Below are 143864 nucleotides of genomic sequence, written 5' to 3'. Positions count from 1 at the left end.
CTAAATGTTATATTTGCACATTTCAAATAAGTCAAAAACCCTTGAGGCTGTTGTTACTATGAAATTCAGATCTGTATTCTTCATATTCTTTTTGTCCCCTCGAAACAGAATTTCTCTGTGTCATCCTTCCTGTCCTGGAACTTGCTTTGTAGACCAGGCTGGCCTCAAACTCACAGAGAACTCATAGAGATCTGGCTGCCTCTGCCTCCTGAGTGCTGGGATTAAAGGTGTGCGCCACCATCGCCCAGCCAGATCTCCATTCTTACAAGGCCCTTTCTTTTTATTGATTTGTGTTTTGTTTCTGAGATAGCATCTCCCTAGCAGCTTAGGTTGGCCTCAAACTCGGGTTCCTCCTGCCTCGGCCCCCTGAGTGCTGTGACTATGGGCACACCCCACTCCCATCCCACTGTGCCTCGGTGGGAGACATTTTCTCCAGGACCAGCTGCAGAGTGCCCAGGGCTCTGGCACTTCGTGTACACCTGGAAGTGTGGATGCCGGCGGCGCTGACCCTGCCTGTCCCCCAGAGCTTCTGCTGCCATGTCCCACTCAGAGTCTGAACTTGAGGACAGGCAGTCAATTTTTGTAAATGTCACCCTTCCTAGCTCTTCAGAGGCTGCTGGCTGGGGAATCAAGGTTCACTCTTGAGCTAAAGAGGAGCCGCAGGCAGCTGTAGCCTTCAGTCTGTTCTGTGTAATCTTCAGAGGGACTCTTCTGGATTCAATCAAAGGCTCCCCGGGGTGAGCTTTAATGCCAGGAATCACATTCAAGTGGAAGATGAATGGGACCTCAGAGAATATGGCTGTGTCTGGGAGAGGGAGAGACAGAAAGAGGGGTGTCACCAACAGCTACCAACACTGTCGGTACTGGTGAATTCTTTGTCACAGTGTGTGTGTATGTGCGTGCATGCACACGTGTGTGTGTGTGTGTGTTTGGGGTGAGTATCTGTGTGTATTTATGTTTGTGCGTGGGGGTGTCTATGTGTGCGCACGCATACGCACGTGTGTGTGCGCGTATGTTTGGAGGTAGGGTGGGTGTCTGCATGTGTGTGCATGTGTGTGTGCACACACGTGTGTGTATGTTTGGGGGTGGGATGGGTGTCTGTGTGTTCACACGCGCACATGTGTGTGTATGTATGTGTGTGTGAGTGTATATATGTGGGGGGGTGCCTGTGTGTCTGTGGGTATGCCCATGAGCATATGCACATGCCCTGGCATGCTTGTGGAGGTCAGAAGACAATTTGTGAGAGCTGGTTCTCCCCCTTTTTTTGTGGATTTGTGGATCCTGGGATTGACTCAGGCCATCAGACGTGGCAGCAGGCACATTTACTCAATGAGCTGCCAGGATTTTATAATTGCAGAGACACTGTTGGAAGGGGCCTAAGGCCCCGGATCAAGGTTCCTGTGATGCAGTCTAACTGCATTTCGGCTTCCAGAAATAAGTCTGACCGAGAATGAAGAAGGCCATTGTCCTGTTAGGGGTGATGAGAGCAACTCAAGAGACTCAGTGGGAGTGGCAGAGGAGGTAGCTGAGCAGGAGGGACAGGAGCCACTGATTGGATATCAGTTAAGGAACTCTCTAGACAGAGGGACTAGTGGCAGTCAGTCATCTGGTCCGTGATGTACTGTGTCTCAGTGCCATCCAGTTAACATGCAAGTCAAGAGGGTGGAGGGGTGCAGTGGAGGGTCCGGATAGGGTGGGGTGCGGTGGGAGTATCTGTTGCCACAGCCAAGCAGACAGGCAGTAGAAGCCCCAGTCAGCTATGTCGGGCCACTGGGCATCTCACACAGACTGGTCTCCTTGACCTGATGTGACCCAGTAGGACCTAAAAGCACAAGGAAGCCGGGAGCAGCCTTCTGGGCCAGCAGAGAAAACACCACAAATGGGGCAGGGGAAGGCGTGCTCAGCAAATTTAGATTCCTGCTCAAAGTGCAAGGACACCCACAGCAGTGACGGCTGTCTCCAGAGGACAGGTCCCAGGCCAGGCTCCCCTGAGAAAGGTCCCCGTGCATTGTAAGAAGGGAAGTCTGCGTCTCCAGGCCCTTGTCGGAAAGGCACGTTCGCCCTCTGGTGGCCACTTACAGGAAGTGTCACATCCTTCCAAGCGTGACAGCCTGCCTGTCCCTGGTCAGGGATACTGGTCGTGGATAGATCCACGGCATGCTGGGATCTCCAAGGTTTAGGAGACTTGGACAGGCCCACACTGTGTGCTGAGTTCTCCCACTTCTTCCAGTTTGGTCCCCTTCTTCCGTTCCTTTTAAAGGACGGGGATGTTTGCCCAGAATTACCTGGACAGAAATGGAGTTGTGTCAGCCTCTTGTAGAGGCTGTATGCCCAGACTCTAGCCTTGTTCTGCAGGACCAGGCCACCAGGGGATGGATGCTTCCAATGTGAACTTTACTTCCTTTTAATTTTTTAAAAAGACATCTCTTCAGATAAGACTTCTTTGGGTTCTCAGGTGTCCACGGATGAGTTTGGAACTCTAGAAACTGAACGTAAAAGCCCCAGGTTGCACATTTCCTTCATCATCCAATGGGCAGGAGCCTTCCTCCTGCGTCTACCCCGGCTGTGGCAGGGCTGGGACAGAATTGCTTAGAGGATGTTTGTCCCCAAAGCTTGTCTCAGCCCTAATTGACTTGTGATGAGCTTGCATTTGCATAAATCAGCTTTTGTTTAGATCTGGAGATATCTTGGTTTTTGACATCTAATCAAGACCTCTCTCTCCAGGTTGAGGCAGCCTGAGCCCGCTCCATCTTAAAGTCTTCTTTCTTCCTGCTTTCCTTCTTTTCCTCTCTCTCTCTCTCTCTCTCTCTCTCTCTCTCTCTCTCTCTCTCTCTCTCTCTTTGTTTCTCTTTCTTTATTTTTTCGTTTTAGTCTAAAGGGCTTGTCAGTGCTGTAGTGAGTGTTAGTTTTTGTATTCACTAAAGGGCTACTTTGGGGCTGAGTGCTCAGTGGCGGAACAATTGCCCTAGTATCCTCATGGGCTTGGAGATGGGGGTGGGGAACCAGGACCACCTAATGGCACCTGTTCCCCACCCTACCATGTCCTGGAAAAGCTTGCCCTGTCATGGTATTCAGGAGCCAGGCAGGAAGATGTGTCTTGGTGTCTGTGTGTGACAGCAATGCTGGAAGCCACCCAAGCACAACCACAGGAGACAGGGAGTGCCTGGAGCACACGGCAGCCCACCTAAAGACCAGCAGCTCACATTCCCAGAAACATCCTAAAGATTGCTTCAGATGGAGTGGAACAGGGTGAACTGGAGGTCGCAGCAAACAAAGGTGATACTGGAGGTCGCAGCAAACAAAGGTGATAGGTATTCAGTGCAGGACACCAATGCATGTATGCATGTGCATACACACCGCACACACTCAAACATGCATGCTTATACTTCTGCACACCCATACACACCCACACCCACACACCTATACACACATCTGCACACCCATACATACACCTGCACGCCCATACACACACACCTGCATGCCCATACACACACCTGCACACCTATACACACACCTGCACACCCATACACACACCCCCACACACCTATACACACATCTGCATACCTATACACATACCTGCACACCCACACACACACCTGCACACCTATATATACACCTGCACACCCATACACACACACCTGCATGCCCATACACACACCTGCACACCCATACACACACACCTGCACACCCATACACACACCTGCATACCCGTGTGTACATGCATGTGCACATACTCTCTGTGTGGAAGGATAAAGCTGGGCTTCAGGACCCTGCCCCCTCTGTGGTGGGAGAGAGGGACGAGGCAGAATTCATCCACAGGGCTCTAGCTGTCCTGCTTCGTCTCTGCAGAAATCTGTAAGGAGTCTTTTTGTCAGACTTTCTTTGGGAGCGTCAGCTCCCTAATAATGACATGGAGACTTAGTATTAGTGATGAAACTTGGCCTTAGCTTAGGCTTATTCCTAACTAGCTCTTATAACTCAAATTAACCTGTCCCTATTCATCTATGTTCTGTCACGTGGCTCTTTACCTCTCTTCCATTCTGTACATCCAACTTTCTCCATGCCTCACTAGTGCTTCTGGCATTCCTAGATTCATCCCTCTGAGTTCCTCTTTCTTCCTGGAAGCCCCACCTACTCTCTCCTGCCTAGCTATTGGCCATTCCACTCTTTATTAAGCCAATCACAGCAATCACAGTGTTCAAATATCCTGCAATAGAAATTAATCATGGGGCCAGACACACTGACAGAGCAATAATCTGTGAGCTGGGGGCTGGAGAGATGACTCATAGGTTAAGAGCATTGCCTGCTCTTCCAAAGGTCCTGAGTTCAATTCCCAGCAACCACATGGTGGCTCACAACCATCTGTAATAGGGTCTGGTACCCTCTTCTGGCCTGCAGGAATACACACAGACAGAATATTGTATACATAATAAATAAATAAATAAATAAATAAATAAATAAATAAATAAATAAAATATAAAAAATAATCTGCGAGCTGAAGAGGATGAGGCAGGAGGATTACAAGTTTGAAAGTGGGCTGGGAAAGGAGGGGAAAGAAAGGGGAAGCATGGGCATTAGGAATTCTCTGGGGCCCTAAGAAGAACTGATTTATTTTAATGACATTTATTCATTGTGTATATGTGAGGGCTCAGTGTGTGTGGAGGTCAGAGGACAACTTGTGGGTTCTCTCCTCCCTCCAGGTGGGACCTGGGGATCAAACTGGGTCACCAGTCTTGGCAGCAGGCACCTTTACCCACTGAGCTGTCTACCGGTTCTAAAGTGTTTTCTTAATCTCGGTGCTGGTGTCAAAAGCTGTTGTGGAAAGAACCTTAGTTTCTCTGTCAAATGGGGATGATAGCTCAGACTCAGTGTACAGCTCGGCTGACCCATGAGGGCACCCAGAGGCAGTCCAGGAAAGGTGATTTCCACAGTGATGACATCAGAGAAGCCAGTCCTTAGTGACTGTGAGGTCAGCCAATCAGGACCTGCACGATGGCCAGTCTAGGGGCAGAACATTCCTGTCCCTGTCTGGGTTGCTGTCGCTGTGATGAAATTACCACGACCAAAGCAGCCTGGGGAGGAAACCGTTTACTGGGCTTCTACTTCCAGACCATGGTTCACCACCGAAGGAGGTCAGGCCAGGAACTCAAACAGGGCAGGAACCTGGAGGCAGGAGCTGGTGCAGAGGCGATGGAGGGGAGCTGTTTTTCTGGTTTGCTCCCCATGGCTTGCTCAGCCTGCTTTCTTAAAGAGCTCAGACCACCAGCCCAGGAATGGCCCCACCCACAATGGACTGGTCCTCCCCCATTAATCACTAATGAAGAAGACTCTATAGGCTGGCCTATAGTGTGATCTTACGGAGGCATTTGCTCAAGTGAGGCTCCCTCTCCTCCATGACTCTAGCTTGTGTCAAGTTGATGTAAAAGCAGCCAGCACACCTTCCACGTATGCTTAGTATGTTCTTGATAGAACTGGCCCAGATGAAGCACACACATACACACATACACACACACACACACACGTGTCACGGCATGCACGTGTAAACACACATATAAGCAAAGCTATATCTGTCTAAGGGACCTAATTCTGTATGTATAAAGAATGATCATTCATGGCCCCAGGGCAGACAGGTTCCTCAGTACCCACCACCCTACTTGTGGTCTTGTGCCTGAGGTGGCACACTGTGAGCTCATGGGCACATGGTAGACACTGCAACTGTCAGGCCCCTAGGTGAGTCACTTTCCCGCCCCACCCCACCCCCAGCCCCTCTCTAGAGCTGTTCCATGATGGGTCTGTAGGAAGGAAGCAGAAGTTGCCCTCAGGGAATGGGACAACACTGAGTTCATTTAGAGTAAGTACCCCCCCCCGTCTCCCACTGAGAGCATTAGAGTACCCATGCCTCCCACTGAGTTCACTTAGAGAACCCCCATACCCCTAGACTAACAAAAGAACAGACATAAGAACTGCAATACCTTTAACCCAAGAGCTGTCTTCAGAGCTAGGGGTCAGGCGTGTCCTCTTGACTGTGTGCCTTTAGTCCCAACACTGGGAGGCAGAAACAGGCAGATCTGAGTTTGAGACCAGTGTCGTCTGTACAGCAAGTTTCAGGCTAGCAGGGAGAGAGGGGGGGGAGGGAGGGAGGGAAGGAGGGAGGAGGAAGCAACAGGCATGGCTTCCTTACAGCAGAGAAAGCCCAAGCTCTCCATGCTCTGTGTGAACAGGCTCTGCATAACACCCATTGCCTCCTCCTCAAAGCTGCAGCCTCAGATGCTCCCTTTGGAGTTCAGAGACACACTGGGCTCCCTCTACCATGGGGCTCAGGCCTCGGTGCCTTGGAACTTGATGTACCTTTGGCCACGAATGCTGCTTTCAGGTCTCTATCCCCCAGAAGAGCCCCTGTGGACACCTTTCTGAATGTCATCCTTAAACCCCCGTGTCGCTCCTGCCCTGCCCACACTTGCCTGGAGTGGTAATTGGTTATTTGAATATTTGATTATTCACCGTGGTCTATCTCCTGCGATAAAAGTCAGCTCCGTTCGGGAAACAGTATTGATCTCAAGGTTCAACATTGTGTCCTTGAGCCCAGAAGAGGGAGGGGCATGAAAGGCACTTGGTTAAGAAGGGAAGATTGTACAAACTGGTGTGGGACCACGTTACATAATCGAAGCCAATCAAAGACAGATTAGAAAATGCGGGGCTGAGCCAGGGACATGGACCAATGGGTCAGTCAAGTGCTCGCCGACATGTTGGGGGCCCTGGGCTCCATTCACAGCCCTGCAGGAAGCAGGCGTGGTGGCTGCATGAGTATACAGGGAGAGATCCTGCAGGGGACAGCGTTGAAGCTTCCCCATGACAAAGCAGGGGTGTGGCATTGAGGCAGGAGCTTGGCAGTGAGGCAGAGGTATCCCATAATGGCAGGAAAAGGCCCCAGGTCGTCCTGTCCTTTGAATGGTGACAAGGTCCCACACCTGCAGGCCTCCTTCTGACACTATCTTGCAGTAAGCCTTCCTTCACAGGGCTTTGGCTGTGTGGACAGGGGACCAGTGGAACCTGCTTCTGGAGGGGAGACTGATAGGAATGTTTGTGGCCTGCCCAGTGACCTGCCCAGTGAGGCCTGGCACCAGGCCAATGTAGCTGCCCGAGTGGTCATGGGAGCTGAGTTCATCGGCTTGGTTGCTAGCACCTCTGACAGCCAGAAAAACTGTTAGCATGGCTTGTGGCCTTCTCTGTAGCCATCCACGACCAAAAAGGGCAAAAAAGCCACATGGGAGTCATCATGATGGGAGGAGGGCCCGGCCAGAGCTTTGGGAAGCTGTGTGAGGGCTATTTCTGCAAGTCTGCCCTGTTGTATCATCCTCACCTCATGCCTCCCATTCCCAGCCCTCCTCGACCCAGCCACTCACCACACATACCATGTCCTCTATGCCCCCAGTCAACCTGGAGACCGGGAACCAAAGTAACTCGACAGTGACCCCAAGGGCCTTGAGAACCAATGCAGGCCTGGCCCGTTTCAGGTTGACAGTGGTTCCAGTCTTCCCAGTGCTACAAGCCTTTAACACAGTTCCTCATGTTGTGACCCCCAACCACAAAATTACTTTTGTTTCTACTTCATAATTGTAATCCCTTAACTGTAAGTTAAAAGTCATCATGTAACCAGGTAGTGATGATGCAGGCCTTTAATCCCAGCACTCGTGGGGCAGAGGCAAGCAGACTACTGAGTTTGAGGCCAACTTGGTTTACAGAGTGAGGTCCAGGGCAGCCAGACCTACACGGAGAAACCCTATCTCAAAAAAACAAAAGCAACAACCAAAAATAATTTTAAGTATCTGTTTCTAATGGTGTTAGGCGACCCTGGGAAAGGGTCATTTGACCCCTAAAGGGGTCGAGACACATTTGAAAAACACTGGGCTAGGACAGTCCTGGAACTCTAGGACTGACTTCTGTTGTGGAGGGCTTAGAGCCTCAGTTTACCCTGCTGACTCCGTGAGAACCATAGGGAGGTAACTGAATGCCTCAGTAGTCATAAAGTTTATTATTTGATATTTCTAAGTTACTGCCACGTTATAACCCAAACTTCTTTTTTACTTTTGAAACTGGCCCTGAAGTCACTCAGTAGCTCAGGTAGGCCTTAGACATGCAATCCTCCTGCCTCAGAATCCTGAGGAGCTCGGATGACAGACCAGTGCCACCGCGGCTGTGAAATAGCATTCGGTCAGCCATTGACAGACTGCTGTTTCTTGTCAGTATGAATGCAGAGGGACTCGAGAGTTTCCAGACTCTCCTCAGGCCAATGGGAGCCTGACCGCGGGCGGACTAAGCGACTGCTCTTTCTGCTTTGTGAGTTATTTCTAGTCCAAGCATCTTAGCGCATGCGCGTCCACACACGCACAAGCTCCGGTATGCGATACTTGTGGTCGGACAATTGAAGTTGCTCATATTCCGAGCATCTGGAAAAGTTTAAAAGCATCGCATCGTATGCGCTAGCAGGACCCAGCCAGACGCGTAACTTCCTGTGGTGTGGTGCATCCCTCCAGGCCGGCCACAGCCTTGCGACACCAGGCACAAGCTGGCTTCAGGATTTTCCACTAGACAGGCCACTTCCCTGGCGGCCAGCTCAGAGATCTCCCTGTTATCCGAGTCTTGGTTCAGGTCTGTGGAGAACTGCCAAAAGCCTTGGGAAACCCAAGATGTCTGGGTTGAAGGCAGAGGGAGTCCCTCCACTGTCTCCCCATGCTCTTCATCAGTGTCTCGAAGGTGGTTTCTAAACCTCCAAGTTTAAATGTGTGATTAGGCATCGGAAAACAATGGGCCAGCGAGAACTGGCTGGGCCCACTGGGATTGGAAGCACAGGGATGGAGGGGGGGCAGCCTTCCTGAACCTGTCAAATGGTGGGCAGTGGGTTGGGACAGTCACTCCTGACTTCTTACCTCTCCCTTTGAATGTCCGCATGGTGTCTGCAAGAAAAGTACATGCAGTCGGAGAGGCCAGAGAAGCTAGATGGAAAGGACTGTGGGGTCTATGGCAAGTGCCTCGCGCTCTCCGAGGCTGCACAGCCTCACTTATAAGATGGCGTGAAAACTGTCTGCTCCTGGTGGTACTGACGAGGCCCAGTGAGCGACAGAACACAGGCAAGCATGCACAAGGCCCTGCCTGGGTTTGAATCCCAGCACTGCAGGGACAAAACAAATGACCAAACAAGACCCCGCTGCCTGGGGACAAGATTAGTAAGTCTAGCTCAGTGATGGTGTCACAGGCCTCCAATAAATCAAACACCAATTTGTCAGGACATAAGGTGGCGTTGTTTTCAAGCTGTGGGGCCGGGGAGATGAGGTGGTTTGGTGGACAAAGTGCTTGCTGCAAAATTGTGAGTACCTGAGTTCGAATCTCTACCATCTACAGAAAAAAGTCAGGTGCAGTGTCATGCACCTATAACTCCAGAGTCAGGAGGTGTGGACAGGAGAATCCTAGAATTTGCTGGCCAGCCAGCCTTGCTAATTAGTGAGCTCCAGGATTGGTGAGAGACACACTGTGGTTGTTTGAATGTAATTGGCCCCCATAAGTTCATAGGGAGTGGCACTATTAGGAGTTGTAGCTTGATTGGAGTAGGTATGGCCTTGTTGAAGGAAGTGTATCACTGGAAGGGGGTAGGCTTTGAATTCTCATATATGCTCAAGCTACACCCAGTGTCTCAGACCACTTCCTGTTGTCTGCTGGATGGAGGTGTAGCTCCCTTTCCACTCTCAGCTCCTTCTCCAGCACCATGTCTGCCTGCACGGCCCCCTTGACCTGCCATGATGATAACGGACTAAACCTGTGAAACTGTAAGCCACTCAATTAAGTGTCTTTCTTTATAGGAGATGCTGTGGTCATGGTGTCTCTTCACAGCAATAGAAATTCTGAGGCAGACACTGCCCCCAAATGAAACAAAGTGGTGAGTGAGAGAGGAGAACATGTCATTGACACCTGGCCTCTACATATGTGCATCACAGGAATACACCATTCCCATTCACACCTGCATGCCAGAAATGAAGGTGTGGGTACACTAGAGCACCCGTGAATCTGTGAGCCCCATGCAGTTGGATTTCTTATCAGATGACCAACACGGATGAACGTGTGCGTGCGTGCACCGGTGATGTCTCTGTCCCTAGGGACCAGACAGTACGGGCAGGACCACTCTGGGTAAAATATAAGCCTTGTGAACTTTAGTAGTAGGGATGGGTACCTGCCATTCTGAACCCAGTACCGCTTGCCATGTCTGTCTCCCCTTGCATGGTGGAACATTCTGGAACTGCTATGATCATTGAGTTTGTGTTCAGAGCTGTTGCCCTCTCTGCTATCTTCCTGATACCGTGAAGCCACAGCGGCTTCTCCACAGGCTTGTTCTGGAGGCTCACACTGTGTCTGTCTGTCTCCTGGGAACATGCCGAGAGCTGTGTCAACTCGTCAAGACAATCAGGACCCCCATGGCAACCAGTGTCCATGACAGTCCTGGCCACCCTACCTCCTGGTATCTGTCCAGCATAGGGTTGAGCAGCTGAAAGAGTGGCAGTCAGAGGGTGAAGTCACAGGCTCTCATTACTTCTTGCTCTCTGGTCACCTACTGTGAAGCTGTATTTCAGTGTCAAGGATGAGCAGGTACTACAGGTCCTGAGGCAGGTATTCACATGCATCAGGGATTAGGACAGAGGCCCAAGCAGCCAGAATAGGCAAAGGGGGTGGATGTAAGAGAAGGCCAGAGAGGGGACAAGGGGCTGTGCCTGGAGGTCCAGGAAATGGCAGAAGAGAGGACAGTCACAGAGGACCATCATCCAGTTCATGTAGTGATGGTCACAGACCTCACCAAGTAGGGCAGACACAAAGCCCATCCCATTTGGATAGATAAAGATAAACTGAAGCCCAGGGAAATAGCATGGGTTTCTCAAGGGCATGGAATCACCCTGTGATGGGACAGTTGGAGTTCGGTGGCATGGAACTATTTCCTCTGGGGAGTCAGGCCCTAGGTCTGGACAAGGATCTGAGGTGCCCACACTAGACATCAGGGTGTGTATTTCAGGGATTAGATGGGGCACTGAGCATGTCTGATGTTCCAGGTTGCCATACAGAAAATAGGCTCAGGATTCTGAGAGCAGAGGTCAGCCGGGGATGCCTGGCCTCCAGCAACATAGGAATAGCCGAGACCCACTTGGCAGCCAAGCGTGGCAGTCTTGGTCTTTGCTGCCCGTAGACACACATGAGTCACCACAGGCAGCCTGGTATGCTCTGCCTGGGACATGTCGTTCCTCAGGGACCACAGTCCATAGCCCCATCATGACTTGTGGTCATCCAGACCCAGCGAGTGGAAAAATGCAGCGGGCTGAGGGAGGTCCTCTTGGCACAACGGCGTGTTACCCACATTCACTCTGGGCCTTCTGCCAACCTCATGGGATCCAGGATGGTGGGTTTTTTAAAAGCCAGCAAAGCATCCTGGAGCAACCGGAGGCCCTAGCAGGAGAGTTCTACTGTCTCTCTTCAGGCTACAAAAACAGAGGTATTGGGTGACATTCGGACGCGTTCTTGGTGCCAGATATGGTACTCTCATGCTCCAGCTGTCACATGTGATCTTGACCGTGATGGCTCTGTGTTAGTCCACTTTCCTAGTGGGGAAACTGAGGCATTAAATAACATGACCATCATTAGGAAAGCAGATCCCCAATGATTTTCTCTATAGCCCTGAAACCTAGACAGGCCCTGAATTTATGATCCTTCTGCCTCGGCCTCCCAAACAGCTGGTATTACATTCCTGAGAGTCCAGGCCCACCAGTGGCTTTTACAGAGTGTGACATGGCTCCGAGGTGTAGTGGGGTTACTTCAGCATGGTGCCCCCTTCCTTCAGGGCTCTCTTGAGTTAGAGATCGACTCTCGTCAGAGTATTAGAACAAAAGCTGAGGGTGAAGGTGCAAAGGCAGGAGTTACTCTGGGTTGCAGTTACAGAGGTTTGCGGGTTCTACCGTGAGAGGCTGTGATGAGGACAATGTCTATGACAGAGCGCTGAGGGGCAAAGCCACTCACCTGGTGGTGAACAGGAAGCAAAGACAGGAAGAGCCAGGAACATGATCCCTTCCAAAGCTCCCTACTTCCTCCAGCCAGGCCTGCCTCCTAAGAACCCCCTAGGCAGGAACTCATCAATAGATGGAGTCAGGGGTGAGCTCAGAGATTCCATGATCCAATCACCCCATCACATCTCCACAGTGCCCCCAGCCAGACATCAAGACTTCAACACAAGCCTTTTAGGGCCTTGCTTCTGTTGTATGAATTTCCCTGGAGGAATTAAAACAAAGATTTACTTACTAGACTGGATACTGGTGGCAGCCCAAGTCAAAGTCCCCGACTAGCTCTGGAAACATTGGCTTCTCCAGTGAGAGGTCACTTGGAGGAGGATCAGTGACTCCCAGACAGCCCCATCATTGGAAAGCCTAACCCCAACATCGGTGACGACTTTCCTGAAGCTACATGGACAGAGCCCCACTTCCCCAACACCCACATTCACTTAACCATCCATGCTCCATGTGGTCTACACCTCCCAGGACCAAGAGACTGTGAAGCCACATGCAGCTCGGACAGAAACTCATACAGCTGGGACGGAGATATAGGAATGAGCGGTTGGGATCACCAGTGGGGGTCTACTGACTCTCTCCTGTGAGGGACGGTCACCCAGCCAGGTCTGAAGGATCCCTTCTGGGAAGTCCAGGCCGTTGTGACAAAGATGGCAGTGTCTGTCATGCCCGGAATCGGCTGTCTACAACTCCATATGCAAACACAGACATGAAGGCTAGTTGTCTCGTCCCGTTTTGAAAACAGAATCCTGGGTTAGGGTTAGGGTTAGGGTTAGGGTTAGGGGTTAGGGTTAGGGTTAGGGTTAGGGGTTAGGGGTTAGGGTTGGGGTTGGGGTTGGGGTTGGGGTTGGGGTTAGGGTTAGGGTTAGGGTTAGAAAGAAAAAAGAAGAAAAGGAAAAAAAAAAGAAAACAGAATCCTGATTTTATTCACTTTGTGTTAGGCATTGCTAAAAGTGCAGAACACCAGCCCTGTTTGTAGTTGGGGGGGTCAGTGAGGTGGAGAGGAAGTCACCAGAGGGGGGTCTTGGAAAAGCCCTCTGGAGAGCGTCCCTTGTCAGCGGGAGTTCAACTCTCATGTTCCTTCTGCCTGGAATGCCACAATGATGGTTGGACAGTGAGGTACGACATCCATCTGGAGCCATTATTTGTCACTGAGTATGGAGATTCCATATGTGGAGTAGAGGTTTGGGGCATTAATGACATCACAGTCATGCCGTGTTGGAACTAAACTGCCTTCTACAGGCAAGGAAATCAGCTCTTGACTTTTTTTAGCATGTACTTGGGTTTCCAGTGTCTTCTGCCAAAATTAAACTCTGCTGTGCAGAGGACCACATGGTAAGGAAGTCCTACCCCCCACTTCCCTCTCTCGCCCCCAGGCTGTAGGGCCCGAGGAGCAACCCCGCTGGAGGCCACAAGAAGGAGCTAGGTCTCTTTCTGTCAGGACAGGAGGTGACTCTGCCCTGGGAGCCCCGTGGAGACTGAAGAAGCATATCTGGACCTTCTTCCTGTGGATATAAAGAGATATAAAATGAATAAGTTAATGCTACTATACTTGGAAGAATTTGTTATTCATGCTTAGCTAGCCAACACAGAAAGGCAGGACTAGCCTATGTCATCAGAGAACACAGAAAGAACAGGGGTGGTGTTTCTGGATCTCCATGCCATGATGGCAAAAACTTCGTCTCACAGACTGAATGCCCATTGGGGAGTGTCTAGAATGTGAAGAGCAGACACACAGTAGGTGCTTAAGAAATGCACACATTAGGCATGCAGGAAATGTCCTTTCCTGGAGTGCAGTCAATGAAATATGGCAAGAGGGGAACTGTGAGCTCTTGGGGCCTAGACTCTGTCCTCAGAACCCCAGGAACCTCACCTGACATTTCAGGGCTAAGACAAACGGATGCCGATTGTAGCCTGCCCATGGTGTGCAAGACAGGCCGCAGAACCAGAGGAGTTCCTGGGGACAGGGACATGTGTGCAGACCAGCCTAGGGACAGGGCATGAGTGGGAAGGGAGAGATGACATCCAGAGACACCTGCCACTGTGGTCAGGGACCATATGGATGGTGTGTGTGTGTGTGTGTGTGTGTGTGTGTGTGTGTGTGTGTGTGTGTGTGTGATGAGAGATATTGGATCAGGCACCTGGAAAAGACGTTCCCTTTCTGTGAGCTCATCCGGAAAATAGCGTCTGTAAAACACCCCCGTCAAGGTTGCTGTGGCAGTTAAATGAGATAATGCAGGAAGACACCTCCAACAAGACAAAGCAGGATGTATGCCCACGCATGACTGATACCTGTGATTTGTACGTCACGAGTGACTTCTATGTGATCTTTTGTACATGTCATCTCTATACTGTACCTGTGTTATTTTGAAATCCTGGTGGCAGTCCCGGGCACCGCGGAGCACGGGGAGGTGTCTGCTCTGGAGACTGTTTCTCTCTGGTTGTCTCATGGAAAAGAAGAAACCACTCAAAGAAAGCAAGCTCAGTCTGGGTGCCCTTCTGAAGCCAGCGGCGGCTGCCAGATGGCATGGTGCTTCTGTCGAAGACAGCCTCGGGCATGTCCTCTGCCCATTCCCACAGAACCCTGAAACAGGACACCTCTCGAGCTGATTAAGTTGTGGCCAGAGAATCATGACATCACTTAGGGTTTTGGTGTCCGTCTCACCGCTTCAGGGGGATAGGTTCTGGGTTTGAGGAGTGGGCAGAGGCTGGTGGCATGCTTGTGGGCTGGAGTCACCACGTTGCAATCCAGCTCAGTCACTCAGCTCATGTCCCTGGTATTCAAGGTCCTGACGTAGGTACTAACCCATCTCGTATGTCTGATGCCCCATGCCAGTCACTGGGACTCAAGCTTCTGAGTGGCCAGCTCTGACATGACTTAGCTGTAGTGTCATTCCAAGACTCCACACCAGTGAACCTTAGCTGGGGGCAATTGGGAGTGGGAGACCATATGGTGGCGGTACATGTAGGTGGCATTGCCCTCCCCTACCAAGTGGAGGCCAAGGATTTGACAGAGCGGCTTGCATGCTCAGGAAAAGGGTCACCCCAAGTACTGTGTGCCCAGAGGAGCCCCTTGCTCAGCTTGTTGCATGTTGACTGGGCGCACTCTGGAACTTGCCACATTCCGTTCCCATTGTCCCAGGAAGAGGAGGATGCGGTGAGATGCCAAGGTCTTCTCAAGGTCCCTCTCGCAGCCTCACATTCGAGTGGAGATGACAGATTTTGAGAACTGGTTGAGGCTGGAGATGTAGAGTAGCTGGTAGAAGGGGCATTGGATCACCTGGAACTGGAGTTACAGACAGGTGTGAGCTGCCATGTGGGTGCTGGGAACTGAACCCAGGTCCTCTGGAAGAGCAGCCAGTGCTTTTAACTGTTGAGCCATCTCTCCAGCCCCTCGGGACATTTTTGGTTGCCATGCTGCATGAGAGTGTTCTTGACACCAGTTGCATTGGGGCAGGGACAGCCTGAGGTCCTTCCACCCTGTCTAGTGTGTCAGTCACACTGGGACAGGGACCCTGGCGTTCAAAGAAAACAGCTTTGTGGGGAAGGGGAAGCCGATGGAGGGGTAGCCTGGGTCTCAGAAAACCTTGAGCCTTCTGCTTCTGTTGATGCAGGAAGCTCCTGGGACTTAGGTGGAAGAGGGTCATGCCCAAGTGACTTGAGCCAGTCATTCTGCAGTTGTGTGAAGGACAGACTGAGGGCAAGGTGGGGACAGCAATCAGTTTGGGGGTGTGCCCATCTTGGATGGCAAATGAGAGAGTGCCAGGGTTGAGATCCATTGAGAAACTGAGTCAGGGGATTTGCTGGTGGAGAGGGGGCAAGCGATAAGAAGGACCACTGTGGGATTTAGGGTGACGTTGAAAGTTCGAGGCTCGGCTTTGTAGTGGTTGAGTAGTGGCTCCCTACTAGATATGCCCAGAGTGTGTCCCCTACACTCACAATGGGGCCTTGCTAGGACAGAGGGCATTTGCAGGTGTTACTGAATTAAGTTCACTCTGCCCCTGGGGTGAGCCCTCCCCACGTGGGGGCAATGGCAGGCATCCTTAATAAAGAGCAGAGGTCACATGAAAATGGGGATGGAGGCTGAGGGGGTGACTTGATGAACTGTGGACCCCAAAAAAACCCAGCTCCACCACACTGGAGAGAAACTAGGATGGGCTACCCATCCTGAGAGAGACCTAGTGGCTGGGTCCTTGGCACCAGACTTATGGCCTACAGGACTCTAAGAGACTTCTGTGGCTGTGGGCTGCTGGGGCCATGGTCCCTCATCCGGGCAGCTCTGGTTGGGATCTCCCTTTTCTTTCCTGAGCTTTAGCTTTGGGAACAATCTGAATTTTGTTTGCTTTGAAACATCTGTTTCCCCAATACTGAGACACACCCACAGTCCCCAAACTAAAGTGAATCCAAAGCCACAATTTTCTGCTTTCGTTTTCTTTGTTATTTCATTGTTTTAGTTGTGACTTTTAAAATATAAATGTTCAGAATCCAGGCAGTGCCTGGCCACTAGCTGACTGCTCGTAGTATTCACTGAATGGTTCTCTGGAAGTTGTGGAGCCAGACATGACCTTCAGCACCCTGGGCTACTAGCTCTACCCCTGGCCTGTGCCCTGGTGTCATCTGAGCCTCCTGCTAAAGTACACTGGACTGTGACTCTGAGCCCCTAGGTCTAGATTAGAACTTGCTGATCTGCATTGATTGTCAGGGTTAGGGTAGGATAGGGTTAGGGTTAGTGCTGGGCTGGTAGGCTATGCTACTATGCCTGGCTTTGGAGGCGGAGCCTTAGGGAGTTTCTTCTTCTAGTTGCAATGTAGTGGTGCACACTGGGGGCCCATAGGCTGCGTACTATTGGTCCCTTCCTCTCGGCACCATTTTGCGTATGACTTGACATCTCCCCCAGCCGGGTGTCAAGGAATAGGGACCCTTCTCAGATCTGGGGTCAGCTAGTTGTCTGAGTCAGGGCCCAGCACACAGACTAGGTGAAGACTCAGGAGTGACTCCCAGGAGCCTCTGTAACAATGCAGAACTCGGTCACTGTGACAGAGCAAAGCCGCAGGTGACACTCCAGCAGGTCATCTGTGTTCCAGTACCTTCTGAGTTGCTAACCCAGGCTGGGCTGGGATTTGGCAGGGTCTGTCCACTCTGGTCTAGGTAGGATACTAGAATCCAGCCCACACCGGTGCTGGATTTCAAAGTTGAAGGCTGACCCGTCTCAGCAGTGCTGTGGCCCAGCACAGGAAGAGGCATCCCCGGGAGGGACCCTCTGGACAGGGGAGAGGTCTCACAGCAGGTGACATTGTGGGTCCCAGACTTGGGTACTGAAGACACAGGGGAGCCTGACTCTATGACCCCTCATCACCCCATTCTTGGGAGGGAGCCAGGGAGTCTGGACAATGGAGGGTGGGGGCCCAGGGGTGCCTGCAGCCTCTGCCGGCACTCAGCTCTGGGTCTGGAAAGCAGGGAACAAACCCAGAAGGGAAACCCCTTCCTCCAGTGTATCTTCCCTGTCACCCGCTAGACAGAACGGAAGGGCTTCGCGGGAGAAACATCAGGGGACTCTAGATCCACTTCTCTTGCTGCACTCTTGCGGATCCAAAGGTCATCTGGGGTCATGTGGCGGGGTCCTGCTGCCTGCAAAGAACCACACACGCAGTGCAGACTTAACTGTTCTCGAAAGCTCTCAGCCCTGCCACCAATGGGTTCGATGGTCTCCGCTCAGTACCAGGGGCCTGCGGTATGCAGGCGGATAGTTTAAAAAAAAAAAAATCAACGCCAGCAATTTTTGAAATTTTAATTTTTTATCACTCAACAACATGTAAACAGCTAGTGGGGAAGTAGGGTGCCAACCTGAGGGAAACTGGAAGAGAACAGAATACCCAGCTCAGTGCTCTGCATGGCATATTTCGTCCCATGTTGCCCAGGGGCCCCTGCGAGTTCCTCTTTCCATTGGCTGGAAAGTGAAGGAGCTGATGTGTGCACACCCGAGACCCTAACAGCCATAGTGGGGCCCAGAACAGGGGCTAAGGGCACGGGTGGCAGCGGGCCAGGCCTGCCCCTGCCCACTTTGCCCCAGGAAGGGCTGTATTTGTTTACATCCATTGAATTCATCTCTCTGCTGGCTATACCAGCAATTGTAGACCATATCCCAACATTTTCTTTGGTTCCTAGCCTCCTCTTGACGGGGAAGTTTAGCAGGGCAGCTGGGGCTCCTGGCTGGTTCCCTGGGGTCCCAGTAAAGGTGTTCCGCATGAAGGAAGCCTGTTTCTCTGACTTTTAAAAACAACCAGGCTTGTTCCCTCTCTAATGTATTCTTTGGTGTCAAACACAATTTAGAAAGGACAGGACTCTTTTCCCTGGCAGAAGACGCCTGTGGGCCCAGCTAAGGTCCTGGCACCTGGCCTGTAGGTGGCCCTGGGTGTCTCAGCACCTCCCACAGCTCCTCACCCAGCTCTCTAAAGAGTCTTCCTTCACCTCCCACCTTTGGGTGCTGATGGGTGGGGACAGTACCGGGCACCCATGATGACTTTTCCAGTCACCAGCAGTTCATACAGCCCCTTCCAGGGTTCCAGCCCCGAGGAAGGCCTCACTGGTTAGTAGGAAAGGACATGAGAGGGATTTAGGGTGGGAGAGACAGCTTATCATATGCACCAGAACAGACATGGATGGTGGCACTTTCTGGGGTTTCAGGGGGGCGAGGATGGGCCTGGTGACCTTCCTGAGAGGCCATTTCCAGACATCCTTCAGTGTGAGCATTAGCATGCTGGCAAGGGGAGGTTGGGCTTCCCCACTAGGAACTTAAAACCCAGCTCTGCTATTGACCTCCCTGAGCCTCACTTTTCCTCCCTGTAAGTGGGGTTCATGGGAGACTATGTAAGCAAACATGCACAAATAAATAATGTAAAAATAAAAGCATTAAGTCCCAAACCAGGACATGCTCAACTCCGTTAGAACCCTGGGAACTGAAGGCCCTTAGGTGGCCATAGGGACCTCTGGCATGATGCATATGCCCCATGTCACAGTGCTCACAGGAAAAGGCAAGTGTGGCCTCTGAGTATGACCAACCATGACAACACTGGGTGTCAGCAGAGGCAGCTCCATAGTGGAGACAGAGAGGCCACGTATGTGAGGGACCAGGGATGTGCTATGTCAGAGTGGTAGCCACCATGCCCTTCACCTCCTTTGTGATGGACCTTGATAGAGAGGGTCCCAGGTGTCTTGTGATGGGACAGGGGCCCTGTCCCCAAAGATTTCTGGGCTCCGAAGCTCTTAGGAGTCTCTCACCCAGCCTGCGCCTCAGGCCCCCATCAGTACTCCTGACTCAGGCTTGTGATGTCACAGCACAGCGGTTCCAGAGGTCTGCGGTGTGCTCAGGGCAGCTGCAAATCAGGGGGCTATTTTTAACCAGGAGGGAGAGGGGGGTGGGGGATCAGCCTGGTGGCCTGAGAGGCTGGAAAAGCTGTGGTGTTATCTCCCCGGGTTGTCTGCAGGGCAGGGCTTTCCTGTCATTGCCCCTGTCCTGGCCTTGTAAGGTTTTCTTGATGCAGGGAGAAATGGGGACTGGTGACAGCTCACTGGGGAGAACACTTGCTGTGGAGGCCCGGAAATGTGAGCCTGCTTCCACGCTGACCAAGGTGCTCCAGGAATAGGGAAGTAGATCTGTGACTACCTCAACAGAAGTCCGTGGAGCCAACTAAGTTCCAGTTCCCTTGATGGAGATAACTTGGGATTCCACCCAGGGAGTGATTTGCCTACAGAGTGTTTTGGTTTAGGGTGTGAGTGTGACTTGTTTTGTTCTAGCAACAGAATGTTTTCAATTGATTTGTTCATTACCTTGTATCATGTTAATGTAGGTGTTTTTTTTTTTTTCTTATTATTCCTACCTTTTTGGGTCAGGGGTATTTTAGGTAGTTGGAATTCCCTCCCATTTTATTTTCTTTCATGTCTTCTTATTCTTTACTAATATTTTCTAAATCCCCACGGCTCTACCCTGGCAAAAGGTATTTTTGTCGAGGCTGGTCCCCGACACAGGTTCAAGGTCCTGAGTTCAAATCCCCAGTATGCACATAAAAAGCTGGACGTAACTGAAGCTCCTGTACTGCTGAGGATAAAGACTGGAGGATAAAGTAAGCGCGGGCTTACTGAATCTCCAGACTCTGCAGGAAGTAAGAGTGTGATAGAGCAATACAGCCTGTGGCCTCCTGTGGCCTCTGCATGCTCGCACAGGTGAACACTTTATACATATACACATATAACATGTTCTCTCTGCTGTCTTTCTCTCTACTTCCCAAAACAGTCTGCAGCAGCATCTACCCATTGGTCAAAACGTGGTCATGTGTTCACAGCTAGAGGAGGGTGAGGCACATGGTTTCCCTCCCATGCCACAGTGCTGCCTTACACTGACTGTGGAAATTTTGTCACTGTAAAGAAAGGGGGGGATGCAGGTGGAAACCAGTCACCTCCTCTGCCCCAGGCAGGTAGAGGATGGGAATGGAGAACTCTGCTCAGCCCCTCCTGGCACAAAAGATACAAAGGTCCCATCTTCCGTCTGCCCATAGCTAATGGCACACACACAACATTCCAGGTTGCAGGGCTCGATCCTGCTGGGTATGATGGTGCCTGCCATTAATTTCAGCTCTCAGGAGTCAGGGGCAGGCAGATCTCTGTGAGACTGAGGCTAGCCTGGGCTACATAGGGAGTTCCAGGATAGCCAGGATTACAAAGTGAGATACCTTTCCTAAAAACAAAACTCCACCGTCTGCTTCTCCCAGTCCTCCTTGAGACCATGAGCCAGTAATAGACACACCCCAGGGGTTCTGAGATGGCTTTTGCTCCCACGGCAAAGGGGTGGCCAAGAGACGCCTGGGTCTTTGATGTCATTGTTTAGCTCCTTCCCTTGGGAAGGGCGGATGGTATTGTCGGACAGTGAAGTGTCCTTCACACACACACACGCGCACACGCACACGCACCCGCACACACACACGCACACGCACACACACACACCCACCCACCCACACACCCACACACACACACACACACACACACACACACGCTCCGTTGTTGAAAGCTTGGCGTCCCAGAGGTAACGCCACAGGGAAGGCTGTGGGAATTAGGAGGGAGACCGGCCTCCACTATCTGATCCCACCCCTGTGCTGATGTGAACCATGGGCGGAACCTTCTCGATCTGTGAGGCAGAAGGACTCATTCCTCCATTGAATTATTTTCTTAGGCATTTGGTCACAGCAAAGAGTAGACCAAGAAATACAACAGACATCCCTCTGTGTGAGAAAAGCAAGAATTTCGTTAATCCTCTTTGCTTGGGAAGACCATCTCCCTAGCTTGCCCACATACTCTCTGTCCTTGGGGCCTCTGGGAAACCTCCATGGGTGGTGTTCCTGTCACATGAATGCTGATTTTTCCTGCCCTTCTAAGGAGGGAAGAAAGAGGAGACCATGCCACTTACAAAAGCAGACAGCTGGCTCCCTTATTGTAAATACACATCATAAGACAGTTGGAGAAGACAAACATTCCAGCATGGAAGGATCAAAGCAGATGAACAATTTGAATTCTTCACTCTGAAATGGCAGTGATCATTTTTGGAAAAGAAGAAAAAAACCAACAAAACCATACCAAGCCAAGCCAAATGCCTTCATTCTAGTTTGTATCTCAAGGAGGATTTGGGAGACTCAAATCAATAAAACAAGAACAGGTTGTTGTGCAAAAGGAACTGTTTTCGACTGTAAGAAAAAATAATCATTTCAGAACTTTCCAATGAAAATTAAAGTAGATAGTGTAATGGTCTGTCCTGTCTCTTTAAGAGACAAGTCACGCCCACTCCCTCCCCCATCTGCTGAGGCAGGCAGATCTTCTTTCCTGCTTGCAGCCTGAGTCTCTTCCTTACCATCTGCCTCTCAAAGAGGTTCCCTGCCCTGGACCAGCCGCCTTTAGAGACCTGCAGCATAGTCTCATGCACAGTCCCTATCTGGGATTGGCTGCTCTCGGGACCTGCTACCATCTCTTGACCTGTAGTGTTTCTGCCTCTGCAGCTGCATTTTTAATTAATCCATTACAGTTAGACATCTGAAAGATGAAGGTGAGGACATCCCAGAGTGGAAAGGGGACAAGCCACACTGGGAAAGGAGTAGAAAACTGAGACAGAGACGATATGATAAATCTGGGAATTCCAACCTTAGGATGTTGAGAACTTTCAGAGGAAGAATCAAGGGAGTCAATTAAAGAAATGAGTATTTACACATGTACACACATGCACACATACAAACGTGTATAAATACATGCACATCGCATGTCATACCTGGAGTCTTCTGCTCTCTGTTCCACCGGCTGCCAATGGTGGCTCTGTAACAATGAGAGTGGAAAGCCCCACCCCCACCCATTTGGAAGCAATCCTCTCATAAGCGGTCAGCTATACAGGACTGAAAATCTGCCTCTCACCAGATTTGCCTCAACTTGAATGCCAGGAAACAAAGAGGCCGCTTCCGTGTTCTGCGGGGAAAATATTTTCAATGAGGGTTCAAATGGAGCAAAACAACTGTGCTCTCACCAGACACGGAAGGATCTGAAAATTCACAAGCCACATACTCTGTGAGAGAGCACCACAAGCATGTGTACTTGTGGCCCCAAAAGCCACCGTGGAAAGAGAGTGGCAGAGACACTGGTGAATGTGCTCAGGTGGAAACTCCAAGGGAGAGGTGGAGGGTACGGTTCAGAGCTCGGTTGCCCACCCCCCGCCCCGAAGATGAGGCAACCCATTTCCCTCCCACCGGTCCATCCATCAATGAATGCTATTTCCTTGGTCCTTCATGCACTTCTTGGTTGTCAGTTTTTAAGAATCAATTTACAGCAAGTCAAAGGTTTAGCTCTGCATCCCAGAACATCCCAGTGAGACTATATAGCTGCTTGATTTATTCATGTTTACAGCTGAGGTTCTGCTCTGAGAACACAGTGTGAGGCAAGAGTGAGACACCCAACAGCAACATCTGGTTTCCATGAGCACAGGTACATGGCATCACACACACAAATACATGCATCACACACATTCATCACACACATATGCAATGCATCACATACTTACATACACATTACACACATGTGTGCACATGTGAAGAATGTGTGCTGTTTTTCTTTATTATGAGATGTTTTGTGCATATGTGTGTGTTATCATTTTAGGAAACAGTTTTTCAAAATCATATTAATCATACATGTGCTATGGGACCTCTGGGCAACTCTGAGCTGGACTTGAGGACTCTGGCTAAGATATTGTGGTAAGATGACACGGGAGTCTAGAGTCAACCTTCTGCTCTGTCCCAGGGTCAGTCTGCCTGCAAAGAGCCCTTGCACTGGAGAACTCAGCAGATGTGGCATCGCAAAGGGAGCACAGGATGCCTGGGCAATGACTGGGTTTGCCTGCCCCTCTCTGGGTAAGGGAATGGTGGGCCTGAAGATGGACAGTGACCTTTGCTGACCCCTGTATATCCACCTGGACTGACAGGGTCCTTCAGGTTCCTAAACACGTCATGGAGATCAAGTCCCTCCAATTCTGGGGCCTTTCCCACTTAGATTATTCCCTTGGTCTATAATCCTTCTGTCTCCTGGCACCTGGTATTAGAGGAGGGCGCCGTTTGTTGCTTCCTGGCTGCTTAGCCCCTAAATAATCACATAGAAACTGTATTAATTAAATCACTGCTTGGCCTGTTAGTTCTAGCTTCTTATTGGCTAACCCCTACATATTAATTTAACCCATTTCTATTAACCTGTATATCACCACGAGGTCATGGCCTACCAGCAAAGTTTCAGCACATCTATTTCCAGGGGCAGCTCCATGGCATCTCTCTGACTCTGCCTTCTTCCTCCCAGCATTCCGTTTAGTTTCCCCCACCTAGCTCTGTTCCCCTACAGCTCTGCTATAGGCCCAAAGCAGTTCCTTTATTCATTAACCAATAAAAGCAACACATAGACAGAAGGCCCTCCCACACCACTTGGAGTTCTGGCTGTCACTATAGTATGATTAATAAAAACCCAGAGACAGAAATTGGGGTTCAACCTGAAGGTCAGAAGAGCAAAACAGCCAGCCACTGGCTCTTACCTCTACCTCAGTCCAAAATGGCGATCCTGCCTCCATGAATCTCAGAATGAGACTAAGACTGAGAGCCGTCTCCTCCCGTCTTATATTCCTCTATAGGGCTCGGATTAAAGGTGTGCACCACTACCACATATTTCTGTGGCAAACTAGGGTGACTACTGCGATTAGAGATTTGTGTCACCACTGCCTGGTATGTAAGACTGATCAGTATGGCTGTTTTACTCTCTGAACTTCAGGCAAGCTTTATTTATTAAAATATGAATGAAATATTACTACATGTCACCCCTGCTGCCTGCCCTGCCTGAGTCCCAGTGAGGCTCACTCAATGTCTCTGTGGTCCTCTTCATGGGTTGTGCTGAGCCACCTTCGCTGTCTGGGGAGCCCGAGATCCATCCCCTAATTCACTCCAGCTGCGTCTCCGTAAGGCTGAGGTCATCCACTCTGGCATAGGAGGAAAGCCCTGCTTGTTGTGTCTTTGTTTCATTCAAATGGCTGGGACGGTGACTCATCCGGCTTCTCTCTCTAAACCAGGCCACCGTTTGGGAGTCGTGGTTTTGATTAGGCGCAGACCTCAGAAATATGTTCACATCACTTTGGAAACATCCTCCAATACCACAGAACTCAGCTCTGATGGAGAAAGGATAGTGAGGGGATGGTAGCCAGGGCAGGGGGCATGCTCCATTACTGCCTGGGACACAGTCCTTCTCCTGAGCTTGTCTGCTGGCCTGGATATGAGTGGGGACATCTTCCTTGTCATGCCTTAGGATACACAGGTGATCCAGGCCAGTGTTGGACTTTATGATGGTGGTGGTGATGGTGATGATGGTGGTGGTGTTGGTGATGGTGGTGGTGGTGGTGGTGGTGGTGATGATGGTGGTGGTGGTGATGGTGGTGGTGATGGAGGTGGTGATGATGATGGTGGTGGTGGTGATGGTGGTGATGGTAATGATGGTGATTATGATGGTGATGATGGTGGTGGTGATGTGATTATGATGATGGTGATGATGAGGATGATGATGGTATGATGAAGATAAGGATGATGGTGGTAGCAGCAGTAAAGACAGAGATGATAATGAAGATGATGATTATAATGATGATGATGATGACAATGGCAGTCATCAATACCATTCCCATCAGCACCATTATCAGCATTGACCACCATCACCAAGTGTTCCTGCTGGATCACACAGCTAGAGCTGCATTAAGTGACCTCATCTTATTCTAAACAGCTCCTGGAGTTGCCTCTGGAGTTGGAGGTGTGAGTGATTGTGTCCAGTCCTCTAAGGAGCTGTGTTCAGCCCTGCGGCAGAAGGTGTGAACCCATGGAAGGTAGGGAGGGAGAGTGGAGGCCATGAACAGTCACGCGAGTTGGGTGTGTGGTCAGTGGTCCTTGGGAAAAGGTAGCAGGTAGTGGGCAGTTGGCTACATGGAGGGGAAGGTATAAAGGTGTGGCTTGTGGAGAGTGTCATTGTCTGTATCCCAGCTACAGACTGACTATGACTGTGACTGAGTTAGCAGATGGGGATAGCAGGGACCAAGTGTCCCAAGACCCACAGGCTACAGGACAGACCCCGGGCAGATAGTACATCTATCTTGAGATAGACACAGAGCATCCGTTCGGGTGATGAGGGGTGGGGGTCAGGGGATCTTCACAGGGAATCAGAGCTCCTGTGCTCAGGGAAGGGGGTTGAGGTCCATTTGGCAGAGTTCACATTGAGTGGAGAGCTGAGATGAGATGGATAGAGATGCTTTGGTGGCCACACTTGTAGGGAGTGTGGCATCAGGTTCTGCTGTCTGAGTGGTGGCTTGCCCAGCCAGGCAGAAGGACTCAACTCCCCATGCTTAGCCAGAGGATAGTTTCTCATAGCTTCAGCGACTTGAAGCTCTCTGGGAGGTGTCTGGGTGTTGACAAATTACCTGTGGTTGACCAAAGTATAGGTTGACGACCCCTCCATTTGAAAACAGAAAATCGAAAATGTCCCCAAACCAGAACCACTGTACAAAACATCCTTATGGAAAATCCTATAGCACAAAACTTTTACACACAAAGGTACAAAATATGCTCGCTGCAAATTCCCTTCGGGTTGAGTGTGCAAGTGTGTAAGAAACATACACACTTTAGGCTTAGACCAAAGCCCCCTTCCTAAGAGAACTCATCATGGATATGCAAGTGTCCCAAATCCCAAGCAGCTAGTAAAGGTATCAATGCGTGTTCGTTTCAGGGTTGCTGTTACAAGTTCCTCACCAACCAAGGTGCCTAAATTCTCCCTGCTGGAGGTGAGGAGCCCAAAAAAATCAAGACATCCCAAACCCCATGCTCCCTTCACAGAAGAATGTCTGCTTCCTTTAGCACCCCCCGGCACATACCCCCACCTTTAGCTCCCCCCCTTTAGCATTACGTAGAGATGGACTCTACGGAGGCCTCGTGAGAGAGGGCAAACACTCCGCTTAAGCTAAGGGAACCCTCCTTTCACTCTTTGAGACATGGTCTCACCATGTTGCCCTGGCTGGCCTTGAACTTTTCCTGTTCCTGCCTCTGTGTCAGAGGAGCTGGCATGAGAGCCTGCATTACCAGGCCTGGCCCTCACTAGCTTGTGGCTGTGGAGCTCCTGTCTCTGGGTCTGTGTCCCCCTCCTCTCATAAGGCCACTTGTGGGATTTAGTTTGTCTGAATGATCAGGAATGGCCTCTCCTGAGATCATAGACTATATTACATGTCTAAAGACCCTTTTTCTAGACAAGCCACCGTTATAGGTTCCAAATGAGTGTGGGGAGCAGGGGAGTTGTCATTATCTGACCCACTATGTTGGACTTCCTGAGAACAGCACCTGTGCCTACTCATTAAGTCATTCATCCATCCACCTTCATTCATTCATTCACTCACTCACTCATTCATCTTCACTCATCCATCTTACACATACTGATGGAACTTCTGTATTTCCCATGCACAATGGGAGGCTCTATGGGGGAGGGAGATGAGCCTGGTGAGGAAATGCAGATGGGGCTGCAGAGGAAGGCATAGAGGAACTGGAGCAGTGGGGTGGCCTCCAGTTGGGGAGGACAGAGTCCTGCTCTCTGTGGAGGTGATAGACAGGTTGCATCCTGAGGGCTGAATAGGAGCATCCATGGTAACAGTCTGCCCTGTGCATTTCTGCATGTTGGTGCCTCATATGGGGCTCACACAAGATGTGGGTGCAAGTGTCCCATGGCCATGTGTGTGGAGGTTCCCCATCCCACACTGCTCACAGGGCTTAGATGAACAGGAACAGCAGAACAGAGATGGGTGGACCGTGGCTACTTGGATACCTTGGGCACCTAAGGAGCTGTCCCTCCTCAACTGCGACTCCCTGTCACCAGAGGAATCAGATCAAAGCCTCTATACTTTTTAAAACAATGTGAAAATCTAAAAGCTTTAATGCAGATTTTTAAATGTTTAGTTGTTTGTAAAAAGGAGGAAAGAGAAAGAAAAAATTCACTGTGTAATAGAGAGAGGGGAGAGAGAGAGAGAGAGAGAGAGAGAGAGAGAGAGAGAGAGAGAGAGAGAGCCTGCCTGCCTGCAAGGCCAGTACAGGCTAAGTAGGACCAATTCAGTCTTTGGGCAGTGGGTGGAGGATGGGGATGTGCAGAGGGGGGTGCTCTAGGGAGAGGGAACTGGGGAGACAGGCTGGGGTGGCAGCTGGGAAACAGGAAACTGCTGTGAGTCTGAAGTCAGAGCTTGTTGGGTACACTGGAAGAGTCATGTTGGGAGAGTAGTGACAGCCTGAAACCCTGCTCATGACAAGCCATTCCTGCTGTCTGCGCAGGGTCTCCCACAGCCCTCTGTGTGTCTCACCTCTGGCTCCAATGCCATTTCTTCACCAAGTTTCCTGGGACCACAGCTCAGAGCAGCTCAATATTTTTTCCTTTCTTTCCAGCGTGTCCCTTTACTGAACAGATGTTTGCAGAGTGTCTGATCTGTGACCCACAGTGCAGGGTAGGGGGTTGGGTGGTCTCTGGGGACAAGAGCATGGGGATACAGAGGGAGCCAGGGTCCAGAGAAAGATTGTCCTGGGGCTTGAGAGACAGGGCTGAGCGCAGGGTTTGTGTTCCCAGCTGTCTCCTCTAGGGGGCAGTAGGACACCACTGGAAGCCTTCCTCCAGCTTCTCAGAGGCCGCTGGTCACTTTTCATCTTAGAATGGAGCCTCCAAGTTCAAGCTTGGCATGAAAGGAAACATCAGCACACGCAGGGTAGCTGGGCCCTGGGGATCCGTCTCCCACACTGGTGTGTGCGGAAGCTCCCTGCTATGCAGGTGTGATGTCCCTGTGGAGCATAAAACCTGACAATAAACTTACTTGGGTACAATAGTGTCCCACTGTCTCTCCCCACAGCTGAGCTGGGAAGGGAGTCAGGTTTCTAAAGTCCTGAAGGACTGTAGCAGTCCACGTGTGGCGAGCGTGGCTCTGGCAGGCCTTGCCTGTCTCCCCCATTCTCTCTGCCTTGCTAAAAACTGTTAGATTATATTCCTAAAGCTCCTTCCTCCTCCAGAGACTGGCTACCAAGGTTCAGCTACCAAAGTATTGAAGTCCATCAAGCAAAAGCCCACTTTGAGCTGGGTGTGGCTTGAAAGAAAGGTGTTCCTTTCTTTAACCCCAGCACTCTGGAGGCAGAGGCAGGGCGGATCTCTGTGAGTTCAAGATCAGCCTGGTCTACAGAGTGAGTTCCAGGAAACCCTGTCTTCAAAAACAAAAAAGCAAACAAACAAACAAAAAAAAACTCCTTTAAAAAACAAAAAACATTTTCCCTCAGAGGTAGTTTGAATGATGGTCTGAGCACACGTGGGCCAGAGTAACTGCCCAGGCAACAGATCGTTTAAATTCCCTTTCCAGGTGAGGCTCAAGGTTAAAACGGGCTTTACCATGCCAGCAGAATGGCTAGCTACCTGCCCCGAAGCAGCGTGAGCTCTAGGGTTTAGGACTGCAGCTAGACACCCACTCTCATGAAGCGCCCCCCTTACACACACACTCCCCAGGATGGGTCAGGGAGGTGGGTCTCCAGTGTGCCTGCTAATACAAGGTCTGGACTGCCCCAGCTGTTCTGAGTCAGCAGGGCTGTGAGACTCCAGGGAGTGGTGGCCCTGGTGGGTGACAGGGCCCCTGGGATGGCCAAGCATGAGGCCTCCTGATGCACACAGGTGGGTGTGCCGGGCTCTGCTTTCTATTTCACCAGCTGGATTTGGATGGTAGAGGAAACACTGTCAAGACTTGGAGCTCCAAATGGAGACGGCAGCCTGAGGTCAGTGTTGATGCCTTTTTTTGTTTTTGTTTTTCGAGACAGGGTTTCTCTGTAGCTTTGGAGCCTGTCCTGGAACTACCTCTTGTAGACCAGGCTGGCCTTGAACTCACAGAGGTCTGCCTCCGGAGTGCCAGGATTAAAGGTGTGTGCCACCACTGCCCTGCTTGTTCATGCATTTAGGATGTCACCTGGGACCTTGTTGAAAACAAACTTCTCGGCCTCCCCAGACTTTCTGCTGACAATCGGAAGCTCTGGGAGTATTCTAGGAAGCTTCCAAGGTGATCGTGGTGCACACTGAGCCGGGAGACCCCTGTGTAGTCTTCAGCCTGACGGTAGAGCACAGGCATTCTGGATAAGAGGAAGATGAGACCTGGAGAGTCAGGGTGTGGGAGGGACCTGTCTGATGATGGCATCACCCAGCATCAAGAGCAGAGCTGGAGGAAGGACCCACGTGAGAATCATTAGGGAGTAAAAACAGCGGCCCAATGAGAACAGCCTGCAGTCCAGAAAGGAATAGGAGACAACTACCCCTCAAAGCCCCAGCAGCCTGAACCCCTCTGGCTGGCAGAGACCATTCCTCAGCCCACAGATGTTCCCCCATGGTCCCTACGGCCTTCTATATCGAGGGATAGTAAGTTCATGTGATCACGAGAGTTGGGGAGGGTACCTAGGCTATACAGGTGTGCCCCGCGTGACCCAGGCTACCCAGGTGTGCCCTGTGTGACCATAAGAAGCTGGAGTAGGCTGGGAGCCCTGCCCTGAGGTTAGCTGTGTTAATTCCCAAGCAGTTAGAAGAAGCAGGAAAGACTCCTCCCTGGAGGCTCCAGGAGCACCCCAACCTGCTGACCTTCCTTGTGAGCCCCACTTTGGACTTCTGATCTCCGGACCTGCACGGTTATAAATTATTGATGCTTTAGGCACTAAGTGTCCTACAGTTGTCCCTGAGTTCTGTAATGGTGGGAGTGTGGATGGGGTGGGGTGGGCTTGGAAGCCGATGGGGTACGGTTCCAGAGAGGGGAGCATGGTCTTGTTTACTGTGGGCTGTATGAGGCAGGAGACGAAAGACAGCATTTTGGGAGAGGAGAGGTGCAGAGAGTGGGGTCTAAGGACTCATGGAAGCCAGGAAGGGGAACTTGACAGCCCACTATGAACAGAATGAAAAGCAAAGAAACAGGGAGAGGCTGTGGACCTTGGGAGATTGCGCGTTTCGGCTCTTAAAGCATGTCCCAACCCAATCTTGGTAGGTTGGGCCTCAGGAAGGACTGGAGTCATGCAGAAGACCCTGTGGTCCTCAGAGGCCATGGGGACCGCTGGCAGCAGGTGGAGGACAAAGGAGAGCCTGGGTGGCTGGTAGTCCCTGGAGGTTTTGAGGCCGTGTGCCTTGTTCTCATGTGGCCTGCAGTGGGCGCTGCGGAGTCCCGGTAGCAGCCCCATTGATCACCTTAGGGACCGTCCTCCTTGGGGGAAGTTCCAGTTTCACATTGTCTGGTAAACAGCAACTGGTTGCCCGCCCTTCCTTTGCCTGTCCCCTAGGAGCCACTGAACTCCAGCAGAGAGAGCTTTACAGGCAGGAGGGCCACAGGTGACTGTAGGCTGCCGGGGAGCAGATGACGACTTGGCAGGTTGGGGACCCGAGGGAGTCACGTCCTTATTACTTTCTGCAGTGAAGGGAGCTGGCTCTTGCCAGAAAACAACCACTGTGTAACCAGAAATGAACACACCGAGCCCCGTGGGGCTGGGCCAAGGCCTCTCTTGAGTCCACTGTTTGGTTTTGAAAAAATGGGTTAAATATTAGGAAGTTATTAATTTTCCTGTTGCGGCCTGCCTCTTGTGCATGCCAAAGCTGGTCGCAGCTGTTCATTCACACACCCCATCCCCCAAGGTCCTACTGTGTGCTGGGCTTGAAGCCAAGGCAAGCATTGTCCTCTGCCAGGACCCACAAGGTGAAACAGTCAACCCCAGGAGATCTCATGCACAGTGGGCTCAGCATGGTGGACTTCACATGGAACCTGGTAGTCAGGTAGGAAGAGTCGTGTTTTTTTTATAAGCACTTCCGGCACTAAGAACACAGAAACAGAACTGGGAGATGGTGTGGTCTGTGAGCAAGGGAGGAAAGCTGCGAGGGGCAAAGATGAGGGGCCGAGGAGGTGGATGGGCACGTCTGGAATCCACAGGGAATCTCGGGCATGTTAACTAGAAATGCCTTGTGGCTGGCACCATGAAGCCACACGGATGTACTAACATCTGGAACTGGAGAAGGGGGTCTGTGCAGCCCTGTCCAAGGCGGTCCTGGGAAGCCTGCCCTTGTGTGGCTCGTGTCATTAGGAGCAAAGGCCATGAGACAGACCCTTGTGGGTTTACTCTGCCCGGGGTGGGGGTGGGGCGCCCTTGAGGGAACTTGGCAAGTCTGTCATGGAGGTTGTAGTTTACTGTCCCTCCCTGAAATCTGGCTAAGGACCAGATGGTATGGCCCTGGCAGTGTACCTGTTGGTCGTGATGCACCTGTAATTTCAGAGTATAGAACAGGGAGGAAGAAGGCATTCTTGGAGAGGCTGGGGCAGGGCAGTCTCAGGGGGGCGGGGGGAACATGTATGCACACCTCCACTTCTGAGCATTACCAGGAAGTGGGGACAGGTGGGCTGAGAGAGTGGCCTTCTGGGAGGAAAGTTTTGTCCTAACTTATTCATGTTTGTACCACAAAATGTCATGAGGCCGGTTCCCTCAGCCTCATGGGGGCTGTGGCCTTCACTTTCATTTATTAGTGATTCCTGTGGTTCCAGCCTTCTTGCTGTTTGAGACTCAAGCCTGGTTCTGTGCTTCCTTCTGGTTTATGACCCCAAAGGGGCTGCGCTGGTGTCCGTCCCACTTTCTCCCCTAAGTCTTCTGAAGTCCCCACTGTTACCAACCCAGAGTTATGCTTCCCCCTGCTGAAAAACTGCACCGGGCTGCTGCGTGTCACCTGAGTGACAACAGGTACTGTACATTCTGGGAGTTTTGGAAAGTGGAGAGACTCATTGCTGGCTCTTAGAGTCTAGTTACCAAGCACACCCAAACCCCTATTATGTCTTCCCAGACCTCGCGGTAGATGAGGTCCCAGCAGGAGCTTGAAGCTCAACACGGAAGCCCGAGGGCTGCTGATGCTACAGGGAACTGATAGCAAAATACGAGCCAGCATCTCTCACGTTCCTAACACCTGGGAGGTGGCAACTATTGCCAGCATTTTGTAAAGGAGAAATAGAAGAATGGGTCAAATTTATGTTTACTAGGTGAAGTTTGCATGGAGATGATTAGTCTCAGACCCAGGACAAATGGCTAGCTGAGGTATCTATTTAACATATTGAGCTGGGAGGACTTGGCCACCGCGTTCTCCCAGAATCCTTCAGTCCCCACCTGTACCCTAAACTTCTCCAGCCCAGAGGATGGGCTGCCCTTTCCCCAGCTGCCCTTCCCTATATAATCCATCCATTTTGGTTATCTGGCTCTTTTTGGTCTACACTTTACAGTCCTGGCCTCTTGTTCTGGCTCTCCCTTCCCCTCCTGTGGCCCGGCTCAGGGTCAAGCTCACTCTGGACTCTCCTAGATGTTCCTGCCTCGGGCTATGCTCTCTCTTTTCATTCAGTGATGCAGCAGGCAGGTCTACTTAGAATGGTAGGATAGTCTTATCCTTGTCTTTGGCTGCTGCTGCCCTTCAGGAAAGGCACAAGGGGCTTCAGAAGTGAGGAAAACCAGTTGCCCACAGTTTCAGCGAACACCATAAAGGGTAGAGCCAGCTTGCAGCGTGTGGTACTGGATAGGTACTGGTTGTGTGGTGTGGAGGCGGGGGGTTTCCTACCCATTCAAGCCAGGTGAGCCATTTCCAAGAGTGCATTTAAGTGGCATTCTGTAGGCCCTGCCTCACAGGGTCCTACATACAAAAATGGAACCCACACTAGCTACGTGGAGCCATGTGCTCTGGAATCTGGACCCTCTGGACTGTGGGACTTTTGGGCTTCTGATCCAAGCCACCAGAGGGCCCTGTGGCCTTTCAGGCAGGGTAGGTATTTGCAGCCACAAGGACCCATGCAAGCTCCTGTCAGGCCTTGGGACACCTGTTCACGTGGTCCTGCTAGTTGCTGGCATTGAAAGGAGCAGGGGTGGAGTCTAGAACATTCCAAGGGCAGAAAATGGTCGAGTGGAGAGGCACAGGGCCCAGGACTTTAGAGCAAAGCTCTCAAGGGTAGAAAATGTTTAATATCAATACTTAAGAAATAGCAAATCCTTCCACGTCCCTGGGGCCCTTTAACTCTGAAAAGGGAAAAGCTGTTCTGATGAAGAAGGCATATAGAAAGTCCTGGAACTTTCTGGAATATTTGTTTTCAGGTTTAAAATGTCCCTCTTCTCTTCTCTGGTAATTTTCTAGATGCTCAAACAGAAAGCCCCCAAATGACTTCAGATACTCTGGGACTTCCTGGAAGTTAGCCTAAGGCTGACTCAGTCTGTTCCTGCCTGTGACCCCCAAAAGAGGACAAGTAGGAAGATGACAGAGACTTGGGTAGAGAGGATGGAGCAGATCTGAGCTGAACTTGTGGCTCTGTCACCTTGGGTAAGTGGACAGCAGGTTCCTCTTGAGATGATATTCTTTGTGCACACACGAAAACTCCCTTCCTTGCTATCTGAACCCCATTTCTGAGGCTGCTGCAACCCTGCCTCCCAGAGAAGCAGACAGAACCAGGAAAAAGTTGCTCTCAACTGTTTTATTGCTAAGCTGTCATCATACAAGCCGTATAAAAATACTTTACATATAGCAAAAATAAACTACATGAAACTGGAGATTAAAATTGTTTTGCATAGGAATGTGATATATTCTGACTCCTCAAGACAGTCGGGATTTTTTTTCCCCAAACCCTGGTCTTCAGGCATCATGGGGGCAACCTCTAGGATGGTGAGACTCCCTTTGAGGGCTGAGAGGTGACAGGGGGAGCAGGGGCTTCTCTGATAGGATGTCTGGGATGCTCCCACAGTGTGCTCTGGCCAACCAGAGATGTGGCTCCTAGTCACACAGCCACAGCACCCTCAGTGCCCAGTCCATCCGAAACCTGAAAGGGCAGGGAACTTTATTCCCATCTGCCCCAGGGGCTGCATAGAGACAGCATTAACCCTTTGACTGCCAGGACCCCTCTGTGATCCCAGAGAGCCAAACTCAGGGAAGCACTGATCTTGCCCAACACTGGAGTTAGGTGTAAACGAACCGGGTTAAGACGAGGATGGAGGCTGTATGTCAAGGCACGGGTGAGTTGCTCAGCGGTGAAGGTGATGTCACCTCATTTTAGCAGCGGGCAGGACTGCAGGAGAAGCTCTCACTCTGCAGCTGGCTGGTTTGGGTCCATGAAGCTTGATGGCAGAAGTTGGGAGACGCCAGCGGTGAAGGTGTGTCAGGTTCCTCAAGGCTGCCCTTCCCGCAGAGTTCAGGAATGTCTATCCTGGCCTGGCCACCCCTATGTCTTTTCTGGAGTGCCTAATGAATACAGCAGCTCCCCCACAGTCTGTCAGTGCTGAGCACTGTAGTGCAAAACCAAACCAACTCAGTCTCTCTTTGGTTCTGAGTGACAGAGTACATTGCTTTCGACCTCTCTGTGTGGCGGTGCCACTGGTGGCTGAGGGTTGGTGGGGATGTGACAGATGACCAGACCACTGGACGTGAACGAGCTATCCCAGGTCTTGGGAGGAACTAGCTCACTTTGTCCATGGCTATGATGTTCTGGACAAAGGGTGGCTGTCCTGTGGATGCTGCACATGGGGTCTCCTGTGAGGACTCCACACGGTTGGTTCTGACAGCATCAGCCTGTCTTTAGGATCTTGTCAGTTCATGAAAAGACAGGATTTGGTGGCTTTAAATCAAAACTACCAACTAAACCCTTTGTGTACAATTCTCAGGGACAACCCAGGCTTGAGGTCGAAGGAGTCGGTATCTTTCTCAAGCAAGAAAAAGATGCTCTCTTGGCCCAGCTCCCTCTCTCCTATCCCGAGGTCCTGATGGGGACCCAAGCCTTTGGATTTGTTTTTCTGGAATGAGAAAACAATTCAAGAATACACCATTTCTCTTACAGAAAATCAAGATATATATGTTTTAAAAAAACTTAAAAAGACATCTGACCATTTATAAATATGTTCTAACTCCAACAGGGATGAGATATTTTGAGGGCAGATAAAAAGCGCCAAAATCCAGGTAAGAAAATAAAATTTAATACCATCCTAATCTGGGTGGATATATATACTCCCCAGCAGCTGTCTTTGTACAATCAGGCAGATATGCGGACTTCAAAGAGTTAAATACCACATTCAGCAAGACGAAACCGTCTGAGTGCCACACTAATGTTACCATGGATTTCACAAGGACACATTTCTGCTTCGACCCTTCAGACTCACATACAACACAGCCACCCTCACTACTCAGGCATATTTTCCTCACGGACCTAGATCAGACTATATCTTCCCACTCTGGGAATGGTGTATAAGCCATCACTACCAGCGAAGTTTCCTTCTAGCGTCTACGACTGACCAAACCTCCTTGATAGCTGTCTTCTGCTCGTATTCTTTCTCTGGCCTGTCTGGGAACAAATGCTACTTTTCTCTCCTGGCTTCCTGATCTACTTGAGTATGAGAAGGTTTCTTAGACTACTCAGCTAAGGTAGTCTAGGGGGAAGGGCACGTACACACACACATACAAGCACGAAGGCACAGGAGTCTGAACTATGGGAAACCCTCCTGCATGCACACACACACACACACACACACACACACGAAGGTATGGGAGTCTGAACTATGGGAAACCCTCTTGTACACACAGGCAAAGGAGTCTGAACTATGGGAAGCCCTCTTGCAGACACACACAGAGGCACAGGAGTCTGAACTACGGGAAGCCCTCTTGCACACATGCACACACACAGAGGCACAGGTGTCTGAACTACAGGAAGCTCTCTTGCACACACACACAGGTACGGGAGTCTGAATTATGGGATGCCCTCTTACACACACACACACACAGGTAAAGGAGTCCGAACTACGAGAAGCCCTCTTGCCACACACGCGCGCGTGCGCACACACACACACACACACACACACACACACACGTACAGGAGTCTGAACTACGGGAAGCCTTCTTGCTGACATGGTTAGAAGATGAACAGGAAACGAGTTAGCCCTTTCTCACACCATACACAATGCAGCTGAACTGCTCACTACAATTGCAGGAAGGCACTTGGGTAAAACATTGAGATAATCCGAGGAAGGGCCCGATTCCTCATGTGCAAAAAGTGGCTCCCAGCCAGGGTAAGTGAGAACTGATCTCTCACCAAGCCCTTGTCACCCTTCCCCAGAGAAATGGGTATTGCTTCACAGAGGCTTCCTTTGTTTAGGAAGTGCCTCGGACCAGAGGCTGAGTGCCCAACTGCTTGTGGACATTCTGGGTTCAAAAGAGAATTCTGCTCCGTTGTATGCTTGGGGCGGGTGGAGGGAAGCCCGGTGTTGCTGCTAGGGAAAAGAAAGGCTATATTACCAAGAAGTCACACTTTCATGCTCAAGCTGAGCCCTGGGTATGGGTCTCTGTCTGGAGAGCTAGCCGTAGCTGGCTCAGCTCCCAAGAAGATTTACCCTTGGACGGCCTTGGCAAAGCCAGAGTGTAAGAAACTCATGAAGGGTATTTAGCCACTGTGGCTTGCTATTCGGGCCCTCTACCTAGCAGACAGAGCCAAGAAAGTCATTGACATGCCTGCCCAATGTGTACAGGGCATCTGTGGTGAAGACAAGCGGTTCTGTCGAAAGGAAGAGCAAAAAAATGAAAGCAAAAAAAATTGCACCAGGGGAGGAAGACTGTGGAGACCTGTGGTGTGAGAGCAGAGGACACCACAGGACACACGAGCCGGCCTTGACCACACGAAGGCACATGCTGGGGTCTGAGTTACGCGTGCAGCTCATGTGACAGCATCTCGGATTCCACAGTGACGTTGTGTGCATCCAGGTAAGAAACAGAACAATGGGGCTATGCCAGCGCGCTCCGGCTTTGAGTTTAGGGTAGGGGGAGATTTCAGCCCCGTCGTTCTGTTTGGTGGAAGTCATGACAAACACCTGCAGGTTTTGATTGGGTTAGGTGGCTTCAGCTCTGTAACAGTCAATGCAAGGACCCAGAAGGTCTCCCAGCTCCAGGGAGGAGGCTCTGTCCGGGAGGAGGGTGGAGGGGAGCCTTTGGAAGCTTTGTTCTCAACAGGCAGCCCGGGCTGGACTCCACCAGAGGTCTGGTGCAGGCAGCAGGGTTAGGGAGTAGCTGGCTGAGAGGGCCCAGCCTGCGGACTCCTTGGTTGGCTCTTTGAAGCAGAGAAAAACAAAGGCCCAGAAGCTGGCAAACAGTGTACACGTGTTATAACTTAAGGCCGGGAGTTGGGACAGGTGGTCCTGTCAGGGCGAGGCAGTTTGGCTTCAGAAAGACTGAAAATAAAGCTCTGCTATGGCCCAGCTGGGGCAGAGATGAGACTCTCCGGTTTTGGCTCCTACAGGGACCTGGGGTTCTCGAGCCCAAAAGTTGGGCTCTTGGGCCATGTTCTTTTGGTTGCTCTGTTTAAACACCCTTCAAGAGAGAGAGGAGCCATGTCCGTGGGCCGAGGCTCTATCGAAGTTCTCCAGTTCTCTCCCCCAGGCCAGCTTCCGGGTCTCTGGCAAGTTCAGCTCCCTGGTGAGTTGAGAACGGGGCTTTGGTCAGCAGGCAGTGGCTTTCTCATCCAGTCACCATGGACATCAGCTGAGCTGAGTGTTGAGCGGCAGCAGGCTCCTACAGCAACAGCCTGCGCTGAGCCCACACACAGTGTTCCAGTCAGAGAAGGCAGGGGGAGACAGAAGGGGTCCAAGATGGAAGGCGTCTTGCGATAATGGCTGTTTCTAGGTCTGATTTCGGGGGGCAGGTCCTGAAAACTCCTTCCTGATGATTTCATTAACTAGAAAGGGAGACAGAATAAACAAACACATGAGATGTCACCCAAACCAGGCATCCAGTTAGATGCCACTTGCTGTGTTTTTCCTCGTGGCGATCTCACCTATGTCACTGCGCCTCCCCAAGCCCCCCCCCCCCAAGCTGACTGCTCACATGGTAGTGTGTCCCACTGTCCCCTTTCATCTCGGGTCCTTAAGTCATCGTGTGTCGACCAAACTGCTTCTGTGCCTGTCTTGTCCTCAAAGCACCGAGTATATGATCCTATCACATCCGACCAAAAAACAAAATCCCAAACTCAGGGACCCTTAAAAAGACAGCAGGGGTGGTGGGGGCAGAGGGGTGAGGGTGACAGGAGGTGGTGGGGGCAGAGGGGGGTGGGGGTGGGTTCCACAGTATAGCTAACTGGCTGTCCACTTGTATAACATTTCTTTTTTGCTTTTTTGGAGACAGGGTTTCTTTGTGTAGCCTTGGCTGGCCTCAAATTCACAGAGATCCACCTGCCTCTGCCTCCCAAGTACTGGGATTAAAGGCGTGCGCCACCACTGCCCAGTCAAAACTCCTCCCTCCCTCCCACCCTCCCTCCCTCCCTCCCATCAGCACAATGAGGGCTCCACCACCACTCAAGGATTTGTTTCAAGGCTCCAGAAGTGGAGGGGTCCTCAGAGGGGCTTTGGAAGCCAGTCACCTTCCCTGTACATATGTGGTTCCAATAGGAACTGTGGGCATAATGCCAGCCCCTGGCATGGAGGAGCTCTTTGGCCTGTGCCAGCTGGGCAGCTCATCTGAGGTGTGAGTTACTGGGATGGGGTGTGAGATCCTAGCACGGAAGATCTGGTCACAGGTTTCCCTTAGCATCCCCAGAGATAAGCTGTTCTCATCATCAGCACACACGGGAGGCTGCATAGCCTGTCCCCAAACTAAGTGCACATCTTTGGCAACATTTATCAGCCAACCCCAGGATGGGAAGATTTCTCCCCACACCCTCCTCAGTTTCTCATCTGCACTGTTTCCTGAGCATTAGAGCTCAAAATGGCGTGGAGGGCAGAGAACTGTGGAGATTTTCCTCATTCCAGGTTCTGCAGTCTGAGGTGCTCTGTCCTAGGAGGCCCCTGCCTAGGTGAGTCTGTGACCCCACGTCAACAGGGATGGGCATAGGTAAAGTTTTAAAAACAACGGGCTAATCCAGGTTTGTCTCTGAGTCTCTGGAGCGGGAGTCACAGCAGTGTAGTCCCCTTAGGATAATCCTGTCTTTTATACATTTAGCGTGTGTGTCCGGGTGAGGATTTGTCATGGCATGTAAGTAGAGGTCAGAAGGCAACCTGTAGAAGTCTGTCCTCTCCCACCATGTGAGTCTCAAAGACAATTCAGGACATGGGGCTTGTCACCAAGTGCCTTTACCCACGGAGCCATCTCATTGGCTGTTTTCGCTTAAAACAATGTTTGAAATGGGGTCTGGACATACAGTCTAGGCACTTGACGTAGCCAAGCCTGGCCCTGAACCAACAGGCAATCCCCCTGCCTCTGTCTTAGAGTGTTGGGATCATAGGCGTGCACCACTGTGAGTGGACTTCTAAAATCTGCTGTGGGAATATCAACCGTGGAGTGGAGAACATCAAGCCTGGTGTATGGCAGTCGACACTGTCAGCGGTCATAGTCAGGAGCACGCTGGTGTACCCACAGTGCTTTGCATGAGAGAAGGTGGGGCTCAGTTCAGTGTTCCTCGTGTGTGCTGGAGTCAGTGGGGGTTGGAATACCACTTCTGCTGTGACTTGATTATGAGCCTGGCTTTACTGACAGAACCGCTCTGTGCCTCAGTTTCTCAACCTATAAACTGGGTCCAAAAATGTTACTGCTTCCTGGTGCCGCAAGCATGGGTACATCACCAATCAGTGACCACAGTGCCCTGGATAGAAGATGTGTGGAGCTGCAGAACAAAGCGCTAGATGTCGGGGATGTTCAAGAACGAGCCTTGGGACGCCATCGTAATGAACACTTACGAGATGGAAAATAGCTCTGTTAATGGGACCCCAGGGGCTGGACTCCTACAATCAGCTGGCTGGGACCACATGTGAGGGTACTGTATTCGGTGTTCAGGCACCAGCTCGCTCACTGGGGCCTAAAACGGGAAGCTCAAGGAAGGATGCCAACTCCGGCTCTGCTAACGCAGCACTGCCAGGGCCCAGGGAGCTGCCAGCCTTCTGGGGATGGAATGGAAGCTGAATACAGAGGGCAGGACTAGCGGCTTCCATGAAAGCTTTTCAAAGTCGGGATCCTAATGGCCTTCCTTGTTTGCTTAGCCTCTGGAGTAAGAGCAATCAACCCCTTGTGGACCTTCCCACAGCCCAGGTATGCTAAAAAAAAAAAAAATAGCTGATATTGCTTTGTGCACCACAGTCCCTCGCACAGGGTCAACTCTCTGGGCCTGGGAGGCTAAACGACCTCTCGACAGCCAGGGAGAGGTGCTGTGTTTTCTAACTTCAGGCAGTGGTTCCCATCTCAGATCTTTACATTGCAGACTGACATAGTGGCTGCTATCACGTCCAGTAACCTCTGTGGTAGTGGCTTTTCTTTCTGAAATCCTACATACCCTTGGCTGCAGGGGAAAGTTCTAGAACATACACCAACCAGATGATGGCAAATTGTATCATTCTATGTCAGGCTAAAACTTGGGCCCCGAGTTCTGAGGGGCTCTCTGCTCAGTCTCTCCATCCAGGTGTCCCCTTGCAGGCCACTAGGGTAGGGGACAGCCTGCTACCCTTTGAAGGGAGTCCACAATGCCCACTGTGACTATCTGCCCTTTATCTCCCCCCATTAGAAAGGAGAGTCCCACTCAGCCCCATCACTGACTTGTTCCTTCCCTGTCCCTCTTTCTCTCTCTTTCATCATGATTAAATTCTCCTATACCCAAACTCCTGCTCTGGGCCAATCCCCCACCTGCTTTCCAGAGTTCCCCTGGAGGACCTTGTCATCTGTCCCTGTGTGAGCCACCTCACTGCCCACCACTCTCTAAGCATGCGTAGTTCCCGCTCCCACCTTCCGATTCATGCCACCAGCAAACCTCTGATCCTCTGTGTCCCCCACCAGGCTGATGCCATCCCTGCCTCTTCTTGGGTTTGCATCCTCTGCCCGTGCCAGCCACAACTTGGACATAGGCTCTCCTGTACCCTCCCTTCCTGGCAACTTGCTACTGCTGTGTGTGCTCAGACACCTGGCTGCATCCTGTGCCCCAGACACAGGAAATACCCAGCAATGACATGATGACACAGATCGAAAAGGCTAGACACTTCAGGCTCCATGTCAGACTTGGGTAGGGCTCCCAAGGGTGACTCAGAGTTCTGAGTCTGATCCTCCCCTATTGTCCATCCCATAATTTCTCTGTATATCTCCTTCCTCTGCCAGCTTATCTTCCCACTTTGGTCCATGCACCTCCACACAGGCCCAACCAACTTCCAAATCTAACTTCCTGTCTGTTTTTGTTCCAACAGTACCTATTCCTTCCCTCACACACCCCCTAGAAGTCAGTGTTGGATCCGTAAGTCTCACAGATTGCGCCGTGCGTAGGATCATACGCACAGCTGGTGTTTCCGGTAGCTAGTACTGACCGAGAAATTTCATCTACAAGAGAATGAACCATGCAGATTTTCTGAGCATGGCAGGACTATTTAATTCCTACCTCAGCCCTAGGAACATGGCTATGCTGTGGTCAGGCGCTGTAGAGACTGGAGGTCCCTTGCCGCATCAGGCAATGGGTCTTAGATTTAGATGTGAATCCGGCCCGCTGTATCAACTTATTTAATCTGCAGCCTTCATGCTGGTCAAGAAATTGTTCTGTGAGATGTAGTATTTACCCCCTTTTGTTTCTGGAGACCCAGAATCCTTGCTGTATTTTGTGCAGGAAAAGGCCAGCTAGCTTCTGAGTTTAGTGGGCAGGTTTGAGCCAGGTGGTCTGCCAAAAGCACCATATTCTAAGAACAGGATGGGTAAGGGGACAGTGCTGCTAACCCCATTAAAGACAGGGCTAAGGATGAACGTATCTCTAACTTCAGTGTGGCCTCAAGGCTGCCACCAGGAAAGAGAAGATGGATAGGCTTAAAATGCATCAAAATAATAGCATCTTCCCTTAGCAGAGATAACCACTCATATACAGAAGTAATACAACTCTAATACTATGAAGCAATAAAAAATGGCAACAGACAATATTGAAAGGGCCATGCCAGGGACCAACAGACCCTTTTGGTAAAGGACTAGGTTCTACTTTCAGATTTGTGGCTGTTAAGGCCTCTCTCAACTACTGAGACAGCTATAGGCAAATTAACATCAATATGTCTCAATAAAACTTTATTGATGAAACAGGATGGGGGCCAGGTCAGGCCTCACCACCATAGTTTGCCAGTGGCAGAGAGGTAAAAAAGAGTAGGGTGTTTTCTTTGTCTACTTTGGGGTTCATTAATCTGGGGAAGTCAGAGCCTCAACTAGTATTACTTATAAACTAGTCTGGGTTGGTTTAGTGGCAACATTCTAGTAGCTAAAACCGGCTTGTCATGGGATTTGTTAAAGAAGGGACTCTTAGGGGCTCTTCCTACAGCCACCCCCACCTTAGCTGCTTACTCCAGAATGGCAACTGCAGGAAGGAACAGCAAGGCCTCGCTGCCTCTCTTCCAAACCTCAACTGTTTTCTACCATCCAGCCAAACTGTAGCCAGAGAGCCCCTCCTGCAGTCAGGACAGGCCTGGAGCACCCCCACACCCCCGTTCTTCTGCTGATGTAGGAGACGATCCTGGGGGAGTGTCCTCTAGAGTCAAGGCCCAGCTCGGACTGGGCCTTTCCTGTCACTCACAGCCCAGATGCTACCTGAGGATGTAATCGCAGGGCTTACTTTATGGAGAAACGTACCTTGCATCTTTCTCTGTCCCCTTCCTGGGCTCTGGACACCTAAGACCACTAGAGCAGGCTCTAGAACATAGTCAGGCCATCTATCCAGGCCCAGTGGAAAGCACAAAATCCCACAATTGGTTGAGGGCCAGGTCAGTGTTGGGGTCAGAGGGAGGCTGAGAGTTGGGGCATCTTCCAAGTTTCCAGGCCCAAGAAGCACCGTGCACCCTGGGCCTTGTAAGTGACTTCGCTCTCCATAGAAAACATCTGTTTTTTTTTTTATCAGCCTGACTTCTGGGCCGGGGGTGGCTGGTACAGTGAATGCCCTTTGACCTCAGCGAAGTCTGAATCCCTGTTGTTGCATGAGATGAGTACCTGGCCTTCCCAGCAAGGATGCATTGTATTGGGGCGCCTTTATCCCTTGTCTTGGGGGAAGTGGGGAACAGGGGTCTGAACTGCCACCTCATTGGTACACCTGCAGGCATGGCTTTTACACGTTGATTTATTACTGAGATTTTTAGTGTGACTCTGCCAAGGGCATCTGGACCTTGCCTGGGAGGTAAAGGGGCTGCTTCCACTGACAAAAAGAAGTGGCCTAGCACCCCAGCAGTGCCAACTTAATTGCTGTCCCAGAGGGCTCAGCGGGCCAGCCGCAAAGTCAGGCTGATCACGTGGCAAGGGCACAGGAGAGTCGTCATTTCCTCCTTTACTCATAGGGACTATTGTCAGAGACAAGCTTGCCCCAACCAGTCTGGTTCAGCCACCTGATCCTTCTAAGCAGCCCCAGAGGTCGAAGTCAGTTAAGTCGATGCAGACAGGACGCCAAGCAAGGTCATTTGTGTACTAGAGAAGGCCACACACACTCTCCTGCTCAATCAGCTTCCTAGAGCTTCTACTCAATACAGAACCCCCATTCCTGTAGGGTGCAGGGTCCCCCAGAACAGCATGCAAATCCCTGCATCCACCCCCATCTCAGACTGAGAATCTTGGCACTGTCAGGAGTGGAATCCGCAAGGACAGTTGGCCAACGAGCAGAGAGCCTTGTGGTTGGTGCTTTCTCTCTGACTTAACCATAAACTCAAGGTAAGCAAACATAGCTGGTGACCCCAGGGAGAAGTAGAAGAATCAGTTACCTTTCACTTTGATTTCTCGGATCAAAGACCAGTCACTCGGTCTCATAATATGTTTTGTATCCAGCTAAGGTGTGTGTCTATCAGTTCTGAAAAAGACGTGCAAAACCATTTTTGAGAAGAAAAGGAAAAATTACCTTTGAACTCTATCATACTTCAAATTTGTTCCTAGCCACATAACCCAGGACAGAACTTCACCCTTGGACGAGAGTTTCTGGCCAATTCTGTATTAACTTCCTGGCCTGAATGAACCCAACAACTGGGGTCAGTACCACTGAGACAAGGGACTTTATGCAAAGCGGGGGTAGTCTCTGAGGCAAAAATCCATCAGCAAAATGAGGAGCTGTACAAGTCTCTAAGCAACACGAAGGCCTCTCACCAGTCTCTATGGCTGTCACAAAGAAAAAGTTGGCTCCCCCTGGAGCCTACAGTAAAAGAATCCCAGGAGGGACCCACATACTGTGATGTAGCACCTCAGGATTCCCATGCTTTCCTAAAGAGTTTCCCTGAAGTTAATTCTCTTCAAAGCCTCTTGCTCCTCAGAACAATGAAGATGCCCTTTGTTTCTCAGAGCAGGAGACCTGCCATTGTTTTTAAACCCATCTATTGTCTTTTCCACTTGGAGCGAGCTTCTTGCCACTCAAGATTTCAGAGATCTTATCTTCCCTGTCCCCTCTGGAGGGTACACGTAGGCCTGAGCTTCCTTTGATGCAAAGAACTGTGTGTTTCTGAGGTTTCTGTTGGATTTGGGCGTTGCAGAACTTGAATCCACTCTCAAGGAGAGGCAGGACTCCCTGGAGCCTCATCCGAGAGGAGGGCCTTCTTTTCAGCACATACAAGCCACGCCAGAACTTCCAAAAGGGCTGGGGTGGGTCCAAGGCTGACCTGGGACTACACGGCCCATGTTGTCCATGTGTTCTCACAGTGACAGTAGGAGATGTGGGGACCCTGTCTTCCCTAGTCTCTCTAGAGACACAGAGGGCTGCTCTCCAGTGTTCAGGGAGTATGAGGCCCTGAGACAGCCCTGTCTGGCCTTTCGTGTCTACACTATGATAGCTCCTCCAAAATCCAGAGCAAGTGTTATCAGGCCATTCCTTCCAGTGTTAAAGATATAACACCCTCGCCAATGGCCATGTTAGGAGTTTTGCCTCAGGCCAGCACCCCTGAATGGCATAGTTAGGATGTCTACTATCATGCTCAAACTCGTTTCTGAACCTTCTGTCTCCCAGACCCAAAAGCTGGTACTTCTTCAAAATCCCCAATTCCCCTCATTCCCAATGTACTGTTTCTAGCTCCATTCACTATTTTCTTTTGAAATAGTGTCACATAGCTAAGGATGGCCTTGAAATTCTGATCTGCATACCATGAGATTACAGGCATGTACCAACATGTCAGTATATGTGGTGCCAAACCCAGGGTTTGCAATGCAAGCAAACCTTGTTCCCACTGTGAGAAATGCAGATGACTATCCTCAGCAATGCTGACACCTTCTCAGAGCTTATGGCCCCTGTCTACTCAAATGCTTCTGCATTGTCCTGGAAGAGGGACTAACTGCTCTTCCACGGCCTCAGCCTCCAGCTTAGGTCCCTGACTGTCGGCAGGCTGATTTCCCCTCCTCCACTTGTCGCTCCTAGAAAAAGAGCTCAGAAATACCACATGGCTAAGGGTTTCACTGTGTCCCCATAACACCAAGCTAAGCAGCCCGCAGGCGATGGTAGTGTTACATATGGTTACATATGTTTAAGACCAGAGCACCAAACTGCTTAGTGCTATAGTCGGAGTTCCTGCCTGCCCTGCCTCCATGGACTGAAAAGCTGGTACCAAAGAAGGGGAGTCTGTACCTCAAAAAGGCAGTACCCCTCACTGTTTGTGTGAGTCGAGGTGCTGCACCTCTTCCTGTTAGTGATGAGGTTTCTCAGCTGCTCTTGGTGGAAGCCCGAGGCATAAAGCCAGAGGCAGGGCCTCTCTCAGTCTGAGACATACAGCTCAACTTGGGTCCATGATTCCAACCTCTTACCATATCCCCCTGTGCTGGTGAAATGCAGGCAGCCCCAACCGCAGCCTCGCAAAAGTTCCAGGTTTGATGGAATTGCTGTTCTCAGGCCAAGTTATTGAGGGCCTATAATCCCCACCAACCTTTCTCTGGTAGTGATTTACTAGCTCTGGTTCCTAATGAGCCCCTTTGGGGTTTGCACCAACCTTGCCTTCCTGGGGCTGCAAACCCTTTCACCCTACACCCCTCTCCTGACCTGGGGAGCCTGTCAGTCAGGAGCCAGCTCCAGGGACTCCCATTTAGGGTTTTCCAAATCTGAAAGACCTTCAGGATGCACTGAGCAAAGATGCTAACTGCTTCAGGAAGCTTCTGGAATGTAAGCACAGTGGCAGTCAAAGTCTTGCACAGTCTCTCATCTGACACCGCTGTGGCATGAGCTATGCTCGGCAATGCTACCTATCGTCTCCTAACAAAGAGAAGGGGGTCTAGAACCCTCTGATAACTAGAACTACTATTCTGTATCCCTGCGTGTTACACAGGAAGTAGGCTATGTGGACCCCTGTGAGGGCTCTGGCCAGTTTCTGGGAATATGCAGATGGACATCAAGAGGCATTGTGTAAAAGCTTCATGTTCCTGAGGCACCCTCCTCATATGTCCCAAAGCCATTGGTCTGAGACTCACTGCCCCCTCTGGGGGTCTCCTACAAGGCCACAGGAAGACTAAACAGGACACACTACTCTTCTGCCATGAGCACTGTGATTCAACAGTCAAGAAGTGATTTGCTTAAGCTACACTGATTACAATAAACACAGGAGAAGTTGTCAGAGTCAAGGATCTGTCCTGTGGCTGGCTTCCTGACTCCTGGGGCCATAGGCACATGTGGCTAGAAGGCCCAGCACATGTTAGAAAGAGCTGTGAGTTGTGAAGCCAAAGGGAAGCAGAGGCAGGTCAAGGGGCCTGCTCAGTCTGATGGCTCTAAGGTTCCAGTAGGCCAGGGGAGGAGCTGGCTCCCAGGACATCAACACAGCCCATGTTCGGATGCTTGCATATGGACTTGAAGCCTGGGAAGAAATGCCAGGAGGTGTAGACTCTCTGTCAAGACCTAGGCTGAGTTCACCCTGCGGCCGGCTTCTGTACCCCAGCTCAGCAGAAGTCTCCCAAGCAATGCCTCTCCTGTCAATCAAGTGACCACACAGCTGTCTCAGCAGCAAGCCTAGCAGAAAGGCTCTGAACGGAGCCACGTGCCAACTTCCTCTCCCTTCTGCATGCTCGCTGTGCCCCGCCCCCCGCCCCCCCCCCCCCAGACTCTTCAAGAAGACGGGCCATGAAGCAAGCCTTAACATCAAGGCTGATGCAAGATTCTGTGAACCGGAGTTCAGGAAGCAACCATCCAAAGCCACAGAGCAGCCGTGACCACAAATGAGATGAAACAACTAATTGTTTGGGAAACCGTGCATCTCAGTGGCTTAAAAGGCTGAGGCAAAGGCTACTTGGCAACTTCTGAGATTGTGTGTGCCGGCCAGGTGGGACCAAGGCCAGGGGAGGGCAGCTCAGCCCTCCTGCTGGAGGAGCAGGTGCAAACCACAGCAGCAAGCAAAGCTTCTCTCACAGTTCCCGTCCTCATCACAGGTCAGAGTCTCCCCTCACTGAGGGTAAGATTCCCCAACTCCTGACTGGACTTCAAGAGACTTTACCATCATATGCCAGTCATATGCCAAGTGACTGGGTAGTTTCTGCCCCTCCCGTAAACTCGCCTTCTAGATTCTTCTATGCCCTGCCACAAGTGCCACCACCTGCTCACAGTCGAGTCCCCAACACAGGATGCCCTACACATGTATCCATAGACTTCAAGTGCCGAGGTAAGCCCACCTCCCGTGCTGTGCTGCACTCCCTGCTATGACAACTGCTTCTGTGTTCTGGGCGCTAAAGTCTGCCCTTTCCCCCAGATGGCCCCAGGCACACGTGCCTCCCTCCTGCACTCCGGATTCATTACCTGTCTGGAAAGAAGCTGCGTAGGAGCCAAGTGAGGCCTGGACCCCATCTTAAGTCTCCTCTAATGGGAACTGTTGGCCCAGCAGTGGTACTTATGACTCAGTGGTTGCCTGGAGTGACCAGTATAGCGTGCATATGTATCTTTGCTTTGTCCACTCAGTCCAACCCTCCTCCTGGCTACTCGCTTTGGACAGAATTCTCTCTGACCCCCAAGTTGGTGCTGTGAGCTGTTAGCCCCTATGTGATGGCATTTAAAGACGGGACCTACAGTCTGGGGATGAAGCTAAGGGATCGAGAGTTTCCCTAGCATGCACAAGACCCTAGGTTCTGTGCCAAACCTCACTAAATACAAGATGAGGTTGACGTGAGGGAACAATGCCTTCCCAAGAGCCCCAGGGGTGGTCTGTATGTCTCTCTTACAGATGCAGCAGAAAGGTTTAACTGTAAACTCAGCAGAGCCCAGCACAGAGCTGTCTACACTGGTACCCTGATCTTGGGCATTCAGCTCCCAGGACTGTAAAGAGATGGATGTCTATGATCTTGTTACACAGCCTGCCCGACGCTACTGTCTCAAGAGGCCTGTTTTGCCCAAGTCACTTCTCCATAATGTCCTAAGCCAAGCTCACAGGCAGGCATCAAGGTTAAGGGACTGCCCACCAGGACCACAGAGCTAGCCTGTGACAAGTCTTGCTCAAAGAGCTGCTGTCGCCTCCACGTTGCCTGTGACCATCCTTGCCCATCTTCCCCTTCCTCTGTCCCTGGCATCTTTATGGGTTTCCAGGTCTCTCTAGTCAGCAGCCTCACTCCATAGCTCTCCATCCTACTCAGCCATTACACTCCCAGGAAGGCAATAACTGCTCAGTATGGGCCACACGAAGGAAGGGACTTGTAATTCAGGACAGGTACCACAGGGAGACACTGTTCACAGCCAGACTGCTGTGTCCTTTCATAGGATCATCCCATGCCATAAAGATAACAGTTATTCCTAACTTCAGGCTTTGGAGGCATCAGCGATGGTGGCTAAGACCCAGCCAGCATGGTGTTACAGTCACAGGGTCTATGGGGAAGAACCCATCTTCTCAGCCTCCTTACCCACAACATGGGAACCCGGGCAGAAGATGGCGGCTCTCAGCCTACATCCATTTCACACAGGTCCTCTTCCTTCGGAGGGGGAGGGTCAGAAGTACAAATCACATCCTGCCCCCACGGAGTACCAGTTGCCTCAGGCTGACCACGTGTGGAATAGAATTCTGAGTCACCCCGTGCTGCAAACCAGAGACCTAGGGAAGCTAGCCCCAGCAGCAGCCAGCAGCCAGCAGCCAGACATGCACGGCAAGGCCTCAGGTCTTCTGAGAAAAGTGCCCTGCTCCAAACTGTCCCCAGCTCTCAGGATGAGTAAACCCAGAAGTTCTGAGCCTCCAATTTCAAGTGAGGCAGAGGTGCTAGCCAGGCAATGGCATGTTGCTGGGTGGGGTGGGGGTGGGTGGAGCAGTTTGCACCAAGCCCTAAGGTCGTGAAGGAACTGCCTGCCTTCAGCTGTGCCCTAGGAGGTACACACATCTGCAAGATCCAAGCAACTCAGGACGGTGCTGTGGGACCCAACCCCAGCACCCTCTGACCCCGGCCACCCACACCCACTAGGCACCTCGGGCAGTGTTTTCAATAGCCCAGAGCTCTGTCTAGGGGCCTAAAGAGGAGCACGGTTGTGTGTCAGGGGTGCACAGGAGATGCCACTGGGAGATGGGCAGCTGGCCAGTCAAGCTCACCTCTGGAGTATCTAAAGAAGCATGGCATACAGGTCTTGTGCAGGTCCCAGGATTGGATATGTCACCCTACTTTGTCCCGTACGAGACATGTTAGTAGGAACCAGTGTGCACAGATACCTGGCTCTGGATGGGTCAGAGCGAGACCCTGGGCATATGGCTAGAAACACAGCCTTCTGGAAGGCAGCTCCTAGCAGTACAGGGACTGTGTGTGAGAGACAGATTGTACAGGTGGCTGTGGAGGTCAGACGGAAAATCTCTGTGTATTGATGTTCAGGGCTGTCCTCCTTGGATGTGTCCTGGTCATAAGGCAGAGGACGGTGCCCTGAGCTTCCGGCCATACCATTCATCTGCTGGGCAAGATCTTTTCCTTAACTGTGTTGAGGAGTCCATGATCTAAGGTTGACCTAAACCTCAGGGGAGTTCTGGGGGCCAGAGAGCTGGCTCAATGGAGGGACACACAGTAGAAGAAGACAGCCAGCCTGTTCCAGGACCCACGAGAGGTCTAACAAGTCAGCACAGCTTATGTACCCCCCCCATAAAGGGTTGACACAAGTGTGTCATGGCTAGACAGAAACTGATGTGGGGGACAAGGCCCCGGGAGAGCCCTGTCTGCTGTGAAGAAGCTAATGACAGCCCCTGTGGACCACATGGGCAAGAATGGACATCTTAGTAGATGGGACTATGAGTGATTAACTCAGAAAACCATGGCCCTGGACGCCAACCCTAAGTAGAATTGTGCAGGGTGATGGGAGGGGCTCCTATGCTAGAAGGTGACATGAGGTTATCTCTTAATGATGTCAGGGGAGAAAGGGTCCTTCATTGGCCCTTAAACTTGGTGAACTCAGAACCCCTGGTCGGTTATAAAAGCGTGGACTGAGGCCCAACAGTGTTCATCCTGCAGCACAGAGTGGGGCCCTGCACGTCTTTCAGTTTAGACAACTCATGAGAAACAAAAGGAAGTCATGAGCATGGAACTCAGGGAGCCATCTCTGAATCAGAGCCAGCCACTCACTGATAGAAATGCCACACACCATCCCTGCTGTTAGGGGTAAAACCCAGACCCCGGAAGATTATACCACCTCTTACAGAGCGTGAGACGTCACAGACGGGCAGGGCGGGACTATGTAGAAAGTGACCAGATACCAAGCTGGCCAGAGTCTGTGCTCTGCTCGGACCCAGGATGAGATGTGCATCACACACACAGATACATATCCCTGAGTATATAGCTATGTATTATAAATGTTATCTATAATGAGCATTTACAGAGCAACTGAAACAGTGAGCCCTGCATTTTAGAAAGGACAATGGTAAAAGTGGGGAATTTTTTTTTAAAGTCCTTAAGATTTAGAGACTAGGTCAGGAAGGCCAGGCTAGCCTCAGACTCCCTTTGTAAGCCAGTGATGACGCTGAACTCCTGATCCTCCTGCCTCTACCTCACCAGATCTGGGATGACAGGCACACCCCATCGCCATGTGGTGCTGAGAAGAAACCCAGAGTCTGCCCGCACTCTGCCAACTGAGCCACGTATCCAGACTCTTTTAGAGTCAAAACTGAGGGGTCATAGCCAGCCAGCCTTCTCCAAACAATCAGAGGGGCTCAAAGGTCAGAGGCACCCCAGTTTAAATTTGCTCTCAAGGAGTATCAATAGGTAATATGTAATTTTGGTTCTTTTTTGTTCATATAGTTGATAAAACACGCAAGCCTTAGTCAACACATAGGACTCTTTCCTGCCTGATGCCTCAGGCACATTGCTAAGCAGAACAAGACAGGGTAGGAAGTCCTTATTTAGACCCAGCCGATGGCAGGGACAAAGGGACCTGCTCAAATCGGCCATTCAAACCTTAAAACATCAATTATGTTAAGGCCATGAGTTCATAATGGCTCTAAATTAGTCACACACGTACACACAACTCCAATTGATACCAGGGAAGGATGTTAATAAACCAACCTATTCTTTTTAAAGCGGTAAATAATGGAGAAGAATTGGGGCATTCATCTGGCTTGCCCGTCTCACTGAATTCTCTCATTGTGGCCGTAGGGAAGCTTCCCTTTCCAGCCCTTTTCCAGCTTACCGGAGAGGAAGGGTTGGCTGGATGGGAACAAAGTGTCACCCAGCGCAGATAGCGTACCAGGGGACTTGTTGGGGGAAGCATTCCCTAGCAAGTACTACTAACTTCCAGGGACAGGTCACCTGAAGTCACACCCCTCCCAGTGAGGCTACACCACCACCTGGGATGCAGCCTGCCACACCTCTCAACTGCCATGCTACCATAAATGACCTCTAGAGGCAGAGAACAAGGCTGAACCTCCCCCCACCAGAACGACAGAAGCAGAAAGAAGCTGGGCCAGGAGAAATTCCTCATAGGACAAACCACCACGTTCATGTTTCTTGCAGTAAAACTCTGTGATAGGCCCCTCCTTATGAAACATTTGGGGCTCAATTTAATAGAGGAGCAATGGAGCAGTGTGGGGTAAGACAAACTTAGAACAATTTGTTCTAATTCTAATGCAAACACGTGGTAAAATAACAGCGAACAAGGTGGGCTGGGAGACGGCTCGGCGTAAATTCCTGCTGCACAAGCAAGCGGACCGGGAACCCACGTAAAAAGTCTACATGTGCTGGCATATACTAATAATCCCAGTTCTAGGAAGAGAGGTGGACCCCTGGGGGTCGCCAGCCAGCCAGGTCAGTGAGCTCCAGGTTCAGAGAGAGACCCTGACTCGAAAAATGTAAGGTGACAAGTGAAAGAGAAAAAGAGTTGATATTGACCCTCTGACCTCCATGGACACAAAAGCGCTCACACGCAAACGGAGAGAGAGATTTCCTGAAGGTCCCTCAGCCATAAGGAGGAAGGCAGCAGACTGACAGAGGCAGTGGGGACTGGAGGCGCTACCTTAGGTGGCCACAGGGGTCATGATGCTCCTCAATTTACATGCCTATGGGTCCCCACAGGAGTGTGACCAAAGCCAGTCAGCACAGGAGAGCCAGCAGCAGATGGTGTGCTGCTAAGTAGTTCAGATGCAGGAGGCAAATGGTGGGCCTGTGGATAGGGCAAGTGGCGCTGTCCAGAGGACACTAACATGCCTGGGCCTCCCTTGCCTTTGACTCCTGACAGCTGTGAGGGAAGGGGGGCCAAAAGGAGCCAGATTCTTGGCTTTTCTAAGGGACACCGTACAATTTTCTGTACAATGCCCCACTTCTTTAACGCTGACATCTAATCTAATAAAAAAAAAAACCAAAACACTGTGTGGGTGGGCCAAGCAAATTTTTTAGGCTAACTGCACTCAGGGAATATCAGCGGGCCACCCCTTCCCCACATCTGAGAGCTGACGACAATTCAACACATGTGTAGGAAGACACGGAGAGAACTGTTGAATCAGCTTGGGATCAGTTCATTTGTCAGTGCCCAATAAAGCTGAGAATTCAAAAGACGCCATCAACTCCCAGAAATCTGTGTGCCCCAGCTGCTGGGATCTCACAGGCACTCCGCCATCCTCAGTTTATGCAACAGAACCTCCACTTTCTCCAGGCTTTTGGAAACCCAGCGGCCAGGGAGTGTCCTTCCAGCTTTCCTGGGACAGCAGAATCGAGGGGCCACAGAAGAAACTCATTGTTAGTCCAAAGTGCCTGCACCCAACAGTGCTGCCACAGACCCAAGCTGGGTGCCCCACACTGGATGCAATGTGACCCGGGGCTACCTGCTCTGGCTCACCTGCCCAGAGATCTAGTTTCAGAGCAGTAGAGAAGGTAAAACAGACATCAGTCCAAGCCCAACAGACTTTGTTCCTAAGCACCAGAGCAGACAACCCTCACGCCCAACCCTGAGTATCTTCCACTTCACCCACAGACAGCAGACAGTGTGGATCAGCAAAGCAGGCCCAGCCCTTCCTTTATAAACGGTGTCAATGTGACTGGATCCCCAGATCAATAAAAAATTAAAGAGGTGTCAAAAACCCCATGGAAAAGAGCCAAGTTGATGGTTTAATCATTCCCCAAGACACAAGCCCTTCTCCAGGTGCTAAAATCAAGTGCAGTGCATCCAGGGCAAGAAGCAAGCCCAACAGAACGGTAGAGGGCAAACCCAAGGACCAAATCCAAACAGCAGCTCAATGGGGTGGGAGAAAAAAAAGTTACGGATTCTTCACAAAAGAGGCACAGGGTGGGGGCTAAGCCCCTGGGAAAACAAAACTCCACCAGCGATCCAATGTGGATTTACTGGTGGAGAAGGAAGAGCGGAGAGAGTACAGAAGGAAGATTCTGCTAACTGCTGGCCCGTCAGTTCCTAGCCTTGAGCCATGAACTTGCTTTTTGGGGATGTGCTTTTCCATAGAGAAGTAGGCTACAGCTGGAGTAGATATTTGGGGGAAATAGATTCATATATTACATAACACACAAGATTACTTTAGGTGTGGCCTGGGAGACAGGGGGCCCAGCACGGTCTACAGGGAGCTGGCAGATGGCTCTGTGGATAATGTACTCGCCATGAAAATCCAGGCTGTCATTTTGAGGTGGCCCATTTGTGGCACTACACTATTGATTTTGGGTGGGTGTTAATATAGTTCAATATTTAAATACAGTGGAAAATACTCAGTTTTCACCCAATGTCTACTGCTCACGCATTTCCTATGAAGAACAGCCCTTTCCACACCCACATATGCTTGGTCACATGCATGCACAAGCTAGGCTGTCCCCACAGGTCATCTCCAGGCTCTGGCCAGCACAAGACCACATCCTCTCTCCCCAGGAGGGAGAAAGACAGCAAGCACGCCTGCAGATTTGGGCCCTGGTCCTTCTGCACCCACAGTCTCCTTCCTGTGGCTAAGACCCAAGGGCACGCCCATGCCCCCATGGCCTGTGGTGGATTTGGTGGTAAGCTGGCCTAATGACCCTCAAACCACAGTTCAGCTGTGGCATCACCATGGCTCCCAGGAGGCATCATCAATGGTGAGAGTCACAGGTGACAGTCACTGCTTCCCTGGCATTGCTCCCAAGGAGCTGCATCCAGGCACAGAACCCAGGCACTGGCATTTACACCACATCTTTCCTCAAACATAACAAAAATGCTTGCCTCAAGACAAGACTGTTTCTTACCCCCCACCCAAAGCCCAGAACAGCGCCTGGTTCAGGCTGCAGCCAGCCAATGTTTGGAGGTCTGGGCATGAACAGTAGGAGATCAGAGGCCAAGGACCACTGCGGAGGACTAAGTGGGAAGACAGGGAGAGCTGGGGAGGATGGAGAAGAGATGGGGGAGGGACCATGCCATGTGCAGCCTGAACTGTCCAGGCACAATCTGGGGCTTTAGGGGGAGAGAGTAGATCCGCGACCCGGGACAAAGCAGGTCAGCATTTCCAGATGACTTGTCAAGGGCAGGTGAAGGGAACCCACTGCACCCAGAATGTCACACATTTCCCATTTTGAGGAGACTTTTGTAAGCATCTTTAAGCACCAGAGTGGGAAAAGCAGATGAGCTCTCAGCCCAAGAAGGAACAGGCCCCAAACAACGAAGAACAGGAATGCCGCCCAGAAGAGGGGCACAAGGCAGGACACTTGGTCATGGGCCAAGTTTGGAGACACTGGGGTGTGGTGCTCCTTGGACCCAGGGGAGAGGCTGGGCAAACTTCCAAGGTCAATGTTTGCCTCTGTGCAGAGACTCATGTCTACTGTGCCCTGCTCACACACTACCAGTGTGTGCCAGTTCTGGCCTCACTAGCTCTGGCTTCAGGGATTGAGACCCCTTTGAATGACAACTGAAAGGAGCCCAGACCCAGTCACCCTCAGGCAGATGGAAGCATGTCTTGAGTTTGTCTGCCTGCTTTAAACCCCAAACAACAGATCAAGAACACCACACCACAGAGGAATGAATGTATGCAGGGTCCTGGGTGCAGGGCCAGGTCTCTCAGGAGGACCCAAAGCCCTGGCAACCAAAAGCCAAACTGTGCCCACATTTTCTGAGTTCACCCCAGAGCACAGCAGGCCACACCAAGCAGAACTTTGGGAACAAAGCAAGCCAAGCACCAAAACAAACTGGCCAATGACACCTTGCTGCCTTGGGGACACATGACTTGGGCCCAGGGGGACAAAGTATAGATGGGGAAATCTGAATATAGCATTTGAGGGACCAGCGCTGGGCTGCGGGACCAGACATGCTGTGGGTCACACCTCCAGGGATGTGGGCTGACAGGACAGAGACCGTGGGAATGGCTCCCCTCAAAGGGCACCTCCTGGTCTTAGTTTTTTTTTAATGTCAACCAGAACAGTCAAGGCTCTGAGAAGTCCCGCAACACCCTAACCTTTTCACCTTCTAAAACCACAGAACCTTCCTTCAGAGGATTCCCTGTAGAGATTGGAGATGGGGGGAGGTCACAAGCATGGTGAAGGGGTACTAAAGAAAAGCTTCCTGCAGTGGAAGCCATCTGTGCTCAGATCTCTGTGAGAGCAGAATCATGTTGGGGGAGGGGAGCTCACCCCAACACACCTGTGAGCCTTCCTATGGATTCCCCATAGGGCCCCCAAACCCAGCTGCTTCCTCTGTGGCACGAGTCATCCCTTCTACACATCTGTGGCAGACATGGACGACCACCTTTGACCCACTGAGGACCCCTGCAGGTTCCATAACTGAGGTGACTCGCGTTCATCTTTAATGCGAGATGATGGTGGGAGGGGGAGGGGCTGGCACATCTCTGCTCCCAGAGACCAAATCAACCCCTCCCCGAAGGCTGCTGCGAAACGCCTGCCCTGTTCAGACACTAATCCCTAAAGCACTTTGCCTCTAATGGGGTCAGTCCCCTGCCTCCACATGAAGTGAGGCCAGGTACACACTGAGGATGGTGGGAGCTGCTGCTCTGTTGATTTCTCTTTGCCAACAATCCTCTTTGAATCAAGCAGTGAGACTGGCTCTCAGTGGGATGTCTAATATTCACAGATAGAGCGTACAGAAGTCCCTCACCACTGCACTTGGCCCCCATCAGTTCACACAGCATTGCTATTGGGTTGGTCTGCCCAGGCACACAGGGCCACACTTTAGTAAATGTCCCAAAAGGTCATTTCTCAAAGAGACTTTGGTTGATAGTGCCATCACAGAAATAGATGCTGTCAGAAGTCTCAGAACACCCAGGTAGCCGGGCTGGACAAGAATTCAAAAACTCTGAGCAAACCCAGCATAATCTCCTGTCACCCACAGGTCTCCATGGTAACCACAGCAACTGTTCTAGGGCATTCTACCTTGCTCCTTGTTGGGTTCCTGGGAGTTAATGGTCCCAAGTTATTGTGCTTTCAGGGGTAACTTGAACATTCCTAATCTAAAAATCCAAAATGCTCTGAAATTCCAGACTTGAGGATCAAAATGATTCCCAGGAAGTTTCAAATTCTCGATTTCTCCAGATTGCAGATTTGGGAGTTAGGGAGGCAGGAATGGTAACACAGAGTTACAGGGTGTCACCAAATCCAAACCACTTTTGTTCCTGGATGTTCTGGGTGCGGGACCCTCCACCCTGTATCAGCTGCTACTGCCCATGAACCAGAGCTGGAGCTGGAGGCAGGGAGCAGCTCGCCACTTAGAGTTTCTTTCTCCACTTCGGAAACCCCCATCCCAGATTTCTGATTTTCTGGAGCCTCAAAGGGAAGAGAAGGCTCCTCCGCCTGCTCCACCCTCTCTGCCCTCGGGCACCCTTTGCTCACCTCAGGTGAGTGTAGCCTTCCTCCGAGAGGCCAACTAACCCCTGTCTCAGCTGCTCTGACAAGCCATGCCTCTGTCCAGGCCATGTGCCCACAAGCTGGGGGCACCTTCACACAAAGCCTTCTTCTACCCTCTCCCTGGCCCTGCACCCCCCATCAGCTGAGCTCGCCCCAACGGAAACCCATTGCTGCCACCCATCAATGGTCTCTGTGTCCCAGCAACACGTGCCAGAGCTGCCCGCAGTCCCCATTCATGCTCCGGATAGAGCCCCTTTCAAGGCTGTGCTCCCTGCTCACTCTCCACCCCGCCCCCACGCACAGAAGAGGGCCATAAAGTGGGATTTTTTTCCTCCACGGGAAAGAAAGAAATCTTCCTTTCTGCTTTCCTGCTGTTCATCTAAATCTGGCCCCGGAAAGAGTATGGAAACGGTGGAACAGGCCCAGTTCATGACCTCAGGGGACACTCCAGTGGCCAGAACTCCCTTAATTGGCTTTTTCTACTGGAGCGGTTGGAGGGAACACCTATGACTGCTAGCACTCATCCCAAGCTCCCGCAGTGAGCTGGTACGTGTGTGACAATACAGGTTATCTTATATCATCCCTCAGGTTAGAATGGAGATACTGAGGCCCAAGGAGGTGGCAGGGTAGACTGGGCTGTATGGGGGAAGGGAGTCCAGGATGGGGACATGGAGGGCACCTTCCTCGGGGACACTGAGCAAGCACAGCTTCTTACCGTCATCCAGGTAGGTCTGGTCCAGGTTCTGTTCCTGTTTGACTGTCACTCCAGTGGGCATAGCGTCCTTCTGGTCACTGACTGGGGGTCCGTTTTTGGTACCTCTTTGGCTCAGGGCAGTCTGTTGTTGGATGACTGTGGGGTAGGAGCCTGGGCTCAGCCTCTGGCCTTGATTGATGGGTGGTGGGCCAGGCCTGGCTGAACCAGGGCCGAAGTTCTCACAGTACATGATATGCTGAAACTCCTGGTGCCCCCCGCCTCGAAGCTGCTGGTTGGTGGGTGAGTAGTGAATCACGGGCGAGGCCTGCTGGCTAGCCGAGGATGTATGCGGCAGGGTGGAGCCTTGGCCCTGGCCCTGAGAACCAGCATGCACCAGCACAGAGCGGTGGGCATCAGCCAGGCCCAAGGGTGCTGCCAGGAGGGCCGGCTGCTGGTAGCCCAGCAGGCCTGGACTCAGGCTCTTGCTCCTCTGGTAGAGAGCCGCCGCGGGGCTCTGCTGCTGGTAGCGGGCATCGGGGGATGACAGCCCCGAGCGGAACTGCTGGCAGGGGGCCATGGTAGCCACGAGACAGGAGGGGGACTCGGCCAGCATTGGGTGCTGTGGGTAATATGGCTGGCTCCCCAGGCCTCCATGGGCAGGGCTGCAGATCAGAGAAGGGTCATACTCATCGGGTTCTGTCTTGATGGCAGGGGCTGTGGAGAGAAAAGCGCAGGGCTGCAGTGATCATGGTGACCTGTGAGTGTGTGCCGAGGAGGAGGGGCACTTTGAGAAGCCAAGTGGGCGGGAGCATGGCTGGTGTGTGGCTCATTAGCCTTGGGCCACAAGATCCCCCATGGAATTGTCATCAGGTGAAACTCGACCTTGGCAATGCCCTTGAACTACAGACTTTGCCAACTGTGGATGGGTGGAGGGTGGGCTCGACTGGGTGTTGGAGTCTGTGTAGCCTTGTTCCTCAAGGTGGGAGCTGAGAGAAATTGTGGTGACTCTCCCACCTCTCGAGCCATCTGTCCCCATCGTCTCCCTGCAGTGTCCCCTCCTACTGGACACTGTCCAACATAGTCAGCGATGTTCAGTCGTTACTGTCAACTTGACAGAGTCACCTAGGAGACACTCCTCTGGGTATGTCTGTAAAGGAGTTTCTACATGGGGTGCATGTGAAGACCCGCCCTGAATGAGGACAGCAGCATCCCGTGGGCTGGGTTCCTAGACTGAAGAAGTCTCCATCTGTTTCCTGACTGTGATGCAGTGCCACCAGCCGCTTCCCTCTCCTGCTACCCCCACCATGAAAGGCGGTACCCCTCTAAATGTCAGAATAAAACCTTCACCCCTTAAGTTGCTTTTGTCGGGTATTGTTCATAGCAAGGAGGAAAGCAGGCAACCCCTTCCCAGCACCCTCCCTTAGCATCACCAGGTTCAGGAGGGAGGGACATCTACATGAACGGACAAGAGGATTGTCACCAAGGGTGAGCAGGGCAGCCTCCTGGGAGTCAGGGTTAGAGGAGGCGACTATGTCCACAAATGCCATCCAAAGGCCATTGTCTCAGTTCTGGACAGCTAAAGACCTTAGGGTGGGCCTTGCTAGGGTTCCATTCCATCAGCCGAGCGCTGACGCTCAGCCCAGAGAGGCCCTGCTACCACAGATGCGTGGAGAATGTCAGAGCACAGAGGAGACAGCCTTCTTGCTGAGAGGACTGAACCACATGCAAGGTTTGTGCGAGATTCTCTCTCTGCAGCTTTGTGGCCCATGGGATGCCACTTCTGCTGCTGATGGCATGGCACATCAGTCCCCGTGGTGGCACCCTCATAGGTATCACACAAGTGACCATGCACCTTGCTGAAGCTGAGCTGCCCAATCAGGGACAGTGGAGTTTCAGAACTGGGACTGTAGGTTTACAGCCCGGTAGTCCTTCCCTGGCCTGGAGGGGGGCAGGCGCGGGCTTTTCCGCAGCTGCTGTAGTTACTAGTTAACTACTGCTGTAGTTACCTAACCTACCGGCTACCTTGGAGTTGTAACTAGAGCCACTCTATGAGGTTAGTTCCATTTCTGCAAAATTTCGTGAATGAGACCTTCTGGTCCGGGTGTGCCTCTAGTAACACCATCCATGTGGGGACAGTCGAGGACCCTGAGAGTTCTAGAGCAAGTCCACTTTGACCCTGAATGTGGTCAAACCTAAGATAGGGAGGGGCAGCAAGAGACACCTGCTTAGCTGTCTGCCTCCAGATGCCCGTACCCACCACCAAGGAAAACACACATGACAATGGCAGCTGGCACCTGGCACCAGTGGGTTACACAACTCTCACACGGAAGCGCCTTCCAACACAAGAGGAAACTGAGGCTCAGAGTGGGTGAGTTACTTTCCCCAGGTAACCCAGCCAGGAGCAGACCTTGGGAATTTTGAGTCCCTGGCCAGTGCTGTCTGTGACCTTGGAGGATATCAGGGAGAATGCCTCACCTGGATGGTAGGTAAAGTGTTGCGGCTGACTTCGTTTTCTCTTTCCATTGATGACGTAGAAGTTCACTTTTACGGGCACTCGAATGTGCTTGTTCCGATACTCGGGGATCTCAACAAAAAGCATGTTCTAGAAGGAAGCAGTTGTCATGAACATGACTGTAAACAGCACACCAGGATTCCTGCCAGGATCCCAATCAAGTCCACCCAGGCCCGCCACGGCAGGCCCTCTGCCTTCGTTCCCCACATCTACAGCCAAGGGAATTTAACTTTTTGTCCCAGCAAGGAAAGCTGGTCTAGCAAAGTGTGTCAGATGTCAGGGTCACAAACCCAAGGGCCAGGGGCTCCCTAAGTGGCAAGCACTCATTAAGTGCAGTTTGTACTTGCTGAGTAACTATGAAATTCAGTGTGGGGAGGAGGGAGGGAGGAGTAAGGAAGGAGGGAGAAGGGAGAGATGGAGGAGGAGGGAGAGACAGATGGATGAAGGAAGGATAGAAAGGGGAGAAGGAGTAAAGAAAAAGAAGGAAGGAGAGAAAAAAGGGAAAGAGGGAGGAAGGAAAGGAGGAATAGAGAAGAGGGGGAAGGAGGGAAGGAGAGGGGGATAGGGGAAGGGGGAGCAGGGTACAGAAACCTCAGCAGGAACTCTGAGCTCTCGGGGCCATTTTGGGGGCTTACAGGCTGGCTCTTGTCTTTATCCACCGTGGCTTCCATCTCCCAAACCTGCTGCCCATCTGGAAAACACAAAAAACAACAGTCTTTGAAGGAACCAGAAGCCAACAACGTAAGACAGAGCCGACAAATCACATTCTCCATTGCATCACTTCGGCGAGGTGTGTCAGCGTGCCGGTGTGCCGTGGTGGGGGACAGGGAAGGAGGGAGAGAATGTATGTGTGTGAGAAAGAATGTGTATATGTGAGAGAAAGTTGTGTATGTGTGAGACAGAGTTGTGTGTGAGAGAAGAGTTGTATATAAAAGAGTGTGTGCATGTGAGACTGTGTGTGAGAAAGTGTGTGTGTGCGTGCAAGTTATGTGTGTCTGAGAGAGCTGTGTGTGTGTCCACATATTCAAATAGTTCTCTTAGCAGGAGAGAAACATGATGCCAGTAGGAAATTCAGGATTAAAAGAGCAAAGACTCAGAGGAACTGCAGACTCCGCCACCGTGATCTCTTTCGATCCAAACGCCTATTTCTCTTTCTTAAAATAAAATCAATGTTCTCCAAGGCACCTGATCACATTTGTCTATTTCCAGAAGGTCCTCAATCCCAAGGCTGTCTCAGGAGCCTTGTGATGGTCCTGGCTTGTTACCAGCGTCCCCTCATCCGAGCACAGATGGTTTAGCTATCCCACTCTTAATCGGGACAGAACAGGTGGCCTGAGCGTGCCTGACTCATGGGTCATCAGGAGGCGAGGGAACCCCTTAACCACTCTATGCTACCATGTGAGTCACCAATGCAGTGAGAGGGCTCTGCTCAGCAGTGGCCTCTCCTTCCCAGGGGCAGAGGGCCCTTCATTCCCCCAGTCTGAGGCCAGCAAACAGGGCCAAACAAAACTCTTGATTTTCAAATTATAGATTTCTCTCCTGACCACCTACACTGAAGCTGGGCAGTTCTCACTGAAACAAAACATTTCCGTGAGAGTTTCCAGGGTGTTTGTGGAGCATGAATGCTGAAGAATATTAAATGGTTTTATGAGAAAGGGAACATTCTCGAAGCTAGCACATGGTTGGAAAATGCTGAGTCAAAGTCCACTGGGCTCTTGACTCGGCAGAGGCTCCAGCATGCTCAGCACAGTGGGCTGCGAGACAGAGCACAGCCCAACATCTGGCCTCAGAGCCCCGTCTCTACCTGGAGCAGAGCTGCTAGTGTCTGCTGTAATGGCTTAGGACCCCCAATTCTGAGGGTTAGCCAGAGAGATGTGGGCCGTGAGCAGCATTTGAACTTACTTGCCTAGGAATACGCCTCCCCCTTCCAAAGTAAAACCCGACATAACAAAACTCGTGTAATTGCTACAAAGCGGGTGTGACTGGAGGTTCTCACGGCAAAGGATAAGCGGGGTGCTTGGTGACAGCCAATTTCAGTCCTGGCTTTGTGGTTCAATGGCGTGCAATTTTGAATGTGGACTCTAGCAGGCTCATGAAAGTCAGGGTATGGCTGGCCACACTTGTGCCTGTCTCCCCAGTGCTGTAGGAGTGAATACAGGAGGGTCTCTGAGGGTCACTAGCTGCCAGCCTAGCTCTAGATTCAGTGAGAGACCCTAGCTCAAAACAATAAGGCAAAATGTGATGAGCGGGGCACCCAAATTTCTCCTCGGGCTGCTACGACGGTACACACAGGCAAGTGTGCATGTGTGCACATGCATGTACACATACACACACACACATGAATGCATGCATACACGTGTGCATATACACCACACTCCCAAAGTGAGATGCAAAGTGATAGAGAAGGATACCCGACATCAGATTCTGGTGTTGTGGAGCATTCTTCTGTAAGAAGGTGATTTAGCCAATAGCCAAGCAGAATATAGCTAGGTGAGAAACCCAAGCAAAAAGACAGGGAGAAAGAAGGCAGAGTCTGGAGAAGCCAGCAGGCACTAGGGAAGCAAGATATGAGGCAACAAGTCACAAGCCTTGTGGTAAAATATAGAATAGAAATGGGTTAATTTAAGTTCTAAGAGCTAGTCAATAATAAGCCTGAGCTAATAGGCAAGGCAGTTTATAATTAATATTAAGCCTCAGAGTGGTTATTTGAGAACTGGTGGGCAGGAAAGAAACCTCCAGTTACACTCTGATCTCCACATGCACATATACAGATACAGGTACACGAGCGCGCGCGCGCGCGCACACACACACACACACACACACACACACGTGTATATATACCACACACCCAAAGTAAGGTGGAGGACAATAGAGGACACCCAACATCAACCTCTGACTTCCACATGTACACACACAGATCACAGATGCAGGTGCTCACAAACAGGCATGCACACACCACATACACGCAGAGATAGCAGAGGGAGGGGAGTACAGACATTCTTCCTTAGATCTCTATGGAAGGGACCAGGTGATAGTCTTGGCTGTCTATCGACCACATTGTAAGAAAAAACAAAGAGCCATAATGGGATATACAAAAATGTCATTGGCTGGAATGACTGCTGAGGGCCAGGAGAAGCCACTCCAGAGGCAGGAGAAATGGAGGCCAAAGGGACACCAAAGGCACCTGGCTGGAAGCCATCAACACACAGATCCACAGTGCGCAAAGAGCCAGACAGGACTAGTCCAGGATTATCCTTGCTTTTACGTCAAAAATGGGCCCAAGGTCATTGACAGAGACCCAGGCTGCACAGCAGGCTTTGTGGGTTCCAACCTTGCTCACTGACTGCAGCCTGAATGCTGAGCCAGAAGCCCATGTGGGAAGCAGTAAGGGGTCCCCCCTCTTGCCCAGCTTCTCACTGCTTGAGCTTAATTCCATATGAACTTCACTACTTGGGGGAGAATGTGGGAGGATGAGGCAGCAGCCAGCCTGGGCTACAGAGTGACTCTCAAGAAACAGACAAAAAAGACAGAGGGGGAAGGAAGAAGGAAGGGGAGGGGTAGAGTTGATTGGGTTTCAGAGCTCATCCTTCGGAGGTGCAGACAGAATTCCTTGAAGAACTGTCAAGAAGTTGAACTAATCCTTGACACGCAGAAGGGCAATGTTCACGATAGGGTATCTCACAGGCTATGTCAGATATGGTTTTGGGGTCTATGGACCCAGGAGAAAAGGGCAGAGCCCTCCCCACCCCTTACCGATGGGCATGGCTACCCAAGGAGGCAACTGCCAATAGGAGCTTGAGTATGGTCTAGAAATGAGTCAGCTCAGCACCATCAGAAGGGGAACCTAAGGCCCAGAGGAAGTCTGTGTAAAGACACAAGCTATTGAACCACCGCCTCCAAGTCACAGTTAAGCCCAAGCAAAGTGCAAGGGAGAAGCTTCCAGAGAACCAACAGAGGAAGGTGCCCAGCTCTGAGATGCCGAGAAAAGGACATCTGTAGACGGGACCTTGCAGTCACCCCCGCTGCAATGACAGATTCACCAGCCCTCCACAAATCCTTCCTGCCTCCTGTGCCCAGTGACACCGCCACAGCTCTGCCATGGCCCTCAAGGTCCTGTCTATTCCAGCTCTGGCCTTGCTGCTCAGGGCACCATTCTTAACTAACTTAATGCCTGCCCTGGTCCCAGCATCCTTTGTCCCTCAGATTTCAACCCTGTTCCTCCATATGCTGCCCCAAAGCATGTCTGGCCTTTACTCCACTAGCTAAGTTGAGTCCCAGTCAGAGAGGGGAGAACTGGCTAGGGTCACAGGGCTCGCAGAGGAGGAAGCCAGGCTAGAACTGGTAGGATAGGGCAGCCTGGACTGGGCACACCTGAGTGGCATCTCACCCCCCCCCTCCAGAGATTAGGTGTTCACTCCCATCCTTAAGACTTGGATTTCCTGGGGGTGCTGCTGTGCAAGGCTGGGCCCCCTGGAGCTGGCAGATGAGGGCTGTAGGGACAACGTGGGTGTAGGAGGAAATGCCCGCCCACTCCAGTGCACTGGCAGAGCTGTGCGACACACTCCCTAGAACCCTCTTTGGAAATGCCCTGCAACAGTGCCAACGTCTCCTCTCTGTCCCCGGCAGCATTCAGCCCTTTTATCCCAAACTTCACAACTTCAGACCTGGCCTGAAATCTTTGCTTGCCCCAATTAGTTGTGCAGCCTTGGATAAGATGGTAAGTCTCTGTCTCCAATTTAAAACACGGGGGTTCTAGACTATCTCCTAATGAGCGTACAGATCAAAGTATCAGGCTCCGGCACTGTGTAAGCACATGGGAGATGTTCACAGGGGGCTCTTATATTGGCATATATAGATTATTTGAACATGGGCACATATCTCAACATGAGTTAAAACTGAAAACGCACACATTTTAAAGTCAGAGCTTAGCAAGGATTTTCTGTTTGCAATGATGAATATCTACCTGCAGGGCTCGGCTGGAATCTACACAGGGACGCCACTGAGGTGGTGTCTCTTACATGAGACGGCAGCATGACTCCCTGCTGCCTTGCTTTGAAGAATGGATCTTCTTAGAGGATTGGAGAGACAACTCAGGGATTGGGAGCACTTGCTGCTCTAGCAGAGGACCCAGGTTCCATTCCCAGCACTCACAGGGTGGCTCACAACTACCTGTGACTCCAGTTCCAGGGGACTCAGCACCCTCTTCTGGCCTCTGTGAGTACTACACTCACATGGCATACACATACATAATTTTAAAATAAATATTATATATATATATATATTTTAATGGATCTTTTCAAGCTGGGTGCCATGGCACACACCTGTAGTCTCAACCTTTGGGAAGCTGAGGTGGGAGGATGGGAGGGGAGGGGAAGGGAGGAGGAAAATGAGAAAGCGGAGTGAGGAGGATGACAAAGAAGACAAGAGGCTGGGTGCAAATGAAGATGCAGCCAGCAATGACCAAAGCCAACTGAGTCAGGCGCTCTGTTCTGTGTTTTGACTCTTCTGGACTCAGAGACTCAAAGTGTGGGAGCTTGGGGACCTAGCCTGGCTGTGCACACTCACAGAGCCCACACTCTATTCATGGCAGAATGACCCCCCCCCCCAGCAGGAAGTGAAAACTGGCCAGCTATCTTCTCTACTGAGCCTCATCACCCTGAAGGCTCACTCAGAGGCTGGGCTCAAGCGGGTGTGGTCTGCTATGGGGGTCTCCGGGCCATGCTTTTGAGCAACCCTTGTTTCTTGTACCCACACTAACAGGCGCACGCGTCCTCGCGGTCATGGGGGAGGTATGTTATGAGTGTGGCTGAGGACTGCTGTCTAGAGGCATTGTCTTCGAAGTTCACCCCCAGAGACTTCCCCAAGGCTCACCTCACTCTGACGAGGTTCATCCCACCGCCAGCACTGACTGCCTGTGTGGCTGCAAGTGGTTGCTAAGCCTCTGTGTGCTTTAGTTTCCTCCAAGAATTGGGTTGAGTATTAAAATAGGCAGTTCAAAAAAAAAAATGCTCAGGCAAAAGCTCAAGCCACCATGGATGTCACCGCCACTCTACTTTAGAATTTGGGGTCTCACACTGGCCTCTAAGGAAAGAGAATTGGCTGGGTTTGGGGAGTGGGGTCTTATTTGCATTCTTTTTTAATATTTATTTATTGTGTATACAATATTCTGTATATGTGTGTATGCCCGCACACCAGAAGAGGGCACCAGACCTCATTACAGATGGCTGTGAGCCACCATGTGGTTGCTGGGAATTGAACTCAGGACCTTTGGAAGAACAGGCAATGCTCTTAACCTCTGAGCCATCTCTCCAGCCCCTCATTTGCATTCTTGGCTCAGTGAATAGAATGGTCATGGATGGAACTCGCAGATAAGGTCTGGCTGAATCCATTATGGCAGTGTGTAGCCAATAAAAGAAGGAAAGATGAGCAAGTGAGTGGATTGACAGGTGGGTGTATGGGTTGATGCAGAGTGGATCAATGGATGATTGGATGGGTATATGGATGGGTAAACAGGAGGATGGAGAGATATATGGACTGTGGGTGGATATTAGGTAGATGAATGGGAAGACTATGGAAGGGTAGGGGAGTGGATAGATGATGGATGTGGGTGGGCGGATGGATGGGTGGATCAATGTGAACATAGTGAATGATGGATAAATGTATGGATGGGTGAGTGAGAGGTAGATGGATGGGTGTGTGGGTGGGTAGGGAGACGGATGAATGGGTGGATGGACAGATGAATGGATGGGTGGGTGGGTGGATGGGTGGGTGGGTGGGTGGATGGGTGGGTGGGTGGATAGGTGGATGGATGGGTGGGTGGATGGGTGGGTGGGTGGGTGGGTGGATGGGTGGGTGGGTGGGTGGAAAGATAAATGAGTGGGTGGGTGGATGGATGGATGGGAGGGTGGACAGATGGGTAGGTAGATATCAGCTATGCCTATACTGGGCAGTCCTTAGAATAAGGTAGATATATTTTTTCCTAACTAGAAAACACACCCCTATTTTACAAGAAGCACCCTGGCTCAGTATCTACAGACCAGTATATGTGTCATGAGGCCATCTTGTGAGTCTATAAACATGGCTGCTTCGGCACAGGCAACGACAGGTATGGGGAGGGCTGGTCTGTGATCCCAGAGCTTGGCAGACAGAGGCAGGAGGATGGTGGGTTCCAGAACAGGCTACTATATAGCTGGGCCCTGTCTCAAAAGCAAAGCCCTAAAAAGCAGGGAGCCTGGGTCCCAGCAATTCCCAGGTCACACTTCTGGCTGAGAGGGCTTCATGCGTATCTGCTGTCCTGAGATGAAATAAAGAACTTGGTCTTTGGAGCAGATATTTGGGGGAACTCCCTAGGTCTAAAGGGAACAGGGCTTGGTGGCCAACACAGAGGAAGCCCTTCCAGCCTTAGTCAGAAGGGAAGGAAGAGCCAGGCATTTTGAGCAAAGGGGTTAGGGATAGAAAATCAAGGCTAAAAGGGAAGGGGAGGTGGGGGCTCAACTCAGCAGACATCACAGGCTTTGAGTATCTTTGTTAGGTGACCTTACCAGAGTGCACAGAGGACAGAGGGCATGATGGAGGGAGGGATGGTGGGATGGCGTGAGGACGGAGGAGATGACTAGAGGGATGGAAAGAGGCCTAGGAGAATGGAAGCAGGAAGGGGCAGTTAGGGGATAGAGAGAGCAAGGATGGATGAACGGACAGACAAACAGATGGACAGGGCTAGCGATAATGCTTGGTTGGTAGAGTGATTGTCACGCCCAGTACTGCATAAACTGGACCCCATGGCACATGCCTGAAATCCTAGCACTCGGGAAGTAGAAAGTAAGAGGACCAAAAGTTTAAGGTCATCAGCTGCATGGTGAGTTCAAAGGCAATATAGGTTATCTGAGACTCTGTCTTAAACAAACAAACAGATGGGCAGGAGGAGGAAGAAATTGGGGCAAAGAGAAGGGAAAGGGGGATGGGAGGGAGGAAGGAGAGAGAGATTGGTGTACGGGCCTGTGATTCTATGTCTGCTGGCAGCTCAGAAGGGCTAGGGATTTGGGCGGGGCTAACAGGAAGCAGCAGGCCTGGGGAAGGGGGCTGAGCCCCAACTGTCTGCCTGGAAGAGCGGGTGGTGTCATCACTCCCAGGAGGGGCCAGCCAGCTCTCACAGATGTGCAGCACTTGGGCCCTGAGCTGCTGCTGCCCGGCTGGAACGTGTGTGGAGGAAATCCAAGAGTCAGTTCACTCAGGAAACCAGGCCCGAAGCATCCCCAGCTCTGCCCTCAAGCACCAAATAAACGAAGGCTGCTGAAGTCACCTCAGCCTACACTTCATGACGGTTAACCAGTGTAAAGCGGGTCCTTCCTAGAGCATGGCACAGTTTGCCAGTCAGACACACGGAGGTCAGGGATATCCTGGTGACACTGCCTGGACAGACTTACACAGATCTGCAGAGGAAGCCACTAGATGCCTACACCAAACCTCTCTCTTGACTACCCTGGCTTGGTGAGGCTCACCCCAGGCCACTATGGCAGCACCTCTTCTATTTCCCAATATGCATTCGCCCCTCTTCCTGTCCATGCTCTAAAGATATCTGAGCAATCTTGAAACAGTAGCCACATTATACGCTCCACTGAAAACCTCCACCAATGTCCCCCTGCACTGGGGATAAAACCAGACTCCTCTTCTTGCCTAGAGGCCCCAGAAGAAATGTCTCTTTCCAATGCTTCTCACCAAATCCATGGTCCACAGAACCCATCCCATCATGGTCTGGGCTCCTGAACAGATCCTCTGGCCTGCCACTCTTCCTTACAGGGTCTACGCATCCTCCGTTCCCTCCTTTAGGGCTCTGCTCAGAGCCGTGTCTTCTGGAAAGTTCCTTTCTGATCTCTCTGCCCAGAGTTGCCAGATGTCACCAATGAAAGCAAGGGTGTCTAGTCACACTCAGATTTCATAACACCAAGTTCTGCATTCTACAAGCATGCATGTGCCTCTCTTTAGCCTGCCTGGGATGCAGGGGTGAGGGCAGCTCAAGGCTTGTCTGAGGGCCACAGGAAGCAGGCGTTCTGCACCCCAGCCCTTCTGCAGAATCCGTGCCCTGCTTATAAACAAGCCTGAAGTGTTACACACACACACACACACACACACACACACACACACACACACGGCAGGGACCTTATCTGTCATGCTGCCCTTGACACACAGTAGGTGCTTAATAAATACCCAAGGGTGGATGTGGAAGTCCTGAGGGCCAGGTGTGTACAGAAGCCCATCTTCCCCAGCGGCCCCCACCCCTCCTGCAGCTGCTGTTTTCAGAGCTGCACATCATCTATAGACAACTCTGCAGGCTGCAGACACCGGGCACTTTGGGAACCAGGAAACTGGGGTTTGGGGGCCCTGCCCTCCACTGCTAAGTTCTGTCACCTCAAGGAAGTCTGCGGATGGCTGTGTGACTCAGCACCCCATCCGTGGAGGGGGAGGGGAGGGAGCTCTGCTGGGCCAGAATGCCAGAACTAAAGGCTCTCCATGGGAAAGGGAGAGAATGTACCAGGAGGGACGGTTCTGATAGCTAAGAAAGCATTGGGCCCTGCCTTACAGACTCCATGTGGACAGGTCGGAGATCCCGCAGGAGCAGCTGCTACCTTCAGGGCACCCACTGTGTGCCTGTACCTGCAGTCTCCATCTCCTGGTTTATAGTAAAATGCCACTGACTCCGTTTTCGAGTTTGGGAAGGAAACAGAAGAGGACAGAATGGGGATTTTAACAGATACTCTGAAAGCTAAGCCACTGACCAGCTGGGTGGCTCACAGAGGCTACTGGCATCAAGGACAGATTTGTTTGTTTGCTTGTTTGTTTGGGTCTTTTTCTTTCTTAGGATGTATTTTTCATTTTTGATGTTTTTGGACAGGCTCTTATAGAGCCCAAGGAACCTAGAGCTTGTTTCATAGCTAAGGGTAACCTTGAACTTCTGATCTTCCCAACTCCACCTTCCAAGGGCTGGCCTTACAGGTGTGCACCAACATGCCTGGATTAGTGATTAGCCAGTGCCGGGGATGGAACCCAGTGCTTCACGCATGCCAGGCAAGTGCTCTACCAACTCAGCCACATCCAGTTCCCTGTTCCCTAGCGCTGGGATGACAGACATGTACCACCAAGGCTGGCTCTGCCAATTTCTGAAGGCACAAACCCTTCAACTCAAGTTAACTAGGAAACTCCTTCCTGTGTTGCCTCTTTTTAAGATTCCAGGCAGAGTGAGGATGCACAGGTAAGGACGGCTCTCCGGGAGAGTGGGACAAGGGGCAGTTTGATCCCCTGAAGAAGTTGATCTGTGTGGGGAGGCAGGAGGCTCGGGCACACATGCAGCTGTCTGAAAATAATGCATTTTCTGTCACCAGATAGGCTTCAAAGCTGCCGTCTGGACTCCGTCTTTGGAGGGGGTTGAGAGAGGGTATGACACCGGCCTTGAGTGAGTCACCGAGGGCAAAGGTCTCCTGAGCCTTAGTCATACCATAAAGGCTGGAGTCTAGTTTCCAGAGATCCTCCCAGCCTGGGGTCAGTATCGTCCAGAGAAGCCCACCCAGGCCCTGGGACCACACCCCAGGGAGAAGAACAGGTGCAGAAGGGGCTGTTGATAAGGTACCTTGGATCTGCTCGTTGCGTTCATTCATGGAAAAATACTTTCTGAACAAAAAGGTTTCAAAATATATTTTAAGCACATACATAATTCTATTTATTAAACAAAGCCCAAATGATACAGCCTTTGGGAACCTGGGAGCAATAAAGTGAGTCACGGCTGGCTTCAGTGACTCAGTGGGGACGAGGGGATTCCACCGCCTACGCCTCCTCTTGAAAAAGAAAAAAAAAAACAATTTGCCTTCTGGACAGGTGATGGGAGCCTCTGCCATTAGACCGCGCCAAGAAATCCATCCAACAAAACAAGAAACCCGCTTCAAAAAATTTTAGTTGTAGAGCTGAGTAATTCGATGTGGGCCTGTGTCCAGCCTACGCCCCCGCGGGACACAGAGAGCCCGGGAGTGGCTTGGCTAGGGCCAGGGGCCTGAATTAAGAAGGACTTACCAGCTGAAGAATTCCAAAACCCTGTGTCACATGGAGGAACCTTCCAAAACACTGGGTCGCGCCAGCCTTGAGAGTCACTCGGAGCCATGGTAACCCTGTCTCCTCAAGCAGACCGCTTGTGTTTTTGTGTCCTTAGATTTTTTCCTGTTTTGCAATGTTTTGCTGGGACCCCCGACTCTGCCTGAGGCCAGGGGCCAGGGGCCAGGGTTCCTAGCGAGGGCAGGAACAGTCTGCCTCCCAGCCTGACCTTCCCTGGAAGGCTATGCATCTTTTGCTTTGCAGAGCACATGGGATCAGAACTGTCCTTGGACATTCTCTTAACTTCTCTCTGACCCGACAGGAGAAATCACTCCAGAGCCCAGGCAAATGGCATTCTAGGGTTCCAGAGCTTTCCCTAGTCGAGGGCTAACCCAGGATTCCCGGTTTGATATCTTTGAACTTCAGTCAACTTGTCTGTAAAATAGGGCTAGTAAAGACACTTTTCAAGGCTGGAGGGACAACAGAGGGGGATGGGACTTTCCTTCAGCATCACACACACACACACACACACACACACATACACACACACAGACAGACACGATGCACGGAGACTGTTCTCAAAGTCAAGAGTGCAGCAGCAAACAGTGAGGCCCTGCTCCAAAGCAACCATCAGCACCAGTCTAAGGTGGGAACCAGTGGACGGAGACAGTAGACAGGCTAAGGAAGCGCTGAGAGCCACCTGGAGAACCAAGCATGTCATTGGGACAGGACGAGATGACACCGGGTTAGGGGCTGAGCCATGAAGGTTAAAGAAAAAAACACCTCTCAAGGAAAGTGACTTCTACATAGTAGGAGACACCATGTGTGAAGGAACAAGGGAAGAATGTTCCAAAGCCAATAGCACAAGCCAAGGTCCTGGGGTATGAAGGGGCATGGAGCATCCAAAGACAGAATGAAGAGGGATTCTGGGCAGCCAGGGGAACCAGCGAGAGAAGATCAGCTGAGATCAGAGGGATGGGCAAATGTAGAGTCTCACGGGTCCCTGCAAGTCCTATGAAGAATTAAAAATAGGACCGAAACTCATAATAATCCTTATTATGACTGCCGCTATAAATAGAACCACACTTTCCAAAACACGGGGCTCTCCTAGCTCAGGCACCCCATGGCCCCTCTCCTCACTGTTTTTCCACCTCCTCAGCTTGTCCTCTTGATGGAGTGGAAAGTGCCAAGCCCATTTTAGCGGACAGCTATAAAAAGCATGCTGAGGCTCCCGTTGCCGATGACCAAACTCTGCTGCTAAGATTAGCCCAGCACTGTCACCTTTCCTAATGAGAACAGCAGCTGGGATTCCCCTGCCTTGGAAAACTTTGGCCACCCCACCCTGAGTGCAGCGCCTACTGGCCAAGTGTCCATGGAGATGGACACAGGACCGGTTTTGGAAAAACCAACTTCAGTTACATGGATCTCCCTTGCAGGAGGTGAACCCCAGGGTCAAAAGAGCAGGCTCTGCACCTTGCAAATTATCAAGGTCCCCCCCTGTCAGGGATAAGAGGAGCCACATACCCCTCTCAGGGAAGCCCACTTCTGGGGGGATACTCAGGGTGTCTCACTGGTGCCTGATGTCCTGAAGTTGGTGTTAAAGAGTCTCAGCAATGAAATAGAAACTGCACCAACAGCTCAGCAGAACTCAGGGTTCTCCATCACTACGACAGGGTTCAAGTCCATGCTTTGGGGAGAGAAGAGATCTTTAGAGCAAATCATCCCAGGTCTGAGCTTATATAAACCCTGGAGCCACACTGCCTGAATGTAAGTCTTACACTACCAAGAACCAACTGTGTGACCTTCATTCCGTCATCTAATGTCTCTGTGCTTAGTCTCACTGTAGAACTTGGGGAAGAGTAGTTCCTTTGGAGGGCTATCACGGGAATCAGATCAGTTAACCTAGGCAAACGCTTAGACCAGAGCTTGGCTCAGGACTAGGGCTGTTGCTTCTGAACATCTCCTGGCTCTCTGGGTGAGCTCATCTTTGTTCTTCCCTTACAACGTGTAGTAACGAAAGGAAAGAGTGGTTTACTCAGCATCCAATTGTGGATCAGAGCCCGTCATTTCATGGAGGTCACAGAGGCTGGAGCCTGAGACAACTGGTCGCCCAGCATCCATAATCAAGAACAGAGAGAAACAAATGCAGCCACGCTGCCTGTTTGCTTCTTTTTTCTTCATTCCTGTGCCTAAGGGATGGTGCCGCCCATAATGACTGTATCCTCCCACATCAGGCTGGTTCTCCACAGACATATCAGTCAACCTGATCTAGACAGTTCCTCAGGAAAACTCTCCTCCCGCCAGATGGTGGTGGTACAATCCTTTAATCCCAGCTCTCGGGAGGTGGACACAAGTAGATCTCTGGGCTCAAGGCCAGCCTGGTCTACAAAACAAGTTCTAGGACAGCTAGGGCTGCACTGAGAAATGCCGTCTTTAAAGAACAAAAACAAAAACAAAACGAACCACCTCTCTTCCCAGGTGATTCCAGGCTGTGACAAGGTGGCACTAAAAAGTAACTGTCACACAGTCTGACCTCAAAGCCCGGACTTGGGACCATGTTGGTGACAGCTGCATCCCCACTCCTAAGCTTGTCCAATCCAAACTCACACACAGACAACATGTGCTCTACACAAGGCATGTGGCCAGAGCTCTGAGGACAACCACAGGTGTCCGATGACCACAAGCTCTGTTCTCAGGGCACAGGACTCCCATGTGAACCCCTACTCCAGGGGCAGGGCTGATATGCCAGTTTACAGAGGGAGGCCAAACCACAGGCCGAGGCTACATACACAGGAAAGAGTGGTTTACTCAGCCCTGACCTCAATCGCCAATTTATTAATAATGGCATAATAATAAGTCAGCATGCTGAGTTATATGGGGAATGTGCCATTATGATTGTTCCCATTGGTTCAACTTGACTTTTCAAGGCCAAATGCTTCTCATGGTGAGGTCAAGGTGTGGACAGCTCTGGAAACCAAGAGAGCTACGCAGCAGCCAACTGTTGTGGGGATAATTTTTTATACACTGTGGAGATGTGTCTCTGCTTAACCTCATCTGCCAAGGCAACTTCTGATTGGCTTAATAAAAAGCTGAACAGCCAATAGCTAGGCAGGAGAGGCTAAGTGGGACTTCCGGGGAGAGAGAGGAACTGGAGGGTGGGGGTGGAATCTGAGAGGTTGGAGATTTGCCAGCCAGATACGGAGGAAGTGGGATGTACAGCATGGAGGAGAGGTAATGAGCCACGTGGCAGAGCGCAGACCAATATAAATGGGTTAATAAGTTATAAGAGCTAGTTGGGAACAAGCCTAAGATATGGCTGAGCTTTCATAATTAATAAGAAGTCTCGGTGTCACTATTTGGGAGCCGGTGGTCCATGAAAACTCTGGTTACAGCCAATGCCACTCGGTCAGCGCTCTCTCATTCATTCAGGAAGCAGTTCATCAAAACTATTGACCCAGACACCCGGAACTCGCTGGCAGTCCCCAGCAGCAGGGAGTCAGTAGGATCCATCATCCTGTCCTTTCTTAGACGTTCCTGTCAACACAGAGGCTCTGTCGCCTTGGACATGAGTAACAAAACGTTTGGATCTTATCGGCTGTTCCCCCGTGGTGCTTTAAAGCCACGTTTGTCTTGTCAATATTCACAGCGGGCAAGGATAGCATCCTGATCCTGGAGCTGAATCCAACCTAGAGAACGTGCTGTTTCCTGCTACCCACATCCACTAGGGCAGCCGATTACCTCACCACGCTGCGATGGTTAATATTGTCTGCTTAACAAGATCTAGACCCAACTAAGAGGCAAGCCTCCAGGGGTGTCTGTGAGGTATGATCTAGACGAGGTTAAATGAGGCAGGAGGCCCACCCTAACTGCCTGATTAAGAGGACGGAACTGACACCAGCATCAAGACGCCCCTAACTGTAGATGCAGTGTGACCACTGCGCGCGATAGGCTGGACCCATGAACCGTGAGCCCAAGCAGACCCTTCCTTCGGCCGTTTTTGCTAAGGTAGTCATCACTGCAGTGGGAAAAGAAACTAACCTTCAGGCCCAGACCAATTAGAACCACGTCTCTACCTGGACTCGATAAGAAGGAAATCGATAAAAATGAAATGGGCTGATAAGGCACCACGAGACCCTACGGAAGGATGAGCCACGGGCTGATAAGGCACCACGAGACCCTACGGCAGGATGAGCCACGTCTGTTTACAGCCAGGTGCTGAGAGACCAGGAAGCGTCGGCGCAGACGTTCACGCGTCAAAAAAGCACGAGTGAAAATACAGACTCAAAACTGTGTCCGTGTAAGCAGAGAGAGTGAGTCCTGCAGGGAGTGGGTCAGCCCTGCCCCTGCCTCTCCTGCTCTGTAGGAGCTCTCCAGTGGGGCACATGGGTTTGTGACAGGCAGCTGGTCATTCACTCATCTTGGAGACTCCCCTAACACTCACGTCTGTTCTTTCTCCACCTTTCTCAGTGACCTCTACGTGTTGCTGATTCGCATCAGGGTCAGTTCTGCCGGTCAGGACACACTGGACAGCGACTGCAAGTGTTTCAGCCCTCAGGACTAGAGCAGAGCTCAGAGCACCAGGTGGGGAGTGAGGGATTCTGGGAACACACTCGGCTCACAGAAGGCCCCACCACTCTTACCCAGCGATGATGTCAACTGTGTCCGGGAAAGGACGTGATCCTAAGCCCCTCCCACCTGGGGACAGGCTCTGTCGTCACTTTTACTTTCCCTTCCTACCCCCGTGTGTCTCCTGTCCTCACAGCCACCTGCACACAGGTGCCTGGGTACGTCCATCGCTTGGACCTCAAGCTTTTCACAGAATTTGCTCTGCTGTCCCCTCCTGCTGCTGTGACCGTAACGGGGCTTCCTGTATCTGCTTGCTGCTCTCCCTGTCCCCGCTGGAGGCTATCCTGTGAGCCATCTAATCACAAGAGTCCAACAGGGACCTCCGTGCTACCTTTAGCCAGGCTCTGCTGCTCCGTCTAGACCTCATGACTGTATACTCCTAGATACCTTGTCTTCAGTAGACGAGATCCTGGTTTGTCAAAGGAGGTCAGAGTTCATCAGACCCAACGCTCACATTTCCAAAAGGGAGCCCACGTTCCTGCTCAGCCTCTTCCTATGCTGCTTCTCCTAGGCAGCGAACCTCAGTGACAGGAGTGCCCACTTCACAGTGACGTAGGCACCCCAACACCGGCCTCAAAGCAGCAACACACTCAGTTTCTCTTCTGAGAAATAGGAAAAAGTATTTTTTAAAAATGTTTGCCCATGTGCAGAAACGATAGCAAAACAAAAACAAGGTCAATGAAAGGCGACAAGTTTAGTCTCCACGGAAACATCCAAGGACCAATCCAAGCATGTCACCCACATCCACGGTGACCTGCGAGGCTGTGGGTCACTGGGGAGTGAGCCAGAAGAACGGGAAGTTACCCAATAGGCTGAGTGTGCTGCGAGGCTCAGTTCCATCTGGCTCAGAGAAGCAAGAGAAAGCGACTGACCTGTGGTCTTCTCCATGAACACCACCTTGGACTCAGCCGTAAAGTTCTGGCCCGTGAGGATCATCTGCTGGCCCCCGTAGACCAGGCAGCTGTCCACGTCTTGTCTCTCCACCATGGGCAGCTCATGGGCAGAGCGCTGAGCTGAGGGCAAGAAGAAAAGAAACATGGTGACCTAGAGAAATCTGCTCCAGAGACGCGGCAGAGAAGGCAGGAATGGAGTCCCAAGTGGGGACCTCCAAACATCACATCCCTGAAAGAACCACAAGCCACTTAGCCAGTTTGCTCTCACAGTGCTCTATTTGCAGGAATCTAGGCTGCCTTCCCTAAAGGAGAGGTAGGAGCTAGACAAACCGGGTCTTCATTCTCCTCTGTGCAGGGATAGGCCCAGACCACCCCCTCATCATGATCTCCACTGCTCAAGCTGCTTCTTCCTTCCACTTCTCAGCCCAGACTCACAGCCCAGTGTGAGCTGAGTGCACGGCCAGATGAAGCCTGTGGGCGATTCTTACTGTAAGCTGTACACTCCAGAATCTGCCCTCATGGCTTCCTTTCCCAGAGGTCCCCCTCCATCACTATGTTCCCACCATGTTTCTGGAACTTCTAGAACCTTCTATTTCCCCTGACTTTTTCTCTCAGACAGACAGTGTGTACATGCATGTGTGTATTTTGCAGTGCTGAGGGTGGAACCCAAGTCCCCAGACGTGCTGGGTAAGTACAGTGGTACCCCTTGCTACCTCGGAGGCATGCTCCCACCTTTGAGCTCTGTGCTTCCCTCTCTTCTCCCCTCCCTATGTGGGCAGCTCCTTCCTCATGACCTCAGGTCGAACTCAGCCTGGCCTCCTCTGGGAGGTTCCCTGGGCCACACTCCTACTTCTTTGTCCCCCCACCCCACTTTCTCCCCTGCTCCCTCCTGTTGAGTCCTTCTCTGGAGAAAGGCTCGCTTTCAGAGACCCTTTGGGAGCTCTCCTCAGCCCCAGGAGAGAGGTGCCAGAGGTGCCTGAGTTCGGGCAGGCAGGTCTTTCCTATTTCTGCTCATCTCTATCCACAGCAAATGAAAGCTGGGGCAGGACAGGCCGGTGCTAAGCTCCCTGCCAGTACAATATGCTAAAGTGCTCACAGCAGCCTTCGGAGGACATGAGCACAGAGATTCACATTCAGTGATGGACCAGTCCCCACCTGGCTGAGACAGGAACCCTTCTCAGCAGGCTCAGGACCAGGAGCCACCCCTCAGCCCTGTGTGGAAGGCAGGATACAGGAGACAACGAATAGAGGCAGGTGTAGCACCGGCCAGGTGACAAAGGAACTCTAGCTGCAGCCAGGTCCCTCCTACTCCCTTAGGCCCCTCCCTCTCTCCACGGCCCTGCCTTCCTGGTGAGTCAGCTTGAGCTTCTGGCTCTTGTCCTAGAGTTTAGGGCTGGGCAGAAGGCCAGGTCTTCCCATGCCAGAGCCCCTGGACCTCCCCATCCCCTCCCCATCCGGAGCCGGGAGCTAGTCAGGAGCCTGAGCAGCAGCCTTGTGAGGCCCGAACTTAACCATTTCCTTCCATGTTCCAGTTCAGATCACCCTCTTCCTCTGTTGCCAGGGCTAGGGAGCCCCACTGAGTAGCAGGTGCACTTAGGGACTTCCAAGGCTTCCACCCACTTCCTAGTGACTTGCCCAGCCCAGCCCAGCCCCATGGTCCTGATGCCTGGCTTGGTACTCAGAAGCAATACCGCACCCCACCGCCTGTGGGCTCCGGGACTTGTTGAGAAGCCCGGGATACAACTGCTAATTCCTCCCACATGGGTGAGCTATTAAGCCTGTCTTTCAGTGTGGAAGCCCCTTGACTTTCTAATTGAGCTTTTGTTAAGGCCGGCTTACTAGCAGTGAAAACAGCAGCTACAGAGGTGGCTTCTCAGCCTTGCCTTTGATGGAGTAGGGGTGGGGGGACGTGGTAGGGGCTGCTGGCACTGGGGATGCCAGCAAGAGCCACCCCTCCCATTTTACAGGTGGAAAACCTGAGTCATTGCTACTGGGGCGGCCAGCCAAGGGCTTGCAGCCAGCCAGGCCAGGGCCAGGCTGGGTGAGCTCTCTGAGGGGTGGGGGCCTTGCCGTGAATCACCATGCACTGCACAAACACACGATCTGCGGCAGCCTCTTCTCTGCAGAGCTCCAGGTCTCCTGTAGGCAGCAGCAACACCTGGACACATCTGCAATGCTACCTCCTTCTCTCCGAAGGTGCGGTGTCTTTACCAAAAAAACCGTGAACAGAACAAGTCAGCTTCCTGGGGGCCTGTGTCACAGCCAAGGTGTGACCAAGCCTTCTGAAAGGGATCAAAGGGGAAAGGCAAGCTTCTGGCTCCTCCTCAAGCCCTCTGCACACACGTGTGCAGGCTGACAGAGATGCTGAGCAAAAAAATCAGCCCGGCAATCCCACTGGACTTCTGTAATGAAAATTCTTGGCTTCGGTGTCTCCAACCTGGGGCCTGATCCTTCTTTACTGTGGGGCTTCAATCTGTGCACTACTAGAACATTCAACAGCACCCCAAATCTCTGGTCTCTTCCCACTGCATGCCAGTAGTGCCCCACCTACAAGCTATGATACCCCAAAATGTGTACACAGATGGCTGGTGTCCCCTAGAGAACGGAGTGGGGAGGGCACAAAGTCACTCCTAGCTAAGAGTGACAGTTATAGAGATTTTGACTTAGAGTCAGGGAGGGGGGCAGCTGTGATTATTTAGAAGACAATCCTAATGGTCCCAGGGGGGCCACAGTCATTGTCATTATTGCTGTGGGAGATGGGGGGTCCTGCATCTGCCACTTTTTGGCTTAATAACCCTGGGGACAAGTCATTTCAGCTCTCTGAGTCTCAGAGGCCTACTCTGGCTTCATAACAGTGACTGCTTCACAGGTAAGCTTCATACAGATCATAGGTATGCAGTAAGCACGGTTAGAGCCCAGCTGGCAAACTCATCCCAACCATCATGTCCAGGGTGGGTCTGTGCATGAGCAAAAGGTGTTGCGCCCTTTCAGAATCTTATCCAGCCAGAAAAGGGAGCAGAGCCCTGGCACCTTGACAGTGCTGTCCCATATAAAAGGAATCAGGCGTGAAAGGACACATTTAGTGTGACCAGGACGTGGCCTGTGGCAGTACATGATAACCTCTTAATAAGCTGTAGTGTGTACTGCTGTCTGCTGTTCGGTACAATGAGTCCCTCTATGGGGTGAGCAACATTTGTTCCACGCATGCTCAGCATGCAGGAACGTTCAGTGCTGAGCTCAGTGTGGGCTCAGGGCGCAGCTTCCCAGAAGACACCAGTGTGGTGCGGTCCATGTGTTCTGTTCACACCCACGGTCTCCGATGCTCCTCAGAAGCTCCTGAGACCCTAAGGCAGGTTGGGTGACTCTAAGCACTGGTTTTTTTTTAAAGGGGCCTCCCGGAATCTGCAGAGGCACAAGGTTGAGGCAGTGTTTAATGAAACTCCCTGGGGTCCCTGCATCTAAACATCTCACGTCGAGACCAGAAGTATGCATTTTCCCCATCTTCTCACATGGCTTCTCACACGTGCTTCACGTTCCACATGGCAGAGGACATGTGGATCTCCTACAAGCAGTACCCCAGTCCTTGGAGAACCCCTCAACAAAGCAAAGCAGTCCAATTGGCCTCCGAAAGAGAAACTGAGGAGAGGTGAGTGGCAGCCAGAACATCCCTCCTGGGGCCCACAGTTCTGTCTGATGCAACTTCCACCAGCTACTACTGCTAATTGGAGCAACATGTAGGACTGAAGAGGGCTTTCAAGAAGCCCTGGGTTTCCTGGGCTTTCTCCCAGAGGTTCCCATCAGCCCCTGAAGCTCCTGCTCAGCTATTTAAAGATTCCAAGCCATCCAAATGCTCCTGACTATAGTTCTCTCAGCAAATGCTGCCTGGGTTCAAATCCATCCTTATGAACTGGCTCCAGCTTGGGGACAATCCAGACCCAGGCTCCTGTTTAAGCTTCCAGGTGGCCTCAGGCCTCGGTGCTGCTCCCTCTGGTTTCTGGCACCTCATAAATTGTCTCGGGGTCCCATACTTTTACAAGTTCTGAATTCACCAGGCACACTGGATCACTTTCCCGAGTGCCAGGGCTGACCTGCAGCCAGGCAGTGAACACCTCAGAGCTCTTGAGGGAAAATTCACGGGTCCATTCCCACGCCTACAGGGTTGAGCCGCCAAGACCATGCTCTGCCCAGGAGCCTCTCTCTGGAGGGTGACAGGAACGGCTGGCTAGGGGAAGGTGTCTCTGCAGAGCCAGCATTCTGTCAGCATGGGGCAGTCACTACCACAGAGGGGACCTCAGGTCCTGGCATGTTATAAATATGTTTTTCTAGACTGTACGATGCACATAGCACTAAGAGATGAGGGTCCTTTGTCAGTATGAGGATGCTGCAATATGTCTACAGAGTTCCAGGTCCAGATTGATGGCATCTACCATTGGGCCCTCAGGAAACCACTCCATCCCTCTGGGCCTTTCCATGGTGTCAATGGGATTTACTCTGATTGCTAAATGTCACGAGCCCAGAGAGCAGAGTGGAGGACATTGTGTCAAGGGGCACACTTGAAAGGCTGTGGGTAAGAGGGGCGGATGAAAAGGGTTTGGACCCACTGAAGGACTCAGATTGAGCCACCAGGAGAAGGACCCTGTGGAAAAACGCAGGCCGGAGGTGTCTCTGTCTCTCCAGCGATGGTCAGCCGGCCCAAACTGGCCTCCCCTGATTATGGTACCCCAGGGCCCTATCTTCAAATAGCAGATCTATGCTGGGCCAGAAGGAGCGGTTGTATAGAGTGTTCAGTATGACCACTCACTACTTCTTCCCTGAAGGTTCTCCTCCAGTGGGGACTGTGTGGCCATGTGACCTTAGAGGTCTTAGCCTCCTCATATAGAAAGGGGACCACACTTAACCTGCAGGGGGGTTCCTACCTGATCATCCCATTCATGTGGCACCAGCTGGAGACCACACTCTGTTCTTTTTACTTCCTGGCCTGACCTTGATTTTTCTCTTTCCAGTGCCATGAACATTCTCAAACATCTCTATAGTTAACAAGATTCTCCCTAGAGGTTGCATGAACCCTAGGTGATTGATGGGTTCCCCAGTCATGGAGGGGCCCAGGCTACTGAGACAGTGAGGAGAGCCAGGGCTTTAGCCCCTTCCTATGTAAGCTAGGGGTACAGTAAGCAGTCCGGCTTTCTGGACCTCAGTCTTTGAGAGGATGGGCTCCAAGGATCAGGCCTGCCTGACTCACTGGTACATGGCATCGCTCAACAAATATGTCCCAATATTTCTGGATGAGGAAGCAAGGGGCTCACGGGATGATGAGGCTAGGCTGGAGAGGGGCTGGCACACGTAAGTCCATGGGCACACTGGGGACAGTCTGTCAAGGGTGGCTCTGCCTGCCTGTTCCCAGGTGGTTGGATCAGGAAAGGGCATGTGCGTGTGTGTGTGTGTGTGTGTGTGTGTGTGTGTGTGTGTGTGTGTGTGCCAGTCAGCAGGAAAGCCACCCGGGTCTAGTCTCCCAGCAGATCGGTTCTCTTGGCAACTCCTCCTCCACTCCTCCCCCAGCTGGTAACCTGGTTTCTCCTGAGTGACAGACTAAGTGACCATTGAGCTTCCCTGTGGTGACTTGTGTTTGCTGAAGTCTCACAGGCACCTGCTGTTTCCCAGGCTGTGGTCTTCCTGTGATAATGTGGCAACAGCCAGAGGCGTGGTTAAGTCTGCTTTGTAGAGCTACATGGACTGTCACAGGTGACCTGTCCACCCTGGACCATCATGGGGTGGGGGTCACAGCTGTGATTGCAGTTATGCTATTATGTCATACACATGCACTTAACCATATCCCCGCAGTGGGGATACTATACTTACTCCTATTTTACAGGTAGGGAAACTGAGGCATGGGTCATTAAGTAACTTCTCTGGGACTGAAGGGTCAGTAAATGGCAGAGGCTGGATTTGAACCCAGGCCTTTGGGTCCTGAACAGACTCCTAACTACCATTCCAAACTCTCCGCACCCTCCCGTGGCCCTGGTGTCATTCAAAGTGACCTTATGTCACAGCTGACCTGGTCTGTGTGCCCTCTCCAAGCTTGCAAATTGCTTGTTCTTTCTATCCAGGGCCTCAAAGGTGACACTTGATTACCCTGCAGTGGGAAATAAAATATACATATGCAAGAATGTGTGATAACCAAGGACCCAGCAGCACTTTCTCAGGATATTTACCAGGAAAAACGAAAGTCTTTGTCCACAAAAGAATGCTGACATATTTACCCTAACCCCCACACTGTGGGACAGGCCAGTACCCATCGCTGATAACTAAGCCATTGTCTTCCTACAACTGAACACTGCTCAGCCACCCATGAGGACAAACGGTTGAGTTAAGCAACAGAAACAGGCTCAGAAAAAAAAAATACTGGGAGAAAACAGCAGAACCCTGAAGCACGCAGTCTGTATGTTAATTCCAGAGCTGGGACAGGTAGCAAATCAGTGACTGCCTCTCTGTGCGGCCTGGTGAGGAGCAGCAGCTGAGGGGTGAGGGGGACCTGACGGGCCCAAGTGCTCTGCATTTTGGTTGGAATGGTGGTGACGAGGGTGTCTGCCATTGCCAAGAGTCACTCAACTATATGACACTTCTGTGTAACCTGCTGTTTCATAATTACACCTCAATGGGAATGCATATGTCAAAGAGACAAGCCCACACCTCCCTCCCACTCTGCAAAAGGAGCAAAGTGAATTCTGAATTCGCGTTGCGCCCTGGGTGGGTAGGGCCTGGCGCACAATTGCTTTAGGCGTTTCCTGCAATGTGGTTGTGGGGAAGAACCCGCAGGTCTTGGGTAGAGCCTCAGTGGGTCAGACAGGCAGCTCTGCAAGGGTTGCGTGGGCCCAGCTGCAGGCACCTGCAGACACTGCCTCTCGTCTCATGACCCACTGGGAAGTTTCTGGAGACATCTTCCCTAACTTCCTTAATGTCCTAGACCACTCCTAATGACAAGTCCCCAAAACACCTGCCTGGTCTTGCTAGAAGGACATTAGGAGTGTGGTGGTTAGTGCTCAAAGAGGGATCTGAGGCCTTCTGGGCCCAGGGACACTTTCTCCACTAGGAGGCTGTGAGTAAGTAGTTAACTAACTATGCACTACGCACGGAGGGAGGGAGGGAGGAAGGTCACAAGTTCTTTATGCCCTACTTCCGACACTTGGGGGCTCCCTAAAAGTCTCTGTTCTAAGATCATATCCTAAATGGTGACAGAGTGTATATGTGTGTGCTTCTATGTGCATATGTGTACGTGTGTGCACATGTAAATGTTTATGTATTTTATGTATGCATATGTATACATGTAAATGTGGTTTTTTTTTTTTGGTTTTTCGAGACAGGGTTTCTCTGCAGCTTTTTTAGAGCCTGTCCTGGAACTAGCTCTTGTAGACCAGGCTGGCCTCGAACTCACAGAGATCCACCTGCCTCTGCCTCCCGAGTGCTGGGATTAAAGGCGTGCGCCACCACCGCCCGGCGTAAATGTTTATATTAATGTGTATACATATATATTATTTATGTGTGCTTGTGTGTACATGTGTAGCTTGTGTGTACATGTGTAGCTTGTGTGTACATGTGTACACACATAAATGTATACATGTATTTATGCATGTGAAAGTATTGCACATGTACATATATGTATTTATGTGTATGCATACATATATACATGGATATGTGTGTGCATATATATGTGCATGTATATATGATGAGTGCACGTGTGCGCATATGTATAGCTACATGTATACAGCATACATGTGTTATGTATGTGTATGTACATATGTGTATTAAGTATATGTGGTCTTTATACATGTTTGTGCATTCATATTATTTATATGTGTATGTGAGTATGCATACATGCACGTGTTATTTATGTGTGTATGTTATGTGTGTTATTTGTGCATGTATATGTGTGCTGTTTCTGTACGTGTGTGTGTGTGTATGCACATGTACATGTGTTTTTGACCTACACTTGGGTCAAGCCTGAGCACCTGCCTGTGTGAAAACAGTCAGCAAACAAACCAAGAGAAGAGGAGGAAGACTAAATCCCTTGGGAACTCTGGAGCGTCCGGAAGTGGAGGACCACATCAGAACGAGCTAAACAGTGCCCACCCCACTCCTACCCCAGGCCTCACCTGACAACCCAGAATGGGTTTATTCGGAAGTAGGGTCTTTGCACGTGAGCAAGTTAAAAATGGGGTGAGACCAGATCTGGGGTGGGGCCTGAGCCCTCATCAATGACAGAGCTGAAGAGGACACCAGTGGATATAGACAGGAGCCCAAGGAGATGGAGGCAGAAACCCGTGCTGTGCACATGCAGAGGGCAACTCAGAGATAAGTGTGAGGTGCGGCCCTCTGACCCAGCAGTTACCCCCTGGCAGGCTTCTGGCCCCACATCTAGGAAGCAGAAATGTCTGAGGCAGAAGCCACTGCACGGCTACAGCTCAGACAGCCCAAGGGCAAAGGCACGCTTTCCTTACTGTGGAATCACAGCTGAGACTGCAGGGCAGTCTGGGAAGTGCCTGGATGCTGAGAAACACAGGTGCCAGGCTGTGCAGAAGGAGCCGTGGCTCCTAAGGCTGGGGTGGGCAGGAAGGACCTCAGAGGCTCAAGCCCACTGTTAGAACAGTGGCGTCCGTCGGCATGTTCGCGAATATGTTCTTGTTTGGACTGATGCACAGGGGCACCTTTCCAAAATAAATAAGTTAGCCTTGTAAATAGGGGCCAGCCCACTCTGTTTTTCTTACCAGCCCATCATCCCCAACAGTGTAAAGTCAATTAGACAATAAATATTTATCCTCCCCATTCTGTGTCTACAGGTGTGAGTCACTAATTGTCAATATGTATTCATTATCTCCCTACAGGCTATAAACCAAGCCAATCAATCAAGCTAACAGGTATGGAGCGCCCTTGTATGGCTCTAGAATAGAACAAAGCAGGTAATAAAAACCAACAGGGGACTAGAAGTTAGGGACAGTGGCTGGCCAGCAGCCAAGGGTGGTGGCTTCACCAGAAAAACTGCATTATAAAGCCAAAAGAAGGTATTTCACGGAACTGGAAAGTTTGGAACTCCAACTTTGCTACTGAGTAAAATGGTGTATCACATTACCAAGAAAGGCTGGGTCTCCTTATCTGTCAGGAAGAAGAAGATGAGGTAGTTGACCCTGGTGAGGAACTAACAGATTTGCAAGGCTCAGGGTTTTCAGATGTGTTAACAACTTTGCCGAAGGCACGTGTGGTTCGCAATGCTCCTGAAGACCTCAGGGTGACATCAGACACACTGGCGTAAGGAGCCCAGAGAAGGAGGCAGGGGACTGACAGACATCCTCTGTCCCCTACTATGCAGCCAACCACAGTCCCACCCTGAAGGTGAGCTGCTGGCCTGAAAGAGGAGAGCCCTGTCTGCTCAGCACCTCACGGAGTCTGTGTTTCCTTCTAAAACAATCCTGAGACATTGGAAACCAAACAGTAGAGGGGCACTCCTGAGACCAGAGGACAGCGATGAGAGGATGGCTGTCACCCTGCATCTCTCCTTCCCTGCTGGTGGCTCTTGTCTCTCAACTCTGATTACAGGCTCCCAGCACCCCAGCTCCCCAGCTTTGCCTGGCTGAGCCACAAGCTCCCGCAGGCCCTTCCCTGGTTTCCATTAGTAATGCCCATGCCCTCTGACCTTGCTTCCAGCCCTGGCGGTCAGTTCTTCTGTACTTCCTTGTACCACAAGGCCCCACACTCTCTGTCTGTTTGTTCACAACTCAAGACCACCCAGATAAGTAGAAGCCTCTCAAAGGTTCTGCCTGGCTCTCTGAGTCTCTTGGATTTACTGCCATTTTTAATCAATACTGCATGTGAACGTTCTGGGAAGCCAGAGCCAGGGCTTCCTGCACACTAAGGGCAGAGTCTACGTTTGAGCCTCTGCCTTCCTTCCCCAGTTGCCGTTTTTAAGCAAGGAAATGTTTTTGTTCATACAGACCATGCGTCCATGTGAGAACACAGGCTGCTGTCAGTCCACGATGCCTACCGAGAGGGTCCGGGTACCCCACTGTCTGCTCCCACTCAGCTACTTCTCTCATTTCCACCATCTCCCTTGCCTCTGTAGGGAACTGACATAGAACAGCAGAGTCCACTTTGACCACGCCCAGTAGGATAACAAGTGAGAGTGTCTCGAAACACGATTAGAACATAACATCACCTCAAAGACAGAGCGGGAGAGCCAAAGAAACAGTGTTTAATCCCTGAAATAATCTTTCCTTTCCTTTCCTTTCCTTTCCTTTATTCTTCTTAAAAGAATGGCTACACTTTCAAAAACATAACAGATATCTGGCTCCGTGGTATAGACCTATAATCCCAGCTGCTCAGGAAGCAGGGGCAAGAGGATTGAGAGTTCAAATCCAGCCGGGGCAATTTAGCAAGACCAGCTCTTCATAAAAAAAAAAAAAAAAAAAAGGTTTAAAACTGTTGCAGATGAGCCAGGCAGTAGTGGTGCACACCTTTAACCCCAGCACTAGGGAGGTGGAGGCAGGCGGATCTCTGTGAGTTCAAGGCCAGCCTGGTCTATAAAACAAGTTCCAGGATAGCTAAGACTACACATAGAAACCTCGACTCTAGGGACAGGTGGAAAGCTGGAGAACCACTATTGTCTGCAAGGCTCTGAAGTTCTAGTCCTGGCCCCACTTCTTCCGGGCACCAGCACTGAATACTCAGTCTTCTAACCTATGAAATGGGTGTAACAGCCCGAGTCAGTGACCCAAGCCTGCATGTGGCCAGATGCTTTCCACGGCATCTGCAGGGCCACAGCTCAGAGCCAATGCCGAGCTACTGCAAGTCTCACCAAGTGAAGGGAGGGATGAAAAGTAAGAAGGGGGTGTGTGTTCCAGAAACTTAATTGCAAATGTACCCATATTTCAGAAGACCAAAGCAATATCTAAGCTAAACAAAGCCTCCAGCTCCCATTAGCTGTCCTTATTCTTTATTTCCCATGAGGCCACAGAAGTCTCCACAAAAGCAAATAGAAGCAGAGATCAATCAATATGTCCTTGGGTGCAGTTTCCGCCTCTGGTCACCACAGACCAACTGTCCACCCTTGCAAGTCCCCTGGATTCCCGGGGACACTCACGTGCAGCCCCTTTCACCAGAAAGACCCAGCCCTGAGGTCTGACTTACAGCACTCAATGGGGTTGGATGCCGCCTGCAGGGAGATGATGCGGCCACTGGGTTCTGGGACGTGCACACGGAACACCAGGCGCACCCGCGTGTTCTTCCTGCCGATGTCTGTCTCGCCCTTCCGCAGCTCGATGTCGGCGTTTCGAAGCTTCAGGATGCCGGCACAGTCGATGCTGCACAGAGGGGAGACCGGTCACTGAGCAGAAAAGATCACCCACAAACCCGCCTAAGGTGGGCAACCGAATGCATCCTCCCGACAGCCACAGCGGGAAACTGCATGTGCCCCTGGGTTAGTGATAACCAGGAACGCTATGTAAAAATCCAACCTCTTTTTTTTTTTTGAGAGAGGGTCTTGTGTAGCCTGGGCTGGGCTAGTACTCAGTATGTCATGGAAGATGGTTTTTCCTACAAACTCCAGAGCTTTGTGCCCCCGTGCACACTCCCAAGTGCTAGGGTTACAGGTGTGGGCCACCACGCAGATGGGTGGCTGCAAGGCTGGACAGGGCCAGCAGCGGCTGTGGCAGTACCCTCAGAGATGCCCCAATCCTATCACTCAGGCCCTGCTCACTTTCCCAGGAAACCCCGCCGCTGCCCCAGCCTTACGTGGCCCTCATGTTGTTCTTTGGCTCCAGGGGGATTTCTAGGACCTTGGTGTTGCCCACAATCTTCTCATAGCTGGTGGTGGTAACGGTTTTGCCCGTGATCCTGTGTACTTGGTAGAAGGCATGCGGCTTTAGGATTCTCTCATCGGCTGTCCCAATGAAGATCTGAAGTCCCAGGGGCTTGTTCTCCATGTAGCCATGGAGCTAAGGAAGGAAAAAAAAAATCTTTATTTTTTTTGGGGCGGGGGAGGGGGACAGGTGAGACTTCTCTAGTCTGACCACCAGAGACGATCAGAGAAGCACATGGAGTGAAAGAGTGTAGGGTCGCTGTGTGACCTGCATGGGTGCATGGCCACAAGCTGCCTTGGCACCCACCCAGAGCAACTGTTCAAATAAGTTATAGGGATCTCCTCTAAAATGGATGCTAAGGAGCTGGAGAGAGGGCTCAGCCATTACGGGTACTGGCTTTTCTTACAGAGGACCCAGGTTTGATTCCCAGCACCCATATGGAGGCTTACAACCATCTGTACCTCCAGTTCCAGGGAATCCCACACCCTTTTCTGGCTCCCACAGGCACCAGGTACAAATGTGGTGCACAAATGTAACACAGGCAAAATACTCATATATATGTGTGTGTACGCGTGTGTCTTCTAAGCAACCACAAGAAACAATATAGATTAGTACTTAGTCATTGGCAAAGGGTTGGGGAAATGGGAACAGAAAACAACCTGAAGACCCTCCCGCCAACCACCCTCAGGATCCATTGCCCAGTAAAGGCAGTTATGGGGGCGGCGGGTTCATGAGGGCAGGTCCTCTCTGAGTATCTGCAGGAGGTTAAGAGCAGCTGGGAAGGGAGGGACATTCTTCAGTGGTGTAGACACTATAAGGTGCCCTTGCTCCATGTACACAGCTCTAATGACACTAGATTATCAAAATAAATAAGCAAAGAAATAAGAGACGTGAAAGTAGGAGGGGACTAAGTGGGAAGAGAAGCAGGATGAGGTAGCGAGGGTGGATGGGATAAAAACACACCGTTTAGCTAGCGGTAAAGATGCCATGATGAAACCAACTAGTGTGAGCAATCAACACAAGCAAATAAAAATAAAATGCTAGAGAAGAACCGAGCAAAGGTCCAGTGACTGTCGAGAGACAGACAGACAGAGGAAAAGTAAAACTCTGGTGATTATAGAGAGACAGGCTTAACAGGCAAAAGGTCAGCCTGTGAAGTATATACAGACTCTTGAAGACGTCCACAGGGAAGGGGGATGAGACTGGGTTCCACCTCTAACAGACGCTCTAGAGTTACACCGACGGTGGTGGCTCACGCCCTTAATCCCAGCACTAAGAAGGCAGAGGCAGGCGGATCTCTTATGAGTTTGAATTTGAGGTCAGCCCGATCTACAGAGCAAGTTCTAGGACAACCAGGGCTACACAGAGAAAGTCTGTCTTGAAATTATTTTAAAAAGGCTTTGGAGTTGAAGCACACAAATGACAACAGACGCCCTATAACCCAGGCATGCACCCGTCATTATACAACCTGGAGAGCCCCGTGCAGACAAACAGAGAACACGCTGGACTAGAGTGGTGAGCCCAGACAAGGTAACACAGCAGATCAAAAAGCATATATTCTATGGACTGACTCCAAAAGATCTAATCTATGCTGTTGTGGGTGGGGAGTGGGGCCAGACAGAGGACCCCGTGGGTAAAGGTGCTTGCTGCCAACCCTGATTATCTGAGTTGCTCCCCAGACCCACAGCTCGCATGGTTTTTTTTCCTCAACATTCACAAGAAAGCTGTAGTTTGTAAATAAATGTATTGGTTTTATTTTTTAAGAGAAAAATGTGTCAAATCCTACAATCTATCAAACAATACAAAACATTTCTATCTATTTACACATTCACAGATGCAAGAGAGAAGGGTGTGGACGATACACTCCACACCGACTACACTGTGACTCCCATGCAGGAAGAGGAGGAGACCGCAGAGGTGACCAAAGAAGACAGTGGCTTCACACCCCATGGCACAAGAAGAACATATGATTAAGTATACACTAAATAACAAAAGACATGTGGAGCTGAGAACCTGGTCCTGAGTTCCAGCCACTTCCCAGCATCCTCTTTGATCTTTCTGTCCCTCTGTTCCTATATTTGCAAACTGAGGAACCTATGACAAGGGACAAGTTCCATAGAACTTTGGTACAGTTGCCTTGGTCACTTTCCAACCAATCAACCAAAACAAAAAAACAAAAACAAACCAACAAAACAAAGAAAGGCTTTCAGGTGATGGGCATGACCTAGAATGACCCTGCTCCATGTGGAGCCACCAGTCACACACATTTACTATCACGGTGGACACAGCCTGGAGTCAAGCGAGTCTCAGTGGAAGGGATGCCAGGTCTAATCGGCTCGTGGGCAGGCCTATGGGGGTTATCTTTACTGTTAATGGATGTAGGAGGACTCAGCCTCCTATGGGCACAACTGTTCCCTAGGCAGGTGATTGTGGACTACATAAGAAAGCCAGGTAGGCAGGAGCCTGTGCCAGCACGCAGTGGTCCTCCAGGTAGGCATGAGCCTGTGCAGCAAGCAGTGGTCCTCCAGGTAGGCAGGAGCCTGTGCCAGCATGCAGTGGTCCTCTAGGTAGGCAGGAGCCTGTGCCAGCACGCAGTGGTCCTCCAGGTAAGCCTGAGCCTGTGCCAGCACACAGTGGTCCTCCAGGTAAGCCTGAGCCTGTGCCAGCACGCAGTGGTCCTCCAGGTAGGCAGGAGCCTGTGCCAGCACGCAGTGGTCCTCCAGGTAGGCAGGAGCCTGTGCCAGCATGCAGTGGTCCTCCAGGTAAGCCTGAGCCTGTGCCAGCACACAGTGGTCCTCCAGGTAGGCAGGAGCCTGTGCCAGCACGCAGTGGTCCTCCAGGTAGGCAGGAGCCTGTGCCAGCACGCTGTGCCCTGACTTCCCTCAATAATGGGCCACGTGTGACCTGGAGGCTGAGAGAAAAAAACCCTTTCTCCCCCATCTTGCTTTTGGTCAGAGCATTTATCACGGCAACAGGGTAAGGCTAGAAGTTTCGGAGTCCCACGCAGCATATTTTACATGTTTGTTCTCTGGCCACATGTGGCTAGCAGCCACCACAGTGGACAGTGTGACCTTCAGCTTCCAGCCATCTTTCCAGTGCACATCCTATTGAATGGTATGGGAACCAGGGCTCGGATGCCCTGCTGGAAGCCGCACAGAGATAGGCTAGGCATGAGAGCTGAGCGGGAGGATGGCCTGCCCGCAGGACTGACGCCCACAGTGTTGACAGGTGTGGCAGCCTCAAGCAAAGATGAAGTCCCAGTCAAAGCCACTCATCTGAAGATCACCCACTGCTCTTGGGTGGCACGGATCAAATGGAAGGAAGGCCACACCGAGAGATGGCCTTCTTGTTATGAGGGATTTGCGTGGGGACCCAAGATAAGTGTGTTTCCTAATTGGCTTCCCTGGTTCACCAGAGATGGTAAACACTGTCCACAGTGCCAGAAGAAAGGCGGGCAGGGCGGCAGTGAGCGTTCATGCTGAGCTGCTTCCTCCTCCCGTGACAAGAGCAGAAGTGCGCCCGGGAAGGGACACATGGGGAACAGCTGGAGGGCATGTGCTAATCAAGGCCAGCCACTCCATCCCCTCCCTTGTTGGCACTCCAAACCAAGCTGCCATTGCATTGCCTCTCATTTGGGCGGCTGTCAACACACTGCTTGCCTCTTCTGGTCTTTCAGAGAGTGGTTGAGTAATCTTTTAAAAATGCAAATCAGATCCGGGCACTCCCCTGCTTACAACCCTCCGAGGACTTCCTGTGGCCTCAGACTGAAGTGCCAACTTAGCTGCCGCCTGAAGTCACTGAATTCCCCCCAAACCCAGCCTCAGTCCAGCCCCTGCCTTGCCTCTCCATCCTGCCAGGCTTTTGATTCCTCCCTTAGCTTCAACACACCACGATCGATCATTTTGACCTCAGGGCCTTTGCACAAGTCCTTGCCTCTGTCTGGATTCAGATTTTCACCTCTTTTCCAGATAAACCACAAGCCGTACCTATACCCAGGGCTCATTCAGTCTTGTGAGAAGCAACCACCTAACGCCCAGGGATCTCAGAAGCCAGTGGGCACCACAGGTGTCTCCAGCCTTGACTGGAAGAGTTTCACAACAAAATAACACATGCTGAATGGAAAGGTATATATGAGCATATATGTGTATATGTGCACATGTGTGTGCATGCATGTGTGTATGTACATTTGTGTGTATGTGTGTTTATAAGTGGGGGCTACTACACCCTGATTTTATTTTTCATGGGTCCTGGGGATCAAATCCAGGTCTTCTTGTATGCAAAGCAAGCACTGTACCTGCTAAGCCATTTCTTGGGCACCTGAGAGAAGCTTTTTCTTTCTTTTTAAGAACAAGATATTGTGTACTTCTTATCATGTCCCCTAAACAATGTCCCCATTTAGTCACATGCTCAATGCCCATTCATCTCCCCGTGTGGCTCACATACCTGAGGCTGTGTTCCACAGTAGTGGGGACCCAGACGCCCTGTCCTGATGGCTAGTGTATATGTGTTGGTGGAGCTTTTCACCTTCAGCAATGACATGGCAGCTCCTGGAGCCACCTCCCTCATACCAAACATGGCACTCAGTGGCTCACAGCTTTTCCCTGCAGCAGCTCCTAAAGGAACCAGCCCAGCCCAACCCAAGGAAGTGCGGCATTGCGCTGCATGTGCTTGCAGGAGCTGTTGGAGGAACAGGGCTGGGGGGAAGCAGTAACCCTGCTGCAGATGAAAGTGACATTGGAAGACCTACCCACAGTCCTGGGGAGCAGGAGCCGCATGTGTGAGTGGAGTGTGTGGGGGTGCCCTCCACTATTACACATCAAGACTGGGTCTTTATAATCCAGGCTGGCTCTGCAGCCGAGGCTGGCTTTGAACTCTTAATCCCCCTGTCTCTACCTGCCAAGTGCTGGGAAGGCAAGCATGTGCCACCACACCCAGTCTCTTGGCAACTTTAAACGTACAATGTTTTATCAATCAGTGGCCACTCTGTTCATCGGAGTCTAGAGTACTTTCCTCTTGCCTCGCTGGAGATGTGTGCCCTTCTGGATCCACATTTTGGGGATTGTGTTTTGCATATCATTTCATCTAACGATACAGCACGCTCATTCTCTCTCATCAGTGGATCTTGTTTTATGAGGCACCAAATGGCTGTGTAGAACAGACGTCTCCTAGCAGGTGAGTCAGAAAATGCGAAGTGACTGTGAAGGGCCCATGCATTAGGGACACGGACTCCACCAGCCCTGGCTCAGCCACACAGCACGTGCGGAACCAGGGTGTAGATGGAGCCTGCGCCTTCCATTGCTGCCCAGCATCAAGAGCGGATAAGAGCTCACACTGTCAGCCTGAGGAAAGATCCACACTCAAGCCCAGATCCCCTGTCAAGGGCCTTCGTATTGCGTTTGCGGTGCCATCGGGCTGAGACGCTGCAGCCGGCGCTGGCGGCCATTGAGGACCACATCTGTGCTGGGAGCTGGGTGACTCAGCCCTGAAGCGTGGGGTTGGTTTTCAAACTGGCGACCGGCCAAAGAGACTGGTTTGAATTTGCCTCAAATCAAACGTGAACAACGTTAAGTAGCGTTTTGTGTGTATGTTGAATCGAGACTATTAGGAAAATGGTATCATCCTCAAAGCTTGCACGCAGGAGGACGAGAGGCCCCAGGCTTGATCGATTGCTGTTCTCGGCCACAGGGCCTGTGGGCAGGACATGACCCCACAACACAGACAGACCCTACTTCTGAACTTCATTTTGGAAATGAAAGTTGAAGCTCTTATCTGCCACCCTAACCCCATTCCACCCTCAGCTCACATGCACACGCTGGAGCGGACAGACAGGCAGGCAGGCTGGCAGGCAGATACACACACGCACACACACTCACACGCGTGCATGCACACCAGACACTCTTCCATCTCTTCCTCCAACCTCCCAACAAGCCCTACATGCTCAGCTAATGACGCCTCTTCTCCTTCACCCCCACTGGATCACCTAAGAGTCCTGCCCATCTAGTTTCCTAAATGCCACTCAAATCTGCCACCCCGTTCTCCAATCAAAGAAGCTGCCTGGCCACCCTCCTTCCATCTCAGCTACCCCATAGTGGCTAGAATGACTTTCACTGCCTTGGGACAGAGCCTACTACTATTCCACTTGAATCTCTCGAGAGCAAACGTCTCACTTTCTAAGTTGTAGCTTGCAGAGCTCCATAATCTTGCTGTATATAAGCATGAGGACCCGAATTTGAGGCCAAGAATTTATTGTTTAAAAAGAAATCCAGGTGTAGCGATGAGCACTGGAGACCCCAGTGCCAGAGGCAGAGAAATGGGCAGATCCCCGGGATGCTCAGGGTCGGCTCTCTTAGCTTAATCAGCAAGATCGGGTCCAGTGAAAGAACCTGTTTCTAACAGCAAGGAAGACAACGCCTGAAGGGTACCACTTCATTGTGTCCTCAGGCTTAAATGCTCACCTGACTACACAGGAACACACATGCACATGCGCACGCGCACACACGCACACACGCGCGCATACACACACACACACACACACACACACACACACACACGGGTGGGGCGGAAGCCAAGTCTTCATCGGAAGAGGGTTATGGGACCCTCTCCCTCACACCCTCTCCCTTCCCCACAACCATAGTGATCTTGGAACAAGCCAGGCACACTCCCGCCCAGAGGTTACTCCATGGTAACCTCTCCCTCTGCGGACAGACAGGCCCTCGCCGCTCTCGACCCCACCCCACAGGGCACCACACCCTCAGCACTCTCTACCCACCTGCTTGGCATCACCTCACCCACCGCCCACCTACATCTATCACCACTCCACAAGGCAGGGTGTGTTCATCTCCTCGCCTCCCCCACGAGGAAGCTGTCCTCAAGGATGGCAGCTTAGCTGTCCCGTGGGATCCTCCACAACATGTCTACCCCTCGGCGGTCAGGTGTGGCCAGGGCAGCAGGAGGGGGCAGGTGGTGGCCACTGGCTGCCGCTTCCCCTGCCCCTCCTTTTCCACAAACAACAACTGGCCTAGCCAGAGCTACCACTGTGTCCCACAATGCATCTCACTCAGCATGGACAGGACCAGGCTGGTTGGACAGCTGGTACCTGACCTGCCCTGTTCCCCGCAGGAGTGACAGCATACTCAGAATACAATGGAAACAGGAACCGTGTCCACCCCAATCCACAATGGGTGCCACAACCACGGACGCGCTGAGGCTGGCAGGAGACCTCAGGGACTGGTGGCCCCAGGAAGGCCAGGAATGTGACAAAGAGAACGGGATAGTCTGCACGGGCTTGAGAACAGTCCCTGTCGGCTTCTCTTCACATTCTAAATTAAGAGTCAAGTCACTCTACCTCTCTCACACTAGCGGAAATTAGAAGCAGATTCCACGGTGCAGTGAGCATAGGCAGGGGCTGGCGGCCGAGGCGGCGAGATTTGCTTCCCATCACCACGTCCACAATCAGTGGGGACCCTGAGCAGGGTCTGTGAGTGTCACGGGGCTCAAGCCAGAGGCTGCTCCCCTGTCCCAGTGCTCACGGTTCCCTGGAGTCTCTGGATGCAGCCCCAGGTTGGGAGGGGAGCACCTCTATACCTCCCTCTAGCCTCCCCTTGACCAGCTGTCCTCCATGCCGAGAGGTGGCTTATCCTGCAAGCCTCCTGGAAACCAACCTCTGGGTGCCCTTGGGTTTGTGCTGTTTGGAAACCAGAACCATGCTCTTCCAGGCTGCTTTCTGTGCCTGAGCCTTGCATAAAGCCCATGGGGGTTCATGAAGCGTTAGCTCTTGGGTAGCCATCCGAATCAGTTTATGTCAAGCACCTGACTGCCAGAGTGTTGAGGTCAGAAAGTCAGTTTCCACCTCCTGGCCTCAGTTTCTCCATCTGTGAGGAGGGCTGGTCAAAAGGCTCAGGGAAGAGCTGGTGAGATCTGTAGGAAGCTCCTACCCAACACAGAACACATGTGATGTTCTGCTCAAACCCCTCCACGGATGGCCGGGAGACTTGGCCATCCAATCTATCTTCTCTGGTCTCTGTAAACTTGAAGATCATCCTTTAGTTCTAAAACACAGTGTTCTTCAGTTGCATTTGGAAGAGATTCCAAGCCCGAGGTGCAGCCTATAGAAAGAAGCCTGTATGACCCAGTCTTGGCAGCCATCCCCAGCTTCAGCTCCCCATGTCCTGGACCAGCCACATGATCTCTCCAAGGATCCTTCAACAGGTTGAGTCTCTCTTGCCTTGGGGCCTTTGTACATATTCTTCCCACAGCCTGGTGTCTTCCCATGGCTGTCCCCACCCCTTTCCTCTAAATCAGGGTCCACCCAAATCCAGAGATCCCTTGCTCCCTTTCTGCTGCTGTGATAAAAACACTCTGACCGAAAGCAACACAGGAGAGGAAAGGATTCATAGGCTTCCATAGCTCACCACCGCAGGAAGTCATCAAGGCAGGAACCCGCAGGCAGGACCCTGTTTGCTAGTCCACGCGGCATTTGAATCTGTCCAAGGAACTCACTCACACTCAAGAAAGTACAGCAGAAATTATGGAGAACGTGGCTGGCTAGCTCACAGCCCTGTTTCTGCTCAGCTAGCTTCAGGACCACCTACCAGGGTATGGTGCCACCGACAGTGGGCAGGGTCCTCCTATATCAGTTAAGCATCAAAGTAATGGCCAGCAGATACACCCATGTGCCAGTCTGATCTAGACAATGCCTCAACAGAAGCTCTCCTCTCAGACGACTCTAAGCTGTGTCAAGTTACCAGCTAAAGCTAAACAGGGCATAGAGCCTGCTCTGAGGAGCCCCGCTAAAGCAGAGGTCTCTGAGGAGCCCCGCTAAATCAGAGGGTGTCGGCATCTCACGGCTTAGTCCCTTCCTGACAGTAGCAACTGTTGATCATGCATTCGCTCACTTCCCTAGAATAGAAGCTTGTCCATCTCGACGCCCCAGCGCCTTGAGTAGCATCTGGCACATGTAGACATGCACCAGGCAACCGCTGAATGACTGAGCAGATGGAGCCTATGTGGAGCCATGTCCCGGGACTGCGTTGGCTATTCTTGACGAATACAGAGAGTGACTCATCTTCCCAAAGCCCTGAGAAAAGAGGCTTATTCACGTCTGGGAGAGTCCCCACGTTTTCAGACTCTAACTAAATTCCCTGCTCTTCAGGCCCGCCTGCAGGAATGTGTCTCCCGGTGAAAGAGACGTATCATACCAAGCCAATTACACCAGGAGTCAGGAGAGGAGTCAAACTTGAGACTGGAAAAATGAAGTTTACAACCTTGAGCCTGAGTTGAAAAGACAGCAATTTGGCAGCCCCGTGGAAGTGGTGAGGGAAAGGGGATGCCAAGTTATGCCTGTGGCCCACATGGTCACCAGACAGCCAGACAGGTGGGGGATGCACCCTTCAAATGCAGCTCTCTACTGATCTCTTGTGTAGGCTTGACATGGAGGAACAAGGTGACAACTGTCTGTATAGGCTGTCTGGGCTCTGAAAAGCCAAGAAGAATGCATCCCAGGAGGGGAAACTGAGGAATGAAGAGAGCTTTCAGAATCCACGAAAGCCAGGCATGGTGGACCACGCCCATGATCACAGCACTCTGGGAATCCAAGGCAGGAGTTCAAAACTAACCTGGGCTACACAGCTAAGGCCCTTTCTCAATCTCTTCCCTTTCAAAGAGACAAAAAGAAAACGCCATGCAATTATTTGAGCATGCTCTAATGAAAAGGACTGAGTACCTGCAGGGTATCCTGTGACAGCTGTACCCCCACCCCAATGCCAGAGCCCCTCCCCCAGCCCCACATAAACACTTCACCAAAGATGGGACATCTGGGCGAGCCATAAGAGCTGGCCTATCATCTTTCATTGCAACGAAAGCTGGAAGATTCTTCCCAAACTGCTGGAGCAGCAGAGGGCAAGACTTGTGAAATGCAAGCCAGGGCTGAACTAACTGGCACCCCACACACACACACACACACACACTAAGGTGAGCTGTCCCCCATCCCTTGCCCCCTGCCCACACCAAATGACCTGGCAGTTCTCTCTGGAGCCGGACCAAGAATTCTGACTCACTTTTGCCACAGGAGGGGGGAAGAAAGGCAGACGTGATGTGTAACTTTCTGTACTCTATTTTAGGATTTTAAGATCCAATTTCTTGGGTTGCAAAGGGTGGGTTTTTGGAGGGCTCAGCGCAGGGCACGGCTCCTCACTGGAGCTGGCTAGACAGGCTTGTGTTGCAGACCTGACAAGGCGGGGCCACTGGAAGATCAACAGATCGCATCAGCCTGGAACAAGGAGCTGCTTCTTATACGGCCCTGTGGCCTGGCGCTCATTCACCAGGGATGGAGGCTGGGGTCTGGCCGGCATGAGTCACCACCCCACTGCAGGCAGCTTAGTTCATTCACTGGCTCCTTCATTCAGCGGAGGCTGGCAGAGAGAGGAGGGGACCGCTGTGCTGCAGGGTGATTCACACGGTGTTTTGAGACAGAAGGCACCTGGGTTCATTTTATGCTGAGATTCTTGTTGCTCTGTGGTCTGGCAAGTTCATGGCCAAGTGGCCATCAAGTCCCATCTCTGACTGCTAACCCCCAGCAGAAGGTGATGGGCAATTGGGCAGGGAGAGACAGGGAAAGGGCTTGCTTCCCACAGTAACCCACTCCAGAATAACTCAGCCTTGCCTAAGAGATCTGCATGGATCCCAATGGGAGGAATCCCTTCATCAAAATGCTATTTCATAACAATACAGCATCGAAGGTCCAGCGTCCCGCATGGAGCTCTGAGGAGCACCTTAAAGCCATGGGAGATGGGGGCAGCAGATTATCACATCTACACTTAGCGCCTGGGAAGACTTTCCGGCCTCATCACTGGGGACCAACCGCCCTCTGTAGATGTTCGGGCAGCATCATGTAGTTCTTGACACATTAGGTGCCAATGAATCTTCCCCAACTATGATAAACAAAGTATCTCAAGATGCTGCCAAATGTCCTTTGGGGGATAAAACCATTCTAGTGAGAGCTTTGTGGGGGGATGGACAGGAGGCTCTGGGAAACAGTATCCATAGTCCATGATAGGCAGAGCCCTTATGCTAGGCTGCCTACCTTCTCCCTGACTTGGCCACCCCACCACTCTCCAGTCCCGCTGTACCAGCCCCACTGAGAATCTCTCTGCCTCTTTCCATCCTCAAGAGTCTCCACGGCCTCCAGAGGGATCTTCTTAAAGTGAACGAGATTATGTGATTCCCCACTTAAAACTGGCCAATGGATGTCTTGTAAACAGAGAATCCAGTTCAAATCCCAGGCCTCTCGAAGCCCTGCTAGTGGTGCCTCTCTCCAGCTCTGCCCACCACTGTCCTTCTCTATTCCTCCCAAAGGCAGCTGCACGCATCTCCTGGCTATTTCTAAAACACCTCACTGTCCTGCCTTAGGGCCTTTGCACCCACAGTGCCTACAGTACCTACTACCTGGAAGATGCCTGCCTGCACCAACCCCAGTCTGACTTCCTGTCATCATTCAGATATCTTCCTGAATGACCACATCCCCGGAGGGGGATTCTCCAAAGGACCACAAGAGAAAACCCACCTCGTGTCTTCTAAAATCCTGCAATGAACGCACTTCCCTTTGTCGTAAGAAAAACTGACAAGCAACCCAGGCGCCAACCTCAAGAGCCTCGAATCTTTATCCTGTGGTTCCCTGGCCCCACTCCACCTGCAAAGCACAGAGAGGAGAGAACCCTTCTCCCTATGGGCTGTAGAGATGAGGCAGCCAGGGCTCAGCTCTGATTCTCCTTGACTAGCGTACTGCACCATGGCGGGCAGGGAGAAACTGTAAGCATTGCAGGGAAAGTAGGGGAATGGAGTGTCCTCCTGTGCATAGGGAGACTCTCCAAGGTCACAGTGGCCAGCCATCACCAGGTTTCCCCTGCACCTGTCCTTCTGCATGCTTAACAAGGCCCTCCCTAGACTCGGATCTGTGGGAAAACAGTAAAATGTTGGTCTAAAAAAGGCAGGGCCATCTGTACCTTTAAGATCGCCCGCTGTGCTGATCAGCACTAAGCACATCTTCACTGCTCTTTCTCCCTGACAGCAGGATTCTGTGCAACCCAGATGGCCATGACCGAGCTAAGAGCCCATACTGCCCAGCTTTCTTTGCAAATGAAGGTGGCAGAGTCACTAGATGAAGCCACTTAGCAGACACGCACGTGACTTGTCGAAGGGCTCCTGAGTGGAAGCTGACCAAGCTTGGAGTGGAATCTTCTGCTCTACCTCCCTTCCACGACTCAGACGATTAAGTGCAATGGCTCCAGCTGCAGCAGCCGCTTTGGTGGTGGAACAGGATTCCTGACAGCTTCACTGTACGTTGGACTACCCAGATCTAGACTTGCTACATCTTCTCAGGCATATAACCAACAGTTATTTGGAGTTTCTGGTTGATGCAGCTAAACCTAAGCCCAGCCAAAAGACCCATCACCATGGCAACATGTCCTCCAGGCTGAGGAGACACCCAAGGGGCACAGAGCTTGCGTCTGAGTGTTGTCTCTACATGGATCAGCAATGCCTGTGCACACACCTGCTCTCCTAAGGGCTTTTAATTTCATTTTGCTTTTGAAAAAGGGTCTCATGTAGCCCAGGCTGGCCTCAAACTCACTATGTAGCCCAGAATGACTTTGAACCCCTGATCCTCCTGCCTCTACCTCCCCATTGCCATGATTACAGGTATATGGAGTACCACCCTGGTTTCAGCAGTGCTGGGGATGGAACCCAGGGCCTCGAGCATGCTAGGCCAGGCCTCTACCAACTGAGCCGCAAGCCCACAAAGGGAGTTTTTAAATTGCTACCTCTAAAAAGCTAGACCTGAGAGTCCCCCAGAAGGATGCTGTAATAAACAGCATCACATGCCTGTGCCCAGAACCACAGAGGGAATGGACCCCATCGCCCCTGCTTTCTTACTAGAACTCTTCCCACAGGGATGGACAGGGGAAGAAGGTGGCTGTCTGACCCTCACGGGGGTGACAGTGGCGCTCACTGGAAATAAAATTCATGCTTACTTTCTGTCTGGTTTCCGAATTGCTTTTTCCTGGTCCTACAGTGCCAAGCCTGGCGGCTTCGCGATGATTTAAAATTCAAGGCAGCTACTGTTTGCTGAGCAGCGTCTCGCCAACAGAAGGGCCGTGCTGGGGAAAATGTGTACAACGGGGGTGGGGTCTATAATTAACCATAATAACAGTGGCAGCTCATCACATCCTGAGGGCCTGGTCAAGGTTGCCTACCCCACTAGGGACACTATCAGTTTACATGAGAAGCGACTGAGGCACAGAGAGGATAAGCAATTTGCTCAAGATCACACAGCTAGGAAAACAGTGACCAGGCTTTGAACCAGACAGGCTTAGCTCCATACCCCATTCAATGACTGTTACCTTAGCACCAGGGTCAAAGTTCACCCACAAACAGCCAGGACCTGGATTCACAGATGTCAATCAATCTCCAGTCATTATGGTCTTTTACTGGGGTATTAATTATTCAATTTTTAACACTTATTTCCTATCTTTACTTACAGAAATTAGTTCAAAAGAAACTTCTGCCTCTACTGTAAGCAGGATAATCAGTCACAAATCTAAACATAAAAAAGAGGTGCCAAGGCCAGCAAGATGGCTCAACAGGTAAAGGAGCTTGCAGCCAAGCCTGAAGACCAGAGTTCAATCCCCAGAACCCAGAAGATAGAAGGAGAGAACCACCTCCTATAAGCTATTCTCTGACCCCCACACATGTACTGAGCCATGTGGACACTCCCACAAACATATGCATATGCACATTGAACAAAATAAGCAAAAAAAGGAACACTTACTTTTTTTTTTTTTTTTTTTTTTTTTTTTGGTTTTTCGAGACAGGGTTTCTCTGCGGCTTTAGAGCCTGACCTGGAGCTAGCTCTTGTAGACCAAGCTGGTCTCGAACTCACAGAGATCCGCCTGCCTCTGCCTCCCGAGTCCTGGGATTAAAGGCGTGCGCCACCACCGCCCGGCTGAACACTTACTTTTTAAAGCAACGATAAAAGTGCCATGGGTTATAATGGGCACAAACGTTGACTGACAAACTAACATTGGCTCTACCCAGTTTGTAGAACACCAAGTTGCATACCCATCTGAGAAGGTGCTGCATTCTAGTATATCTGGGGTTGCAGAGCTACACAGTGGGAGGTCACTGACACCGAGAGAGTTAAGAAACCTGCCCAGCTTGCATCTCACACTGGGGTACTTGGTGAACCTGTGCAGAGAGCGAGAAGGCTCTGCCGCCGAGCTCTGACTGTAAGAGGAAGGAACACGTGGTGCACCAAGGGCTGGAGGAGGGGTAGGAGGGGCTAGAAGAAGAACAGCACCTAACAGAACAGTTAGTACACTTTCCAGAAACTGCCAGGGTATTCCTCCCAGACGTGTGTCTGCCGGGGGTCTTCTCTGCGGCAGGGTGGGTCTGTGGGGTGGACACTGAGGGTTGGGGCAGGGGAAGGGTTGAGATGTGGAGGAGCTTGCCCGCTCCTGTGGGGTTTATTACTAACAAACGACAAGCCAGTCCTCTGCCCGTGGAGTAGGAAGGGGAGCGTGACAGCCACTGCTGTCTCTGATCACACCATTCCTCTGTGACAGAGATGGTAAAACACAGAAGGGGACACAGCCTGACTGATGCTCACACAGTCTCCTCGCCCCTCCTCACAGAGCACGTGGAGGGACCTAGTATAGTCTGAACCCTTCTCTGTCTGCCACATTAGTGTCCCCGGTCTTCCTAACACCTGTAACCCCACTACCACCACCGCACAGCGAGCACTTGGCAGAAGTGAAGGGCAAAGGGGAGAGAAAGCAAACATAACAGGCAGACATGGTGACTCACATCTGCAGTCCCGGGACTGGGGTGGAAGAGCTGAGACAGGAGGATTGCTGCAAGTTCAAGGACAGCCTGAGCTACAGCACAAGACCCAGTCTGAAAAGAATAGAAAGGTGTCTACTGTTTACCAAGACACCCAGGTCAGTGCTCCTTATAGTCCCCACCCCCAGGAGCCCAGGGCTGGCTCTCACTCCCTTCAGTCATCCCCAGTGCAGACACAGAAGGGTGGATCCGTCCACAGCCCTGAGCACGGGACAATGAGAGTGTGCGTGTGCGTGTGCGTGAGTGAGCCCTGGCATGTGGCAGGCACCGGAGACACAGTCATCCATCACCCTTCTTGTTGAAAAGTGAGAAAACAAACAACAGAACCAGGCTGACCCCGCTAACGAGAACCAAACACAAAGCCTAGCACAGAGCTTTCCTCTCCCCACATTTCCCTTTTCCCTTTTCCGGCCGGGAACCAGCCACGGGCCAAGATAAGGAGCTGTGGTAGCAGAGGGGTTCAAAGACACCGCGGCTTCCAGCGGCACCCAGAGCCCAAGGGCCAGGCCGGGCGCTTGGAAGAGCTTTAAACTCGCTAAAATCACGCAACCCAGGGAGGAAGCGCCTGGCCGGAGGGCGACGAGGGCGATGGGTTTCCTTAGGAGGCTTGCTTTTAACTGGCTCCAAGTGGCATCCGCACTGTCAGCTGCCTGTCAAGGCCTTTCATGTCCTCCCCCACACCCCATCCTCCCTCCGCAGTGCCTAGCGCACGGCATCACAGCATCTGTGCTGGGGGCTGCAGCCTGGCATTCCGGTCACACAGGATCCATTTATCTAAAGTCACTGAATTCATCTGGCCCCAGCTTTGTCACCTGGACACCAGAGGAGACCCTAAAAGGAGCATAGCCCACCCCACATGCATACCCCAACTGTGAAACGGGGCACGGGCTGCAGCGTGTCACACGAGTCCAGTGAAGAGAAGCATAGTGTTCTGTTCACAGGGTGACTGGGATTCAGTGCACCCATGCAGACCTGGCTTGTAGAGCCAATGCCAGCCCACCAAGGGTGCTCGACACACGCTCTCCATCTTCTGCATACCCACTCTACTCCGCCATGGGCCACTGAGGCATCAGTCACGTCAGAGATGCGAAACTGAGAATCAAGTCAGAAACATGGCTCTGACTTTGCAGATGGGGACCTGGGGGGGGGGTGTCTTGGGGGAATGTGGTATTTCCCTTGTCCTGTGAGGATGCCCCACTGCCAGAGCTCAGGCTGGGAAGGCAGAGCAGTGGCCACCAAGCCCAAGGCCACCACCAACCAGAAGGCTAGCCAGGCTGCTTCTCCATGGGGAAGAAGCGTCCAAGACTTTTCTGTCACCCATGCTGATCTCAGCCCCTGCCCCCAGGCAGGAAGTTCCTCACTGTGCGGGATGGTAGGAGGTTAGCACAGAGGGGACCCAGGACACACGGCATCTTGCTGCTGTCACTGTCAGGCCCGATCCGCACCTCATCCTGAAGATTCATAAGGCTGGGAAACACCAGCCACACTTCTGGACTGCAAGTATCTGGGAATAACACAGACACTGCCTTGTGGGCTGCAGGGATGGCTAGCAGGGACAGTTCTTGCAGAGAGTTCCAAGAACTCAGTCATCTTCATCCCCAGCACTACCACTGATTCAAGCAATCCAGCTGTCAAAGGCAAGTCCAGGCATTGTTGCTGCTGCAGCTCCTTCTGCATGCTCAGTTTGGGGATTTTCCTTTTCCTTGGCAGTGGAAATCAACCCCCAAGAGCATCCCCTCTGCTGCTAGCTTTTTCACTAGACTACCCATGTGACCTCACTCACCCCATTTCTGCCTCAACTAACCCACAAGCTCCCTGCATGCAGCTGACCACTGGGAAATGCTTATCTGATTATGAGTGTTGCTGCCCCAACCTGGCCTGGATGAGAAGACTCTGGAGGGGAAGAGTGTGGCATTGTGGTCCTCTGCAGCTTGGCTGGAGTTTGAGACAGGGTAAAGAGTCTCCCACTGAGAAGCATCACTCCAGCCCAGCTCCAACAGGGAATGGGAGCTGCCCAAGCCAAGATCCACAGCCAGGTCCCCAACAAGTTGTCATATCAGCTTTCTCCTTGGCTGCTGTGCTTCCCAAGGCTCAGCATCCTACAAACCACTTCCTAGGGTCCAAGGCTGGGCACCCAGGCCAATCCTGCCCTCAACAAGAAACCTGACAAACCCACCAGAAATAGATCCAAATAGAAATCATAACGAAGAACAAGGCCGCAGGCAAGATGGTGTGCGTGTGCGAGAGCTGCTTTGGGAACACTCAGACTTGTTTGTTTGTTTGTTTGTTTGTTTTTGAAATACTCTATTACTATGTAGTTTAGGTTGGCCTCAAACTCACAGTAATCCTCCTGCCTCCCATGTACTGGATTGGAGTTGAGTGCACTGAGCCAGTACACTATGAGGCTGTACTATTTTCTCCCCAAGATTCCTGCTGAAAGTCCCTGACTTGGCCTTTGTCCTTCTTAGACCCTGCTCATCAGCCCACAATCCTATTCCCTATGGATAGTCACTTTATTCTGCCCTGTGCTCACAGAGGAAAAGAGGGAAGTGGGGAGGAGAGGGTGCCTCAGAGCAGGAAGGAGAGATGAGATGGGGCAGCCTGCTCACTTGGCACAATGAACAAGCCTGCTCCCTTGTTCAGAGCCAGGCTTAGGACCCCAACCCGAGCCCAGCCCTAAAAGCCTTAGTTGAAAGTTAAAGTTAGCCACACGCAACATCGAAGCCCCAAGGGGAGCTCAGTCTCAAAGACAATGCTCTCTTTGACTGTGAACCGCAAGGGAACACCCACGGCATACTTCTCGATTAAAAAAGGAAAGTGAAAAAGAAGGTTTTCTTCCGTCTTCTTCATCTTATAAAAACTGACTTGTGCTTACTTCACGAAGCCACAACTTCTGTTACCCTCAGGCCAGCCCAAGGCACGCTGGCCGTGGAGACGAGGGCTCTGGAAAGCCTGGGTACGGCCTGGTAACCCAAAGTGCCCTCTGTGAATCATCGCTGCTTCCTTCCTCCGCTTCCTTCAGCACAGGAAAGCCACCGAGGGGCAGCCAGCCTCACACGCCCGCCTGCTGCCCAACACCCAGGGCATGGTGCATCTGAGAGACAGAGACCCAGGCAGGCAGAGCTCTCCAGGGTCCCAAAGAAACAATGGGGACCCTCACTGCTGGTTCACACAGCAGGGTAAACACCTACTACATAACAGGTGGAGAGATGATGGGTGGATGGGAGCAGGATAGATGGGCAGAAGGAAGGACCAGACTGCAAAGAAGTTAAACACAAAGACACAGAGGGTGACGGGGAAAGGGCGGCTGCTGACAGAGGGAGCAGATGAGGCAGCCACTGAATGGTGCAAAGACTGGGGCAGGTGTCTCCATTTCTGCTTCTACTGCCTGCTGGTTGCACGGTGACATGAAGCTTATAGCAGCTGGCTTCCTCATTACACGCATTCAGACACACACTATTTCGTGCCTCTGAAGTAATCACACAACACGATCACCGCTAGCCGGTCTCCACCTTTGTACCAACCGAAATACCTTTCCGCACGCATCCAGGAGGCACCAGGCAAAGCACAAACAGGCAAGACTCCAACATGATGACCAACCTGTGCAACTGCAAACCCAATGGCACACACAGGCACACTGAGGAGTTTCCTGGGCTGCTGAGAACTTGCTCTTCCAGTGACTTATAAAAATCTCTGAAATGTCACATCCAAATTCACAAGGAAACCAAAACCCTAGGTCAGTCCCAGAGATAGGCCAGAGGCTCCTACCTCTGCTCTGATTTCCAAAGTGGACCAAGCAGTGGTTGCAGAGGCCTTGTGCTGAGTGAGTTGCTCTTTTTCGACAGGGCTTTCTTTCAAGATGATAGCACCAATCACTCCCTCCCTACTCTGCAATTCTAACTAAATGTCACCTTGGCAGGAAGTTGCTAAGCAGCATCATCCTCAGCATCCCACAATCACCCCTCCCCCACTTTCTGCTTTTTTCTTTTTCACCCCAACAGACTGTAGATTGTATATCTCCCTCCATCAGAAGTGAAGGTCTGCTTGATCCATCCTCCCCCACCCCTCTCTTTCTTCTGCTGAGAACAAGATCAGACATTCTTCAGGTTCTGCAGACCATGCTGTCTCTGTCAATCTCTGCCATAACAGTACCAAAGCTACAATAGATGTTATTTAAGCGAGGAGGCATCGCCCTGTGCCAATACAACTTTATTTGGAAAGGCAAGTGGGGACCGTGCTTGGCTACATGATCTGAAGACCTCTGCCCTCCAGAGGACACATCTCAGGCTCTGACACGCACTTGGGGACCATGGGCTCTCTTCTCTGTAGCCTGCACCTCTCCCAGACTCTCAGGGAATGCCTGAGCTCCACCTACTGTGAGCATATGGAGCATCTAGCACAAGGCTGGGGACATGCCCAGGACCTAATCAACACTCGCTAAGTAGCAGAGGCTGCCAAGAAAACAGTCTTTGCCCTGCACCGCGGGGAGTTGCTACACTGCACTCACACACCACCCTCTGGCAACCCTGTGTCCCTGTGCCACTTTCTCGTGGGCAAAGAAGAGGTAAGCAGACATGTGGTAGGCAGGGGTATATGGATGGCTTAGGTGGCATGGCTCGGCTTGGGAACAGGTAGAGGCTGTTTTCCCTGAATGCTCCTGGTGTGCAGGTGACATGCATGGCTCCACCATGACTGTCAGATGCAAAGATGGGATCCCAGCAAAGGCCCTGGAGTGTCAAGGAATGTGAAGCCTCCAGAATTCCTGCTGAGTCCTTTGGACACCTCGATGCTGATGCTGCTTCCTCTGATAATGATAGTAAAGACAATGGATTCAACCTCAGGGCAGGGAATGTTCTAGAAGGTGATAGCCAAGGCCTCTGGAAGAGAAGGCAGCCACCCAGGTTGCAGGAGAGGCTCTGTCTTGTGTGGCACCCTCAGTTCTGAGATTGCCACTATGGCCGTGTGTCCCCACAGGAACCAGAATGGCCTGTACTTAGCCCTGTGCAACGCTAGGCTCTTTCTCTCCAACTAGCCATTGGGGAAACCGAAGCCACAGATTCTCCTCCTCGTCACAACACAGTGGATTGAGATCACTATAGGCAAGTCCCATATGTGTTGAGGCTCAGGTCTGTGGTTAACATTTGAAACTGGAACAGCATTACCACTGGGGAGGTGGAAATTTCAGAGCCAAGAGCAGGCTGTGTAGAATCCCCATATTCTTTTCCCAGGCCTGGACATGCTGGGAGCATCCTGCCACCCACACCCAGGAGCCTGCATTGCCCTACTACATTGGTTGGTGTCTGTCAACCTGATGCAAACCTAGACGTACCTGGGAAAAGGGACTCTTGAGAAAACACCTCCATCAGATTAGCCCTGGCCATGTTTGTCTAAGGGGAATTTCCTTGACTAATGATTGACATGGGAGGGTCCAGATCACTGTGGGTGGGGCCACCACTGTGCAGGTGGTCCTAAGTGACACAAGAAAGGAGATGAGCAAGCCCTGGAGAGCGAGACAGTCGGCAGAGTTGCTTCATGGCGTCTGTTTCAGAGCCTGCCTCCAGGTGTCTTCCCTGAGCTTCGTCAACGATGGGCTATAATCTGTGAAACGAGATCACACATACACACACGCACACATTCACACACTCATGCACACACACATGCACTCTCTCACACACTCATGTACACTCACACACACATTCTCACGCACACTCACACACACACACATACACACATACACGCACGCACGCACGCACGCACGCACCATGCAGGTCTGGACCAGTATTTTATCACAGCAGTGTAAACCTAGCTAAACCACCTACACTTGGGCGCAGTCTCTGGCCAGGTCACCCAATCCAGGCAGAGAAGGAAGCAGGAATCAGGGGGGCAGCGCCTCCATCCAGCCTGTACTCTAACATCCTGGCAAAGACCAGGTATGACTGGATTGGAGTAGTTTCTTTGCTGAACTTTTCGAATATTGAAGTCCTGGAACAGATTTCTATTTCTTCTTTGTGGTCTAAGAAGTTCGCTCCTGGGCTTCTGAGCCAGACCACCCAGGGTTCAGTTTGTAGCTCACCCACTTCCTGTGTGACCTTAGGCACATTACCTAACCTCTCTGTGCCTTCAAGGCCTACCTAGACATAACAAGAGGCTTCTACCTCTGAGCAATGCCCAGCTTTACTGGTCAAAGACCATCTCTTCCCACAGGGTCATCAAATACCCCGAGAAAGCTTGGGTAAAGCAAAGAGCCAGGTGCTAAACCCAGGAAAGCATGTTCAAACACGGGGCAAGTGGAAGACAGCCGTCGGTAGCATCCACCAGTTAGGATGGGTGCCTGTAGTCCTTCATGTTTCCCTGTGTACGACAAGAAAAAAATGAGGACTGGGGGGCAGAGACCAGTGACATTGCACCCGTTAACCACACGGGAGGCCCTGGGTTCAAGCTCCACACCAACAAAGCGGGGCGGGGGGGGGCAGGGTAAGGAACATATGCATGCACACATATGTACATGGTTATAAAGAAAACATTCACATGTGTGTACACACGTCTACACAGGTACAGGTCCATGCATATGCATGGTTACATATAAAACATACCACTTCTATGTATGTTTATATCTATGTATATAATGTATATACACTCACAATCCCCTCCTACCCTACACAGTGGGTGTGGGGATCACCAAGAGCCAAGGTTCCCCACAGGCAAGATTCCAGATTCAACACCCTTAAGTTGAGGCTGCATGCCCCTGACTCCCTGAGGCTGGGCTGTTATCTGGGCCTGGAATGGCGACGGCAATGTCACCACACCATTTGGGAGCAAGCGTACCACAGAGCACAACCTTAGTACCGGCCTCATATCTGTGTTACCTCTGAATCAGTGTACAGTGTAGGGCAATGTCCACGTGAGCCCCAGCACTGGCAGCTTTATCCTCACAGGATGCCATGAAGGGAAGGGGGCGGGGGCACAGCAAGGTATCTGGAAGCACTTCACATGTGCCTGTGTTATCGTTCAATCTCTGCAAGGACCCTGTGAGGACACTGTTAGCGTCACCCCAAGGAGACCAGCGTCATCAGAGAGCGCGACTCCCGAGAGCTCCACCGGCATCCTCATCTGTATGACAACTGCCGGGCTGGGGTGTGGCGCGGACAGGGTGCCACCAGCCGGGGTGAGGCCCTGGCCCGGCGTGCTGTTCCAGATAAGGCACTCCATGGGGAAGTCCCTCTGAGCCCTACTGATTTCCTCAGTAATAAAGAGGAGATGGCAATCCTGCCTGAGCCAATACACACATGGAAGCCTGCTAGGCTCTGACAGGGACTCCAAGGGAGCATTTGTGACATTTTGACATCCTTGATTGTCCCGGAACCCCCAAGAAGCCATCACTCCCACTGACCCATCCAACCTCCACTGTCCAGTTAGTGAGAGTTGTTGACAGAGCTGGTACCACCCAAGTCAGCTGGGAGCCGCATTCAAGACACCATTAGAAAATGCCGCCTGTTCAGCCGGGGCCTCAACCCCACACCCACTAAACCCACAGAGCTTCTGAAGGCTGGCAAAGGCCAGATGAGGACAGGGAGCTAGATTTTCAGTGCACACATCCTGTGTGTGTGTGTGCGCAGATGTGTGTGCTTACATATGCGCATGTGTGCATATGTGTGGTGTATGTATGTGTGTGTGCACACGTGTGTGGGTGCTTGTGTGTGTATGTGTGCATGCACACGTGTGTGGAGGTGCTTGTGCATGTGTGTGTGTGTGTGTGTGTGCAGTGCTCCACACCCCTGAGTGCATGGTTACACACTCCACAGCAGGCTATTAGTCATCTCCCTCCACCACAGTCTACCTTGCTGTCTTGAGACAGCTCCTCACTGAATCGGGAGTTCACCGATTTGGCTGGGCTGGCTGGACAGCAAGCTCCCAGGATCCTTCTGTCCCTGTTGCCCTACGCTCAAGCTGCAGGCATGCACGGCTATCCCCAGCTTCTTACACGGGCACTGGGGATTTGAACTCAGGTCTTTGTGTCTGCAGAACCAAGTGCTCTTTTGGTCACTCTCTTTGAAGAGCTACTTAACCAGAGGCTCCCCAGGGACCCCGCACAGGGATGACAGAGGCAAGGGCAGAGCCTGACACCCAACTTCTGGTACAACGCCCTCTACCACAGCCAACAGAGCACCCCTGCAAGCTACTGTAGGGGAACCTTCTAGAAATCTGTTCCGTTCACTCATGTCAGCCCCTCTCCCAACTGGAGCTCACACAAGTAACCAGATGCCACTCCATGTTTCTTTTCTGTGCCCGGGTCATTTCACAGTCACCTGGGAGCAGCAGGCACCACGTGGATGACAAGTGAGACTAACTGCCAGGTACCACGTGAATGACAGGCAAGGATACTGACAGGCACCACGTGGATGATTGACAGGTACCACGTGGATGACTGACAGGTGAGGAAACTAACAGGCACCACGTGGGTGATGACAAAAGCCAAGTCAAAGCCAAGGCCAGGCTCTGGGACTCCTTGGCTTTGGGTTTTAAGTTCCCTTCACTTCTCAGGGCTTCCTATAAGCTGGGACTGAGTCTCCTCATCCTGGTAAGTGTAGAATCGGATCCTCTGTGCAGCCAGAACAGCCAGACGACACAGGGGGCCAAGCAGCGCTCAGAAAGGCCGACCTGTATCCTAGTCCTGTCTCACTGAATCTGAGGCTCACTGATTCCACTAATCTATCTGTCCAGCAAGCCTCGGGGACCTTCCTGTCTCTGCCCAGTCCAGGGAACTGGGGTCACAAGCACGCACAACCACCGTTTCCTGTAGGCATTGGAGAGCCAATTTGGGCCTTCACGCTTAGGTGGTAAACACTTTACCAATGAGCTATCTTCCAGCCTTCACCCATCTTGTGTGTATGTGAGTGCGTGCGTGTGTGCATGCATGTGCTACTGAGAACTAAGCTAAGGGCCTCCTTTCCTCCAGGCATGCACTCTAACACTGAGCTGCACACCAGCCCCATGTCCTGACAGCTCCTGACAAGACAAGTCTAAAAGATGAAGCCCCCCATAAGTTACACCCAGCACCCCAGAGCCAGCAGAGGCAGAACCCTTGACCTACACACCCTATCCCCTTTCTCCTCCCAGTTAACCCCACAGCCCTAGGTTTCTGACCACGCATGCCCACGTCCAGCCATCACCAGAGCCTGGCTGACATCAGGCCGGTTGCCTGAGTGCCGTGGCCCAGTTTTGTTGCCTGTAAAATGAGTATAGTAACCCTACCACCTATGCTCCAGGGTGTCACCGCAGACTAAATAGGTCACTGAGGAGAGCTCACAGTGTCACTCCTGGGACAGCACATGTGCTCACTGAGAGCCTGAGACCCTCGCCTCCTACTTCCTCCCTTTGGGAAGCAATGGCATCTCTAGCATGCTGGGGGCCTCTACGCTCTGCCTAGATGTAAAAGAAATGTCTCACAGGGACATTGTCTTCTAAGAGAGACGCAAGGCACGATCCTCCTCCCTGAGTGTTTTCTTTTTGGGGGAGAGGAAGCTCAGCCCACACCACGGCTCCATCACTGCAGTATCTGCATCTGGACCCTGCTGTCTCTCTCTCTTCTACTCACCTTAGATGTGTCATCCTGGGGTCACCACAACCACAGCAGTCCCCAGGCAGGTCACACAGCCACAGGCAGCCCACGGATGCCCTTGACTTGGCTGTGCAATCTATAAAGTTTTGACTAAACTACTAATGCCACATAAGGGGCCTGGTACCAGAGGAGAGGACAGAGGCAGGATACAGGGGTGGCGTCTCACAGGAACTCGGCATTCGCAAGCTGCCCCACCCCGCCTCGCCCCGCCCCTCTGATAAAAGTCTCATACAAGCTGCCTCCCACGTACACAGAAAATGAAGAGGAGTCTGCATGGACGGACAGGATGACATCACCTTACACAGTCGGATGGCAAGCAAGGATCTCAGCTAGTTAGCCCAACAAGGAAGAAGTGCCATGGGATGCATGTGGGGGTCAGAGGACAGCTTCTGGAAGTCACCAGAACTCAGGCAGGCAGTCAGGTTTAGCTGCAAGCCCCTGCCGAGCCATCTCATCAGCCCTAGCTTTTCTTTGTATTGGGTCTGTCATTTGGGTCATCTCTGTGGGGACAGAGATAAGAAACTTATGAACAAATAGTCCCCAGTTACTTCAGGGCAACCCACCCCCAGGTTCTATCTCTTCTGGAGTCTCAATCAGGGGAGCCCATTCACTCCTCTCCCCCACGCAGCTGAGTGCCTACCCCCACACCCAGGGTCCCATGAGCCTCTGCAGATGCTAACACACCAATTCTACCCCGACAAATGACCATCAGCAAGACCCACTTCCTGTCACACATCTAAAAAGGAAGCTGGGAGTCCTGAGCTCACAAATTTATCACAGAAGACCACACAGACGACTGCCTGAGGGGCGCTGTGCCCCAACCTCACCAGGAAGGGGAACCCAGCTGGCTTTTCTCCCCTCTCCTGTAGGGATTCAGAGTGAGTGCCAGGCTGAAATTCCACAGCCTGGCAGGAGGAGCCACCTAGACAGAGGCTTAGGAATTACTCTTCTCCCACAAAACTGAGACGAGGGACAGCCAGGGTTTGATGGCAACGTTCTGAGAGGGCCCCCTCCAGAGTTCTTAAATCTGCATCCAGATGTGGTAGGGTTGCAGGTGTGCCCCACCACGCCCATTTACGCCGCGCTGAGGCTGGAGCCCCGGGCTTCCTGCCTGCAAAGTGAGCGACCCATGGAAGGAGCCACCTCCCCAGCCATAAAGACTCCCAGCTAAAATCTGCTTCCCATGCTAAAACCCAGGGTGTCCCACACTTCATTTTATAGTGAGCATAGTCCAATCAATAGCTTTAAAGAATAATCCACCTAATATCTTTAGAAGAAAATGAACAGACTCCAGCCTCTGTAAGCTCGCGTTGGGCTTTCCGAGTCACAGGACCAGAAGAGGTATGTGAACTTTGGGTGCAGAATGGCAAGCTTCCTCTGGACTCAATATCCAGCCCCCTCCCTTTCTGGAACTTTCCATGGCCCAGCCCTGGATGAGTGGTGTAAAAGCCCCGTTGAGCGCTGGAGTACAGGCCTCTGTGATCCCAGAAGAGCGGAGAGGTTTCCTCTGTCTCTCCCTTGATCTCAGCCACTATCATATCTGCTCCTGTTTCTGAGGCCAAGCTGAGCCCAGCTTCTCACATGGCCTCCTGGCCACAAGCCTCAGCCAACCGAACTCAGTGGTGGCATGATTCTCTGGCCAGAGTCAGCCAGAATCTTCAGGGGAGCAGGACTTGGGCTCCAGTGAGCTGGCAAGAGGATCAGAGCTGACTGACATCACAGCAGGTGTTGCTGTGAGGAGAGAGTATAGCCAGGGGCATGGGCACCAGCTTTCTCTGGGAGTGAGTGGGAAGTCAGGCTGAGCCAGCCATGGACATGCGGGTGACAAGCAAGCCCTTGAAGCAACTAAACAGCAATGACCTTGCCCAGGTTTTGAGACCTCATCCTGACACAGATGGAATGGGGTCTCCTGCGTGGTAAGTATTTCCAAATCGTCCATCTTTGCGTCAAGTGTTGCTGGGTTTCTGTCAAACTCAGAACCCAGAACCTTGCCTGGCCCATAGCAGATGCTCAATAAACATGCATTAAGTGACCAGTACATGTGCCAACATGCACAGAGCCCTTTGAAGGGGTCTCCCAACTCCCTTCGTCCTCTCAGCTCCTGCTCCACATGGGCAGTGAGAACCTGAGTTTTCTGTCTTTTTCCTGGTCCCACCCCCGCCAGCCCCAGCCCCTCCCACTACGGCCTGGGCCCTGCCTGCCCTGGCCCCTTGTGTTCCAGCTGCACCAGCCTCTCTGTCCCTCTCAAGTGCCCTTCCTACTGGGCTCCTGGGCACAAGCTGTCTCCAACCTTCAGTGTTCTGTGTCCTCAGCCCCAGCCCCATCCTCAGAGAACTCCATTGACCTCTGCCCCCTCCGCAGTCACTCCTGTTTTACACAGTCTTCCCCTCACAAAAGAAGCACACGACTCCTTGCTCTTCCTGGATTCAAAGCCACACCAGCTGATGGAACCTCCAGCCGATAGGACAGACTTTAGCCTCCCTGGCTGCTGCAGCTGGAATCCATGGGAGAGATGTCAGAGAGAAGGCAGTCTCTCATGAACCTCAAGGCCGTGGCCAAGGGCTGTGCAAACACAGAGGGTGACTGTGATGGGGACAGCCAGAATCTTAAGAAGCCACAAGTGGAAGATGACTGGCAGCTTAGCTCTCCCGCTCACCCAGCAGAGCAAACGCTGAGAGGAAGAAGGGAGTGGGGCATCCTCAGTACTTCCCCAGCCACTTAGGGTCCAAAGCCAGAAGCTTACCCAGGTCCACCAGAAGCAGATTGCCCAGAGTGGACCCCAGGTAGTGAGACACAACAGAGGCTTTCCCACAGATGCCCCTGAACCAGCCAGCTGTGCAGTCGCAACACATGCTCAGCCAGTACTTGAAAAGTACTGACCACTTTAGGGAAGATAACAGAACCCAGTCCGCGCCAGTCTGTATTGGCGCCATGTCAGAGCAGAAGTAACAACACAAGCCGTAAAGGGGGAGGTGAGGCTAAGGGTCTGGGGACAGGAAGAAACTGACCCTAGGGCTGCCAGGTCAGAGCACAGGCTGTGCTGGGATTTTTCTTTCTTTCTTTTCCCCCCTTTTCTTCTTGGCACATAATAGATTAGTTGTACAGAACAATGGGTTCCATTGTGGCTTTGTCCTATCTGTGTATCAAGTGCTTTGATCAGCCAGGAGTCCTGAACTAGGGGAACACACCCAGTGCACTTGGGGAGAACTTTAGCATTTGGGGGTTCTGTTCGACTGGTCTCTACTCCTGTTTTCTAATTTCTAAGGAAGTTCATCTTCAAAAAAAAAAAAAATTCAAGGTCTGCCTCTGTAGCCTTGGCTCGCCTGGAGCTCACAGAGATCTACCTGCCTCTGCCTCCTGAACAACCAAGCTTAGCAAAAATCTGCATTTTTAAGAATCCGCTCCCCTCAAGGGTGCTTATGAACACCCTGTGCAGGTCTCACCACACAGTAGCTCTCTTATCAGAGAGATTCAAATAAACAGTTACAGTAACTTAAATTCTGGTTAACTGAACTGTGTGGGTTCACCAGCCAGAACCTAGACACCTGTGATACCTCCTCATTAACCATATTGTATAATTTGAAGAATGTTTCCATTTGACTACTTTGGAGGGGCTAAAATTCCACTTCTGTCCCTGAACAAATCTCTGGCTTATCTACAAGCCACAGGAATAAAGAATGCTGGTCAGGAAAAAGCAAGCAGAAATGCCCATGGTTCTAAGAGCTCTGCCAAGTCCTAGCAATCTCTCCATCAGAAAGAAAAGGAAGGACCATCTTCCAGATGGATATCATGTTTCCTCACCCTGCTCTGGAGACCTCCCTGCCTCCAGACTGCAGTTCTCCAGTAGGCTCTCAACACTCACAACAACATCACAGATCTTTCTCCCTCCGAGGAATAAGGAAATGAAATGTCCTTGGCCTCACAAACAGCAGCAAGGCAGAGTGACTCTCCTGGTGACAAGTGTAGGGCACAGAAGTAAGAGAATTTGAGTCTATACCTGCACCACAGGGTGGCCTCCTGTCGGGGCTTTAACAGCACCACGGCTGCCCTCCGTCTCATAGTGGGCCCGGTGATGGGGCTTGGGCTGGACTTCGATCCGCAGCTCATAGGAGCCTGACTGATTGGAGAGTGGCCACTCTAGTGGAGGAAGGGATGCAGTCACAGGGATGCTGTGGGAAAAACAGACTGGGTCACGAGAATGTACAATCAAATCAGTCCTTCTGTACACTAAATATAAATGGCCCCCTTTCTGGAAATTGTGCCCAGGGGTGGAAGAATAAAATGCTGAGGGCTACAAATTGCTCAGACACGATGAGGGAGGTCTTCACAAGCCAGAGGACCTCTGCTTACTCTCGTTCTCATCTAATGAAGACAGCGTAGCTGGCTTCGTGGGGGATGAAGCTAATTTCAATTTGTGTTGGTTCCTGCATGTTTCCAATGACTGTTATGGCTTCTCCTCTAGGAATCATGGAAAACCCAACATTAAGCTCTCAAAACATCCCTCTGCCAGAACACTTCCTTTTCCAAAGGGCAAAGGGCATATCACCACTTCATCACGGGCTGAAGTACTTCTCTCTTAGGCACAGTCTGCTACAGTCAAGTGGCAAAGAGAACAGCAGATAGTGAGTTTCTATATTTGATTATCTTGATTAGCAGTGCATTTGGGAGTGAGTTCAGGTCCACTCACAATCACTAATTGATGAGCCATTGAGCAATGGGTTCTAGAAGCCAAGAGGGGAATCTAGCTTGGGTATGAGTGAACCAAACCACGTGAACCCAATGTGAAGTGCAAAGAGACAATCAATATCATAACTAGGGTTTCATACCCAAGTTCAAGTTCCAGCCCCAACACCTACTCCCCTGTAACTTTGAGCAGATACCTGTAACTCCCTAGACCTCAGTTTTCCTCAACTGTGAAGTGGGCATACTGAAATCCTATGAGGATCATAGTATCAGAGTAGTCAATGACCATTAGCACTAATGGTTTTCCTTGAAAAATGCACACACGTGTATAGGCATACACACCATACACATACATATACATTCATGTACACACATGTACATGCACATACATATACACATGTACATGTGCATACACCATACACATATACAGGGATATACATATACACATACCACACATATCCTTATACATACAGGTACATACTCACATTCACATACCACATACACACGGACATGTACACAATGCACATGCACATAGATACCCACGCCACACACATGCACAGACACATACCACACATATACATATGTACACATGTGCATACACACACCACCACACATGCATGTACATGGACATATACATACGGCATGCTCATACATGCATGCATACATACCACCTGTACATGGGGCACACATACTATATATAGTATATAGTATATATAGTACAGAAACACATACCATACCATACACATATACACATACACACACATATATATATTATACATGCACACCAAAACACACATACAAGCACACATCACACATATATACATCATTTTCTATGGACTCTCTGATTTGGCTATGGTGTCACATACAGAGACCAAACTTGAGGGCGGGCCTTAAGTTTTATTTTCCTGGAGTCTCAACACTGCCCAGTATATACAACAGCTACTCAACATGGCTTGGAATTATGTCGTTAAAGCGTCAACCAAGGTCTTGAAATTCTGCCCAAAACCGTCCTTCTGTGCCTCAGAAAACAAAAAATGTTACCTAAAATCACAGAGTGAGACACAGATTGGGCTCCGACTCAAGTCCCCTGACTCCAAGCCTAGGATGCGTTCGCATCTCTGTTCGCATCTCCATACTGCTCTTGTCTTACCCACTTACTTCTAAATGTGCCTGAAAAAGTCTCCATGGAGTGACTTAGAGCCAGCCTGACGTTGGGTAGGATCTCAGAAAATATTAAATGGGTAGATGAGAGATGCCTGGGTGGGTGGGTGACTGGATAGGTCGGCGGATGGATGGGTGGGTGGGTGGATGGATGGATAGGTCGGTAGATGGATGAAGAGGTGGATGGATGGACAGACGGACCGACAGACGGATGGACAGATGGAGAGGTCGATGGGTGGATGGGTGGGTGGTGGGTGGATGGGTGGGTGGTGGGTGGATGGGTGGATGGAGAGATGGAGGGATGGATGAATAGGTGTGCAGGTGAGCAGACAAGCAGTTTCATTTCAAAGACTGACACATTCAAAGATTCTCTGAAATGGCACACGCGTGGGTTCCCATGGCGACCCTGATTTGCACTTACAGCAGAGACCATCCATCCATCAAGCACACTCTTTCCCGCTCAGGGCAGCCTGTGAAGTGGTGACAAGCACAGCCAGGTTTCACCCACTCAATTCAATGCAATGCTTTATCAGGGAAGTTTCCGTTTGCTAAAGCAAGTACTGTGTGGGTAGCACAGGGGTGATGGTGACAGCTAGGGCCACCTGTGCTTCAGCTGTCAGAGAGGGCAGAGAGAAAAGGACAACACATGTCCCCCTCAGTCACCTCTTTCTCCTCAGCATCCAAATGAGCACTTTTTAAAATGCCAAATAACACCAAGCCAGGTTCACACGAGGAAGAAACGGGATGCTACACAGAGTTCTGCAGGCACACAGCAGGCCTCCTTGGACACTGGTGGTTACCCATGTCACTATTGCCGCTCCATAATCTCCTGGCACATGCCTGTCAGCAAACAGGTCCTTCCTAAAAATTCCCCTCCTTGGCAAAGAAGTCTCTCCTAAAGGTCCCCTCATCAGCAGAGAAGCCCTTCAAAGCTAATGGTCCCCTCATCAGCAGAGAAGCCCTCTCTAAAGGTTCAACTTTAGCTCTGGACTCCCCCGAGAGACAGACAGGCCACTAGGTGTGCCCAGGTGATCTTGATGAGATTAAGGTGGGAAGATTCACCCAGTGTGAGAGGCACCACTCCCTAGGCTGGGATCCTGAACTGGGAAAAAGCTCGTCGAACACAAACATCTGTCTCTCTCTGCTTCCTGTCTGTAGTTTTTATGTGTCCTGATCAGCCGCTTCAAGCTCCTCCCACTTTTACTTTCCCACCGCAATGAGCGGCACCCTCGACCTGTGGACCAGAGTAGACCCTTAAGTTGCCTTTGTTGGGGTGACTTAGGGCAGCAACCGGGAAAGAACATGATGACAGCAGCCACAGCAGCCATCCCTCTTCAGAGTGCTCACTCTGAATGGGCTCTAAGCCAGGACACTGAAGTGTGTTATTTTACCTAATTCTTAAAAAGTCACTATGAGGTAGGACTGCTATTATCCTCACCTCTCAGGAAATGAACAAAGTCCCAAAGAAGTGATCAGTAAACAGGGTTGGGGCAGGGAATCCTGATTGATTAGTGATGCCTGCTCGGGAACAGTCTCCTAAATGTGCTCAGTGTCTGTCACAGGCACAGCAGATGGTAGCACAACGCTCAAACACACACACACACACACACACGCACACAGGCAACGGGTGGCAGAGCCAGGACACACTTTCAGTCCTCACACGTCCCAAAGCCTCTACCCTGTGAGCCACACTCATTGCTTTGGCCTGCCGGGTTTTTAAGCTATTTGAGGATTGAGCCCTGTGTGATTTATTGTTCTTTGGGGCTCCTTGTCACTGAACACAATGCAAAGGCAGCACAGATGGCCTCCCACACAGCTCCTCTGAGAATAAGGAAGGGGCGTTCCATACTGGGGTCCACTCTGCTGCTATAAAGGAATCCAGCATATAGTAGGGACTTTATAAGTACTTGCTGAGTGAAGATGGTGTGCCCTAGGGGACAGCCATCAAGCATTTAATACAATAAACCCCATAACCACCTGCTGTATCAGAGACACCCATGGTACCCATTTTGCAGATGGGCAAACTGAAGTTTAGGGAAGCTAACATCCTTCTCAGGTACTATTAGCCAGAAAGTGTCTAAGCCAGGATTTAAATGACATTCATGTGACTAAATTCCATGTAAATATCAAGAAAGCCAACAATTAGAGCGCACTTGGGCACACACTGCTCTCAAAGCCCCACTCACCTGCAGATGGGAATGGCTGGCACCAGCTGCTTGGGCCAGCTGGGTGGTACCAGCAGGATGGACTCAGGGGCGGAATTCCTCCTTTCCTCCTGCTCACAGGGCCCCAGGAACTCCACAGCAGGGTAGATGTGGCGGGCCAGGCCCGCCTTGGACGGGGCGGTGGACACGGGAGCCGGGTCAGGACTGGTCTTCCATATCTTGGAGGGGATCCCGCAGGGCGAGTCAGTGGCCAGGCTGTTGAGGGCTTCCATGAGAACACCAGAGCCAGCCGTGGGGGGGTACCCAGCGGGGATGTCGTCGTCCTGGGTTGCCACGTGAGGTGAGGGCTGTGGCGAGGGGCTCCGGGAGCGCTGGGGTGAGGATGCGGGCAGAGGGGCAACCAAGGCCCCTGCACACGAATGCCTCCGCTTGGCACCGGGTGAGGAGGAGCGGGATGCCGGATGGGGCACGGGCGAGTGTCGGCCCAAGGAGATCTCCTCGGCGAGGCTGGTTCGAGGTGACATTATTGGAGAGGTTCTGGGGGAATAATGAGCAGTGATGTTTTGAAACTGGTAACACGGGTCGTCGGGCCCGGCGTTATTGGGCGAGACGCAGGGCGAGGTGTAGGGGGAGAAGGTGTCAGAAATGAAGCTGGCAGAGGAGCCGCTGCTAGCGGGGCTCAAGCAAAGCGGCTCGCGGTAGGCCTCGAAGCCGGGCACGGGCAGTGTGAACCTTGGGCTGGCAGCAATGCCAGCCAGGGTCAGGGCCGGCTGCTCGGGGGGCAGGCTGGCATCTCTCCCACGGAGGGCCCCCCCTGCCTGCATCAGTTCGTGGGATGGAGTGATCTCGATCCGAGGGCTTGGGCCCGAAGCCCCTGCTGGCTTGGCCGGACTCAGATAGTTCTGGAACCCTATCCTATCCGGCTCTCCAAACCGGCCGGGGGGCTCGCCAGAGAAACTGGCGAGGGGGTTGACTGGCTTGAGGCCATAGTCCTGGGCATCATCCGGGTATACGATTCCGGAGGGTGAGCTGATGGCCTTATGTGCGTTCTGTTCTTCTGGAAAGAGAAGGGGGGAGGGGGGTCTTTAAGCCTCTAAAGCAGAACTGGGGTACAGAGTTACAGTCATGGGTGGGCATGGTTTTCTGTCACTAGCTGGTCTTAATGCCCCACCATGGTAAACCCTGAGCTTGCCACAAGTAAAGTGAAGCTCTGTGTCCCAAACTCCCTCAGGAGAGTCCAGAATGACAGGCACTGTGACACCAGCTGTGTAGCTGGCTGGAGTATAGAAGACAAACTGGCCTAGCAGCCTCCACGGTGAGACCTCAGATCACCCCTCAGAAGTGCATGTTAGGGGCTGGAGAGCAGGTTCACTTGCAAACTGCCAGCCATGAGAGTATGAGAACCCAAGTTTGATCCCTAGACCCTACATAAGTCAGGCATGATAGTGCACGTCTGTAACCCCAGCACTAGAGAGGCAGAGATGGGGATCCCCAGAGCTCAGTGGCCTGGTAGTGCAGCCAAATCAACAAACTACAGGTTCCAGGGAGACCTGTCATAAGAAATAAGGAGACCATTTGAGGAAGACATCAATATCTGGCCTCCATATGTACGGGCACACCCATGTACACCGTGAATGTGTCTCTGCACATGGGCACAGTGAACGTTGTTAAAGTAAATTTGGTATCTCCCATTGCTCACAGCAGCACAGACCCACAGCTGAACCGGGGCTGTGATGACCTCATCATGTCACATGTATGACACGGCAAGACATGTATGATGTAGAAGGCAACAGGGCCTCTAGGGTCCATGGAGTCTGTGTTTGTCTGATGTCCACACCCAAGTGTGAGAGGCTTTCTGGAACCAGGGCCCCTGCTCCTTCATATCCCTTTATAGATGTGGCCCAGGAGGGGACAAGAGTCTCCAAAGACATGAAATTTGCAGACTTGCAATTCCTTTAGAGGAGCCTCTTGAACCCCAAAAGTCAGGATCACAGCTACAGGGTCCCCAAACTGTTAATAGGAGGGAATACAGAGTGACCTAAACACCTCTTCAGCATCAGGGACCATCTTGGGTTTTTGCTGACCCATCTCAAGGGCCCACCACACATTGCCCGTCACCTCACTCTGTCCCTTGATGTCCAAGCCTGACCCCTTACATTCCTCGCTAGGGAATCCTGAAGAGCCACCAAGGGATGGCAGTTCCCACCACCCCTCACCGACTCTTCCTCCAAGCCTCCCCTTCTCCATCAGTAGCGGGGTGAGCCTTGGCTCCTCCACTCTCATGCCTTCTAACCCAGACACCAACAAATCTTGACCTCTGATCTGTCAACACAGCCTCAGTATTCCTGGCAACGCACATCCATCTTGAGCCAAGCCCCTCTGTCCAATGTCCACTCTAGAAACTGCCCTTCAGTGTTTCCTCTGGCCCTTTAGATAGGGCCTGAGGTCATCATGGGCCAGTCTGTCCCTGTCACCAGCCGATCTCATCACTCCACCTATGCCCAATGCCCCTCAAACAGCTCAGCACCGGCACCACTGACCTCTTTTCAAGAACTAGCTGCTCAGAGTCCTTGAGAGAGCTGTCTCTTCTCCCTTCAAGATCTTCCTAGGAATGTTTCCCTTATTCTGTGTATCTGCTCAGCCGGCACCTCCATAGACTGCCCTCCTAAAGATGGTCTACAGCCTCTTCTCTGCCACTTCTCCTTTGCACCCACTGCTGGCTCCCATCGCTTCGGATACATACGTGTTTAGTGAACCTGTCCTACTAAACCAGGGCCAAGCAAAACACACCCCAAGGGCCCAACATTTTGTCTGCTGATAAAAGAACCATGTCTACTCGCATAGGGCCTAGCTATGGCTTGCCTCTTCACCGGAACAGCAGAGCTGAGAGTTTTGGCAGGTTCTATATGAACCACAAATCTTAAAATATTTACTCTCTGGCCCTTTATGGAAGTTGGTACTTCTCTTGACTCTAAGCTCTGCCGAGATCAGGTCCACATCCACTGTGGGTTAGTATTGTTTGCCTGGCACCCACCACTGCGCCTGGCACTTACAGGCCTCCACATGTGTGCGAAGTGACTGAATAAATAAAAGAATCATGCCCAGGGTCCCGCAAGCCAGGAGTGGGGTCTCCTGCTCTGGGGAGCTAGGGTAGCCACCCTGGTGACCCTTGGCATTTCTGGGCCTTTTCTGGGACACAACAGAGGAAGTGTATTCCAACTTAGCTGAACTGACCTCAGAATGCCCAGATGGTACTCCCATTCCGGATGAGTGCTCCCATTCCAGATGAGTGCTCCCAAAGGGCTGCCCACCACTAATAACATGAGGACTTGGGCCAGCATGGTTGGGGTCTGTCTGTCCTCCCTTAACCTCTCCTCTCTTGGGGCTCCAGGCAAGGCAGGGTTTGGAAGAGAGCACCTATTTTCTTCTGGCCTCAGGATTTTGCAGTTTGCTGTTCCCTCTGCTTCAACAGCTCCCCTCATCCATCCCCGTGGCACTAAAACCCACCCATGCCTGGAGGCTCTGTCACTGTCTCTATTCTCCCATAGCTCACTCTTCCCAGGGGTGCCAGCTCTAACCCCATATGTCTCCCAGTTCTGGGGAAGTAACTGTGGCATCAGCTACTGACCAGCAAGTCTGCCGGTCTCCTGATCAGAGATGCCATGAGGTACACCAAGCCTCTGCTAACTGAATGGGAGCTGGTACAAGGTTGGCCCTCGGCAGAGAGGAAGGCATCCCCATAAAAGCCACCTGGGACACTGACAGCACTTCTTCATAATGTCACTGCCCGACCAACGAGGCTGTCATATCTAGGGAGGGGTGACTGGGTAGGTTAGCAGCCATCAAAATCCCAGATGCATCCCAGAGTCCTTAACACCATTCTCTGCATCCTATGTGGACACTCCTATCTCTGGGAGAGGGATAAGGGGTAGGTTAGTGTCTGCAGCTCTGGAGCTGCGGGAGGCTCTGGCTCATTCCAACAGTGACCAGGAAAAGTCCTCCTGAACCAAACAGCAGTGACCACTGAGATTCAGTATCAAAGAAAGAGCAAGGTGAACATAAGGTGGGGAGGGGCACATCTGTGGCGGGTGTGCACACACAGAAGCCGGAGGAGGACATCAGGTGACCTGCTCTGTCACCCTCCACACTGTCCCCTTTGTGACAGGTTCTCCCATTGAACTTTGAACTCAACTGGTGGCCACCAAGACCCAAGCAGCACTGAGGTTGCAGGAGCGTGTAGCCGTACCCTGCTCTTTTATGTGGGTACTGGGATCCGAACTCAGGTCCTCACGCTTACCCACTGAGCCATCTCCCCAGCCTTGCAAAAAGGAAACTTTTTGATTTCTGTATTATGCGGAGAAAACAAGCTTAAATTTCCCAAACATAATTAGCTTCTGTGGAACAGATGGCAGGAGGTAGGGGTGACATGGAACACGTGACAATGAAACTCTGCTGACACGGAGGGAAACAGAACCTAGCCCTGCTCTGCCACTAACTGGCTAGTGGCAGAAGAAAAGTCCCCACCCACTCCAGGCCCCACGGCCTCGCTTAGAACGGGGGTGGGGAGAGAAGCATGTCTGACTCCTTCATGGCTTTGCTTTCTCTAGCTTGGGTCTGCAGGGCCGGAGTTCATGCAGTGCACAGTCAGGGTGAAGGTGCATCTGAACCTGAACTGGCGCTGTGTGTGCACATGCACACACCCCTTCCTGGCAGACAACACACAGTACAGATGTCTAACCTATGGGCCAATTGGCATCAAATCCATGATCACCGGTGTTCTGAGAGCCCATTCCCTTCAAGCCGACCAAACCGGGAACCGTCCTGCACAGAGATCCCGGTCATATTAGAACTCTCTACCTCAAAAACACAGCTCTAGGGTGAACAATCCAGAACAAGGGCTGGCGTGGACACACATCATGGGGTATAATAGTGCCCATAATCCTAGTGCTCGAAGGCTGAGGCAGGAGAAATACTGTGAGTCCAGAGACAACCTGCTCTACAGAGTAGGATCTTGTCTCAAGAAACACACGCACACACGCACGCACACGCACACACGCACGTGTGCATACAGACATGCTGCCCAGGAGCTCGGAGGAGCAACTGGCCACGCTGAGCCTAGTATCGCAGTGTTTACACTGGTTTAATCCATCCTGGTGGCAATTTCCTTCCTGCCCCCTTTCTTTTCTCTCCCTAAGTCTATAAATGTTTAACAGCAAGCGCGGGTGTGAGGGTAATGAATAGCCTTTGCCTTCTCTGGGATTTGACAGCAAATCTCACAAATGGCAAGTCATTAACATCTTTCTGTGAGTGGCTGGGATCCCCACTCTTGGGCTCTTTGGAAACAGCCCATGTGCCTGGCTGGGTCTCACTGCTCTCTCCTGCCCAGCACCCAGATGGAAGCCAGCGTATCTCAGAACCACACCTTGCTGCCAATTTTCTCAGGAGGGTTTCCATAAACTTCTTTGCATGATCTTGGCTGTAGGTGGCATTGTCAATATGTATTATGTACTTACTATGTTTGCTCAACTCCACTCTGTTTTTAACACATAGTGTGTGAGTGTGTCTGTGAATGCACGTGCAGGTGTTTACAGAGGACAGAAGGAGGGCATCAGAGCTCTCTGAAACTGGAGTTAGAAATGGTTGTGAGCTTGCTGACATGAATGCCCTGGGCCTCTGAAAGAACAGCATGTGCTCTTAACCACTGAGCCATCTATCCAACGCCACGTCACAACTTTTATTTTGAAAGGAATGTTTGTACCATTCTGGGAGGCCGAGGCAGGGGCACTGCCTAGTTCAGGGCCTGCCTGAACTACAGAATGAGTTCAAGGCAGGTATGGACAATTTAATGAGACCCTATGTCAAAATTAAAAGTGTAAGGAGGGGGGGTCTGGCTCAGGGATGGAGCACTTGCCCAGCATATGTGAGGCTGTTTAATCTGTAGTACTACATACCTGGCCCCCAAAAAGTGACCACATTCAAGCAGGCCACCTAGGCAAAGGCTCTGAGCCTGCATTTTGCCTCCACCCTCCCACGAGCTTTTTCCTTGACGTATAATTTGTCTGGCAGGCAGAGGTGGCTGGGTACTGTCAAACGCTAAACATCTTGTTTTGCCAGCACCATCAGGACAGCACGGTTTTCTGTGACCCTTCAAAGTGTGCCCATGTGACAGGGTGCAGGCAGCAGAAGGGAAGCCTACGGGTAAGAAAGATACTCAAGACCTGGCAACGCCATTCCTCCCAGCTCAAAGAGAAAGCAGTATCTAGAGGGAGACAGTGTGGGGCTGCAGAGGTGGCTCATGGTCAGAAACGCTGGCTGCTCTTCCACAGGACCCAGGTTTCATTCCCAGCACCCACATGGCAACTCACAACCATCTGTAACTCCAGTTCCAGTGGATCTGGCACTCTCTTCTGATCTCCGAGGGCACCAGGCACACACATAGTGCACAGGCAAAACAGAAAATAAATGTTTTTTAAAGAGGCCACAGCTCTCTCTATGTGCCATGCACTCATGGTGGGCTACCTCTATGCCACCTGCCATGAGAGATGCCTGTCCTAAGCTTGAGATGTTAGTCTTCAAAGGAAGGAGGAAGGCAGGAGCCATGACTGCCTGGGTCTTCTATCTTGTCCTTTCCCCAACACACACACAGACACACACACACACACACACACACACACAGACAACACACAGACAACACACAGACACACACACACAGACAACACACAGACACACACACACACACACACAGACCACACAGACACAGACACATACACACACAGACCACACACAGACACACACACACACACAGACCACACATACACAGACACATACACACACACAGACCACACATACACAGACACATACACACACATAGACCACACACAGACACACACAGACACACACACACACACAGACCACACATACACAGACACATACACACACACAGAGAGAGACTACACATACACATATACAGACACAGACCACACACACACACACACACCGCATTCAAAGTTACCCTTGTCCAAAATTCCCTTCCATGCCTCCAGCTCCCTTCTCCTGGGCCACTGACTGTCTATCAAGACAGAGATGCCTGACTAGCCAGACTGAACTACAGTAGTTTTTAAGCTCAACTCCTAAAGAGCCCTATGGTAAGAGCCACTAACAGAGTAACTGATTGTCCCTCCACCCCAAGAAGGTGAGCTTTTTGAAGCCTATTGTTGTTGTTGTTATTATTATTATTATATTTATCACAAAAAAATGCAGGGCTGGGGTAGCTAAAGTACTGGGAACGGGCCCACCACTGGAGCTAGCACGTGGCATGCATTTAACCCTCACATCTACATGAGTGTCCAGGACAGCTGCTCACCTTTCACAGAGGAGGAAATGGAGGCAGAGAGCTGATTTCACCTACAAAGAGTCCTTAGCGGGATCCGATGGAGCATACCCACCCTGGGCTGGGGATTCTGGATCTACTACAACCTAAGGATACTCTGTTGCAGGGGCTGGTGTGGAGCTGAGCAGTTGCCCCACCCACCCCAATAGCCTGCCACCCAACTGTCCCCTTGCCTTGCAAGACCAACTGAAACTGAGGCCCCGGGCCTGGGGCCCGGGGCTCTGGGCTTTGCACCTCTGACCCACACTTCCTGCGCTCAGCAGAGGCAGAGTCTGCCTGAAGCATGGCCTGTAGGCCACACCCTGGAACCTGTGGAAGCCTCCTGGGCAGCTAGGCCACCTCCGGGAGGGGTATGCCTTGCTCATTTCCCTCTGACTCCTTACAGCTTCTGCTGGCCATTTGGTCCTACTGACACCTGAAGCTGTCTCTCACCAGGTCCCTGGGGTTCACTCAACATCTGGGCCCGAGAGGACTTGGGGAGCCTCTGCCAATTTCCCAGGAATTGCCAGGGGCCAGGTCAGCGTACCAGGAGTGAAAGGCTGCTCACAGAGAATTCGGCACCCCTTAGTTTATGGAGGGTCACACAGTGTCCAAAGGACCCAGGACCCAGCCTCACCCCTGACATGAAACCCGAGTACACTCTGTCCTCACAGGTAACACACAGGGCAGCTCGTCTACGCCACACAAAGCCCCACACATGTATACAGCAGACACTGGGGAAGTATTGTAGGCAGCAGTTCTGGCCTCCCCTGCTATGGTTTCCCTATTCAATTTGACAGCGGGCGCTCACGCTAGCCCCAAGCTCTTCAAAAGCATTTTGTAAAAGAGGAAGGAAATTTTATAAAAACAAAACGGACTGGTCAGCACTTCAAGAATTCTCTTGGCCTCCCAGACTGCACTGACCTCTGGAAGTGTGTGAAATAGCTAGAGAAAGCCTCCAGCACTCTCCCTTCGGGGACTGGTGCCCCTCACCCCATCCCCCAGCTGCCTGGGAGTGCAGCCACCGACATCGCCAAAGTCTCAGTGACTCAGTAAGCTCCTTGTCATAACAGAAGTGTTAAGAGTCAACACACCTGTGCCATTTGCTCTGTACCAAAGACCACCACACACAACCAGCATAGGTCAGTGGGGTTTTCTCACAAGAACACTAGGAAACAGGTAATACAGCTTTCCCCATTTTACAAATGGGGAAAATGAGGTTCAGAGAGGGTGAGTAATCGGCCCAAAGTCACACAGCTTTTAAGCTGCAGAGCCAAGACAGTCTGAGGCAACCTGGCCCTTCACCCACCCCCACAACCACTGCTGAGCACCACTTCTCGTGAAAGAGACTATTTCTGGAATGGTGACATCTTAACACTATGACACAGAGAAGTGAGGGGCCCCAGGACAGAACCTGCTGAGGGCCATTGTTGGCCTAACAACCTAAGATCCCAACTCTTTTCTTCTAGAATGTTCGCAGTCCTTCTGTCTGCCCCAAGAGAGAGTTAAAACCACACTGTAGCCACTCAGTGGTCTCCACCAGACACTCCTCTTTCGTTTCCTGCCAGCTGCTCACTCAAAAATGGACCCATGGTCAAGGCCAGGATGCCACTCACTGCCAGGTTGCTGTCCAAAGAGAAACCTTTGGGAAAAAAAAGGAAACCAGGGTACACTATAGTCTCAGAATTTGGGACACTGAGACAAGAGGGTTTCTCAGAGTTTAAGACATTGGGTTACTCAATGAACTCCAGGTCAACCTGTGACCCTGCCCCAAAATAAAACCATACACATACATCTCACACATACATACAACACACAACACACACATACACACCCACACAGACACACATCCCATACACTCCATACATACCACACACACACCACACATACAACACACATACACACACATCTCACACAGACACACAATACACACATGCACACATATACACAGACACACCACATATACCACACATAGGCACATACACACAGACACACCATACACACACAGCACAGACACACCCACAGACACACACCACACACAGACACACACCACACACATCCCATATACACCACACACACCATACAGATATGCACCTCACACACACTTCATACACACACATACCACACTCACATCTCAGACACACACACATACACACACGCCCACACAGACACACCACACAGACACACAGACACAGCACAGACACACCCACACAGACACCACACACATACATATACATAGCACACACCACACATACAACACACACAGAAAGACAGAGAGGGGGAGGGGGAGGAAAGAACGCTGTGAAAACAATCTTTCAAGTGTCTAAAAAGTCCAGGCAGGTTTTTAGGAAGTGAAATAGAAATGACAAAAATAGAAACCTCACCAGGGAGCCTATAGGAAGTGCCTGTGGGGGGAGGGGACATAGCCCACAGCAGGATGGGCTGCAGGTCTGGGGGTCCCTGCCCAGACTATTCCAACCCACCCCTTCATGAGCTCACATCTGAGGTCTAGCTCTGCGGCATCACAGCCTGTTGCCATGGTAGTGCCCAGATACCACAGACTGGCAGCAAGGAGAGGGAACAGAGGCCTGTGGCTCCCCTAAACTCCTCCTGCACATGCGGCTGCAGGAGCCCCACAGCAGGGCAGGAAGGCAGTGGATTTCCCATCTGGCTGCCTCCACAATCTACAGGGAGAAGTATTTGCAAGAGTCACCAGTGGTCTTTAAGTAATGAAGGGGACTCTCAACTTCCCCCCACATCCCCAAGTCTCGGAACCCCTCCCTCTCGACACACAGAGGGCAGTGGTGACAGGATTCCCCATAAATGAGTCATGTGTGTGTAAAGGAGAAGATCCAGGTTGTCACGCCCTTTATTCAGAGGTGACACACACAGACGGGCCCTGAAAGTTGAGAAATTCCACCCAGATCAGTGGGTCCAAGAACACCAGAGAAGGCAAGGGGACGTTTACCCTCTTGTCTCGCCAACATGGAGGTGCTGGCACAGGCTTCCTGGCATCCTCTCATCTTTTCTGACCTTGTCCCTGGGAAGACAGCTGTCTGCCTTCACCAGACAGACAGAGGCAGCTTCGGTAGCGCCTCCGGCAGTCTGCCACCAAGCCAGGCGCCAACAACGACGCTGACACAGGAGAGGATGGTCCCAGAGCAAGGAGGCTAGCAAAGCAGCAGCTGGCAGGATGCTTGCAAAAACATGGTGTCCTGGGCTGCTTTGAAAGATGGCTGGCATGTGTGCTCTGTAAGACTCAAGGCCTCCCTCAAGCAGAGGGCCAGGGGCCATTTGGCAGTTGAGGTATTTGGGGGTCCCCGTGTCTTCAGGAACACTAGTCACCTTCCTGCTTGCAGTCTTTCTGACTGCTGGCGTCCACCACATCATCAGCCTGCATGTATTCCTTTTTAGGCGCTTACAAGTGAGGAGGCTGCTATCACCAACACCTTACTGCAAGGGACGGGGAAACTTGAGGTTCAGGTGCAGAGAATCCCCCAAGGTCACACACACAAAAAATAGACATTGCTGATGCTGTGTCACTCAGTAATACTGAAGCTACCACACACACACACACACACACACACACACACACGCACACACGCTGCCTCACTTCTGTTACTCAGTGTCAAGGCTAGGGTTCCCCTGTATGGCTCAGTAGGTTTCTTTCTCAGAAGTAGGGGGCAGGGGTACTGCTTCATATCAATACCCCTCCATTTCCTGATCAGCCACCCTCCTTCCATGGGTCCTGGAGAGCAAGCCTGCGATCTGGAGAGCTGGTGAAAGAGCTTCCTCAGCAAAAGGAGAAGGGAAGATCTGGTCAGAAGAATTCACCAAAAATAGCTTTCAGATAATCCTCCCCCAGAAATGGACTCGCCGTGACAAGGCCCACCCACTCCATGGCAGCCAGGCAGGAAGGGCTGAGGTTAGACAGCCATAGGCTTCCCTGCAGCCTCTGCCCACCCTAGCCTCCTCCAGGAGCTGGGCCCCCTCACTTATTCCCCGTCCCTCAAAAGCCTGACCCCTGCAAGTAAAGCTTCTGCTTGGTGACCATGAAGCCATGGAACTCAACCAGAGACTCAAGCACTAATACCTTACTGACAGGATGTGTCTTATTTATCCCATCCCCATATAATATGGGTGCCATGTTTGCAGAGGTGGGCATGCCTAATCAGCCCCCTTCCCCTGCTGCCACACACCCACACACCTGGTCATTAAGACATTCCTCCCAATCCACCCAGCAGAGGTGACATCACCCCTGTGGATTTCAGACCTGCAGCCCACCGTCTGAGGATTAAGCAGACAAACACCCCCTTCCCTAGGCCTTTAGCATGACTGCCCAAGCATTTCAGTCAAAGGGCTTCCCTCTCAGGGAGCAGCCCCCTCTGCAGGCATCCCCCCAGCAGCTCTGTTTTGATAAGGCCCTGGCAAATCCCATGCTTTGCAGGCCGCTTTCCTGCCTTCGCTCAGGCAGAGCTCAATTAAAATTCACAGGGAAGGGCTGGCTGGGAGAAATGTACTTTATTAACCGAAACAGGCCCTCTTCCAAATCCTTAGATTAGAAGGCAGGCTGGGCCCCAGTGCCCGCTCAGGAAAAGGAACTCTCCCCGCTCTGCCTCCAGCTCAGCCTGCTAAAAGGCAGCGAGAAAACACATTAAAAGTCCAGGGCACAAGGCTTTGGAAGTAAATGCCAAGGGATATGGAGCCGGCTCAGTTGGTAAAGTGCTTGCAGGGCTGAGCCCAGCATCCTCATTTAAAAAAAAAAATAGCCAGGCATAATGGAAGTGCGTTCTCATAATCCCAGCTCTGGGGAAGCGAAACCAGGCAAAGCCTGGGGTTTGCTGAGCAGCCAGCCCAGCTAAACTGGTGTGTCCCAGGTCAGTGAGAGACCCTGCCTCAAAAAATAAATAAATAAATAAATAAGTCAGCAGCTCAGGAAAGTTTGCCTCTGACCTTCATGCGCGGGCTCACACAGACGTGTACACACAAGCAAACACACACATGCAAAGGCACGCATATACACACAAACTACATGCCGATCTATAAGAAACATGCCCCCCACCCCAAAAAATCACAGGGGTGAGACATCTAGCAATATCCAGGGCATAGAGGGGTGGGGTGGTGGGAGGACCTTATTTCCTTTATTTCTTTAATAGGTAAACATGAAGAAAATTGACTGGGGCTGGAAAAATGGCTCAGTACTTAAGAGTACTGGCTGCTCTTCCAGAGGACCCAGGTTCAATTCCTGGCACCCACATTCCCGGCAATTCACACCTGTCTGTACCTCCAGTTCCAGAGGAGCTGACACCCATGACAAAACACCAATGCTAATAAAATAAAAGAAATAAATATTTTTTAAAAAAGAAATTGACTGATGGGAATTTTCAAAGGGCAAAGGGAGCAATGGTCAAATCAACCACTCCCGATACAAGGGCCTTCAGGGATGGATGCAAACAAGTTAACAGCAAAAGCCCGGGAAACAAGCAGTGAGGCCTGAATGCTGGATGCTGATGTTGTTTTAGGTCAGCATCAGGCCTGTGCATTGACTGTCTGCGCTCTTGCCTTCTCTGTCTGTAGATCCAACAGCTGTGCTTCAGAAATGTTGGGGCTACAACACGTGGGGACTGGGGATGTGACTCAGTTAGCCACAGTGTGGCCCTCACATGCAGAGGCCCTGGGTTTCATCAGCAATTTTTCATAAACCGTGTGTGGTGGATAATCTTGGCTCTAAATTTGACACACCTGGGAAGAGGGCCTTCTGTTGAAATTCTGCCTCCATCAGATTGGTCTGCGGGCAGGCCTTTGAGGCATCTTGATTGCTAATTGATGCGGGAGGGCCTGGTCCACAGTGGGAGGGGCCACCTCTAGATGGGTGGGCCTGGGCAGCCAAGCAGGACCGAGGAAGGGAGCCCTCATTCCTCCGAGGCTTCTGGCCCAGCCTCCTGACTTCCCTGGGACGTACAAGTTAAACAATCCCTTCCTCCCCAAATTGCTTTTGGTCAGCATTTTATCACAGCAACAAAAGCAAACTAGAACACTGGTTGTGAAGTACATCCCCGTATGCCAGGACTTGGGAGACAGAGGCAAGAGGACAGGAAGTTCAAAGCCATCATCAAATACTTCGAGGCCAGCCTGGGCTACATAAGGCCCCGTTTCAAAAACAAACAAAACAAAAAATTGTGCTAAACCCGGGAAACATCACTTTACTTTTTAAAAAGAATTTCCTCTAAAACAATTTTGATATTTTAGGATTGCGTATTTATGTCCACATATGTGTGTACATGACACACATACACACGTGTGCCAGAGCACACACACGGAGGTCAGAGGACAGCCTGCAGGAAGTCAGTTTTCTCCTTCTACCGTGTGGTTTCCTGGGATTGATTCAGGGTGGCTGGCTTGGTAGCAAGTACCTCTATCCACCAAGTCATCTTGCGGGTACCATTCTTAATTTATTATTAGCATGTGTGCTCTGATATGCACGTGGAGGTCAAAGGACAACTGAGAGGAGTCATTTCTTTTATCACGTGAGTCCTGGGGATGGAGCTCATGTTGCTAGCAAGGGGCCACCTTTCCCCACCGCACCATCTTGCTGGCCCTGCAGACATTAGTTTTTAATCATTACTAGAAGCCAGGGGTGTGAGCATTACGCACTCTGCACAGGGTTTTGATATTGGGGGCCCCGGAGTCCAGTGCCCGGAGGTTCCCCAAGAGCAGTCATTTGACTTTTCTCGGGGGGTCCACGTCTTTGACTGACACCTAATCTATAAAATACTAGATGAATTAATTACACTTAAAGCCACTGCAGGGAGATGCCCTGGGATGGAGATGCAGATGAGGTGGCTTTGCAATTAGCAACATGCCAGCCCAGTTCACCATCGCCCCTACTTTTGCATGTTTGGGGGAAAGCTTAGTAACAAAAGGTCAGAGGGCAAGTGAAAGTGTTTCCCTCTGCTCCAGGTGAAGGAGCAGGCAGCCTGATCCATCCCAGAACAGCCCAAGTTCTAGGCCTTCCTGATGCTCTGACTCAGTCTGGAAGCCGTCAGCAAAACCCTTGCTGTAAGGGTGTAGCAGCCAGGGAAGTGAGCTGGCCACAGCGCTCTGGGAGCCTGAGGCTATTTCCTGTGCTGGCTGAGGGAGGAAGTCCTCTCTAGGGGAAAGCCACAGGGTACCCATCATGGAGCTGCATTTTCAGGGCTGTTCCATTCTGGGCCTGGCTCAGCAGACAACACCTGGGAGCAGCCTGCATCACCCAGAATGAGGCCTCCAGAACTTTCCAGCCACAGAATGTGAGCAACTAAGGAAGCGTTTGCAGCCAGCAGGGTTCCAGGGCTGAGTGGAGTGGACAGGGGACTTAGAGTCAGAACCAAACAGACCTCTGGCTTAGCTGACTTGCTCAGGCACCAGGCACGGGGTGGAGCCCGGCAGCCAACAGACACCACACCCCTCATGGCCCATCTGCTCTTCTGATTCAGGACACATCAAGGCCCAAGGAAGAGGCTCTTTCCCCCAGGAGCCAACACATTTAGGACACCCTGATTTGTCAGGGACCATCCACAGTCACAAAGCCTGGGCCACTGGACCTCTCTGAACCCTCACTTCTGCCCCAGTGGGGCCCATTGTCCTCATCAGCCCACAGCACAGATAAGAAACATGAGCCAGGAACCAAAGTCATGTGACCTCCAGCAGCCCTCGAAGGAGCCTTAGCAACTTTGCATTGATCTGATCCCTGAGCCCTGATCTGCTGGCCATAGGCCTGGCAGTTCCGCTCAGCCCAGTCTCCAGATAGCCAACAAGTCAAACCAAGGCTTTCGAGTTTTATACACGATGCTCTGACTTGCACAGTCAGCGGGAAGAAGGACTCAGGTGCCTCCAGGAAGCATGCATGACAGAGAAAGAAGCAAAAACAGAGACTGGGGATGTGGCTCATCTCTAGAGCACTGGCCTAGCTTGCACAAATCTCAGAGTTCTGCCCTTAGCGCCTCGTAAACTGGGTGTCATGGCACATGCCTATAATCCCAGAACTTGGGAAGTGGGAACAGAAGCATCGAGAGTTCAAGGTCATCCTTGGCTACAGAGAGAGTGTGTGGCCAACCTGGGCTAAATGAGACGAGAAAGGAAGAAAGGAAGGAGAGAAGAGAGAAAAGAGATGACATGTGGCAGGGGGAGCGAACGCCCCCTTATGTCCTGTACTTTGTCCAGTTCTATTTTGCTGATGTATAGGCCCGAGAGAGGAGCACTGACCGTCCCACTTCTAAGGGTCGTCACATATAAGGGCTGCCACGTGTGGGGCCTGTCGGACACAGTTGGAGGTTGCGGCTCTGGGCTGTATGCCGAAAGGCTGAACGAAGACTCGGGGACTCCAGGTGCCCCGACTCCAGAGAGGCCTGGCACTGCCAGCATGTGGGCTACATTTCTTGCACTTGGCTCACTGCCTTCTGGGGCTGGCAAGCCCTGGAGACAAATGGGAGCTGCTGATTGCAGGGAGCTGCTGATTGCAGGGCTGTATGGTGCCTCTGCTCCAGATCAGCATGTAAGGATAGTGACAGTGAGCCTTGCAAGCTAGGATGACGGGGGCCACTCCAGCCCCGCTTCCTCCCTGATCAGGCCTCTGCCCACTTTTCCTGGGGCACCTGGAGACCTTATTTGTCTAAAGTCCTTAACGTGACACAAAGGGCAACATCTCTGAATGTCATGTGTCCAGCAAGCCAGCTTACTTAGTATACAGGCCTATTTTTAGTAGCATCCAAAAAAGCCAGTTACTATATCATAGCACCTCATTTGTCCCCATTTGTTTACCGGGCTGTGTCCCATGCTGGCTCAGGAGTATCCAGGCAAAAGCAGGAACCAGGTCTCTTTCATCTCCAAACCACACCGGGCCTGGCACAGAACCAGCATGCCATGTGTTTGCTGGAAGGATGAGGTTTTCATTGTCCCCTGCAAATGGGCTGCTGGGAGCAGGTGTTCTCAAGCTGAAGGGTAGGTGACATCAGGGACCGGTCCATGACTCCCTCAAGAAATGGTGTAAAAAGCTCATGGCAGTGGGAGTTGGGGGAGGCAGTGCCCTGGGACACACCTGTGGATCGTGTGTGTGTATACTCTGTGCTCAGGACATATTTGAGTTCACGGAGCCACTTCATGCGTACGTGTGTGTGATTGTGTGGTGTCTGTGGTTTTCATCAGTTTTTCAGAAAGTGTGGACCCAGCAGTGTAAGAAGGGTGGAAACAGACTGAAAAGCAGCAAGCAATGGTAAGGGGCCTCTCTGCTTGACCTAAGGAAAGTCAAGGCTGGTTCCGTACACTTAAGCCAAAAGGGAGTCAGAAGAGGAAATGCATCAGACCCACTAGGGCAAACTGATAGTGAGCACTACCAGCATGTCTGACCCCCAACCCAGCACCCAGGGAATCTGATACTTCTGGAGATGACCATGGATTCCTGGGGAATTCCAAGTTAGAAGGGGGAAGAACCCACTGAACCTCAAGAATGCCCAGGGCACTCTCAGGGAAGGGGGCCACAAACAGGGTGTGATCGGCAGCTTCCAGGATCCTAGAACCCTTAATCCTATTCTCTACATGGGATAAACTTGGACAGCTCATCCACTAGAAGAGAAATGAGAATGCTCTTGACACATCTCTGGGCAAATAAATTTGGAAACACTGTTGGACAAAGTGCATAGTTTCTTGGATACGGTTTACCAAAACTGACTCCCGTAGAAACAGAACATAAATAGGGCTGGTTAGATGGCTCTGCAGGTAAAGGGGCCTGCCACCAAACCCAGCCACCTGAATTCATGGTTTCAATCCCTGAAACCCATGTGATGGAAGGAGAGAACTGACTCCCACCAGTTCCTCAGCATAGGAAGGAGAGAGACCTAAGGCCAGCTGCACACACGAGAGAATCACAGGAAAGCATCACTTAGGAATATGCTGGGAAAGACCTTCATATGCAATCAAACTGATATTGCCACCACAAGAAAATATAGATCGTGGCCAAGTTGAGTTTATACTGGGAATGATGAATGCACTTATATACCTACACTTAGATGACCTCTTACTATATAAACCAATATGCGACAGGTTTAAGAATAAGCTCATATTTTCTCATAGACACTCACATGCCTTTTATGCCAATCAAGTCCCATTCCTAATAAAACTCCCAGGGAAACAAGGATGGATACCTTCTGAGCATAACAAACGCATACATCTAAAGTCTACACAAGCATTTGAGGTCCTCCTACCATGGTCAAAAGCAAGGCAAAGGGGACTGGAGAAGATGGTTCATCGGTTAAGAGTGTCTGTTCTTCCAGAGGACCAGAGTTCAGTTCTCAGCATCTACACTGGGTGGCTCACAACCAACTGTAACTCTAGCTCCAGAGGATCCATCGCCCTCTTCTGGCCTCTGCAGACAACTGCAAGTACATGGTGCACACACCCACACACAGTTACATACACATGCACATAGTTAAAAGTAAGTTTCTTTTTTCAAAGAGACAAAGATGACTGGGTGGTGGTGGTGCACAGTTTTAATTCCAGCACTGAGGAGGCAGACAGGAGGCAGATCTCTGTGAGTTCAAGGCCAGTCTGGTCTGCACAGTGAGTTCCAAGACAGCCAAGCATAGCTAAAGCTACATAGAGAAACCTTGTCTTGGAGAGAGAGAGAGAGAGAGAGAGAGAGAGAGAGAGAGAGAGAGAGAGAGAGAGAGGTCTACAATCTCCACTTTGATGCAATCTTTTGTTCTAGGTATCAGCCAATGCACTCAGAAAGACAAGAGGGGCCTGTTTAGGGACACTAGCATGGGCAGAACTGGGTCTCGCCTGGGGTAGCCCCAAGATCGAACGTGGTAAGTGCTTAGAAAATTAGTTGGATGAGTGACAGAAGAACGGCTCGTGCTGACTGTGAAAGGAAAGGTTTAGTAAATGCTAGAGACAAAACCCGCAGTGGTTAATTTCAGTGGGTTAGTTCACCCAAAGTGCACTGTGGGATAGAACTACTATTTTAGCCATTTACAAACAAGCAAACAGGGGTCCAGAAAGAGGTTAAACAACTTGCCCTAGCCCACTCCTCCTGACTTCAGTCCCTTGCTTGTGGGCCATGGACCAAGTGTCTCCCACGCAGGGGAGGAGCGAAAGGCCTCCCAGACAGTCGATCAGCGCCTAGGCTCAGACTTCAGCTCTGCCATTGACTGGCTCTGCTTTTTCCAGAAACTTACTCCACCTCTCTAGGCCTTCGAGTTCTCCTCTGTAAACTGGGAGTCAAAAACCGTGCCTGCCTGCTAGGGTGAGAGGTATATCCCATGGACCAATGCAAAGATCTGACCTCCCAAAACTTCCCTGTGTGCCTTCACCTTTTTCATCAGCATCCGTCTCGTTGTTGACCCTTTTCCTCCTGCGGATTTTACCAGGCTCGTGGCCAGCTGACTCAAAGTATCATTAGAACCAGAGCCTAGTATCAAGATGAAGGTCAACTTAGGTCTCAGGGACTCCCACTATGAAGAAACAGAGAGGGGAGCCACCCCCCCAGAGGTGACCCCACGGCTGTTGTTACAGTCCCTTCTGTGACGCTTGCCCCCATCCCCACACACACCCAGAGGCCTCACCTTCCCAATAGATTCCCAGATCATCAACTTGCCGCACCTGAGCAAGGGCCTCACCTAGTGACTTTCCTACGAACACACTCTGGAAAGGGGTCACCAGGAAGAAGCTCACAGGCCTTTCCCCTGCAGGGAAGGTCGGGTCAACAGTAATGAATCAGGCTGATAGTATGTCCCCTTGACATAAGAAGAGAATGGCCCCACACTCCCGTGATCTCCCAAACACCTCTAGCCTGATCTAACCATGAGAAAAACATCAGAAAAAACCCAAGTTAAAACACGGTGGCATCGGCCTGTGACCCCTGAAGATGCTGTGGAGAGGAAGCCGTCCAGTTCCAGGACAGCCCAAGTTACATGATACCCTGTCGCAGACATAAATTAAACAGGCTGTATATAACATATCTATAGTACCTATTCCTAACACAGTACTTCAAGGCTATTAACACACACACACACACACACACACACACACACACACACACACTGGAAAAGCACAGACTTTTCTTAATGACCAACCATCAGTGTCAAGTACATATGCCCTGCTAATGCCCCAGGTCCATAATAAGAGGGAAGCGGGCTACTGAGTTACTATCATAGTACTTCTATAAGTGAGAAACTGGAACCCCCAAAATAAAGTTTATTATTAAAACAACAACAACACAGGTTACTAGGCTTTCCCATGGTCATTAAGCTACCCATCTGCTGGCCACTGCGCCCTACTTGCCAAGAAAAACTATAAAAAGCACCTCCCACCAGATTTGGCTTGGAAACTATTTCCCCGGAAATCCTCACCCTCCACCCTCACCTCAAAGAGAGAGAGAGAGAGAGAGAGAGAGAGAGAGAGAGAGAGAAACTGAACCTGAGAGAGGTGTGTGAATTCCCCACCAGACGTGACTTTAATCTTAATGAACACAGAGACCACTGATGCGTGTGGATGGCTTAGATCTCTAATTGTCCTTTCAGTGGAGAGCAGTCTAAAACATCAACACTACCTCTTCCACTATGGTTATCACCTCTAGCCAAAACACACAAAATTGTCACCAAGCAGGTCTCTTCCCAAAGGGTGCCCGTGAGGACCCTGCTGGGGGGAAAGGTTAATGCCACCACGACTCTCAAACGACATCTTCCAGCCAGCATCGCGGCCCTTCCTAAGCACCAGGCACCAGATGCCAGCGAGCCTGGAGCCATCAGGGCATCTGGAAGCTGCCAGCAGGCTTGCTCCTGAGCCTGCCACAAGCACGGGCTGAGCTGCTAAAAATCAGGAAACCTGGTTAGGTTCTTGTTTGCTCCCAGACAAGCTTTCTAACTAGAAAACTGTGAGGCTGGGGGTAGAGCCTCCTCCTGCTTCCGACAGAAAGTTGCTGAACACCCAAGTGACAGGGGCATTTGCCCAACCCCCAGCAACAGAGGCCAAATGAAGGCGCGGGCTGAACTTAGGCAAACAACCTGTGTCCTCCTCACCTGACACCCCCGTCCACTACAGCATGGGTGAGGGGCTGGTGGAAGATCACTTAATAAGCGCGCTGGTCCACCTGTGGTGACTGTAAACTCAGAGAGGAAATGGGCCAGCCTCCTGACACCCAAGGCAAACCACCCTCTAGCATGAGACACACAGCCTCTTCCTTAGTTTCAACACAAAGTCCCCAACAACCGGCTCCCAGGATGCCACAGGGCCACTGTCTCACAGCCTCAGGGGTAAGATCTTCAGACTTTAGCAGCCTCCCGGACATCCTTGGGCACACTCCCCTCCACCGACTCTGCTCTCAGAGGGCAAAGACAGCACTTCCACTACCTCTGGGGTGTCCTGGAGACGTGACCATCCTTATTTGTTATGCTAACAGCGACCCTCAGTGGGAACTGAAAACCGCCCCCTCAGGATGGTTGCAGCCACTGTCTCTGGCTAACCTCCCTGTCACCGGGGCAGGGGCAGTCCCTGCTACAAACTCCTGAAGAAAGCACTGTACCGGGTCCCCAGGCCCAAGTCCCCGCCAGGGCTCGAGGGCCAGGCGGGGGGAGCCTCCACCGACCTTCGATGGGTTTCAGATAGTCATAATCGAAGAGGATGGAAAAGTCCAGCTCGTCCTGGGGACTGCCCCCAGGCTCGTGGCCTGGGCCGTCCCCACCGTCTGGGTCGGGCTGCGGCTCCGGGGCGTCCATGGCTGGGGCAGCTGGGCTGCGGGGCCTGGTAGGGTCGCGGTGAGGGAGGAGGCTCGCGCGGACCGGAGTCACCGTGTCTGGGGCGCACGCCGGGGCCGGGGATGACTCGCGGCGCAGTGGGTCCTGGACGCGTCCGGGGAGCGGGTGACGGCGCGAGCTTCCTGCTCAAGGCACCTGTTGCAGCCTGGAGGGGGCGGGGGGGCGGGACGGCGGTGGCTGGCGGGGCGGGGCGCCGCCCAGACGGGGAGGGGCACAGCCCGGTCTGGCCTGAGCGACAGGCCCAGGCAACTTCGGCTTCACCTGCCACTGTCTGACCCATGGTCCCGCCAGAAGCTGCTGCTCGTGAGTTCTACCTTAGGGACCACTCGCTGAGCTTTTCTTGGTTCCTCTCCTTCGCGGGGGAGGGACGCCCTGTCTTCTCTGTCAAGCCCACAGCTGCGGTGCTGTTCCAAGTCTCTGATTTGCAAGCCCCGACCTCAATTGACCAGGCCTGGGCCATCTACCCGCGGCCACCTGGCATTTAGAGCCACTGTAGCCCTATTGGGGCAGATAAGGGATAAAGATCACGACCGATTTTGACCACCGGGAGAGGACTCGGTACCAGGGGGAAGTGACACGCGAAGAGTTTGATTGATGATCTGGGGACCCTGTCCTGACAGTGAGAACAGGAAGTGGTCTGGTGTGTGGGAGGTAGGGCTGACAGGTAACTCATACATCCGC

The 143864-nt window shown here is 51.6% G+C and overlaps 1 protein-coding gene and 1 long non-coding RNA gene across 3 annotated transcripts; one reads left to right on the top strand and one right to left on the bottom strand.

Moving 5' to 3' along the window:
- The first annotated feature begins 31372 nt into the window (after positions 1-31372).
- Positions 31373-37569, top strand: LOC119815529. Its single transcript, XR_005285528.1, has 5 exons — positions 31373-31478; positions 32221-32431; positions 33858-34040; positions 35621-35663; positions 37223-37569. It is a non-coding gene; the product is annotated as an uncharacterized LOC119815529 (long non-coding RNA).
- On the bottom strand, positions 34177-143296 carry Nfatc2 (nuclear factor of activated T cells 2). 2 transcript variants are annotated; one of them, XM_038331684.1, is made up of 11 exons: positions 143015-143296; positions 122049-123084; positions 118016-118187; positions 89440-89642; positions 88837-89009; positions 77644-77784; positions 61705-61760; positions 61033-61159; positions 58579-59271; positions 44423-44508; positions 34177-38421 (listed from the first exon to the last, which is right to left on the bottom strand). In XM_038331684.1, exons 1-10 carry the CDS (start codon positions 143142-143144, stop codon positions 44465-44467), a joined length of 2775 nt encoding a protein of 924 aa, XP_038187612.1. In that variant the 5' UTR covers positions 143145-143296; the 3' UTR covers positions 34177-38421; positions 44423-44464. The 2 variants fall into 2 exon arrangements, with proteins under 2 accessions (XP_038187612.1, XP_038187611.1); XM_038331683.1 differs by lacking the exon at positions 44423-44508.
- Between the last annotated feature and the right edge of the window lie 568 nt (positions 143297-143864).

This window comes from Arvicola amphibius, chromosome 5, assembly GCF_903992535.2.
Source record: "Arvicola amphibius chromosome 5, mArvAmp1.2, whole genome shotgun sequence".
Taxonomy (NCBI): domain Eukaryota; kingdom Metazoa; phylum Chordata; class Mammalia; order Rodentia; family Cricetidae; genus Arvicola; species Arvicola amphibius.
The sequence above is the reverse complement of the archived record's forward strand: the minus strand, read 5'-3'. Positions and strand labels throughout refer to the sequence as shown.

What these genes read in the sequence shown, in the direction of transcription:
- Nfatc2 (XM_038331683.1), bottom strand. Translation starts at nt 143,144, where the DNA reads ATGGACGCCCCGGAGCCGCAGCCCGACCCAGACGGTGGGGACGGCCCA. An exon ending in CCAGCCATTCCCATCTGCAG is followed by an intron (nt 118,188 to 122,048) that starts GTGAGTGGGGCT and finishes TTTTTCCCACAG; the next exon opens with CATCCCTGTGACTGCATCCC. An exon ending in CCAGACCTACCTGGATGACG is followed by an intron (nt 38,422 to 58,578) that starts GTAAGAAGCTGT and finishes CTCCCTTTCTAG; the next exon opens with TTAATGAAATCATCAGGAAG.